General features: G+C 39.9%; 3 protein-coding genes across 8 annotated transcripts; 1 reads left to right on the top strand and 2 right to left on the bottom strand.

The window, feature by feature from the left end:
• Window positions 1-74,022: 74,022 nt before the first annotated feature.
• EPB42 (erythrocyte membrane protein band 4.2) lies at window positions 74,023-92,445 on the top strand. Of its 2 annotated transcripts, none has more exons than XM_055537527.1 (13): window positions 74,023-74,032; window positions 75,673-75,858; window positions 76,796-77,026; window positions 79,824-79,942; window positions 80,865-80,969; window positions 82,555-82,732; window positions 83,323-83,461; window positions 83,752-83,855; window positions 84,374-84,616; window positions 86,034-86,330; window positions 89,122-89,276; window positions 90,362-90,495; window positions 92,283-92,445. In XM_055537527.1, the coding sequence occupies exons 1-13, from the start codon at window positions 74,023-74,025 to the stop codon at window positions 92,443-92,445; spliced, it is 2,064 nt and encodes a 687-aa protein (XP_055393502.1). The 2 variants fall into 2 exon arrangements, with proteins under 2 accessions (XP_055393502.1, XP_055393501.1); XM_055537526.1 differs by having other exon boundaries at window positions 74,023-74,078; window positions 75,638-75,858.
• Window positions 92,446-94,829: 2,384 nt separating this feature from the next.
• Window positions 94,830-104,316, bottom strand: CCNDBP1 (cyclin D1 binding protein 1). 4 transcript variants are annotated; one of them, XM_055537531.1, is made up of 11 exons: window positions 104,077-104,315; window positions 103,844-103,903; window positions 103,483-103,562; window positions 101,668-101,749; window positions 100,596-100,692; window positions 100,349-100,416; window positions 99,697-99,773; window positions 99,061-99,338; window positions 97,712-97,772; window positions 95,514-95,560; window positions 94,830-95,256 (listed from the first exon to the last, which is right to left on the bottom strand). In XM_055537531.1, the coding sequence occupies exons 1-11, from the start codon at window positions 104,183-104,185 to the stop codon at window positions 95,142-95,144; spliced, it is 1,074 nt and encodes a 357-aa protein (XP_055393506.1). In that variant the 5' UTR covers window positions 104,186-104,315; the 3' UTR covers window positions 94,830-95,141. The 4 variants fall into 4 exon arrangements, with proteins under 4 accessions (XP_055393506.1, XP_055393505.1, XP_055393509.1 ...); XM_055537530.1 differs by having other exon boundaries at window positions 100,349-100,419; window positions 104,077-104,313; XM_055537534.1 differs by lacking the exon at window positions 95,514-95,560 and having other exon boundaries at window positions 100,349-100,419; window positions 104,077-104,316.
• Window positions 104,317-104,382: 66 nt separating this feature from the next.
• On the bottom strand, window positions 104,383-138,211 carry TMEM62 (transmembrane protein 62). Of its 2 annotated transcripts, none has more exons than XM_055537529.1 (14): window positions 137,686-138,211; window positions 137,278-137,389; window positions 135,866-136,003; window positions 133,477-133,522; window positions 129,631-129,772; window positions 126,907-127,031; window positions 126,642-126,764; window positions 123,139-123,294; window positions 115,291-115,404; window positions 113,549-113,588; window positions 113,020-113,104; window positions 108,717-108,821; window positions 107,125-107,243; window positions 104,383-105,229 (listed from the first exon to the last, which is right to left on the bottom strand). In XM_055537529.1, exons 1-14 carry the CDS (start codon window positions 137,863-137,865, stop codon window positions 104,903-104,905), a joined length of 1,812 nt encoding a protein of 603 aa, XP_055393504.1. In that variant the 5' UTR covers window positions 137,866-138,211; the 3' UTR covers window positions 104,383-104,902. The 2 variants fall into 2 exon arrangements, with proteins under 2 accessions (XP_055393504.1, XP_055393503.1); XM_055537528.1 differs by lacking the exon at window positions 113,549-113,588 and adding an exon at window positions 119,475-119,634 and having other exon boundaries at window positions 137,686-138,198.
• Window positions 138,212-144,179: the final 5,968 nt, after the last annotated feature.

Below are 144,179 nucleotides of genomic sequence, written 5' to 3'. Positions count from 1 at the left end.
AAAAAGCTTGATGGTAAACTCTTTCAATACCTAAAGCTATTTCTTTTTTTCTAGGCTTTTCAAAATTTTTTAATATTTATTTCTTTATTCTCTATTTTTCTCAATGCAAGTGAATTAAGACTATGAATGCTTGTCTTAATTTCCACACATGACTACAATGAAAACTGCAGAAAACAGCAAATTTTAATTCATGTAATTTAAGGTCTGATTTCTATTTGATGAAGAATCCTTCCCTGAAAACAGCATGGAATCCTAAGATAATGGTTTAAAATATTTATTTATAATTGAGAAGGCAGACAGACTCTTAATCATGGCATGGCTTAATTATAGCAGCATAAGTATAATTAGCACTGTTGTAATATATTACTAATTTGTAAGATGAATTACCTTCCTTCAGTTTTCAAAATAGAAGAAGTTATACATATTATCATATGAATACTTAGTTTAAATTATTTTTCTTCTATATCTTGTCTACTAAACATCAAAAACTTTACTTCTTTATATATTAATATCTCGAAGTTAAGAGTAGAAAAGCCAAAAATACCAACCTATTATCCATTTTAATTTGCACTATTCATTGGGCATCAACTTTCATTATCTATTCACTGATTTTTTTGTTTCAAATAGTTATTAATATTTGTTATCCTTGTCATTTATATATGAGCAGAAATCAGCATTATGGATTTATGCCTAAGGTAAGGTGAGATGTAATGGGAGGGGCAGAGAAATGCCTTGGAGATTATATTGGGTTCGCCAAAAAGTTAGTTCAAGTTTTTCCATAAGATGTTATGGAAAAACTCAATTGAACTTCTTGGCCATCCCAATATGAATTAATGACTGTAAAGGTACTTCAGAGTTACTAATTCTTCAGAAGAAAGTATCATTTGGTATTACTATAACAATGCCTTGCTTTTATTTTTAGGCTTAATGTTTAAAATTTATTTTCAGAGTGGCATAATTTTCTATGCTTTAGAAAAGAGACCATGAAAGCAAAACATCACTATTTTTAATGTCACTTACTGCCATAGTTTTTTCTCTTTATTACTTACTGCCATAGTTTTTCCTCTTTATTACTTTGCCTTCACTGTAGATTGCATTCCAGTAATAAGCTCTAGGTCTGATGTACATTATTGGAGAAAGAGAGCTATTTTAAATTCCTTTTTTAATATGATATTTAGCCACAAATCTTAAGCATTCTTTTCCTTTTAAAAAACAGAGCTTGGAGAAGATTTGCCAATGTTGTACCAGAGAATAGAAAGGCTTTACAGAATAAGGATTTATTTACAAATAAGGGATTAAAACAATTTTAGGATTATCTATATTCAAGTATATCCAAGCAAAGTGGATCTAAGGAGCTTGAATTTGCCTGAAAGTTAACTCAATCTTCCAACTTACTTTCAAACTGTAGGGATGAATCTATAATGGAAGAGTTTATACATTTAAACATTGAGAAATTAAGCATATAAGTATGGGGCTATGAGTTTATTTTCTGAAAACAGAAATGTGATCACCTCATTCTGATGGAGTCTTCATTGCCAGTCTGCCTCACTTCAGAGCTCTGCTCATCAGCTTCAGATCAGCTCTGCAGATAAATCTGATGTACAGGCTCATCACAGTTATCTCTCAGATCAGCATTAATGAGATATTTGCCTCTGCTAGGAATTCAAGTCTCCAATCTCCATGACTCAGTGCAGAAATAATTTACTACATGTAAGGCCCTGGAGAATCAAAGGTTAAAAAAATGATTAAGAATTACCATTTGAAATTAATTACAGAAATTTTAAAATTAATAGAGATGAACCCAATTAGTTTCTTTGATTTTTTCCTAGAGTAATATACCATGATCTAGCCTAATTCTTCTGCATATTCTCATGATACAGTAATACCCATTATTTATTGTAAAAAAAAAAGTCTGCATCTTGAGATACACATATCAATTAAATATTTTCATTTGAAAATGAAATGTATATTACTATTGGTCTTTTACTTATTCTCCTCCTAGACAATCTCAGGGCTTCTTGACAGTACCACTCTGAGCATCAGTTATAACAATGGAAGTTTAGCTTACAAGTGTAAGGGAGAACATCACTTAAAGCTGACATAGTCATATCACTGACCTTGAGCTGCTCCTAAAAAAAATGAATTGGCTTACTGAGGCAGTCAAGTAGAAAGCAAAAATCATCATTTTCTAAAGGTTTTCTAGGTAGAAATCTTTAGGGACAATCTTTTGTCAGTGTCTAAGTCTTGAATAAATGTCTTAATTCACTATGATTAATGATTTTTAAAACTCTGGGGCACCAAGTTTCTTACATATTGTATTATATGAACCTTGTAAGTGGGGATGTTCTTTGAATGAACACCTTAATCTACACACAAACCACATCAAAAACTGTAACAGATAATTATGCATTATGTCTCTCTGTTAGTATGAATGACATTTCCAGGTAAGGGCCCTCATTCATTTAAATAGAGATGTCAATTTCTCACCCAAAATATATACCACATTACAAAGAGAATTTTCTTTAACAACAAATGACACTCCATTCTTCCTGTTTCCACAACTGAAGTGACTATGTCCCTCAGAAAGCCTACTAATGATTCATTTTTGTCAAACTCAGATTCAAATCTTATCATTTAAAAACCTCTTTAATTCTTAACTGCTAGTGACTAGAAAATATGAGGTTGAAGAAATGAATATGAATGCTTATAGAATGTCAAATTCTGCATATTCTTAAAGGTAGTAAAGTTCAAGTTCCAACATCCAATGCAAATTATATACAATTTGATGGATTGCTATTATCCAAAGTGGATAGGACAAAGTCTTCTGTCTTTAATCAAAAGTAGGATTAATCACAAACTTTTGCCATGAAACTAGAAGAAAAGCTGTATTAAAATATCAGTCTTTCTCTGTGGGATGGAGAGAATGAGAACCTAAAATTTTCTTCAGACCCACAGTCTTCCAAGAGATGCCAACGGTGACCACACTATGGTGGACAATTTGGTCTGCGACTTTAGTGTCATTTACTCTCAAAGTCAACTTATTTTAGGTCCACAAGCACTGAGGAAAGCAGACACACCTCATGCTTCCAGGTTCTCCTTAACTATGTCAGCAATATACAACTCGAACTCTAGGACTGACTTACTGTCCTATGCTTTAAGATAAAGTCATATCAAGCAACCAAAACTAGTCAGGCACCAAAGCATTACCCCACTGACACTACTGCCTTAATAAAGGATTTGTGCCAAAAGCATACACTACCTTTATTTTTGTATTAAATTTTTTTGGAGTATAATTGCCTTACAATGTTATCTTAGTTTCTGCTGTACAGCAAAGTGAATCAATTATACATATACATACATTCATTCTTTTTCAGACTTCCTGCCCATTTAGGTCACCACAGAGCATTAAGTGGAGCTCCCTATGCTATACAGTAGATCCTCATTAGTTATCTACTTTCTATATAGTAAGGTGTATATGTCTAGAGAAGGCAATGGCAACCCACTCCAGTACTCTTACCTGTAAAATCCCATGGAACAGAGGAGCCTGGTAGGATGCAGTCCATGGGGTCGCTAACAGTCGGACACAACTGAGCGACTTCACTTTCACTTTTTACTCTCATGCACTGGAGAAGGAAATGGCAACCCACTCCAGTGTTCTTGCCTGGAGAATCCCAGGGAGAGGGAAGCCTGGTGGGCTGCTGTCTATGGGGTCGCACAGAGTCAGACACGACTGAAGTGACTTAGCAGCAGCAGCAGCAGCAGTGTGTATATGTCAGTCCCAATCTCCCAGTTCATCCCACTCTTCCCATCCCCCCTTGGTAACCATAAGTTGTTTTCTACATCTGCAACTCTATTTCTGCTTTGCAAATAAGTTCATCTGTACTATTTTTCTAGATTCCACATATAAGCAATATTATACAATATTTATCTTTTTCTTTGACTTACTTCACTCTGTATGACAATCTCTAGGTACATCCATGTCATTATAAATGGCATAATTTCATTCCTTTTTATGGCTGAGTAATAGTCCATTGTATATATGTACCACATCTTCTTTATCCATTCCTCTGTTGATGGACATTTAGGTTGCTTCCATGTCCTGGCTATTGTAAACAGTGCTGCAATGAAGATCAGGGTACATGCATCTTTTCAAGTTATGGTTTTCTCTGGATATATTCCCAGGAGTGAGATTGCTGTGTCATTTGGTAGCTCTACTTTTAGTTTTTTTAAGGAACCTCCATATTGTTCTCCATAGTGGCTGTACCAATTTATATTCCCACCAAGACTATAGGACAGTTTCCTTTTTTCTACATCCTGTCTAGCATTTATTGTTTATAGATTTTTTTGATAATGACCATTCTAACTGGTGTGAGGTGATACTTTATTGTAGTTTTGATTAGCATTTCTCTAATAATTAGTGATGTTGAGCATCTTTTCATATTTTTTTTTTGGTCAACTGTATGTCTCTTTGGATAAATGTTTATTTAGGTCCTCTGCCCAGTTTCTGATTTATTGTTGTTGTTGTTCAGCCGCTAATATGTGTCCAACTCTTCATGACCCCACAGACTGTATCTCCCAGAGTTTGCTCAAACTCATGTCTATTGTTTCAGTGATGCCATCCAACCATCTCATCTTCTATTGCACCCTTCTCCTCAATCTTTCCCAGCATCAAGGTCTTTTCCAGTGAGTCGGCTCTTCACACCAGGTGGACAAAGGACTGGAACTTCAGCTTCAGCACCAGTCCTTCCAATGAATATGCAGGGTTGATTTCTTTTAGGATTGACTGGTTTTATCTCCTTGCTATCCAAGGGACTCTCAAGAGTCTTCTTCAGGACCACAGTTCAAAAGCATCAATTCTTCAGTGCTCAGCCTTCTTTATGGTCCAACTCTCATATCCATACATGACTACTGGAAAAACCATAGCTTTGATTAGACAAACTTTTGTCAGCAAAGTGATATCTCTGCTTTTTAATACACTGTCTGAGTTTGCCATAGCTTTTCTTCCAAGGAGCAAGCATCTTATAATTTCATGGCTACAATCACTGTCCACAGTGATTTTGGAGCCCAAGAAAATAAAATCTGCCACTGTTTCCATTTTTTCCCCATATAGTCACCATGAAGTGATGGGATCAGATGCCATGATCTTAGTTTTATGAATGTTGAGTTTTAGGCCAGCTATTTCATAGTCAACAAAAGAGTTCAAAATGCAGTACTTGGGTTCAATCTCAAAAACAACAGAATGATGTCTATTTGTTTCCGAGGCAAATCATTCAACATCACAGTAACCCAAGTCTATGCCCCAACCACTAATGCCAAAGAAGCTGAAGTCAAATGGTTCTATGAAGACCTACAAGCCCTTCTAGAACTAACATGAAAAAAAGATGTCCTTTTCATCATAGGGCATTGGAATGGGAAAGTAGGAAGTCAAGAGATACCTGGAGTAACAGGCAAGTTTGGAGTACAAAATGAAGAAGGGCAGAGGCTAACAGAGTTTTTCCAAGGGAATGCACTGGTCATAGCAAACACCTTCTTCCAACGACACAAGTCATGACTCTACACATGGACATCACCAGGTGGTCAATACAAAATCAAATTGATTATATTCCTTGCAGCTGAACATGGAGAAGCTCTATACTGTCAGCAAAAACAAGATTGGGAGCTCACTGTGCCTCAGATCATGAGTTCCTTACTGCAAAATTCAGACTTAAATTGAAGAAAGTAAGGATAACCATTAGGCTATTCAGTTCAGTTCAGTTCAGTCACTCAGTCGTGTCCAACTCTTCGCGACCCCATGAATCGCAGCACGCCAGGCCTCCCTGTCCACCACCAACTCCCAGAGTTCACTCAAACTCTTGTCCATCGAGTCAGTGATGCCATCCAGCCATCTCATCCTCTGTTGTCCCCTTCTCCTCCTGCCCACAATCCCTCCCAGCATCAGAGTCTTTTCCAATGAGTCAACTCTTTGCATGAGGTGGCCAAAGTACTGGAGTTTCACCTTCAGCATCAGTCCTTCTAATGAACACCCAGGACTGGTCTCCTTCAGAATGGACTGGTTGGATCTCCTTGTAGTCCAAAGGACTCTCAAGAGTCTTCTCCAACACCACAGTTCAAAAGCATCAATTCTTCAGCGCTCAGCTTTCTTCACAGTCCAATTCTCACATCCATACATGACCACTGGAAAAACCATAGCCTTGACTAGATGGACCTTTGTTGGCAAAGTAATGTCTCTGCTTTCAGGTATGGCCTAAATCAAATCCCTATAATTATACAGTAGAAGTTGAGAATAGATTCAAGGGATTAGATCTGATAAGAGTGCCAGGAGAACTATGGATTGAGGTTTGAAACACTGTACAGGAGAGAGTGACCAAAACCATCCCAAAGAAAAAGAAATGCAAAAAAGGCAAAATGGTTGCCTGAAGAGGCTTTACAAATAGTTTTTGATTAGGTTGTTTTTTTTAATATATTGAGCTGCATGAGCTATTTGTGTATTTTGGAGATTAATTCTTTGGCTGTTGCTTCATATGCAAATACTTTCTCCCATGCTGAGGGCTGTCTTTTCATTTTGTTTATGGTTTCCTTTGCTTGCAAAAGCTTTTAAGTTTAATTAGGTCTGGTTTATTTATTTTTGTTTTTATTTTCATTATTCTCAGTGGAGGAATGAAAAATATCTTGCAGTGGTTTATGTCAGAGTGTTCTGCCTATGTTTTCCTCTTAGAGCTTAGTTGTATCTGGTCTTACATTTAGGCCTCTAATCTATCTTAAATTTATTTTTGTGTATGGTGTTAGAGAGTGTTCTAATTTCATTCTTTCACATGTAGCTGTTCAGTTTTCCCACCACCACTTGGTTGAAGAAACTGTCTCTTCTTCATTGCATATTCTTCCCTCTTTTGTCATAGTTTATGTGATCATGGGTGTGTGGGGTTTTTTCTGAGCTTTCTATCCTGTTCCATTGATCTATATTTCTCTTTTTGTGCCAGTACCATACTCTTTTGATGATTGTAGCCTTGTAGTATAGCTTGAAGTCAGGGAGCCTGATTCCTCCAGCTCCATTTTTCTTTCTCAAGATTGTTTGGGCTATTTGGGGCCTTTTATGTTTTCATACAAATTTTGAAACTTTTTGTTTTAGCTCTGTGAAAAATGCCATTGGTAATTTGATAGGGATTGTACTGAATCTGTAGATTGCTTTGGATAGTGTAGTCATTTTGACAACTCTGATTCTTCCTATCCAGGAACATGGTACATCTCTCCATCTGTTTGTTTCATCTTTGATTTCTTTCATCAATATCATATAGTTTTCTGAGTACAGGCAGGTCTTTTGCTTCCTTAGGTAGATTTATTCCCAGGTATTTTTTTCTTTTTGATGTGATGGTTAAATGGGATGCTTTTCTAATCTCTCTTTCTGATCTTTTGTTGTTAGCAAAAGCATACACTAACTTTATTTTTTTAATATAAATTTATTTATTTTAATTAGAGGCTAATTACTTTACAATATTGTACTGGTTTTGCCATACATCAACATGAATCTGCCACGGGTGTACATGTGTTCCCCATCCTGAACCCCCCTCCCAACTCCCTCCCCGTACACTAACTTTAGAGAGAAAGGGTTGTGTCCCACTTAGGTCAAAATTGGTATGATGTGTATATCAGATGATCATGAAGCCTTCAGAAGTTACCAAAATTGAAAATAGAAACAGGGGATGTTTTAAAGGGAATAAAACCCTCATTCCACCAATCTCCTTCCCTTCACAAACCTAAATAACTCTAGCTAGTAAAACAATTATAATAATAACACAATTTTGATGAGTCAAGTAATTTATATAGAAATTACCTCTTCCCTGAAGTTTGTGTATTTCATTCTAGATACAGAATGCATCATTTCGATTATTTTTCTTCTTCCAGAGTGAAATAATGAATGTAATTTTATGTGTTTACATGTTTAAGATAGCTTTTAAAATGCCACAAGAGGACTTTATTCATGGAAAATGAAATTGTTTCACAGAATACATTGAATGGTCAATAGTTTCTTTTTCCTATTTTTTTTTCCATGTCAAGCTTACTTGATAATGTAGTTCAGCTCTTGGTAATGCAAAATTTCTTTGATGTCAATATAAAAAAAGACAGAAATTAATTCACTGGGAAAAGAAATGAATACGTAGACATGATCTTTAGGGTGTTGATAGGTGGTCATAAATCATTCTAGAAGATTAAAACAGTACAACTCCTAGTAAAAAATCTGCAACATTTCCTTCAGCACAAGGTCTGCGACAGATGAAAAATCCATCCTATTTCTGCTGTTGTTAATGAAAGGAATGAACTATACCTTTGAAATCTTTATAGCTAAACTTCTAATTACTGATTTTCTGTACTATACATAAAGAGAAAATGTATAGAAATGGAGCCTTGGGAATAGACAACCTTGAGAAGTTTATTCATTGGATTATCTCACTCTTTAAGAATATCATTTTGAAGAAAGTAAAGGTCCATGCTAAATAAATGTCTCTCCTTTTGTGTAAAAACCTGTATAGCAAAAATGCTCATGTTAATAAAATAATATAATCCACATACAATACAGAGGTAAAGGACAGTTACTTTATATATTTTTCTAGCTGGTAAAAGATACAAATGGAGGATTATCATTCTTGAATTTGTTAGCTATTTATGGGTAAAAAAAAAAAATCTCAATGACTTATAACAGTAGTCATTTATTATTATAGTTCACATGTCTGTGAGTCTCCTAGAAGTCAGCTCAATTCAGCTGGGCTCACCTACACATCTACTGTGCAACTGGAGGTTGTCTATGGATTCTGCTCTAGGTTGACATTGTTTGAGGCAAATTAATTAGGGCAACTCTGTTCCAATTGTCTCTCCTCCTCCAAGAACCAGTAAGTGAGTCTGGGCGTGTTCTTCTCATGGTGGTGGCAAAATTACTAGAGAACAACTGAAATTCTCAAGCACTTTTCCAATCCCTTGCTTATATCATGATTTCTAGTGTCTCACTGACCAAAGCAAGTAATATGACCAAACACAGATTCAATGGAAAGGGAAATATATTGATATCTGTTGCTTGATGGAAGAAGTGATAAACTCAGGTGGCAAAAGGTATGGCTAAAAAGGAAAGCTAAAGCATGAGAGTCATTAAAGCAACCTACCACATAATTGATAAAAGCCATGAACAATAAATAGGATTAATATGAAATATACAAAGCAGACTAAGAAACATTTAGAAAATTGGGAAATAACACAAATTTCTTTTTTGCCTGATTATAAAAGCTACACCAAGACTTACAACCTCCAGAGTATATACTCCTCATTACACTACTTCAGAGAGTAACCAACAACCCCTGGAATGTAAATTCTGATTAGGGCACCTTTGATGTTAACTAACAGCCCCTTAGCTATAAAATAAAATTAACTTAAACACACCATGTACCTCCTACTGTTCGTACAGAAATATTTTAAGGTCAATTACAGGCAACACAAGACATAAGGAACAATCTTTAAAATACAGTCTGGTAGAATAATTATATAATATTCAATAAATCCCTCCTAACACTGCTTTTTTCATCTTTCAACACTCATATTCTTGGTTCTTAAGACTAGCTCTTATGCTCTTTCTATGATTATTATTTTGTTCATTTCACAACCCCTTCAAACTGCTGATTATAAGTGCCATTTTCATTTCTTCACCCCCTCAGTTTCCTAAAATCTTGCTTCTACAGTTTGAAACTGATACCTAAGATCCCTTTTTAATTCTCAAACAGAAATCTCTCTGCAGCAATTGATATTGCTGATTGCCATTTCTTTTCCATCACTATTTCCTAACCTACTCTAATGGTTCTTAAACTAGCTCCTCTATTTTTACTTTCCATTCACCTGTTTGCCTATACATTGATACAGACCTTGGCATCTTGGCATCTCTTTGAGTGAGATGCAATTTTTCTCCAAATTCACTTCCATGGAGAGTTCCTCTTTCTCCTCAAGGCTTCAACTGTCACCACAATATTGACACCACTAAATTTGTCTTTCCCACACTGACTGCAATTAAACTTCAATGCCAGGTCTCCAAAACATCTTCTTTTCTCTTAAATTCTTACCACCAAATTGCCTACCATCCAATGCTTTGTTGTCCTTTCCAACTGTACCAATTCCCATTGCTCTTTACTGTTTTAAGAGTTTTTCTCCTTCTCTGTCAATGCAGCCATTTGACAAATACTCACTGCATGTCAAGTACTGCTCAAGAAGCTGGAGATACAGCAGTCACAATTAATAAGATCAATTAAATAGACAACTAACTTCTCAGGTTTGAGACTGTCCTGTCTCTACATTTGTTTCAAAGTGCCTTCTCATATGCAGAAAGCTATACTATTCTAATTCCACACCCCCGTGGCCTTTTAAACTCATTCCCATTTTTCTTTGTATATAATCTGTGTCTTTCATCTGGTCCTTGAGTTGCATGATTTTTATAGCTGATACACACATATATAGTCCATTTGTATATGTATACATATTTAATATATATATTATATAACATAAAATGTATAAAGGCATATGGAAAATTTCCCAACTATTTGGTAAGCTCCTTTTTTTTTTTTAATTTTATTTTATTTTTAAACTTTACATAACTGTATTAGTTTTGCCAAATATCAAAATGAATCCGCCACAGGTATACATATGTTCCCCATCCTGAACCCTCCTCCCTCCTCCCTCCCCATACCCTCCCTCTGGGTCGTCCCAGTGCACCAGCCCCAAGCATCCAGTATCGTGCATCGAACCTGGACTGGAAACTCATTTCATACATGATATTTTACATGTTTCAATGCCATTCTCCCAAATCTTCCCACCCTCTCCCTCTCCCACAGAGTCCATAAGACTGTTCTATACATCAGTGTCTCTTTTGCTGTCTCGTACACAGGGTTATTGTTACCATCTTTCTAAATTCCATATATATGCATTAGTATACTGTATTGGTGTTTTTCTTTCTGGCTTACTTCACTCTGTATAATAGGCTCCAGTTTCATCCACCTCATTAGAACTGATTCAAATGTATTCTTTTTAATGGCTGAGTAATACTCCATTGTGTATATGTACCACCACTTTCTTATCCATTCATCTGCTGATGGACATCTAGGTTGCTTCCATGTCCTGGCTATTATAAACAGTGCTGCGATGAACATTGGGGTACTTGTGTCTCTTTCCCTTCTGGTTTCCTCAGTGTGTATGCCCAGCAGTGGGATTGCTGGATCATAAGGCAGGTCTATTTTCAGTTTTTTAAGGAATCTCCACACTGTTCTCCATAGTGGCTGTACTAGTTTGCATTCCCACCAACAGTGTAAGAGGGTTCCCTTTTCTCCACACCCTCTCCAGCATTTATTACTTGTAGACTTTAGGATCGCAGCCATTCTGACTGGTGTGAAATGGTACCTCATAGTGGTTTTGATTTGCATTTCTCTGATAATGAGTGATGTTGAGCATTTTTTCATGTGTTTGTTAGCCATCTGTATCTTCTTTGGAGAAATGTCTATTTAGTTCTTTGGCCCATTTTTTGATTGGGTCATTTATTTTTCTGGAGTTGAGCTGTAGGAGTTGCTTGTATATTCTCGAGATTAGCTGTTTGTCAGTTGCTTCATTTGCTATTATCTTCTCCCATTCTGAAGGCTGTCTTTTCACCTTGCTAATAGTTTCCTTTGATGTGCAGAAGCTTTTAAGGTTAATTAGGTCCCATTTGTTTATTTTTGCTTTTATTTCCAATATTCTGGGAGGTGGGTCATAGAGGATCCTGCTGTGATGTATGTCAGAGAGTGTTTTGCCTATGTTCTCCTCTAGGAGTTTTAGTTTCTGGTCTTACGTTGAGATCTTTAATCCATTTTGAGTTTATTTTTGTGTATGGTGTTAGAAAGTGTTCTAGTTTCATTCTTTTACAAGTGGTTGACCAGAGTTCCCAGCACCACTTGTTAAAGAGATTGTCTTTAATCCATTGTATATTCTTGCCTCCTTTGTCAAAGATAAGGTGTCCATATGTGCGTGGATTTATCTCTGGGCTTTCTATTTTGTTCCATTGATCTATATTTCTGTCTTTGTGCCAGTACCATACTGTCTTGATAACTGTGGCTTTGTAGTAGAGCCTGAAGTCAGGTAGGTTGATTCCTCCAGTTCCATTCTTCTTTCTCAAGATCGCTTTGGCTATTCGAGGTTTTTTGTTTTTCCATACAAATTGCGAAATTATTGGTTCTAGCTCTGTGAAGAATGCTGTTGGTAGCTTGATAGGGATTGCATTGAATCTATAGATTGCTTTGGGTAGTATACTCATTTTCACTATATTGATTCTTCCAATCCATGAACATGGTATATTTCTCCATCTGTTAGTGTCCTCTTTGATTTCTTTCACCAGTGTTTTATAGTTTTCTATATATAGGTCTTTAGATTCTTTAGGTAGATATATTCCTAAGTATTTTATTCTTTCCGTTGCAATGGTGAATGGAATTGTTTCCTTAATTTCTCTTTCTGTTTTCTCATTATTAGTGTATAGGAATGCAAGGGATTTCTGTGTGTTGATTTTATATCCTGCAACTTTACTATAGTCATTGATTAGTTCTAGTAATTTTCTGGTGGAGTCTTTAGGGTTTTCTATGTAGAGGATCATGTCATCTGCAAACAGTGAGAGCTTTACTTCTTCTTTTCCAATTTGGATTCCTTTTATTTCTTTTTCTGTTCTGATTGCTGTGGCCAAAACTTCCAAAACTATGTTGAATAGTAATGGTGAAAGTGGGCACCCTTGTCTTGTTCCTGACTTTAGAGGAAATGCTTTCAATTTTTCACCATTGAGGATAATGTTTGCTGTGGGTTTGTCATATATAGCTTTGATTATGTTGAGGTATGTTCCTTCTATTCCTGCTTTCTGGAGAGTTTTGATCATAAATGGATGTTGAATTTTGTCAAAGGCTTTCTCTGCATCTATTGAGATAATCATATGGTTTTTATTTTTCAATTTGTTAATGTGGTGTATTACATTGATTGATTTGCGGATATTGAAGAATCCTTGCATCCCTGGGATAAAGCCCACTTGGTCATGGTGTATGATCTTTTTAATGTGTTGTTGGATTCTGATTGCTAGAATTTTGTTAAGGATTTTTGCATCTATGTTCATCAGTGATATTGGCCTGTAGTTTTCTTTTTTTGTGGGATCTTTGTCAGGTTTTGGTATTAGGGTGATGGTGGCCTCATAGAATGAGTTTGGAAGTTTACCATCCTCTGCAATTTTCTGGAAGAGTTTGAGCAGGATAGGTGTTAGCTCTTCTCTAAATTTTTGGTAGAATTCAGCTGTGAAGCCATCTGGACCTGGGCTTTTGTTTGCTGGAAGATTTTTGATTACAGTTTCAATTTCCGTGCTTGTGATGGGTCTGTTAAGATTTTCTATTTCTTCCTGGTCGAGTTTTGTAAAGTTGTACTTTTCTAAGAATTTGTCCATTTCTTCCTCGTTGTCCATTTTATTGGCATATAATTGTTGATAGTAGTCTCTTATGATCCTTTGTATTTCTGTGTTGTCTGTTGTGATCTCTCCATTTTCATTTCTAACTTTATTGATTTGATTTTTCTCCCTTTGTTTCTTGATGAGTCTGGCTAATGGTTTGTCAATTTTATTTATCCTTTCAAAGAACCAGCTTTTGGTCTTGTTGATTTTTGCTATGGTCTCTTTTGTTTCTTTTGCATTTATTTCTGCTCTAATTTTTAAGATTTCTTTCCTTCTACTAACCCTGGGGTTCTTCATTTCTTCCTTTTCTAGTTGCTTTAGGTGTAGAGTTAGGTTATTTATTTGACTTTTTTCTTGTTTCTTGAGGTGTGCCTGTATTGCTATGAACTTTCCCCTTAGGACTGCTTTTACCGTGTCCCACAGGTTTTGGGTTGTTGTGTTTTCATTTTCATTCGTTTCTATGCAAATTTTGATTTCTTTTTTGATTTCTTCTGTGATTTGTTGGTTATTTAGCAGCGTGTTGTTCAGCCTCCATATGTTGGATTTTTTTATAGTTTTTCTCCTGTAATTGAGATCTAATCTTACTGCATTGTGGTCAGAAAAGATGCTTGGAATGATTTCTATTTTTTTGAATTTACCAAGGCTAGCTTTATGGCCCAGGATGTGATCTATCCTGGAGAAGGTTCCATGTGCGCTTGAGAAGAAGGTGAAATTCATTGTTTTGGGATGAAATGTCCTATAGATATCAATTAGGTCTAACTGGTCTATTGTATCATCTAAAGTTTGTGTTTCCTTGTTAATTTTCTGTTTAGTTGATCTATCCATAGGTGTGAGTGGGGTATTAAAGCCTCCCACTATTATTGTGTTATTGTTAATTTCTTCTTTCATACTTGTTAGCATTTGTCTTACATACTGTGGTGCTCCCGTGTTGGGTGCATATATATTTATAATTGTTATATCTTCTTCTTGGATTGATCCTTTGATCATTATGTAGTGACCTTCTTTGTCTCTTTTCACAGTCTTTGTTTTAAAGTCTATTTTATCTGATATGAGTATTGCTACTCCTGCTTTCTTTTGGTCCCTATTTGCATGGAAAATCTTTTTCCAGCCCTTCACTTTCAGTCTGTATGTGTCCCCTGTTTTGAGGTGGGTCTCTTGTAGACAACATATGTAGGGGTCTTGTTTTTGTATCCATTCAGCCAGTCTTTGTCTTTTGGTTGGGGCATTCAACCCATTTACATTTAAGGTAATTACTGATAAGTATGACCCCGTTGCCATTTACTTTATTGTTTTGGGTTCGAATTTATACCCAATTTTTGTGTTTCCTGTCTAGAGAATATCCTTTAGTATTTGTTGGAGAGCTGGTTTGGTGGTGCAGAATTCTCTCAGCTTTTGCTTGTCTGAAAACCTTTTGATTTCTCCTTCATACTTGAATGAGATCCTTGCTGGGTACAATAATCTGGGCTGTAGGTTATTTTCTTTCATCATTTTAAGTATGTCTTGCCATTCCCTCCTGGCTTGAAGAGTTTCTATTGAAAGATCAGCTGTTATCCTTATGGGAATTCCCTTGTGTGTTATTTGTTGTTTTTCCCTTGCTGCTTTTAATATTTGTTCTTTGTGTTTGATCTTTGTTAATTTGATTAATATGTGTCTTGGGGTGTTTCGCCTTGGGTTTATCCTGTTTGGGACTCTCTGGGTTTCTTGGACTTGGGTGATTATTTCCTTCCCCATTTTAGGGAAGTTTTCAACTATTATCTCCTCAAGTATTTTCTCATGGTCTTTCTTTTTGTCTTCTTCTTCTGGGACCCCTATGATTCGAATGTTGTAGCGTTTAATATTGTCCTGGAGGTCTCTGAGATTGTCCTCATTTCTTTTAATTCGTTTTTCTTTTATCCTCTCTGATTCATTTATTTCTACCATTCTATCTTCTAATTCACTAATCCTATCTTCTGCCTCCGTTATTCTACTATTTGTTGCCTCCAGAGTGTTTTTAATTTCACTTATTGCATTATTCATTATATATTGACTCTTTTTTATTTCTTCTAAGTCCTTGTTAAACCTTTCTTGCATCTTCTCAATCCTTGCCTCCAGGCTATTTATCTGTGATTCCATTTTAATTTCAAGATTTTGGATCAATTTCACTATCATTATTCGGAATTCTTTATCAGGTAGATTCCCTATCTCTTCCTCTTTTGTTTGGTTTGGTGGGCATTTATCCTGTTCCTTTATCTGCTGGGTATTCCTCTGTCTCTTCATCTTGTTTAAATTGCTGAGTTTGGGGTGTCCTTTCTGTATTCTGGCAGTTTGTGGAGTTCTCTTTATTGTGGCGTTTCCTCGCTGTGTGTGGGTTTGTACAGGTGGCTTGTCAAGGTTTCCTGGTTAGGGAAGCTTGTGTCGATGTTCTGGTGGATGGAGCTGTATTTCTTCTCTCTGGAGTGTAATGAAATGTCCAGTAATGAGTTATGAGATGTCTATGGTTTTGGGGTGACTTTGGGCAGCCTGTATCTTGAAGCTCAGGGCTGTGTTCCTTTGTTGCTGGAGAATTTGCTTGGTATGTCTTTCCCTGGAACTTGTTGGCCCTTGTGTGGTGCTTGGTTTCAGTGTCGGTATGGAGGCGTTTGATGAGCTCCTGTCATTTAATGTTCCTTGGAGTCAGGAGTTCCCTGGAGTCAGGGTTTGGACTTAAGCCTCCTACTTCCAGTTATCGGTCTTAATTTTACAGTAGTTTCAAAATTTCTCCTTCTATACAGCACCACTGATAAAACATCTACGTTAAAGATGAAAAGTTTCTCTACTGTGAGGGTCACTCAGAGATGTTCACAGCGTTACATGGAGAAGAGAAGAGGAGGGAGTTAGAGGGGACCCAAATGAGATGAGGTGGAATCAATAGTGGAGAGAGTGGGCTAGCCAGTAGTCACTTCCTTATGTGCACTCCACAACTGGACTGCTCAGAGATGTTCACGGAGTTATACAGGGAAGAGAAGAAGGAGGCAGGAGATAGAGGTGGCCAGAAGGATAAAAGGGGGAAATGAAAAGGAGGGAGACAGATCCAGCCAGTAATCAGTTCCTTAAGTGTTCTCCACCGTCTGGAACACACAGAAATTCACAGAGTTGGGTAGAGTAGAGAGGGGTTAGGGAGGAGATACAGGTGACCTGGTGGAGAAAATGGAGAGTCCAAAGGGAGAGAGAGCAGTCAAGCCAGTAATCTCGTATACTAGTGAAAAATGGGTCCTGAAGATTGGGTTCTTAAGGGTACAAAATTGGTAACAAATACATAAAAGCAAAAATTAGAAATCTAGAGTAGAGTTTGGAATTTCAAAAATGCGATGTTAATGAAAAGAAGAAGGAAAAGAGAGAAAAAACGAACAAAGAAAAACAAACAAGGTCGTGAAAATTATAAAGAAACTACAGGTACAAAATTGATAACTAATACCAAAAAGCAAAAATTAAAAATCTAGAGTAGAGTTTGGAATTTCAAAAATACAACGTTAAAAAAAAAAAAAAGAAGAAGAAAAATAGAGAAAACAAACAAACCAACAAAAACAATGTCGCAAAAATTATAAAGAAAATACAGGTACAAAATTGATATCAAATACCAAAAAGCATAAATTAAAAATCTTGAGTAGAGTTTGGAATTGCAGATATACGATGTTATATAAAAGAAGAAGAGAAAGAAACAGAGGGGAAAAAAAGTCACAGAAATTATGAAAAAAACTATAGGTACAAAATTGATAACATATATCAAAAGGCTAAAATTAAAAATCTAGAGTAGAGTTTGGAATTTCAAAAATACAATGTTAAAGAATAGAAGAAAAAGAAAAAAGAAAAAAAAAAATTATAAAATATATATTTGAAGTTTGCTGAAGAAGAAAAAAAAAATAGGGTTTTTTTTTTTTTTGCAAAGTAATAGTTATAAAAGTGAAAATTAAAGGACAATAGAGGACTTAAAAAAAATTTTTTTTTAATTAAAAAAAAAGAAAGAAAGATTGATCGTAAAAATAGTAAAAATATATCTAGGTCTTTCTCTGGTTTTGTTGTGAGTATTGTGGGTTCAGTTCATTTTTGGCAGTTCCTTAGTCCGACTTATATTTCTCAAGATCTATAGGCCCCTTCCTATGTAATCCGTAGTAACCACAGGGTTTTAATCTATGGCCTGTAGCTTCCAAGGCGTTTCCCTCTGTTATAGCTTCTTCTGTTTGCTGGTCTCTTCAGTGTCTGGTTCCCGCCCTGACACAAAGGGGATGGTTGAGGACACTATTTTTTTTTTTTTTTTTTTAAATTTAGGCTCACTTGTTCAGCCGCACTGTGGGGAGGGAGGGAGGGATGCTGCAAACAGATAACACTGGCGTGCGCTCGCAGTGCCTCAGCCACACTGGGTCTGCCCCCGCTCACGGCGCGTGTAGCCTCCCTGCCCACACTGCTCGGGCTCTAGGTTGTTCCGCCGGGAACAATCAGAGGCCGGCCCTGGGCTGAGCTCCCAGGTCCAAGCCGCTCAGGTTCAGGCACTCGGGTAGTCCTCAGAGGCGCAGACTCGGTTGGGCCTGCGTTTTATGTTCTTCCCAGATCCGAGCAGCTCAGGTGTTGAGGTGTTTGGCGGGCGCCAATGCTGCGACTTATCGCCTCCCCGCCACTCGGTTTTCTGGGTGTAAAACCGGCGCACCTTCTCAGGCAGCTGTTGACCGTCCAGACCCCCAAGAAGTTTTAGTTAGCAAAGAAGCCTGCTTACAGTTTTGTAGATAATGTCTCTCTGGGGCTGCGATTGCCCCCTTCCGGCTCTGGCTGCCTGTCACCGGAGGGGGAAGGTCTGCAGCCGGCTATCTCTGTTCAGTCCTTTGTTCTGTGCGCGGGCCTGGCGGTGTCTTAGGTTAGGGCTGGCTTTTCGCGTGGTAGATATCCCACAGTCTGGTTTGCTAGCCCAAATTATTTCGCTCAGATAGCGCTCAGGACATTCGGCCGGATTCTTACTCTAAGGGACACAGCCCGCGCCGCTCTTCCCTGCCCAGCCCCCGCTTGCTAATGCCGTGTGCAGGCGTCTGCGCTGCTTCTCCGCTGGGGGAGTTCCCGTAGGGCTCACAATCCGCGATTTTTAATTGTTTATTTTTTTTCCCCTCCCTTTTATGTTGCCCTCTGTGCTTCCAAAGCTCGGCACAGATTCGGCAGTGAGAGGGTTTCCTGGTGTTTGGAAACTTCTCTCTTTTTAAGACTCCCTTCCCGGGATGGAACTCCGTCCCTCCCTCTTTTGTCTCTTTTTTTGTCTTTTATATTTTTTCCTACCTCCTTTCGAAGAGTTGGGCTGCTTTTCTGGGTGCCTGATGTCCTCTGCCGGCATTCAGAAGTTGTTTTGTGGAATTTACTCGACGTTTAAATGCTCTTTTGATGAATTTGTGGGGGAGAAAGTGTTCTCCCCGTCCTACTCCTCCGCCATCTTGGCCTGGTAAGCTCCTTAAGAGGTGATATATTTCTAGCTGATGTTCCTAGCACACAATAAGAACATTAAAATATTTAAGGAATGATTATTGAGAGTACTATAAGAAAGGAAATATCCATTTGTGTATAAATGTAACAGAGGAAAAATGTCACTTAATTCTCTATGAAAATAATAATAATAGGCAATCCTTATTAAATACTTATATGTGCCAAGCATCACTGTAAGTGCTTTACAGACACTTAATCCTCAAAAAAATAATCCTATGAGAGAGATACTATTATCATCCCCATGCTTAATATGATAAAACTGAGAAAGAGAAAAGTTAAACAACTCTTCAAGACCAGTAAATGGTAAGGTCAGATTCAAATCCAAACCAATTTAATTCTGAATTCAGTACTTTCATCTACTCTGTTATACTGTCTTTCAAGATTTCTACCAAGAAGTCTAAGATTTCTTGGTACCAAGAAGTACCAAGATTTCAAGAAGTCTACCAATTTAGATTTTTGGCATTATCAAATGCTTCTGTCCTGATAACCTTTGTGTGTGTGTGTGTGTGTGTGTGTGTGTGTGTTCAGTTGCTTCAGTCATGTCTGACTTTTTGCAACCCTATGGACTGTAGCCTGCCAGGCTCCTCTGTCCACAGGGATTCTCCAGGCAAGAATACTGAGGTGGGTTGCCTTGCCCTCCTCCAGGGGAGCTTCCCAATCCAGGGATTGAACCTAAGTCTCTTATGTCTCCTGCACTGGCAGGCAGGTTCCTCACCACTAGCGCCACCTGGGATAACCTTTGTAAGTGTCTGCATACTAATGTCAGGGTGTAAGCTCTGTCAACAGAAGAGAAAATCCCTAATAAGTTCATATATTTGATGTCTGTTCACGTATCAGATTTATATAAGGTGACTTTACAATTTTTCATCCAAACCAACTTTTGAGAGTAGAGGAGTGTTATATTTATTATATACTGATACATAACAAGTAATCTACAAATTTAGCAGCTTAAAACAACAAATACTAGTTATCTTGCATACTTTCTCATGGTCATAAATCCAGGAGAGGCTTAGTTGGGTATTTGTGTCTCAGGATCTCTCAAGCAATTGCAGTCAAGATATAGACCCAGAATATAGTCACCTACAGGCTTGTCTTTACCAACAACGATCCATCTAGTCAAAGCTATGGTTTTTCCAGTAGTCATGTATGGATGTGAGAGTTGGACTATAAAGAAAGCTGAGCGCCGAAGAATTGATGCTTTTGAAGTGTGGTGTTGGAGAAAACTCTTGAGAGTCTCTTGGACTGCAAGGAGATCCAACCAGTTCATCCTAAAGGAAATCGGTCTTGAATATTCATTGGAAGGACTGATGCTGAAGCTGAAACTCCAATACTTTGGCACCTCATGTGAAGAACTGACTCATTGGAAAAGACCCTGATGCTGGGAAAGACTGAAGGCAGGAGGAGAAGGGGACGACACAGAATGAGATATTTGAATGGCATCACCAACTCAATGGACATGAGTTTGAGTAAACTCCAGGAGTTGGTGATGGACAGGGAGGCCTGGCATGCTGCAGTCCATAGGGTCGCAAAGAGTTGGACACAACTGAGTGACTGAACTGAGATGACTGACAGGCGTGTCTTGGGGGGAGGACAGGCTTCCAAAGCTCTAAAAGGTTGTTGGCAGGAACCTTCAGCTCCTCACATGAGCCTTTCCCTGAAGACTGTTCCTGAGAAGGCATCAGGCTCCCCCAGGGATGAATGATTAGAGAGACAGAGAAGGGAAGCGAGAGAGAGAATCTAACCTCAGAAGTAACATACAATCACTTTTGTCTCAATTCTACTGGTCAGACAGACCAGCTCTGGTGCAATGTAATAGGAGATTACTGAAAGTGTGAATACTTGGAGACAGGGATCATTGGGTACCATCTTAGAGGATGCTTACTACAGGTGTTATTAGTAATTAAGCCAGGCCAACAGACATAAATGAGGATGTGCGTGCGTGCTCAGTGGTGTCATACTCCTTGCAACCCTGTGGACTGTGGCCCACCAGGCTCCTCTGTCCATGGGATTCACCAGGCAAGGATACTGGAGTGGGTTGCAGGGCCCTCCTCCAGGGGATCTCTCCCACCCAGGGAACAAATCCGGGTCTCCTGTGTCTTCTGCATCGCAGACGGACTCTTTACTGCTGAGCCACTGAGGAAGCCCATAAATGAAAACAGTCCTTGACAAATCAAAGTTTATACTCACCTGAACTTTATGTCTTGATTTACATTAATCATATGAGGAAGCAATTTTCTATCTATAAAATTATTTAGTCATATTATTAAGTCCCTAAAAACCCATGATATAATAACTACCACAACACTGTTCTCACTCCCATTAGATCTCTCTAATGATATTGCTGGAAGCCATCAGCAGTCAACAACCAATAGCTTCTCAACCAGCTCTCTTTTCTACTGAAATCTGGATTGTTGCTCCTCTGGGTCCCTCACAATTTCCTCAGGCCCTTAAAGATCCATATATGTTCCTTCAACAATCTTATTGATTCATAAATAGTAAAACATTAATAATAATGACTCCCCTCCAGAGGCCTTGCAAAACATTAATAATATTGAAAATATTTAGTTAATTAATTAATAAGAATGTATTAATTTAAATAGGTCTCAGTAAGACTAATCCTGAAATCATAACCATGATATTTTCTATGACAGATCAATCTACTGGGAGAGGAAAGCACTAAAATCAAAACAGAATTTGCTAATAATTATTGGTAATGCCTACCCTGAGCATTTTCCTTCAACAGTTATGTTGGTCATTGTGCTATCTTAATAACTTTCAGTGAACTTGGCCCTGGTGCTTAAGTCAATTCTAAGTCACCTTCTGAGTTTTTAAAACAAGAACTAAAGCAAAGGGAACATAAATATAATGTAAGTGGCATTGTACTCTTATTCATTAGAACTAAGTTAAGTAAACCAATTTGATCAGAAAAACAATCTTTTCCTTCCAATAACCATTAGAATAAAGGCAACAAAAAATTAAATTTGTGTACCTTAGGATTATTGGGAGAAGCCCAAATTATTCTTTTTTACCCTGTGCATATTACCTAAGACTATCTGTTCAGAAGTGAGCTCATTAAAGCTGGAGAATGTGGTGGCTATCTCAAATATAGCAATAAATATCATACCAGAGTCACAGCAATAATCTGGGAGTCAAGCTTAAAACCAGAAATTTCCATTCATGATTCAGTGCTGCTGATACACTGAAAAGATTGAAAGAGAGAACAAGCAGAGGATGTATCTCCTTCCTCCTAACTGTTTGTTCAACCTCATGACCAGGCAAGTCAGGAAATAACTAGGTGAAGAATGAAAACGACTATAAACTTCCCATGAAAGTCAAGCAAGAAACAATGAGCCAGGGGGAATGGAAATAAAGCATTTCAGGAATGTCTATCATGATTCATTACTTACTTTCAACCAATTTCCAGACCATCTTGACAAGCCCTGTTAGTAAGGATAAAGGAAAGTAACTGCTTGACCAGGGTACATTAAATTGCTCTCCTTCTTCCTCCTCAGATGTGTTGGGGAAACAAGTGAGTTGCTATTTTCTGACTTTTTTCCCCTGTTGATAATACATCCTCCCATCATTTATAAGCTTAGGTCCTTTTTCTCATTTCAGTTTTAAAACAAACCTCCTGCCAGCTAAAGCTGACTTCGCCTTGCTAGAGGCTGGGTAATTCCTTAGGCAGTAGAGTATCTCATTAGTTACTTGAATGCTGTTTTCCTTAGTGGAGTCCTGTCAACAAACTTTTTTCTTGCTCATCTATTCCCCTCCAGTTCAGGGACCACTATTGATTTACCCTAAGTTAAGTCAATTTACTCTGAAAGTTTTCTAGCTGTGATTTGGGCATATTCATTCAGGTGCACAGAACACTCATCATGAATCACATCTACATGTCTTTAATCTTAAACCTTTAAGCATCTGCTAAGATTATTTCTTTTTCTCTTGTTTGCAACGCACACACATTATTTAATACAAAAATAAATTGCAAACCTTCTCTTTGTCTAGAAGTAGTCATAAATGAGACATTCCCATGCCAAGAAAATGTTTTGTTTATAAACTGCATAAAGGAAAAGAGTATTCAATCCTATTTGAAAGAAACTGGAAACTAACCTTATTCCTTGGACTGTGTTTTCTAATTAAACTAAAAGTGTTACTTTTCTAGACTGTTCTAAATTGCCTAGTTTTTCTGTCAGATTTCCTGGACTTTATAATAATACAGCTTGTTCCTAGACTGAATTTCTGATTATAGGCACAAGTCTGATAAAATTAGCTGCTGCCCATCAAACATAGTCCACATTGGTCCTCACTCCTGGCTATCACCAGCTATATAGAGAAACCTGGGCATATAACACAGAAAGGGTAACTTGTGCTTTTGCATTTCCTTCCCACTTGCACATTACAACTATTAGATTCATATAATGAATACATAAGGAGTACCTGAAATGTGCTATACAATTAAAAAAGAGAGAGAGTCCTTTCTCACCAGGCAAATAAAATTTCAGGAATTTTCAGTTTATTTTCTTTTCAATCTTTGTCCAGTGGTTTTCAAACATTTTTAGTTTGATTACCATTTTTTCATAACTAACATTACTTAATATATGTTGGTGCTTAGTTGCTAAGTCATGTCTGACTCTTTTGTAACCTTATGGTCTATAACCTGCCAGGCTCCTCTGTCCATGAGATTTTCCAGGCAATAATACTGGAGTGGATTGTCATTTCTTATCCAGAGGATCTTCCCGACCTAGGAATTGAGCCACCAGCTCCTGCATTGGCAGATAGATCCTTTACCACTAAGCCACCAGGGACGCCTACTTAATATATAACACAGATAAAAACTGAAAAGCCGGTTTAGCAGCAGGCTTAGTGGAGGGCAGCCACCCAAAACCCTAACACTCAGCCTCCAAAGCAGACACTGAAGCACCTTTGAGAATCCTGGAGCCTCATAGAGCACCTTTAAATCCAGGGACATAGCCAATCAATATTTTGGGGGTTATAAAACGTGATTCAAAGGCACTGTATGACTTGCCCATCATCTGCCAACCAGAGGCACACCCAAAACTATCCATGTCTCCTGATATGCAGGTTCCAGGTTCTTTCCAGGGAACCATAACCACTTCTTGCTTTTAGTAATATAGACAATTTGTCAGAAATATTTCTTCTAAGGCTTGATGAATTCTTATGATAGGTTTGATTACATTCTAGAAGCAAAAAAGATAAAGCCTCCAGAATTGCTCATCTCTGATATTAGACCTTAAAAGTTGATTTTTTAAAGTCTTATCTCTTCCATAAAGCAGATGGATGAGAAGATATTTCAACAGCCTCTCACAAAGTCAGAGCACTAACTATAGCTCAGAGGAAAGAAAAGATTTATTCACCTTTGAATCACTGCAAGAAATTCCTGCTCCTAATACCTCTCCTAGCAAGTAGCAATCCTGTATATCTCCAGGAAAAACATGAAATGGTAAACACTGTTGCAAGCCCAAGGCTGCCAGCCATCTCAGCTTATTTCTCTTCCATTGTTTTGCCCTTTTGTACCATTGCCCCAGATGCTTCCTCACATCTTCTTTCGATATTTAGAGTGAAGTTATGATGTCACAACCTTTGCCTCCATTTTCCCATGTCATGTGTCCCACTGCCAATAATACATACTCATTATTAAGAATAGAGTGGCAGCTACAGCACAGTGGTCAGAACAGGAAAAATGCCTCCTCCTACATCACTGCTCATTATTGCTCACTGCTCTGCATGTATCTAAACTACTCTTAAAAACTAATTTGGGCTGGCTTCATCTCTAGCTCTTAATCACAATAAAACATTTTTTCTCACTTCATCAATTAGTATATATTCATAGCCAGGAGTCTAACGCTTTAAAAAAAAACCAGTTAATTTCAATCCTTTATTTAAAATAAAAACATTAACTGTTCCCATGCTATGCTGGTAAAACATTAAACCCAAGCTCCCAAGGTACATTGCTTTTATATTACAGGTATTGATATGTGACCCTTACCATTATAGACCAATTAAAAGTGAAATTTTATGGTATCCCAGCATGCAGTCTGCTTTTAAAGATTAAAAAAAAAAAAATGAAGAGTGAAGAATAATGAATTACAAAGGTAGCTGAAACTATCAAAAAGTGCTTAATTTAAAAAGGTACTTCCCATAGTTGTGGTTCAAATGTTGATGCTCATAGCTAAATTAGTTTACAACTCAACTGCATTAAATCCCCTAATTATTCATTTATTACTATGTATACTGTTTAAAGAGGCCAAGTGCCCTAAGGACAATTGCTTTATTTTTGTTTTTAATATACACTAATTCCTTGAAACTGATGATCAAGTATATCGATAGATTTCTTCAGTAAAGAGCTTAGTTTTATGTTAGATAGCCAATATATTTTGGAAATTTTTCCAATATTCAGAAGTCATGTACCTGTAACACCCTATGATTTATTATCCTCATTGCACAATTATCTGATGTAAGGAATAGCGTGTTAGTTTATCATATTTGTATAAAATAAGTAAAAACATCATTTTATCACAAAAGTGTCTGCTATATTAATGACTTTGCTTTTTAACCGCATATTTAATTTTTCATGATTTTGCTTCTCCAACTGGTTTAACCTCATATATGTACAAATTAGGTCTCCGTAAATGTTTTTGATATAGAAAAAGAAGATATGCAATGTCTCACATGAACAATATTAAAATAGACCCAACCTGTGTTAATATGCAAAGTAGCCTAACAATAAAATAAAAAGAACACAGAGTCATCCAAATTCTTTGAAAATACTGCAAGCCTTTTTCTCACAAGGATATGTCCTGAGACCTTCATGAATCCCAAATTTGTGAATATACTAAAGCATATTATTCCCTTCATAAAATTCAATGAGGTACAACTGAAAAATTTAGGTGATTACTTCAGACTCTTAATGATTCCATAAATAAAAGGCTGGACTAATTTGTAAAACTATTAAAATGAGTTCTGCCTCTAAAATAAACTTACCATTACATTACATCATGTCATTACTGTAATAATGTGATACAAAATTAACTGAGTCTCTATAGTCTTATAGCTTAAATTGGGCTTTGCCCAGGCATGCATAGCCAAGTGCTTGTGTGGAAGCTGAAATCCACCTGCCAGGCTGAGAATCAGAGATACAGCTGCATCAGGCCTGCATCAGCTTAGTGGAAAGGGTTACTTTTTCAAGTTCTTGCAAAGGCTCTATAAATTTCATTGATGATTCTTCTTCTCCTAACTTTGGACAAGCCAAAGGTGAGTGATAAATCACAAAGTTAGAGACTAGAGTGTTTTTTCTACTCTACCTGTTAGCACTACTGCTTAAAAGGAAACACCAAGTATCTGAGATCCTAGCCTGAGGAGTAATCCTGTACAAGGATTCAGAACACCTGAGGCAGAGAGATGCATGGATTGTTCATCCTTCATGCCCCAAGCAAGGATGGGTAAATGAGTCACTCTATATGGTAGCAGGTAACACAACTCACTGCCCTGAGCTGAAGAAGATGGCAGAACTAGAACAGTGCCTGGTATATTCTCAGACATGGAATTTCCCAAAAAGATAATGCTCAATATAGGCCATTTTATATTTGATCTATTTGAGAAATCACCAGGAGGGAAGCAGTGGGGAGATAGGAGGTCTCAGGTCCCCGAAGGAACTTTGGGGGAGGCATTCAAATAATGAAACTAAAAGAGTGTTCCCCAGGATAGGAAAAGAAGAAAGACTCAGCATTCACGTGCCCAAAACACAAGGTTCTTCTGCAAGCTTTGCCCATGGTACTAGAAAAAAGATAAAGACTTGGAAGGCAGAGAACCAGGAGTCCTTTGTCAAGGTTTGGTCATGGAAAGAGCCAGAAGAGCTAGAGAATAACAAGTGTAGAAAACCTGAAATGTAACAAAGCTAGGGACAGACAAACCCTGTGCACTCCTGGCCCAAACCATTTTGACAGGAGGAATGAAAAAGCAACTGCTAACCCCACCGAAGGCAGAACTGTGCCAAATCTCAAGGAGATCAGGGAGGACAAAACGAGGAGCTTCCTGCTTCCCCTCCTATTTCTGCTTGTGGGAGAGGGTGACTGTTATCACTTTGGTTGTTAAATCACTATTCCAGGAAAAATGATGTCACTCATATCAGAAGGCTAGAGAGAAACTTGAGGCAGATTATTTGAGGACTGATTCCTAGGTTCTGGGTCCAGTCCTTGATGAAGGAGGAATGGAAGAAGAGGGAGGCCAAGGAGGGAAAGGAAACTTTTCTCATTTTTTTCAAGTAATTGTGCCCTCATACAAATAGGAGAAATGTCTGTAAGCTGTCAGAGATGCAGAGGCCCAAAGAAGCACTGAATAAATGCCAAAAGTTTCAAATGAAAGGAATATAATTAAAGCTAAGAAAAGCTCTATTTTACTGATGCTTTCTTTCTAAGCATAAATGAAGTTTCTAGGTAAATGTTTTTGCATTAAAATGCAGGCACCAAATCTTTTTTCCTGAGTCTCTGAGATTGCAATGAAAACCAATTGGTTTACATGTGTCTACAGGTTCTAAAACTTGCTTCAATAGGAATATATCTTTCCCTTGCCGAAATCAAAAACAAGTTCTTTGAAATTTCTGCTTGGAATAGAGATATGTGGTATATATGGGGCTTGACCAGATGGACTGATTAGGTATTTGATCTAGGTATATGGCACAGTGAGGATTTCTATATTCAATTATTTCTAGGATGGTTCACTTTCCCATATATACTGAACTACAACAGTCTTGAGCAAATTAAACTAAATTATTGATAAAAATATGATTGTTTAAATTACTAACATTTGTATTTAAGGGATAGAGTGTTTTGACTTAGGCCTGAATTACGCACAAGAGAAAGAGATAAGAAAGGGTTTGACAGTAGTCTGCCCAGAACTAGGATTAGCAAAATGTTCTTCCGTAAACTAAGACACCTCCACAATCCTTCTTAAATAAAGAATGATTTGTTAATCCCTCAGTATCGACTGTGACAAAGCCTTTGACTGTGTGGATCACAAGAAACTGTGGAAAATTCTGAAAGAGATGGGAATACCAGACCACCTGATCTGCCTCTTGAAAAATTTGTATGCAGGTCAGGAAGCAACAGTTAGAACTGGACATGGAACAACAGATTGGTTCCAAATAGGAAAAGGAGTTCGTCAAGGCTGTATATTGTCACCCTGTTTATTTAACTTATATGCAGAGTACATCATGAGAAATGCTGGACTGGAAGAAACACAAGCTGGAATCAAGATTGCAGAGAGAAATATCAATAACCTCAGATATGCAGATGACACCACCCTTATGGCAGAAAGTGAAGAGGAACTCAAAAGCCTCTTGATGAAAGTGAAAGTGGAGAGTGAAAAAGTTGGCTTAAAGCTCAACATTCAGAAAATGAAGATCATGGCATCTGGACCCATTACTTCATGGGAAATAGATGGGGAAACAGTGGAAACAGTGTCAGACTATTTTTCTGGGCTCCAAAATCACTGCAGATGGTGATTGCAGCCATGAAATTAAAAGATGCTTACTCCTTGGAAGGAAAGTTATCACCAACATAGATAGCATATTCAAAAGCAGAGACATTACTTTGCCAGCAAAGGTCCATCTAGTCAAGGCCATGGTTTTTCCAGTGGTCATGTATGGATGTGAGAGTTGGACTGTGAAGAAGGCTGAGCGCCAAAGAATTGATGCTTTTGAACTGTGGTGTTGGAGAAGACTCTTGAGAGTCCCTTGGACTGCAAGGAGATCCAACCAGTCCATTCTGAAGGAGAGCAGCCCTGGGATTTCTTTGGAAGGAATGATGCTAAAGCTGAAACTCCAGGACTTTGGCCACCTCATGCGAAGAGTTAACTCATTGGAAAAGACTCTGATGCTGGGAGGGATTGGGGGCAGGAGGAGAAGGGGACGACAGAGGATGAGATGGCTGGATGGCATCACTGACTCGATGGACGTGAGTCTGAGTGAACTCCGGGAGTCAGTGATGGACAAGGAGGCCTGGCGTGCTGCAATTCATGGGGTCGCAAAGAGTCGGACACAACTGAGTGACTGAGCTGTTCTGATCTGATTCCTCAGTATCAGTGAGGGATTTGTTTACAGGTCCCCCTTGTGGACACCAAAATCTCTGGACCCTCGAGTTTCTTATATAAAATGATGTAGTACTTGCATATAACCTTCCTACAACCTCCTGTACACTTTATATCATTTCTAGATTACTTATAATACCTAATACAATGTAAATGCTATGTAAATAGTTGTAAATGTAATGTAAATGCTATATAAATAGTTGCCTGCAAGCTGGGAGGGGGATTGCAAATTCAAGTTTGGCTTTTTGAAACTTTCTGAAATTCTTTTTCTTTCCTGAATGTTTTTGATCTGTGGTTGACTCAATCAAAGAGTCAACCAGGTTGGCAGAACTCAGAGATATAGAGAACCAACTGTACAACTGCATACAAAAAATGTTTTCTACTTGGAACTCTTTAGTATGAAAAAGTTTTAATATAAATTAAGGGTAAAATATGTAATAAAAGTAAAAAAGCAAAACTTTCTACTGCTGAGACTTTTTTACCCTATGCTCCAAACTTAAAATGGAATAAAACAATAAACACTATAAATACTGTTTGCTTGACTCTTTCATCCTCTAAATATTATTTTCTTTTTTTCACTGAGTCACTATGCAATTATCACAGAATATAATGATGAAGATATGACAGTTTTAGTTAAAATTACAGGCATATATGTATACTTTATATTCTGTACCATATGTTTTATAAAGAAAATAAAATAAGTAATGGAGTACAAACAGAAAAAAAGCTGGAAAAGATATTAAAGCAAAACTTGAAGGCCAGTGTTTATCTTATTTTATCTCGTTATTATCTTTTATTCAGTGTTCAGGGACTCTGTGAAACTAGGTGGTGAAAGACAATTCTCCACGGTCTCCTGCTTCTCTTGGGAGCAGTGATGCTGACAGCTTTTGCTCTGGACTACCTTTTCAAGGATGCTTATATAGCAAACATGCTGCCCAATAAAATAGAGGTCTCCGTCTAGGACCAAGTCTGGGCATGTTTGCTTATAGCTCCTTACAAAAGATTGGGGTTTCTAAACTCACACTCCTCAGCTCTGATACAAACCGCTGTCTGTGCAGCATCCATCTACACCCATCCCCATGTGACGCCTGTGCGATCTGGGAGGTAAGGGGCACTGAGGCAAACATGAGGTTCACGATGACAGCTGTGCTGCGACAGTGCCCTTTGTATCTGACTCAGGAAACCTGTGCCTTTTGCTAGCTTTGCTAAAACTGCGCAGGCTAACCTGTGAGTTTGCAAACAAGGTAAAACCTTAAAGCCTTCACAGTTCTTGGACACCCTGTACTATGGAGGTTCTCTTGTGCTCTCGTCTGGAAAGAAGTTGGCATTTTTTTTTTATTATCATTATTTCAGAAAGCTTAGATTTAAATGATGATGACAAAATGCCCTTGGAACCATTTCCAGGATGCCGGAGCCAAAAGCGAAAAAACGAAAAGGAAATGGAGATTTCAGACCTTAAAGAGCAATACAGTAATTTAAACTTATGAGTTGAAGGCCCAAGTAGTAAAATACTATATATTAAAATTAGCTGACAGAGGAAAAGGCAGTAGTTCATAAGAGGAAAGAAAGAAATAATAAGCTCTTAAACTTAGTAAGAGCTGAGATAAATCGGACTCATTTATCTTCAGTTATATATGTGATCTTCTCTTTGAACCTCACCCTTTGTCTCACTGGGCACTAGTTTCTCTCTTTGTGATCTGACATTCTTTCTAAGCTCACAGCCTCACCTCATCTCAGGACTTGGATTGTCAGCAAGAGATTTTAAGATGCCACAGGGTCAACAGACTTTCTTTGCCTCTTCAGTTTATATGTATTTCATTTGTTTTGATATGACCTTGATTTCTGAACTACCAAAGAAAACAACAGGATGTGATGGCTAAAACAAGAGATACACAGAGAGAGACAGAGAAAGACAGAATTCATCAAGTCTACAACTCTCATTGTAAAGATAAGGAAAGCAAGAGCTAGAGAAATTGTATTATCCAAGCTTATGTTGCTGTATTTGAAACTCATTATGACAATCCAGGAATTTATATCATAGGGCTCCCTGAAATCGGGGAAAGAAAGACATCACTTTGATGTCTTCATTTAACAATATCACTGAAATATTTTTGCAAATTTTTTTTCTTCTAATATAGTCTTTGGAGTGAAATTGCTTACATTTGAGCTATGAAAACTCTATTTAAGATCTTTGAGATTTCCAATGTTTTTGAAAGAATTTTTCTTTATGAAATTATTTCTTTTAATGATGAACACTGCAAAATGGTAAATTTCAGATATCAATAGTTCTTAAACTGTGCTAATTTTTAAAGGTTGAGAAAATTGAGAAACTGTAAGGAATTTTTAAAGATTACCACTGAGTTAAGAAGGGACAATCCTATAAAACAATGCTAGATTATTGTTTGAATCAGCCCCACAATTACTCTCATATCCCAATTTCACTGAACCTTGACAATTTTAGGTGTTTTCTAATTCTCTTCTGGTCTATAATTTTCAGTACATCGCAGCATCTCCTAATGATCTTCAAGGTCAGTTTATTATCCCACTCACCATCCTACTTCCAAGATCACAAAATAAACCTATCACACATGCAGTAGTTTGCAGGACCGATACCTTGCACCAATGGCCATTAACACTACCCATCAAATGTCTTCCCTAGCCTCTCTTCCTTCCTTTCTTTTCCTGTCAGTCTTTTGTTTGATGCTTCTGACTACATCTACTAACCATCCAACCTTAGCTCAAAATAAAACCTATTCTACTTTTATTCTGCAGTAATACCTCCACTTTAACTTGTCCAATCAGTCCTCCTGGCTCAAGAACTATTGCTAGTGAACTAAGACATCCAGACACCAACAGTAATTTAGTTCTTAGTCCTCTTAAGGTCATTTCGGAGACTTGACTCACTTGAAAACAAGTAGGCATCCTCTTACAATATCTTAAATTTCTTAGGCCTTTAGATTCCTCCTTCAAATATTTGTTCTATCCTTACCAGTTATAACATTATTTTCCTCACAGAGAAGATAGAAGCAAAATTAGATTTGTTAATTCTTTCTCTTTTTCATCCATTGGCTTTTCAATCAATCCTTAGGAAAGACATGTCATTTCTTTGTCTTTCTTATACCTTAAGTTTTTAAAAAGCTTTTTTAGCTTCACAAATGTTTTTACAAGATTCAACTTAGTTGAAAATACAGTCCTTCAAATTCTATTCTTGAAGGTCTGAGACAGTTTCACATTTATCCTCAGTCATCTGATCTTCTATCTTTTGTTCATGGCTTTTAAAATCTGAACTCATTATAGAATCCTCAGTGTATCAATTCTGTTGATCTCTTTGGGTCCTTCTTCCTCATTTGTAATCATGTGGTAAAAATTGCCTTCTTGATAATATTCTAAACCTTTATTTCATTTATTTTTCAGGGACTCATGCCATGAAATTTGCCAACTTTTTTCCTGTCAACTTTATAAAGCCTGACTTACTAAAATCTAGGCTGTTTATCATGCCCCAATCTTCCTCTCACTGGTTATCATTAACTCTGCAGTCATGTAGTCACAGACAATTGGCTTAGAGAGAGAAAGATCTAGATTATAATCTCATGTTTTATTCATATCATAACTTGACCATGGAGATTGGTTCTGTAACTTCTCTGAGCCACAATTTTGTCATCTGTAAAGTAGTCAAATATCTACCTCATAAAATTATGGGAAAACTTAGCAAAAAAAAAAATATATATATATATATATAGTGCATATGAAGTGACTACACTGTTGTTTGTTAAATATCCTCCCTTACTCATCACCAGAAATTTTCTGTTGTTGATCAGAATTAAGTTCTCATTAGTAGATCAATTAATTAGCTAGGAAAGTTATCAGTAAAGGCAGTTTATGTCAGATATTCTTGGCTTATAAGAGGTTCAGAATATTTTTAAGAGCTGAGGATGCCCATCACTTCCATAGGTTGCCTTTATGGATGTTTTTTGTGATTTAATCATAGACACCATCTATCTGGCAATGTGATAGATCAATAGTAAAATTCTACTACAATACTATTTCTCTTCTCTTTTTTCCATGGATTTTGTCATGGGTGTATTTGTAATTGCTTGCGGTAATACTCTTCCCCATCTTCCTAATATGCTTGTTATTTTAACTACATATCCTGTTACCTGACCAAATATAAGTCCTGAGCTTCAAATCACCAGTGTTTATAATTTATAGCAGGCCCTCCGTATACATTACTCTTCTGTATCCCCAGTTCTCTGTGGATTCAATCAACCACAGATTGTATAGTACTGCAGTATTTATTATTGAAAAAAATCACCTTATAAATGCACACACATAGTTCAAACCCATGTTTTTCAAGAGTCAACTATACTTTAATCCATAGGGCATATATACAATTCCTAGTCATAATATGCATATGCAGCTCTTTACCTCCTTGGTCATCTTTTCTCTTCCTATATATTAAGAATAAATATATAAATTAACAGCTAAACTCCTAATTCCTTCTGCTTCTATATGGTTATATATTTTACAATGGCCATATGTTACTTTCATGATCAGGAAAATCTACAAATGTATTTAAATTTTAACTCTAAGAACTTTAGAGAAGTAACACCCTTAGAAAAGCAAAAAAGCTTTGCTAGAAATCAAAAACAAAACCCTGTCCAGTTGAAAGTTCATGATTTATCTCTGTGCAACTACTCAAAATTCAGTAAAATATCAATGCTGGCAGAAACAGTTGCTGATTCTCTTTTTACATTAATAGACAAAAGAATAAGAATGATCAGTGGTAATATATCTACTATGGATCTCATTATCTCCAATACTCTCTCAACCCCACACAGTCGACACCATTCCTCTCATTTTCAACTGAGGAAACTGAGACTGGGAGACATATAGTGTCTTATGTACTGTTGCTCAACTAGTTCTAGGCAGAGGCTGGATTTGAACCGTTTGTCTAATTTATACTCTCTCCAGAATCTCACCATGCCTCTCTGTATTTTGAAATGGAATATAAGATCCTCTCTGACTACTGTATATCCATCTTTTATGAGGCTTCCAAGAGAAGAAGTTTCATATTAAAAAAAAAAAATCAAACATCAGAATAGTCAAGCGTCTCAAATGCCATACTAGAAGATAAAGATCAATGGCACAATGCCAAAAATTATTTCCAACAATACATTTATTACCTCCTAAAATCATTTGATAGAATTACACAGTAGCCAAGCTTTCCCAAAAAAGTGATCTTCCAAGATGGTGGAGTAGAAGGATATGTGCTCATCTTCTCCTAAAAGAACTCCAAAATTACAACTCGCTGCTGAACAACTGTCAACAGGAGAATGTTGGATCCCACCAGAAGAAGATACCCACATTGAAGGGCAAAGGAGAAACCCCAGCAAGATGGTAGGAGGGGCAAAATCACGTTTAGAATCAAACCCCATACGCACCAGAGACACTCAGAGGGCTCAAACAAACCTTGTGCACACCAGGACCCAGGGATCCCACAGAGACTGAGCCAGAACTGTGTTTGAGTGTCTCCTATGGAGGCAGGGGCAGGGGCTCTGGGTGCAATAGACCTGGGTATGGCATAAGCCCTCTTGGAGGAGGTCACCATTAACCCCACCATAGAGCCACCAGAACTTACACAGGACTGGGAAATCAGACTCTTGGAGGACACAAACAAAACCTTGTGTCACCAGGATGCCAGAGAAAGGAGCAGTGACCCCACAAGAGACTGACCCAGACTTGCCCATGAGTGTCCAGGAGTCTCTGGCGGAGCCATGAGTCGGCAGTGGCCTGCTGCAGGGTTGGGAGCTCTGAGTGCAGCAGTACAAGCAAGGGACATTTTGAAGGAGGTCACCATTATCCTCATTGCCTGGATGATAGTTTGGCCTCAGGTCAAACAACAGGAAGGGAACACAGACCCGCCCATAAACCGAAAATTGGATTAAAGATTTACTGAGCATGGCCCCACCCATCAGAATAAGACCTAGTTGCCCCCTCATTCAGTCTCAGTTTCCATAAGCCTCTCATCCTTCTCCATCACAGGACAGACAGAATGAAAACCACAATCACAGAAAACTAACCAATCTGATCACATTGACCACAGCCTTGTCTAACTCAATGAAACTACAAGCCATGCCATGTAGGGCCACCCAAGACCGACAGGTCATGGTGGAGAGTTCTGACAAAACATGGTCCACTGGAGACGCGAATGGAAAACCACTTCAGTATTCTTGCCTTGAAAACCCCATGAACAGTATGAAAAGGCAAAAAAATAGGGCACTGAAAGATGAATTATCAGGTTGGTAGGTGCCCAATATGCTACTGGAGATCAGTGGAGAAATAACTTTAGAAAGAATGAAGTGACAGAGCCAAAGCAAAACAACACCCGGTTGTGGATGTGACTGGTGATGGAAGGAAAATCCAATGCTATAGAGAAAAATATTGCATAGGAACCTGGAATGTTAGGCCCATCAATCTAGGCAAATTGGAAGTGGTCAAACACGAGATGGCAGGAGTGTACATCGACATTTTAGGAGTCAGTGAACTAAAATGTACTGGAATGGGCGAATTTAACTCAGATGACCGTTATATCTGCTACTGTGGGCAAGAATCCCTTAGAAGAAATGGAGTAGCCATCTTAGTCAACAAAAGAGTCCAAAATACAGTACTTGGATGCATCTCAAAAACGACAGAATGATCTCTGTTCATTATCATTCAATATCACAGTAATCCAAGGTTATGCCCCGACCAGTAATGCTGAAGAAGCTGAAGTTGAATGATTCTATGAAGACCTACAAGACCTTCTAGAACTAACACCAAAAAAAAAAAAAAAATGTTCTTTTCATTATAAGGGACGGGAACGCATAAGTAGGAAGTCAAGAGATACCTGGAGTAACAGGCAAATTTGGCCTTGGAGTACAAAACAAAGCAAGTCAGAAGCTAACAGATTTTTGCCAAGAGAACACACTGGTCATAGCAAAAACCCTCTTCCAACAACACAAGAGAAGACTCTACACATGGACATCACCAGATGGTCAATACCAAAATCAGATTGATTATATTCTTTGCAGCCAAAGATGGAGAAGCTATATACAGTCAGCAAAAACAAGACTGGGAGCTGACTGTGGCTCAGATCATGAACTCCTTATTGCCAAATTCAGACTTAAATTGAAGAAAGTAGGGAAAACCACTAGACCATTCAGGTATGACCTAAATCAAATCCCTTATAGAGTCGAAGTGACAAATAGATTCAAGGGATTAGATCCGATAGATAGAGTGCCTGAAGAACTATGGATGGAAGTTTATGACACTGTACAGGAGCCAAGTGATTAAGACATCCCCAAGGGGAAAAAAATGCAAAAAGCAAAATGGTTGTCCGAGGAGGCCTTACAAATAGCTGAGAAAAGAAAAGACACAAAAGGCAAAGAAGAAAAGGAAAGATATACCCATTTGAATGCAGAATTCCAAAGAATAGCAGGAAGAGATAAGAAAGCCTTCCTCAGTGATCAATGCAAAGAAATAGAGGAAAACAATAGAAGGGGAAAGACTAGAGCTCTCTTCAAGAAAATTAGAGATACCAAGGGAACATTTCATGCAAAGATGGGCACATAAAAGGACAGAAATGGTATGGACCTAACAGAAGCAGAAGATATTAAGAAGAGGTGGCAAGAATACAAAGAAGAACTATACAAAAAAGATCTTCATGACCCAGATAACCACGGTGGTGTGATCACTCACCTAGAGCCAGACATCCTGGAATAGGAAGTCAAGTGGGCCTTAGGAAGCATCACTATGAACAAAGCTAGTGGAGGTGATGGAATTCCAGTTGAGCTATTTCAAATCCTAAAAGATGATGCTGTGAAAGTGCTGTACTCAATACGCCAGCAAATTTGGAAAACTCAGCAGTGGCCACAGGACTGAAAAACGTCAGTTTTAATTCCAATCCCAAAGAAAGGCAATGCGAAAGAATGCTCAAACTACCATAAAATTGCACTCATCTCACACTCTAGCAAAGTAATGCTCAAAATTCTCCAAGCCAGGTTTCAACAGTATATGAACTGTGAACTTCCAGATGCTCAAGCTGGATTTAAAAAAGAGGAATCAGAGATCAAATTGCCAACATCTGTTGAATCATCAAAAAAGCAAGAGAGTTCCAGGAAAACATCTACTACTGCTTTATTGACTACACCAAAGCCTTTGATTATGTGGATCCCAACAAACTGTGGAAAATTCTTAAAGAGATGGGAGTACCAGACCACCTGACCTGCCTCTTGAGAAATCTGCATGCAGGTCAGGAAGCAACAGTTAGAACAGGACATGGAACAACAGACTGGTTCCAAGTAGGAAAAAGAGTACATCAAGGCTGTATTCTGTCACCCTGCTTATTTATTTAACTTATATGCAGGGTACATCATGAGAAATGCTAGACTGGATGAAGCACAAGCTGGAATCAAGATTGCTGGGAGAAATATCAATAACCTCAGATATGCAGATGAAAACACCCTTATGGCAGAAAGCGAAGAAGAACTAAAGAGCCTCTTGATGAAAGTGAAAGAGGAGAGTGAAAAAGTTGCCTTAAAACTCAACAGTCAGAAAATTAAGATCATGGCATCCAGTCCCATCACTTCATGGCAAATAGATGGGGAAACAGTGGAAACAGTGACAGACTTTATTTTTTGGAGCTCCAAAATCACTGCAGATGGTGATTGCAGCCATGAAATTAAAAGACGCTTGCTCCTTGGAAGAAAAGTTATGACCAACCTAGACAGTATATTAAAAAACAGAGACATTACTTTGCCAACAAAGGTCCATTTAGTCAAAGATAATGATTTTTCCAGTAGTCGTGTATGGATGTGAGAGTTGGACTATAAAGAAACCTGAGCGCCAAAGAATTGATGCTTTTGAACTGTGGTGTTTGGAGAAGGCAATGGCACCCCACTCCAGTACTCTTGCCTGAAAAATCCCATGGGTGGAGGAGCCTGGTGGGCTGCAGTCCATGGGGTCGCGAAGAGTCAGACTCGACTGAGCGACTTCACTTTCACTTTTCACTTTCCTGCATTGGAGAAAGAAATGGCAACCCACTCCAGTGTTCTTGCCTGGAGAATCCCAAGGACAGGGAAGCCTGGTGGGCTGCCGTCTATGGGGTCACATAGAGTTGGACACGACTGAAGTGACGTAGCAGCAGTTGCAGTTGGAGAAGACTCTTGAGAGTCCCTTGAACTGCAAGGAGATCCAGCCAGTCCATCCTAAAGGAAATCAGTCCTGAACATTCACTGGAAGGACTGATACTGAAGCTGAAACTCCAATACTTTGGCCACCTGATGCAAAGAACTGACTTATTTGAAAAGACCTTGATACTGGGAAAGAGTGAAGGCAGGAGGAGAAGGGGACAACAGAGGATGTGATGGTTGAATGTCATCACTGGCTCCATGGACATGAGTTTGAGTAAGCTCTGGGAGTTGGTGGTGGACAGGGAACCCTGGTGTGCTACAGTCCATGGGGTCGTAGTGAGTCAGATACAACAGAGCAACTGAACTGAATGGAACTGAAACTTTCAGATGTGAAGATGGGGTACATTTTTATCCCTTTGTGTGCATCTTCTTAAGAAGATGAAATAGCAGTGTGCTGGTTGGTCTTGTGGATCTCTCTCTCTTGCTTCAACAGTGTTTGGACAGAATAGACCCAAGGACAGCCCTTTGCTACAGCCTTGGACCACACTCCAACATTTTTTCCAGTTGCAACCTTCAGAATCAGCCACATACATATCCTGGGCCAGGGGGACCAGCCAACACCATTTTTTGAATTTAATTCCTTATAACCAATCGACCATGAGCTCCCAGATTAATCAGAACTATTCCACCAAGATGGAGGCTGCTGTCAACATACATCTGCAGGCTTCCTACACCTACCTCTCTCCAGGCTTCTATTTCCACCTTGACGATGGGGTTCTGAAGTGAAGTGAAGTGAAAGTCACTCAGTTGTGTCCAACTCCTTGTGACCCCCATGGACTCCTCTGTCCATGGAATTCTCCAGGGCAGAATACTGGAATAGGTAGCTGTTCTCTTCTCCAGGGGATCTTCCCAACCCAGGGCATGGGTCATTTTTCCAGCAAACTGGCCAAGGAGAGGCCCCAAAGCAAGGAGTGTCTCTTAAAATGCAAAACCAGTGTGGAGGCCACACCCTGTTCTAGGATTTGCAGAAGCTGTTTCAAGATGAGTGGATTAAAACTCATGTGCGAAAGCCACCCATCTCATGGAGAAGAACCTGCCCCAGGCCCTTTTGGATCTGGTGCCCTAGGTGCACAGACTCCCAGCTCTGACCTCCTGAAGAGTGGCTTCCTAGAGCAGCAGGTAAAATTCATCAGGAAGCTACGTGACCACCTGACCAACCTCTGCAGGCTAAGCTGGGTGAATATCTTCTCAAAAGACTCACCCTCAAGCACAACTAGGAGCCTCTGAAGCCCAGTGGCCTTTGAGGAGCCCCTCTGGTTGTTAAGGCTTCTGCCTGGGGCCTCTCTTTGCAGGGACTAGGGGGCTTCTCTTAAACCACCCTGGAGCCCTCTCCCAAGCCTTGGACCAAATGGAATCAATAAAGCTTTCTGCCAGAAAAAAAAAAAAAGAAGAAGAAATAGATGGAATACCTGATATGTTTGAACATATTTAGAGGGAATAAATTTATAAGCACAAAGAAAACAAAACAAAAAAAGACAGTTATTAACCTCAAGGAAAACAAAAGTTTGTGAAATTATGTCTACTGCATGGCTCATCTTTCAATAGCATGTACAAAGTCATAACAATACTAAATTTTGAACTAATCATAATTACTATGAGCTCTATGGAGATGATGAGGGGCAAAAGTGCATGAAAGTATACGTACACACTAGTGAATGTGTGTGATAAGGGTAGGGTTTTTTTTTTGTTTTTTTTTTTGCTGTATGATCATTTTATATTTTTTTAACCATTTATCATTTATTTATTTATTTTTACTTCACAATATTGTATTGGTTTTGCCATACATCAACATGACCAGTGTACACATGTTCCCCATCCTGAACCCCCCTCCCACCTCCCTCCCCATACCATCCCTCTGGGTCATCCCAGTGCACCAGCCCCAAGCATCCTGTATCCTGCACCAAACCTGGACTGGCAATTCGTTTCTTATATGATATTATATATGTTTCAATGCCATTCTCCCAAATCATCCCACCCTCTCCCTCTCCCACAGACTTCAAAAGACTGTTCTATACATCTGTGTCTCTTTTGCTCTCTCACATACAGGGTTATCGTTACCATCTTTCTAAATTCCAAATATATACGTTAGTATACTGTATTGGTGTTTTTCTTTCTGACTTACTTCACTCTGTATAATAGGCTCCAGTTTCATCCAACTCATTAGAACTGATTCAAATGTATTCTTTTTAATGGCTGAGTAATACTCCATTGTGTATGTACCACAGCTTTCCTATCCATTCGTCTGCTGATGGACATCTAGGTTGCTTCCATGTCCTGGCTATTATAAACAGTGCTGCGATGAACATTGGGGTACATATGTCTCTTTCAATTCTGGTTTCCTCAGTGTGTATGCCCAGCAGTGGGATTGCTGGGTCATAAGGCAGTTCTATTTCTATTTCTAGTTTTTTAAGGAATCTGCACACTGTTCTCCATAGTGGCTGTACTAGTTTGCATTCCCACCAACAGTGTAAGAGGGTTCCCTTTTCTCCACACCCTCTCCAGCATTTATTGCTTGTAGACTTTTGGATCGCAGCCATTCTGACTGGTGTGAAATGGTACCTCATTGTGGTTTTGATTTGCATTTCTCTGATAATGAGTGATGTTGAGCATCTTTTCATGTGTTTGTTAGCCATCTGTATGTCTTCTTTGGAGAAATGTCTATTTAGTTCTTTGGCCCATTTTTTGATTGGGTCATTTATTTTTCTGGAATTGAGCTGGAGGAGTTGCTTGTATATTTTTTATATTTGTTGTTTGTCATTTGCTTCATTTGCTATTATTTTCTCCCATTCTGAAGGCTGTCAACTCTCCAGAAAGCAGGAATAGAAGGATCATACCTCAACATAATAAAAGCTATATTGACAAACCCACAGCAAACATTATCCTGAATGGTGAAAAATTGAAAGCATTTCCCCTAAAATCAGGAACAAGACAAGGGTGCCCACTCTCACCACTACTATTCAACATAGTTTTGGAAGTTTTGGCCACAGCAATCAGAGAAGAAAAAGAAATTAAGGAATCCAGATTGGAAAAGAAGAAGTAAAACTCTCACTGTTTGCAGATGACATGATCCTCTACATAGAAAACCCTAAAGACTCCACCAGAAAATTACTAGAACTAATCAATGAATATAGTAAAGTTGCAGGATATAAAATCAACACACAGAAATCCCTTGCATTCCTATACACTAATAATGAGAAAATAGAAAGAGAAATTAAGGAAACAATTCCATTCACCATTACAACGAAAAGAATAAAATACTTAGGAATATATCTACCTAAAGAAACTAAAGACCTATATATAGAAAATTATAAAACACTGGTGAAAGAAATCAAAGAGGACACTAATAGATGGAGAAATATACCATGTTCATGGATCGGAAGAATCAATATAGTGAAAATGAGTATACTACCCAAAGCAATCTATAGATTCAATGCAATCCCTATCAAGCTACCAACGGTATTTTTCACAGAGCTGGTACAAATAATTTCACAATCTGTACGGAGAAGGCAATGGCACCCCACTCCAGTACTCTTGCCTGGAAAATCCCATGGATGGAGGAGCCTGGAAGGCTGCAGTCCATGGGGTCGCTGAGGGTCGGACATGACTGAGTGACTTCAGTTTCACTTTTCACTTTCATGCATTGGAGAAGGAAATGGCAACCCACTCCAGTGTTCTTGCCTGGAGAATCCCAGGGATGGGGGAGCCTGGTGGGCTGCCATCTATGGGGTCGCACAGAGTCGGACACTACTGAAGTGACTTAGCATAGCATTAGCATGGAAATACAAAAAACCTCGCATAGCCAAAGTAATCTTGAGAAAGAAGAATGGAACTGGAAGAATCAACCTGCCTGAGTTCAGGCTCTACTACAAAGCCACAGTTATCAAGACAGGATGGTACTGGCACAAAGACAGAAATATAGATCAATGGAACAAAATAGAAAGCCCAGAGATAAATCCATGCACCTATGGACACCTTGTCTTTGACAAAGGAGGCAAGAATATACAATGGAGAAAAGACAATCTCTTTAACAAGTGGTTCTGGGAAAACTGGTCAACCACTTGTAAAAGAATGAAACTAGAAAACTTTATAACACCATACACAAAAATAAACTCAAAATGGATTAAAGATCTAAACGTAAGACCAGAAGCTATAAAACTCCTAGAGGAGAACATAGGCAAAACACTCTCTGACATAAATCACAGCAGGATCCTATATGACCCATCTCCCAGAATACTGGAAATAAAAGCAAAAATAAACAAATGGGACCTAATTAAAATTAAAAGCTTCTGCACAACAAAGGAAACTATAAGGATAGGGTATATTTTAAAAGGCTAAATTCTTCATTTAAATAGCTATCATCTTTCACAAGAGGGTGTAAATAGATGATGCCTAAAACTGAAAAATGAAGTAATAATATAAGCTTATTCAGATAAAATTATCAAAATAAAATGGTTAAATTATTTTTTGCCTATGAAAGCAATTGGGAAATAAGAAGATAGGGGAGTGTGCTCTTTTTTGATGCAAACCTTGATTTACTATTTGACTTTTTTTTAATACTAGAGGGCTTTTCTTCAATTAATTTACTTATTTTAATTGGAGAATAATTACTTTACAATATTGTGACGGTTTTTACCATACAACAACATGAATCGGCCATAGGTATACATGTGTCCCCTCATCCTGAACCCACCTCCCTCCCCACTCTATGCCTCTGGGTTGTCCTAGAGCACTTTGGGTTCCCTGCTTCATGCATTGAACTTGCCCTGGTCATCTATGGCCATATGGTAATACACATATTTCAATGCTATGTCTGACTTTTAAACCGTGTGATTAAAGACAAAAAAGAAACTAATAGAAAGGGGAAAGGAAGAAGGAATAGAGGAAAAGGGAGAAAGAAAGAAAGAGGCAGTTGCTCTCAAGGTGTCCATGATTTAATGGAAGACATGAAATAGCTCTTGATGAAAGTGAAAGAGGAGAGTAAAAAAGTTGGCTTAAAGCTCAACATTCAGAAAACGAAGATCATGGCATCTGGTCCCATCACTTCATGGCAAATAGATGGGGAAACAGTGGAAACAGTGTCAGACTTTATTTTTCTGGGCTCCAAAATCACTGCAGATGGTGAATGCAGCCATGAAATTAAAAGACGCTCCTTGGAAGGAAAGTTATGACCAACATAGACAGCATATTCAAAAGCAGAGACATTACTTTGCCAACAAAAGTCCGTCTAGTCAAGGCTATGGTTTTTCCAGTGGTCATGTATGGATGTGAGAGTTGGACTGTGAAGAAAGCTGAGTGCCGAAGAATTGATGCTTTTGAACTGTGGTGTTGGAGAAGACTCTTGAGAGTCCCTTGGACTGCAAGGAGATCCAACCAGTCCATTCTAAAGGAGATCAGTCCTGGGTGTTCTTTGGAAGGAATGATGCTAAAGCTGAAACTCCAGTACTTTGGTCACCTCATGCAAAGAGTTGACTCATTGGAAAAGACTCTGATGCTGGGAGGGATTGGGGGCAGGAGGAGAAGGGGATGACAGAGGATGAGATGGCTGGATGGCATCACCGACTCAATGGATGTAAGTTTGAGTGAACTCAGGGAGTTGGTGATGGACAGGGAGGCCTGGCGTGCTGCGATTCATGGTGTCACAAAGAGTCGGACACAACTGAGCAAATGAACTGAACTGAACTGAGAGATTTGTACAAGATGTTTGGAGAGAAAGTAAGAAGAGCTAATCATTCTTCTTGTGCAGAAAGAGGTGGTGAGAAACTGCACATTTTAGATCTGCTTTGGTTAGAACTTAAATGTTTTAATTAGTCAGAGTAGGAGGGGAAAAGATATTCTAAACTAGCCAGGGAAAAAATAGCATTAGCAAAGGCATTGAAACATGAAAGTATTTTCAATTCTCAGAAACTCCGTGTCATTACTATGACTAGGCTGTGCTGTAAACCAAACTAAAGTCTGTTTCTCTTCTTGACTATAAGTTCAAAGTGCACAAGAATTATATCTACAAAAAAATATTTATTTCATAAATTAATAAATAGTAGGCTTACTTAAATCTACCAGAATTTTGTAAAGGCTTTAGAGAACAAAAGATAAACTTTTCCTACACAGCAACAATTTCAGGGGAACAAAAATAGCTTTCCAATGCCATGAATGCAAATTAAATGGACAAGTCGTTCTGAAATAATGTCAATATAAGAACACAAGAAACTACACAAATAAACATAAGATATAATTGGAAGTGAGTTCTGAAATGGTACACTAAAGGTTTTATGCCATCTAAGAAATGCAGCAGAGTTTTACCACACTTTAGGCGACCTACCCTTAATGTTCTCTGATTCTTGTTTTTGTTTTTTAAATATCAGCACCATGCTGAGAACAGACGCTGAGGAGGTTGATAAAAATACAAAATTTATTCAATAAGTAATTTCCTCTTCTATTTTCTTCTGAGTAAAAAGAAGTGTCATCAACACAAAGCTGTCAGCAGGCCAGATAATCCATCTGTTTTTTTGTTTTTTGTTTTTTTTTTAATTAAACAGACTGCACATTACTTCATTTGAATTGGACACTCTCTAATCTTTCTGAAGTTTTTCTATCCACAGAATAGCTTATCTATTAAAAGAAATTCATGAATGATAAATACCTCATTTTTCACTTTTTTACCGAAATTAGACATACTGACTTGCCAATATATTTACTTTCTTAACCCATATTCAATCAAGAAAACCAATGAATAATGTTTTAATTTAACTAACTATGGGTATTTAAGTGCTTTTTTTATTTGAGCAGCAAAAACAAAGTTATAAAGTTATCGGTAAATAGCAAATTATTCCTTTATTTTATTAACAATAAATCAGTCCCATAACAGCTGCCATGCTCATAGAGGAATTAATTATCCTTGTTCATTCATTTGTTTGTTCAACAAAGGTATATATTAATGTCAGGCACTCTACTTAACAACTGAAAAAAGATGAAATAACTTCCCTGCCTTCAAGGAGCTCAAAGTCCAAGGAGAAAGAAAATTAACACAGCTTGATAGGTGCCAGGGCAGATTTCAGTCATGTCAGGTGGAAAAAAAGAAAGAGCTGTCTTAACAAAGGAGGAGATGGGGGCAATTTAAACTGAGGAAGATGCATGAATCTTTGAAAACTAAAAGGCAATATAAACCAAAAGATGAAAGAAAAGGCTGGAAAACTAGATAAGATTTATGTAAAAAACAAAAACCTTGTATGTCATGATGGAATTTGGATTTTACCCTAAACTTGAAGGATCATAAGAAAACCTGTGACATCAAATTTCTCATTTAGAAAAAAAATACCTTTGCAGTGATATGGAAGATAAAATTGAAGGGAGAAGAACTTTCCATACAGTCTAAAAACAGTAGCTCCTAATACAGTAGAGTTTAATATTATCATTAAATACAAAAAGGGGACTATTCCACATAAGCTCACTATCTACAGAGGTTCAAAATAATCTTCCTTGAAATACAAATAATTTGCCATATAAACTTAATAACCCCAGCTCTCTAAAGATTGAAAACTTGGCCTGAAAATTATCAACAATTAAAATCTAACAAATTTTAATGTGACCAAGAAAACCCTAAAGTTCCCTTTAGCTTGACCCAAAACTTAGATTCCTTCCTGAACTTAGGCCCCTGGCCAAGTTAAATACTCTTAAGAGTACTGTAAGATACTTGAATTTTTTTTTTTTCTCTGCCCCTTTGAACTGTCTTCTCCCAGCCTCTTGCCAGTTTTATAACCAGGAATGTCTTTCTCAATGATCTGAGAACCACTTGAAATACAATCATTGAGAAAGATAGTACATCTAGTATTAAAAAAAAAAAAAAAAAAAAGAAAGATAGTACATCTATATCCTAGACTCTAAGAGAGGGTAGCCTAATTTGAAAAAGTGCCAATTAGTAAACAAAAATGGCCTAATCATAGTGATCAGCTTCTACTCAATTGTCCCCCAGGACTTTTCCACTAGTTCACCTTCAAAGCATAAAAAACTCTCCTGTTTTTTCTTTTACTGAAAATGACTCAGTATCTCTCCCAGATTGTTCTGCTGAGAACATTATTCATTTCTTTGTTTTGTTGTTCAGTCACTAAGTCATGTTTAACTCTGCAATCCCATGGACTATAGCAGGCCAGTCTCCTCCGTCCTCCACTATCTCCTGTGCATACATGCTTTGCATGTTAAGTCTCTTTCGTCATGTCTGACCCTTTGCAACCCCACGGACTATAACCCTCCAGGCTCCTCTGTCCATGGAATTTACTGGGCAACAATATTCGAGTGGGTTGCCATTTCCTTCTCCAGGGGATCTTCCTGACCCAGGGATTGAACCCGCATCTCCTACATTGGCAGGCAGGTTCTTTACCACTAGTGCCGCCTGAGAAGCCCACTATCTCCCGGAGTTTGCTCAAATTCATGTCCATTGAGTCAGTGATGCTATATAGCCATCTCATCCTCTGTCACCCCCTTCTCCTTTTGACTTTGATCTTTAGTAGCATCAGGGTTTTTTCCAATAAGTCAGCTTTTCACATGAGATAGCCAAAGTATTGGAGCTTCAGCATCAGTCCTTCCAATGAATTATTCAGGGTTGATTTCCTTTAGGATTGGCTGGTTTTATTTCCTTGCAGTCCAAAGGACTCTCAAAAGCCTTCTTCAGCACTACAATTCAAAAGCATCAACTCTTCAGTACTCATCCTTCTTTAGGGCCCAACTTTCACATCTGTACATGACTACTGGAAAAACCATAGCTTTGACTATATGGACCTTGGTTGGCAAAGTGATGTTTCTGCTTTTTAATATACTGTCTATGTTTGTCATAGTTTTTCTTTCAAGGAAAAAGTGTCTTTTAATCTCATGGCTGCAGTCACCATCCCCAGTAATTGTGGAGCCCCCCAAAATAAAATCTGTCACTGCTTCTACTTTTTCCCCTTCTATTTGCCATGAAGTGATGAGACTGGATGCCATGATCTTAGTTTTTTGAATATTGAGTTTTAAGCCAACTTTTTCACTTGTTTACCCTCTCTAAGAACCATGTAAGGTATCTGTCCTGAAACCTGCTAATTTATGGTCTATCCGCCTTACATTACATGCAGATAGTAATTAACTGGGAATAAAAGAATGAGAAGTGTGACACAAAGTAGCAAAATGAATGCTTCACTAATGGTAACCCAGAACCGTCCCCTTGACCTGCATCTTGTAGGGAGGCAGAGAGTTTTTTGCTGTTGTATTTTAAAAGCTGGAACTGAATCATGCCATATTTCCCATTGCTGCTGAAACCACCCATAGAAGACCTGCTGGCTATATGCATTGTCACATATCTTAATGTCAGTCCTTTGCTTTACATGACATAAAATAAGTTGGTGGTTTTGTTTTAGTGTGATAGAGATTTGGGGTTTTTTTAATTTATTTTTTTATTGAAGGATAATTGCTTTACAAAATTTTGCTGTTTTCTGTCCAGCCTCAACATGAACCAGCCATAGGTATACATATATCCCCACCTAATGGCAGAAAGTGAAAGGAAACTAAAGAGCCTCTTGATGAAGGTGAAAGATGAGAGTGAAAAAGCTGGCTTAAAACTCAATATTCAAAAAACTAAGATCATGGCATCCAGTCCTAACACTTAATGGCAAATACAAGGGGGGAAAGTGGAAGCAGTGACAGATTTTATTTTCTTGGGCTCCAAAATCACTGTGGATGGTGACCGCAATCATGAAATTAACAGATGCTTGCTCCTTGGAAGGAAAACTATGACAAACCTAGACAGTATATTAAAAAGCAGAAACATCACTTTGCCAACCAAGGTCCATATAGTCAAAGCTATGGTTTTTTCAGTAGTCATGTATGAATGTGAGAGCTGGACCCTAAAGAAGGCTGAGTACCAAAGAATTGATGCTTTTGAACTGTGGTGCTGGAGAAGACTCGAGAGAGACCCCTGGACTGCAAGGACATCAAACCAGTCAATTCTAAAGGAAATCAACCCTGAATATTCTTTGGAAGGACTGATGCTGAAGCTGAAGCTCCAATCCTTTGGCCACCTGATTAGAAGAGCTGATTCATGGAAAAGACTCTGATTCTGGGGAAAATTGAAGGCAAAAGTAGAAGGGGGCAACAATGAGATGGTTAGCATCACCGACTCAATGGACATGAATTTGAGCAAACTCAGGGAGATAGTAAAGGTCAGGGTATCCTGACTTGCTGCAGTTCATGGGGTCACAAAGAATTGGACACAACTTAGTAACTGAACCGGAGACGGCGATGGCAACCCATTCCAGTACTCTTGCCTGGAAAATCCCATGGATGGAGGAGCCTGGGTAGGCTGCATTCCATGGGGTTGCTAAGAGTCGGACATGACTGAGCAACTTCACTTTCACATTTCACTTTTATGCATTGGAGAAGGAAATGGCAACCCATTCCAGTGTTCTTGCCTAGAGAATCCCAGGAATGGGGGAGCCTGGTGGGCTGCCGCCTATGGGGTCACACAGAGTTGGACACAACTGAAGTGACTTAGCAGCAACAGTAGCAACTAAACAACAAGCCCCTACTAAATTAACAACTCCTTGAGGATAAGGAGCATATACGTTGCACTCTTTATACCATATGTAATGTTAATGAGTAAAATATGTGTTGAATGAAATAATGAATAATTTTGAAAACAGTCCAGCCTTCCTTTCAACCCAGGGCACTGATGAGACTCCTGAACTTCCAAAACAGAATGTTAACTATGTCTGTCACCTTCTTATCTGTTTTCATGCTATGTGGTCCTGCCTTCAATCTTTAATAGAAAGCAAATTTAAGACAAAGAGCCCTAGGAGCAAGCAATCTACCTTTTCCTTTACATGTCCTAAACTATAAAAAAGAAAAAAAAATCTAAGAGGAAAACAGTTTCATATTACTATAAAACTGAAAAGAGGACTCAAGTTAAACCTCCAAAAATCTACATATGTGGACCATACTGCTTTAGTCCTTCAAGGATTTGCATGAGGCCACTCATATCTGAAAACTCCAGGAGCACTAGGCACTTAGAATTCCACCATGTGAAAGGCACACTCCCTCTCTGCACTCTCCTCCCACACACTTTATAGTTTATTTGAATAGCAACCTGTGGAGTTATATAAAGTGGTGTCCTAGAATCACTCCTATTGAGTTACTCTTTGTGTTAACCCTCTGGCTTTTATGAAAAAGCAGGAAACAAACACAAGAAATTCACTCCTGCATTTTCAGTAAACATATTGTTAAGACTATTGTCCTCTGCAATAAGCAGCATCATCTACATGAAGTCCCGCAAAGAAGCATGTTTAATTTGGTGTATGCACAAATCCAAAGCTATCAATAATTCATTCAAAGAAAAGCAGTAAACAGAAAACTGTAAATTCTAAAGTACTAATGTGTGCCCACTCACTATGTACCAAAGGAGGAAGAATCTTGCTCTGAATTGAATTTATATCAATAAAACAAAGTAATCTTTGGGTTATAGTAAGTACAGGTGTCTTTGAGGAGTGTCTAACTTCCTTGATGCCAGGGACATGAAATAGAGCCCAAATATTTAACTTACTTAGGAAGAAGTACTCTCCCCACCTATACCTCATTGCCTTCTTTCCACTTAGAAATCCAAGTTGAAACTGCAGTAAGCCTGAGGGAAAAAGAGCATACTCTGATCTGCATATTAGAGGAAAAAGAAGTCCTCCAGAACTAAACTAATTCATCAGCACTAGGGACACCATTAGATTTTTTTTTTTTAAGTTTTTATCTTCCTCCTTTTGTAATTTATTTATTTTTATTTTTGACTATGCTGAGTCCTCATTGCTGTGAGGGCTTTCTCTACTTGTGGCAAGTGGGGGATACTCTTCGTTGCAGTGTACAGGCTTCTCATTGCAGTGGCTTCTCATTGTGGAGCACAGGCTCTAGGGCACTGGGGCTTCAGCAGTTGTGGTACATAGGCTCAGTAGTTGCAGCTCAAGGGCTCTGTAGTGTGGGCTCAGTAGTTTTGGTGCACAGGCTTAGTTGCATGGCACAGCAAAAAAAATTAGAATCATCATAATTTGCTAGTTGTAGAGATGATGGAGGTAAGAGAGAAAGGGAAAGGGGTGATAATGGTGCTGACCTTTCTAAATTCACCAACTGGTGGATAATGGTGCCATGCACAGAGATTAGAAAAATAATGGGCTGGAAAGTTGGAAGGAAGATCTTGAACTGTATAGTGGGACATCCCTGGTGACTCAGTGGTAAAAAACCTGCCTGCCAATGCAGGAGATGTGAGTTTTATCCCTCTGTCAGGAAGCTCCCCTGGAGAAGGAAATGGTAACCCACTCCAACATTCTTGCCTGGAGAATCCCATGGACAGAGGAGCACGGCAGGCTAGAGTTCATAGGGTCACAGAAGAATGGGACACAACTTAGCGAGTAAACAACAACTATAGAATAAACAAATAGAGATAATGTTGTTGTTGGGTTTGAGTTAAAAGAGCACTGTAGCCTGGAAATAAAGGTTTGAGAGTCAGCAACGTATAGGTAATTCTTAAAGTTATGACAGTGCTGAATAGCAACCCAGAGAATGTGTAGAATGAGAAAAGATGTATCACAAAACTTTGAGGATTATCTAAAAAAAATGATAACAATTGGTTAAAGGAGACAGAGAAGGAGCAAGACAGAGAAAATGGATAAAAAATGAGAGAGTGATGTATCAGAGCAATGGGGAAGAGAGATTTTTCAGAAAGCAGTGAGTGTGATAATGGGTCAACAGTGTCAAATATTACTGATAGGTCAAGTAAAAATAAAAAGAACTGAAAAGTGTCCATTGGATTCAGCAACAAGGAAGTCAGGACCTTGACAAGAGTAGTTTTATGAAATGAAAGTATGCTCTCTGGCAAGAGACTGAGAAGTGAATGGAAGTATGAGAAGTGAATTCAAGTGAAGGAACAGCAGCAGGATATGTAGACAAGAGTTTTTCAAGAGTTTCCAATATAAAGAGGAAAAACAGGAGAAAAAAAGGCAAGATCAGAAGAAGTTGTACATTACAGAGAGATTTTATTGGATATGATTGTTTGGTTAGTTTTTTGTTGTTTGTTTAAATTGGGAGAACATTGAATGTGTTTGAATGCTTATGGAAAGGTATCGTGGCCAACCACCAAGATGATCCAAATAATCCCTGCCTCCTGATATTCATGTAATGTCTTACACATACACACTGAATAGTACACACCTGTGCAAGTAATGGCTTCCTGAAGAGTGTGGAAATAATGGTGTGCAACTCCTGTAACTAAATGAGAAAAAACATGGTGACTTTGCCTTGCTCTCTTGAATCTCTAGCTCTGGAGTAAGCCATATATCATGTTTTGAGGACTCTCAAGCAGCCCTATGCAGAGGTCCATGTGGCAAGGAACACTCATCCTTCTTACAACTAGCAAGGAACTGACACCTCCAGCCAATAGTCATGTATATAAGCCATCTTAGAATAGATTTTCCAGTCCACTAAACTTTCAGACGAGGCCAACTGAGGCCAACATCTTGATTGCAATCACATGAGAGATTCTGAACCAAAAGTCATAAAGTTTAGCCACTCCCAGATTCCTGACCCACAATAGCGATGTGATAATAACTGTACGTTGTGGGATTTCCCTGGTAGTTCAGTGACTAAGACTCCACACTCCCAATGCAGGGGACCTGATTCCACAACTAAGGGACCTGATCCTGCAACTTAGAGTTCACAAGCTGCAACTAAAAAGATCCTGCATGCTGCAGTGAAGACCAGGTACAACCAAATAAATAAATAAAAATAAATATTTTTTAAAAAGAAGCCATGTCCTTCTGTGTCTGCTGCACATGGTAATGAGTTGCTCTAGGACCTTGCTTCAGACATAGATCAAGCCCTGAGCCTTTGGAGTGCAAGCAACTGACTCCAAGACCCTGGACTACCAGAGAACTAACTCTCGGTTCAGTTTAGTCACTCAGTCGTGTCCGACTCTTTGAGACCCCATGAATCACAGCACGCCAGGCCTCCCTGTTCATCACCAACTCCCAGAGTTCACCCAGACTCACGTCCATCAAGTCAGTGATGCCATCCAGCCATCTCATCCTCTGCTGTCCCCTTCTCCTCCTGCCCCCAATCCCTCCCAGCATCAGAGTCTTTTCCAATGAGTCAACTCTTTGCATGAGGTGACCAAAGTACTGGAGTTTCAGCTTTAGCATCATTCCTTACAAAGAAATCCCAGGGCTGATCTCCTTCAGAATGGACTGGTTGGATCTCCTTGCAGTCCAAGGGACTCTCAAGAGTCTTCTCCAGCACCACAGTTCAAAAGCATCAATTCTTCAGCACTCAGCCTTCTTCACAGTCCAACTCTCACATCCATACATGACCACTGGAAAAACCATAGCCTTAACTAGACGAACCTTTGTTGGCAAAGTAATGTCTCTGCTTTTTAATATGCTATCTAGGTTGGTCATAACTTTCCTTCCAAGGAGTAAGCCTCCTTTAATTTCATGGCTGCAGTTACCATCTGCAGTGATTTTGGAGCCCCCAAAAATAAAGTCTGACACTGTTTCCACTGTTTCCCCATCTATTTCCCATGAAGTGATGGGACCGGATGCCATGATCTTCGTTTTCTGAATGTTGAGCTTTAAGCCAACTTTTTCATTCTCCTCTTTCACTTTCATCAAGAGGCTTTCTAGTTCCTCTTCACTTTCTGCCATAAGGGTGGTGTCATCTGCATATCTGAGGTTATTGATATTTCTCCCATCAATCCTGATTCCAGCTTGTGCTTCTTCCAGTCCAGTGTTTCTCATGATGTACTATGCATATAAGTTAAATAAGCAGGGTGACAATATACAGCCTTGACGAACTCCCTTTCCTATTTGGAACCAGTCTGTTGTTCCATGTCCAGTTCTAACTGTTGCTTCCTGACCTGCATACAAATTTCTCAAGAGGCAGATCAGGTGATCTGGTATTCCCATCTCTTTCAGAATTTTCCAGTTTATTATAATTTGTCAAAGGCTTTGGCATAGTCAATAAAGCAGAAATAGATGTTTTTCTGGAACTCTTGCTTTTTCGATGATCCAGCGGATGTTGGCAATTGGATCTCTGGTTCCTCTGCCTTTTCTAAAACCAGTTTGAACATCAGGAAGTTCACAGTTCACGTACACCCTCTTCCAACAACACAAGAGAAGACTCTACACATGGACATCACCAGATGGTCAACACCGAAATCAGATTGATTATATTCTTTGCAGTCAAAGATGGAGAAGCTCTATACATCCAGCAAAAACAAGACCAGGAGCTGACTGTGGCTCAGACCATGAACTCCTTATTGCCAAATTCAGACTTAAACTGAAGAAAGTAGGGAAAACCACTAGACCATTCAGGTATGACCTAAATCAAATCCCTTATGATTATAGAGTGGAAGTGAGGAATAGATTTAAGGGCCTAGATCTGATAGATCGAGTGTCTGATGAACTATGGAATGAGGTTCATGACATTGTACAGGAGACAGGGATCAAGACCATCCCCATGGAAAAGAAATGCAAAAAAGCAAAATGGCTGTCTGCAGAGGCCTTACAAATAGCTGTGAAAAGAAGAGAAGTGAAAAGCAAAGGAGAAAAGGAAAGATATAAGCATCTGAATGCAGAGTTCCAAAGAATAGCAAGAATAGATAAGAAAGCCTTCTTCAGTGATCAATGCAAAGAAATAGAGGAAAACAACAGAATGGGAAAGACTAGAGATCTCTTCAAGAAAATTAGAGATACCAAGGGAACATTTCATGCAAAGATGGGCTCGATAAAGGACAGAAATGGTATGGGCCTAACAGAAGGAGAAGATATTAAGAAGAGGTGGCAAGAATACACAGAAGAAGTGTACAAAAAAGATCTTCACAACCCAGATAATCACGATGGTGTGATCACTCATCTAGAGCCAGACATCCTGGAATGGGAAGTCAAGTGGGCCTTAGAAAGCATCACTACAACAAAGCTTATGGAGGTGATGGAATTCCAGTTGAGCTATTTCAAATCCTAAAAGATGATGCTGTGAAAGTGCTGCACTCAATATGCCAGGAAATTTGGAAAACTCAGCAGTGGTCACAGGACTGGAAAAGGTCAGTTTTCATTCCAATCCCAAAGAACTAACCCTAGGGAGTATCAAATAGTGAGAAACTCACACAAAGGAAACCACTTGAATACAAGACCCGGCATCACCCAAACACTAGTAGCACCCTGTGCAAGATGCCTCATCTAAACAACAAACAAAACAAAAATACAAACCAAATCATCAGCAGACAGGATTACCACCTCACTCAGCCTTGACCATGAGAGGAAAAACAAACAAACAAAAACTCAGCACAAATCTCACTCTATAGGAAGCTTACACAAACCACTGGACCAACCTTAGGAAGGCAGAAACGATAAGGAAGAAATAATTCAACCTTCTTCAAGGAAAGAATTCAACCTTTTTCAAGGAAAGAATTCAACTTTCCTTGAAGGCTGAGAAAAGGAGACATGAAACACAATAAATTAAAAAAAAAAAGTAATGAAAAGGCAGAGAAATACTGCACAAATGAAGAAACAAACTAGAAACACAAAAGTCAAAACAAATGAAGAGGAAATAGGCAAACTACCTGAAAAAGAATTCAGGATAATGATAGTAAAGATGATCAAAAACCTTGAAAACAAAATGGAGAAAATGCAAGAATCAATTAACAAAGACCTGGCTACGATTCATGGGGTCGCAAAGAGTCAGACACGACTAAGCAACTGAACTGAACTGAGAAGAATTAAAGAATAAATGTACATTACCAAAATTAAAAATACTCTAGAAGGAATCAATAGCAGAATATCCAAAGCAGGACGAGTCAGTGAGCTGGAAGATAAAATGGTGGAAATAACTTCTGAAGAGCAGAATAAAGTAAAAAGAATGAAAAGAACTGAGGATAGTTTCAGAGACCTCTGGAACAATATCAAATGCACCAACATTCGAATTATAGCAGTCCCAGAAGAAGAAGAGAAAAAGAAAGGGAATGAGAAAATTTGTGAAGAGATTATAGTTGAAAGTTTCCCCAACATGGAAAGGAAATAGTCAATCAAGTCCAAGAGCCACACAGAGTCCCATACAGGGTAAATCCAAGGAGAAACATGCCAAGACACATACTAATGAAACTAACAAAGACTAAATACAAAGAAAGAATATTAAAAGCAGCAAGGGAGAAGCAACAAGTAACATACAAGGGAAACCCCATATACTTAAAAGCTGATCTTTCAGCAGAAACTCTGCAGGCCAGAAGGGAATGGCAGGATATATTTAAAGTACTGAAAGGGAAAAATCTACAACCAAGATTACTCTACCCAGCAAGGATCTCATTCAAAACTGATGGAGAAATAAAAAGCTTTTCAGACAAGCAAAAGTTAAGAGAATTCAGTACGACCAAACCAGCTTTACAACAAATGTTAAAGGGACTTATATAGTCAAGAAATACTAGAGAAGAAAAAAGATCTACAAAATCAACCCCAAACAATTAAGAAAATGGCAATAGGAACATATATATCAATAATTACTTTAAATGTAAATGGATTAAATGCTCCAACCAAAAGACACAGACTGGCTGAATGGATACAAAAAATAAATATTAAAAAAAAAAGAAAGTTCTAAAAAAATGTATGTTGTTTTAAGCTGGTAAACTGTTACAACAATAGAAAACTAATACAGAACTAATACAGAAGGTTATAGTATTAAACAGGAGCGGCTTAAAATATAAAAGAGGAGAGCATTGATATGCAAGATGTCTGAAGAGGCAGAAGTGTTTCCTAAGGAAATGATCAGCTTCGTATAGGAGAAAGGATGCCTCTTTCATGTCACAGGAAGGAAATAAAAGGATGGCTATATAAGATCAAGCTGTTGGTCAGTGACAGGAAATGAGAAAGCATGCCTCTGGTGTTCTCAGTTTTCTCTGATAAGAAAATGAGGTTATCAGTTAAGAGTGATGAAGGAGGTAGAGAAGTTTAAAGTTTGAAAAGGATAAGGAAATTTTATGTAGCTTCTGTGGAGAATAGGAAAGAGGTGACTAGGGAAATATAGAAGGATTTCTCAATAGTACTGAGAGCCCAGTTGATGTCAAAGATCACAAATTATTTCATGTAACCAACCTGTGAATTTTCTCCAAAATAAGGTGAGCTACAGAAGTACCTGTTGGCAAAGTCTCACAAAGCAACTTTGGATCACACTTCAGATTAAGATAAAGTTGCCTGTACTATGGTCTAATCACAGCTTGATGATTAAAAATGGCAGGTGTGATTACAGAGAAGCATGGTGCTTTACATCTGAAAGAGATGGGAAAACTGTGTGGCTAAGGAAATTCAGGTGAATCCTCCAACCATTACTGTACAGAGATATGGATATTTAAGTTGCTTTTTTAAAAGGCCAATCAATCTGATAGTAGAGAAATTATTAGAAATATCTTCTGAGCATTATTAATGATTTATTATTTCTCACTTTTCCATATAAATACCTTTTCCTTCTCTCCCAGTGTTCTCTATTCCTTTAATATGCAATTATTAATAGAGTCTAAGGGATCTATCTAAAATATAAGCCAAAATTGCCTCTCTTCAAGCCTATATGTAATAAACTGTATTCTTCAGAATTGGCCCATCAGATACATTTTACTCCTTGAACACAATATATATATATATGTATGTATGTATATATAAACTTTATGTAACAAATAATTTGAGAAGTAATAGCTATGTAAATATTTGCTAAATAATTGCTATAATTACAAAGTAAACTTTTTTCCCTAAAATAAATACCCATCATTGGAATTCAAATAGCAGAGTTGTGGTACACAAACCAACTACAATCTAACTAGTTTAGTTTGCCTCTTTATATACATTTTTAAATTCCAAGATAAACTAGGCTTAGAAAGATTTCTACAATCCCACCATGCATTAGCCAAACAATAAACAATGATACCCTAAATATGAATACAGCTCTGTATTAATCATATTCATTAAAGGGTAAAATATTTCATACAATAAAAGTTTTTAGGCCCCAAAGTATGAAATGCAATATTTTTCAGCAAAGACTATTTTTAAAGAGGCATATTTCTGAAAATCCCTTGGGCTTTATTTCAATAAACAATAACACACACTAATGCAAACAGATACACTGCCAAGTCATTATTCCCATACTTATTAAGGCAAATAGGCAGCACCACAGACTAACCTTAAGCACTATAAATAATGAGACTGTTAAACTGAATCTAATGAATGATTCATGAAACCTAATTCTTCCAGTTTCTTTGGCAGTTCTCTCACAGCCAGCTGAAACAATGCAGAATGATTACAAAGATGTATCATCTGTACTGTTGGAGTATATGCCTTATCTATTAAGCCAGCTCATTTATTTAAAAAACCATCATCATCTCATGGCTATTTTTCATTCTAAGTGCTTGTTTTTGTAGGATAATGTGATGCAAATGCAACTTCTGGAGTATAAAAAAAGATTATGTCCAGAGGATGTCTGCTTCACATTTGAGACCTGATTTAGGGCTGAAGTGGAGCACCCAGAGTAAAAATGGCACAGACTATGACTCTCTGAGGCATCATATTACACTCCTGGTCCAGCATTTTACCAACATGAAGGAATATAGTATCATCAAAGGGATCCTGGAGTTAAGTGAGCTGAAACACTGGTTCTGTATCTGAATTTGCCATGACCTGACTTGACTTTAGTCATGTAACAAAACTTCAGATGTCTAGAGAGAGTTGGACTATAAGGAAAGCTAAGCCCAGAAGAATTGATGCTTTTGAACTGTGGTGTTGGAGAAGCCTCTTGAGAGTCTCTTAGACTGCAAGGAGATCCAACCAGTCAATCCTAAAGGAAATTAGTCCTGAATATTCATTGGAAGGACTGATGCTGAAGCTGAACTCCAATACTTTGGCCACCTGGTTCAAAGAGCTGACTCATTTGAAAAGACCCTGATGCTGGGAAAGATTGAAGGCAGGATGAGGAGAAGGGGACGATATAGTTGGATGGCATCACCAATTCAACGGACATGAGTTTGAGTAAGTTCTGGGACTTGGTGATGGACAGGGAAGTCTGGCGTGCTGCAGTCCATGGGGTCGCAAAGAGTCAGACATGACTGAGCGACTGAACTGAATGGAATCTGGCAAAATCTGAGATTTTATTGGCAACATAGCACACTTCATAACATGGAGATCAAATAGAGTCTAACACAGACACAGAGAGAAGCTTTCATGAAGATCTTCTAACTCCCTACATTAGAATAACTTTATAAAGTTTTTCCCTTATAAAGAGAAAATGACCCCTTCTTTCAATATAACACCAACATCCATGAAACAGCGAGAGGGGAGGAGGAGGAGAAGAGGGAGTTCTGTCAGGAAAGAAAGCTTACTGCCTTTTCTCCAAGAGGTTTATAAATCTATCTGGCTCAATTGCTTTATCTTTTTCTTTTATCTTCAAATGGGCTACGATGAGACCAATGAGACTCCTTGATCCCACAAGAAGTCTCAGAAATCTTAAATGTATAGATAAAGAAGGAAATCAGTCTTTGCCATTCTGACCTTTGCCTTGTTTTCAGAGGAAAACATAACTGATGATAAGAAAATGAGCCCCAAAATCTCAGCTCACCAGTTGTCAATTAATAAAGGTTTTTAAAACTGCTTTGCAACTATTGAGTGGATCATGAAAATCATTTTTAAAATTATGTTATAGAACTTCCCCAGGGGTCCAGTGATTTAGAGTTTGCCTGCCAATGCAGGCTGGTTCCCTCCATTTCCTGATTTGGGGATGATTCCACATGCCATGGGAGAAGACAATGGCAACCCACGCCAGTACTCTTGTCTGGAAAATCCCATGGATGGAGGAGCCCGGTAGGCTGCAGTCCATGGGGTTGCCAAGAGTCAGACACACTGAGTGACTTCACTTTCACTTTTCACTTTCATGCATTGGAGAAGGAAATGGCAACCCACTCCAGTGTTCTTGCGTGGAGAATCCCAGGGACAGGGGAGCCTGGTGGGCTGCCGTCTATGGGGTCGCACAGAGTCGGACACGACTGAAGTGACTTAGCAGCAGCAGTAGCAGCCACATGCCATGGGGCAACTAAGTCCATGTGCCAACTAATCTGGTGCGCCAGCTAAGCCTGTGTGCCTCAACTATGGAACCCCACACACCCTAAAGCCCATGCTCTGCAACAAGAGAAGCCACCACAAATGAGAAGCCTGCACACTATGACTAGAAAGTAGTCCTTGCTCAATGCAACTAGGGAAAACTCACGTGCAGCAAGGAAAACTCAGTGCAGCCAAAAATAAATAAATAAATAAATTTTTAAATAAATAAAATTACATTATGTATTTGTATTTAGGCTTACATGTATTGGGTCATGATACAAAATTCTTTCTGTGAATCACAAGTCAAAATATTTGAAAAATACTCTCAGTTAGTAAAGAATACACCTGCAATGCAGGAGACCCTGGTTCGATTCCTGGGTCGGGAAGATCCACTGGAGAAGGGATAGGATACCCACCCCAGTATTCTTGGGCTTCCCTTGTGACTCAGCTGGTAAAGAGTCTGCCTACAATGCAGGAGACCTGGGTTTGATTCCTGGGTTGGGAAGATCCCCGGAGAAGGGAAAGGCTACCCACTCCAGTATTCTGGCCTAGAAAATTCCATGGACTTTATAGTCCATGGGGTCGCAAAGAGTCAGACACAACTGAGCGATTTTCACTTTCATTATCTGATCTGCAACAGGGAATGGGATGAGCAAAGAAAATCCACCATTTGACACCTAGCCATAGTGATAAAAATTTCAGCAAACAAGTAGAGGAGATCATCTGATCTTCCACACCTCTTTATAATATCAGAACACTGTCAATTATTAATATGACAGTTCAAATTGCCTTGTCTCATAGAAGGGTCTGGAGAGAACTCCAGAATTATATGTTGGGTTCACTCTCCCTCACCATTTCCTAATGTAATGGTTGTCATTCTCCCAGGTCTGTAAATAAAGGTATGTGTCTCTGAGTGTTGAAGACTTTATGTGTGTCTATGTACAAAATATGTAAACTTAGAAGTTATATATTTATGTACAGAACTTGTTGTTATTTAGTCACTAGCTCCTGTCTGACTCTTTGCAACCCCATGAACTGTAGCCCACCAGGCTCCTCTGTCTATGGGATTTCCCAGGTAAGAATACTGGAGTGGGTTGCCATTTCCTTCTCCACGGGCTTTTTCCGACACAGGGATCAAACCCATGTCTCCTACATTGGCAGGTGGATTGTTTACCACTGAACCACCAGGGAAGCCCCTGTGTACAGAATATGTAAGTATAAAATGGTATTTCTTGTTAATATGGGCAATACTGGATCTGTCCATCATAAAGTATGTTAAGGAGGTTTTATCTGGTGGAACACATGCAGCTTAGGGATGTGGGGGAAGATACCTTAAAGCAAAAAGCTGCAAATTATGATAAGCTGTCTGCAAGCACTAGATAAAAGGCTGGCAGTCACGTGCCCAATAGGATAGCTGACAAGGAACACTGACCAATCAATGTATATGTGAAACGGCTTCTTCATTCATTCCTGTTCTGCTGTTTCTTGCTCACACACCCTAAAAAGGCCAACCCCACTGGTGCCAAACTGCCCTGAATATTAATCCAGGAACAGGTAGAGCAGTGGCCTTCACTGACATTTCTGCTCATTACTTTACCTTTTGTCTTTCGCTCCTTTTTTAGATGATGTATATTATATACGTTATATGCATATTTGCTTAAATGACAAAGTCATAAAATTGATCATTTGCTACATTTTCAGTCTGTATGTATAAAGTTATTCAAACAGCATCTTCATGAAAAAATTCATTTTCTCATCCACACATTTTTAATCTACACAAACTCTAAATCTGAAGGAAATGGAAACACTAGGGGAAGCATACAGAACTTCCCACAGAGAAGAATAAATCAATTTCATTTTAGTCTCACCTTTTTATCCCCAAATACAGTCATTACACTATCCAGAACTGACATAAATAGAAGAAAGAAATGCATGAGAGAGGAGAGGCTGGGTGGAAATACTATTAAATGTCATTTGCATAGCTCTTAGCAATTTTGCAAAAGCACCCACATATACATCATAACATTTAATTTAGACTACATTTTGGTACTATAGACAATATTATTCATCTTTATTTTTCAAATAAGAAATGGAGTCTCAGAAATGTAAAAACAAAGCCAAGACTCAATCACAGTCCATCTGATCTTTCCATCTACATCACTGCTTCTCTACTGCCTCAAGATATTTAGAGCTTGTTCAAAACAGATGAAGTCCTTAAAAAATTAAAATTAAAAAATATACATCCTCCCGATCCCTTTTGACCTCACCTATAATTCTACATAATATTACAAAGGCCTCATTAATAGGTCACAGGTCTCTGCTAACCACTAGTTATCATCTTCCATAACCATCCAAATCAGTGGTAATAACTGTCCAGAACAGGGCCGATACTCTACTTTCGCCTGTTCTCCCATTGCAAATCTGATTTCCATATCTGAACCTAACAATTAACTAGATATAATACTCAAAATTCAGGATCAAAATCAGGAGACCTTTTCATGTTTACTCTATCTGTAAAATATAAATACAAGGTAACTAAAGAAACCAAATTAGGGTTGTGTTAAGACAATTCTCCTAGTTACATGAGTTTAGTTACTGGGAAAATCACTGTAGATGTGAAAAGAAACAGCTTCCCCAGCAACTCAATTTTGCCCAAACTCCTACACCCAAGAATGTGATGGAAAGACATTAAGTTATTGAAAGATCACTTTGATGGATATTACATTTTACTTAAAAAGTTGTTGAACATCTCTAATGTGTGTGCAATCTGTGCCTGTCATACCACCACAAAAATACTGATAGTGGTAGAGCATCAGAGATTCTGTTATCTCGGCTCCTGGCAAATGGACAATAACTGTTCTTTGATATCTTGTCCTGATGCTCCCTTTTTTTTTTTTCTCACTCTCTTGCTTTCTTCCCCATAATAACAGACTGCATATCTGAAACAAAATAAAAGTTCCTATTTAGGACCACTCAGATCCACACAGTGTCACAAAAAAGAACAACTCTGAATCATCCCTTACCCTGATTTAATAGGTAACATCTCCAAAGGGTTTTTAAATTATGCTCAGTTATCCCACTTGAGATGCATGGGAGGTTTGTTTGTGTCTTTGTTGTTGCTGTTACTGTTAGTATTATTTGATTTGATTTTGTTTGATTGGTTTTGTTATATTTATTTTATAATTAGAATTCTATACAATAGAGTTTAGTAATAGAAACAAACTCCCAAGAATGATTTATGAGATTACTTATACACACACAAATATTGCAAATTCATATTCAAAATAGTCAAGATCCAAAAGCAAAAAATATAAAAGCAACATCATGGAGTAAAATGTATTTGTCATTACAGTTAACAAAGTCTTTATTTTTTCTTTCTTACTGTATTGATATTTTTTGCCATATAAGGGATTATTTATCCTGCAATGCTGTGTAGTCTTTAACAAACATAAATACTACTGTTTGAAAACAGTTTTTATTGTGTATTCCAAAAATATCTTCTATTTTAATCATTTTAAATGAATTAGGAACACAATACTTAACATACCTTGTGGTAAATATTTTTGTCAAGTTAATATTTGAAGCAATATGTAAAGTTGAAATTTTATATATTGGATTTCATGTTGATTGTGTTCATAACTGACCGGGGTCATTTTGAAGCTCCATATTCATAACCAATTGCTACACTACATATAGGGTTGACTGTGTGTCCACAGACATTTCATGGTAAAATGGTTGAAAATACCACATAACTGTCTTGATCTATCTCATTATTGTTCATTCAAAATAGCCCAGTAATATGAAGTAGCCCAGTAATGCATTACAGAAGCAACAAGGACTTCAACAACTAAGTATCTGCTTCTTACCAATAGTATTCCTCACAAGAAAAACATACATAATTGAGCCACTTTGCTATACACCAGAAACTAACATGACATTGTAAATTAACTATACTTCAATTTAAAAACAGGATAAAAAAATAAAATTCTACAAACAATGTAAAAAAAAAAAACCAACCACACTTAAACATTACCTCACTGGGCAGAGTCCCCACACCCTCATGCCCAGGTTGGGGAAACCAGCTTCAGTAGAATGAATGTGGGCCTGGTTTCACCATGGATTATTCTGGAATTATTTCTGGAAGCCAGTGCTGAAGCTTGGGCTGAATCATGCTTCAGCTGCAGTTAATGCTTGGGGATCCAATCCTCCAGTCTCAAATCCAGGGCTTGAGGCTTAGAGGGCGGCATCCCAGCGTGGGCCGCGCAAGTCACACCTGGTCCCCTGTGCCCTTGATGCTTCTGGAAGGGCCACTCAGTTTTGGGAGCTGGGGTCCTCACCGGGGAGACTCACACATACTCTCGTTCGTAGCCCTTTGACGGGGGCCCATCCTCTCAGTTAGGATTCCAGTTCTGGGCACAGTCAGGGTGGGTGGGGGACACTGACTTGCCATGTCCAGTGCCTGAAGCAGACTGGGCGGCCTTGAGATGCTGAGACAAGATGGCATTGAGACTGAGGTCTGGGTTCTGTAGAGTTGAAATGTTCACAGGAGGACAGACAGATATAGACTGAGGTCTGAGGCCAGGCCAGCTGATGCCAGAGACCTTTGGTGGCAGGCCTGAGCACCACCGCACCCCCTCCCGGTTCCACCTCAGATTTTAGAAGTTCAGCTGCCTCAAAGAACATGTTCTTTTTTCTGCATTAAAGTGCCTGCTGGGTTCCAGGCCTTCCCTGGGAGGGCTTTCAGTGACACTAGGAGGTCTGCTGGAAACCCTGCCAGAATGCAAGGCCCGCGTCAGCCACGTGCTGGCCTGCTGGCTGGACTCCTGCAGCGTTGCTAGGACCCGGGTGTGGGACCATAGGAAATGACTTGTGGGGAAGCTGAGGGGAACAGGCCGGCTCAATTCCAGCCCTCAACCTTCTGCATCTGGATGCCCCCACAGGTGCATCTAGGGATCGACCTGGAGAGTCCCCACCATTTTCTAGCTGAAACTCCCTAGGCCTCAGGATCCTCTTCTGCAAAATGATGACATCACAGCACCCGCCTCCAGGACTGCTGACCATGCCCGACAGCACCCCCTCTGTCCGTCTCACAGGGTCTGGCCCCAGAAACTGCCTCTGAGAAAAGAGAAGGCCCACCACCTGGAAATCAGGGAAGTGGGCTCCCTTCCACTCTTGCTTCTGTTAAAATGGATTCTTCCCTTCCTTCTGGTGAAAGTCTTCCCACCCCGACCCCTACCAACATGGCTGCCTTCAGACTGTCACCCCCACACGAAAACCCACCAGCCCCTATTACTCCTCTGTCCCCATACCCAAGGCCCTCAGACCTAGGGTCAATTCAGGGTTGCAAACACGCTATATCTGTCTGTCCTCCTGTGAACATTTCAACTCTACGATGAGAAATTGACCAGTCAGCCACATGTGAAAGAAACCCTATGACAATAATGGCTTAAACTCAGGGCGGTGGCGGGGTAGGGGCAGGGGGCCTGGAGGTGTCCACCTCGGCTCACCACCTGGTCAGCAAGAAGGAGGGTCTTGGGCCTCAGGGTCCCTGAGAGGCACCCAGCCATACCTGGGACCCTGATGCAGAGGAAAGCCCTGAAACAGCCAGAGGGGAACATGGGGCTGCCAGGATGGGGAGGGAATAAGCCTTTCTAGTTTTAATAAAATGGCTTATCCATGACTATCTGGGGATAGATATCTTTAACTTAGACGTTTTCTTTATCCCTCATCCTAAAAGAAAGCAGGGTGCAGTGTTCTGAGGCAACCCTACACATACAGGGATCACAAACCAGGAATCCTTTCCTGACAAGAGAACGGTCAGAACCAGAAAAATAACAGTCCCATGGTTAAGACTCCAAGCTTCCACTGCAAGGGGCAAGGTTGGATCCCTGGTTAGGGAACTAAGATCCCACATGACCCCTGGCTCAGCAAAAAAAAAAAAAAAAAAAAGGCAGAAGAAGAAAGAAAAGAGAAACTACTACCTCACACCTATTAGGATGGCTAATCTGAAAAACAGAAAATAGTATTGATGAGAATGTGGAGAAGTTAGAACACATGCATTGTTGGAGGGATTGTAAAATGCAATCATTTCAGAAAACAGTCTGGTAGTCCACTAAAAAATTAAAATAGAACTACCATATGATCCAGCAATCCCACCTCTGGGTATATATCCAAAAGAATTAAAAGCAAGGTTTTGAAGGGATTTTTGCACACTTATATTCATAGCACTATTTACAATAGCCAAGAGGTGGAGTGGACCTAAGTGTCTATACAGATGAATGAATAATCAGAATGTGGTACATACATACAATGGAATGCTATGCAGCCTTTAGAAAGGAAAGATTCTCTCACATACTGTAACATGGATGAAACTTGAGGCCATTATGCTATGTGAAATAAGCCAGTCATAAAAGGATGGATATAACATAACTTCCCTTATGTGAAGATAAAATGTCTAAATTAGGCAAATTAATGATACAGAAAGTAGAATGATTGTCACCAGAGGCTGAGGGAAGGGAGCAAAGAGGAGTTGTGCTTAATGGGTGTAGAGTTTCAGTTTTGCAAGATGGAAATGTTCTGGGGAACTCTTTCACAACAATGAAAATATACTAAATACTACTGAACTGTACATTTAAAAATAGTTAAGATGATAAATTTTATGATACATGTTTTCTATCACAATAAAAATTCTTTAAACCAATCTATGCTGTTCCATCACTTAAAACTTTATTAAATAAATAATGATAATAACAGCACCTATTACAATGTCAGCAGAAATAAAAATTTTCTTTGAATGAGAGCCTAAAAACAATCAAAATCAGGCTTCAGTCTTTGTAAAGTCGTTACCTTTACTCCTGGGGTACAGCTACTCAGGGTTCCCTACTGAAAACCTAGAGTTCATTGGGGTCCTTCATCCTTGATGGCCCTGGAACTCTAGTTTTTAATCCTTCAGTCCTGTAAGACTGCCAGAGAGCTTAACAGATCCTCAGGCCAATTGTGCATCAGCAAATGTCCCAGAAGGAAAAGTGGTATTCTGTCAGGCTTGCCTCTCTGTGCTTCTCTTCTCCCCAAGGTCCCTCAAATCTTTGCTGCCTTTAATACCTCACACATAAATTTGAGATATTTTATTCAGATTTCTAGTTATTTTCAACAAGGACAATGGTATCAAGCTATTCTGCTATATTTAGAAGTTGAAATTCTCAAGAGTTTTTTTTTTAAGATTGAATACACGGACCCTCCTTCTCAGTGGTGGTTTGGATTGTAGACTAATATGAACTCAAATGTATAGGATCTGAGCTGGAAAACCCTAGTGAAATTCAATCTTTATCATAAACTGTGAGACCTTGGGAAAGCCTCAGATCCTGGGAGGCTTAGAGATGAAGTTCTAGTGTGTGGACAGCATGTATGCAGGTAGGTTTGATGTGCATTTTTAGCCTCATCTTTGTTTTGTCTCCATCTCTAACCATCTTTCATCTTTTGCACTGTTTTAATATGCTCTTCTGAAACATGATGTTAGCCATCAAATTCTTTCCCAAAAAGGCAAATGGTAATCTATTTACCCATTAATTCATTCATAAAAATAAACATGTTTACTCCCTGAACCTGTTTTCTCACCAATAAAATTGGAATAATGATCCCCCCTACTGAGTTTACAAGATTGAGGTTCAGATCATGAGATGATATGTATGAAAGTGCTTTGTAAAGCAATGGACCAGCATAATTTATTTGAACCTGGTTCGTGTTGAATATCTTTTCTTCTTTGCCCTCCATATCCTGCACATTAGCATATCTTTCCAATTTAACCTCCTACATTTCTGTCAAATCTGTCCACCTCTATCCTCACCAACACTCCCCTGATGAGGCCACCATCACCTCTCCCTTGAATCATCACAGTTGTTCCTTATTGGTCCTCTCTCTTCCACTTTTGACCCCTCCCTCTAAATAATTTATTCTCTCTATTGAGCCAATGTGGAATTTTTAAAATGCAAATCTGTTTGTTATGGCATTCAGTAGTTTTCCAGTGATCTGAGGATAAAATTAAAAATCCTTAACTCAATTCTGCAAGAGGAGCCCTTCCCTTACTTTTTCCCATTATAATCTGTGCTCCAGTTTCATGGCATTCCTTTAATTGCTCTCTGCTTTAGGGCCTTTGCACATGCTGTTCTCCCTCCTCCCACTCCTCCCCTTGTTCCATTGCCTAGCTCATTCCTATTTATCCTTCCAGTTTCTGAACTTAAGTATCACTTTTTCAGGAAGCTTTCCCTGACCTCCATATCCAAGTCCTAGAACTCAAAACTTCTTTATAGCACTTGTCACAACAGCAAATAAATAAATAATCAGTGGTGTATGCACTTAATACTGTCTGTCTGCCCCTGCTGGAATATAAGCTCCCTGGTGGCAAGAACCTGCCCAGCTAATTTATTACTGTATTACCAGTGCCTAAGACAGTTCTGGAATCACAATAGTGCTCAATAAATAAATGTGTCACACATGAATTAGTGAATCCTTCTTGGGTACACACCAGTTGAAAGTTTGTTTTTCTGCCAGAGGATGGAGCGTTGAAAGGTGTGGGTGCAGGAGAAAGCAGGATGGACCTTTATGATCCCTCCTCCCTCCCTCCATCCTCACATTTCCCACTCTCCTTTTCCCAGCTGCATCAAAATACAACAGTATCTGTCTCACCACAAGCTCCTCCCAAAGTGGCCCACCTCCACATGGTGGTCCAGTGGCTAAAACTCTGAGTTCCTAATGCCGGAGGCCTGGGTTTGATCCCTGGCCCGGGAACTAGATCCCACATATCACAACTTTAAGAAAAAAAAAAAAATCCCGCATGCTGCAAGGAAGATCAAAAATCCCACATGCCATGACTAAGACCCAGTGCAAATAAATTTTAAAAATATTTTTTAAGTGGCCCAACTGAAATACTGCCAGAGAGTGGTATTTGTGAAACTCCATGGGAATTGTATGATGAAAGAGAAGATTCTTTTTGCTAGTGCCAGAAGTGGAATCCCTAAAATGGAGCCAGCCCATGACTCGACTGTTGCCCTCCCAGGTAGTGGGCTCACAGTGGTGAAAGGTCTTCCCATGTGCTTTTCTTACTGTTGTAAGTTTTTGTTATTTTTTTGAAATATTAACATATAATGTATTTCTGTAGTACAAAGATACTAAAGAGTATAAAGAAAAAAGCCTTCCTTACTCCCAGGCATTGAATTTTCCTATAAAATGAATAACTTTATAGTTATTAGAAGCAATAACTTTTCAGAAATATTCTATGTAAAGACAAGCAAAGTCATACCTATTTGCCACACACACACACACACACACACACCCCTTTCTACGAAGGTAGCCTACTGTTCACACTGTTCTATACCTTGCTAATTTCATTTAACAGTGTAGCTTGGAGATTGTTTCATATCACTTTATACAGAGCTGCTCCATTCTTTTGCATGCTTGTATAGTATTCTATTAAATTCGTGTCCCATAATCTATCTATCCAGTGCCTTATCTGTGGACATTTAGGTAGTTTCCAAAATTTTGCTATTGTAACTTCCAATGCAATGGATACTTCTCTAAATTTCATTTTATACATTTGGTTATTTGCATGATAAAATATCTAGAAGTGGAATGGCTAATTCAAAAGTATAAACATGTAAAGTTTTGGTAGATACTACTTAATTGCCCTCTATAAAGATGCACCAATTTACACTCCTACCAGCATACTGAGAGAGCAACTGTTTTCCCCAAACTGTCACTAACTCAGAGAGTTGTGAAACTATTTTATCTTTGCCAATTTGATAGGTGAAAAAAAATATATCCCAGGGCAGTTTTATTTTGTATTTATATATTTTTTTATTTTATTTTATTTTTTAACTTTACAATATTGTATTGGTTTTGCCATATATCAACATGAATCTGCCACAGGTATACACATGTTCGCCATCCTGAACCCTCCTCCTTCCTCCCTCCCCGTACCATCCCTCTGGGTACCCCATTGTTCATCGCAGCACTGTTTATAATAGCCAGGACATGGAAGCAACCTAGATGTCCATCAGCAGATGAATGGATAAGAAAGCTGTGGTACATATACACAATGGAGTATTACTCAGCCATTAAAAAGAATACATTTGAAGCAGTTCTAATGAGGTGGATGAAACTGGAGCCTATTATACAGAGTGAAGTAAGCCAGAAAGAAAAACACCAATACTGTATTTATATTAAATGAGGCTGGGCATCTTTTCACGTACTTAAGAGACATTTGAACTTCCTTTTCTGTGAATTACCCATTATACCCTACATCTATTTTTCTATTGATTTGTTTTCCTTTTATTGTTTAATTTGCGAGAACCTTTTACATTAAGGAAAGTAACCCTTTGTGATGAGTTTCAAAGATTTTCCCCAACTTGTTGTATATCTTTTAACTTTGTTTATAAGTTTTCCCATGTAAAAATTGTTATGGAATCAAATTTTTTTTTAATAAATATTTTTTATTTTATTTTATTTTTAAACCTGAAACACCATTAGTTTTGCCAATTTATCAATCTTTTCTTTTTGGTTTCTGGAGTTTGTGTAATATCTTTAAAGGCCTTCTCCATGCTGACTCAAAAATAAGTTTCTTGTCTTCTAGTACTTTTAAACCCACTCCAGTGTTCTTGCCTGGAGAATCCCAGGGACGGCGGAGCCTGGTGGGCTGCCGTCTACAGGGTCACACAGAGTCAGACACGACTGAAGCAACTTAGCAGCAGCAGTACTTTTAGGATTTAATTTTTTACATTTAGACTTTTGATCCATCTGGAATTTTTTTTTCACATGTTACACATGCTTCTTTATTTGTGAGCTCTGCCAGAATGGGATAGTTTGAGCTATTATGAGATAGTTTCTTTAAACTTTTGTGTATAGCTAAGGTTCTCAAGTTCTGCAGAATTGTGTGTGAATAGGAATCCGCTGCTGGCTCTATTGGTTCTCAAAACACACTTAAGAGATGCCAGACTCACTGAGCATTGCCCCTAAGTTCAGTCACTTTTCCTAATGATTTCTGCCATGAGGACTGAAAGGCAGATAGAAGGTAGTTTTTGTTTATTTTTTTAATGAATGGAGGAGAGGTTTGAAAAAAATATCTTTACTTGTCCTCAATTTTCATTTATCATCAAGTTCTAGCTTTCCAAAAAGTTACTGGACCTTGCTGGTTTCATCACCTTGGGAACAACAAAAAGCTGCCCCCCACTTTTCTTTTGGTTCAGAGTGAGCTGCTGGTAGCTGGAGTTGAGGCCACCAGCACCGTGGCTTTCAAAGACTAACCAGATGGCTTCGTAAACAGATTCCCTGGGTGACGGGGGCAGAAGTGAGAGCAGACAATGAAGATGGGGTGTTAGAGCAAAGCTGGAGCATTTCTTGACGACAGAAACGGGAAACAGGAAAGCAAAACATCTGACCTGGTGTTTAAGGAAGGCTAAAAAATGGGACTACTGGTATCAGACTGTTTGTCTCTCCAGAGGGCCTCAAGAGACACATGTCTAAAGTTCCCATAAGCTCAGATAGATACATCTTCTTGTCTTTCTTCTCCCAACTTTCAAAAATGACCTGTATTACTCAAGAAAAACCACAAACCTTTGAGCTGGTACTGGGCAGCCCAATTTAAGGTCAGATTTTGCATACAAGATTCAGACACAGGAAATACACTGGTGTAAAATCCATCAAGAGGGCACTGAAATAATACCATCATTTCCACAGTCTTCACCCTGAGTAAGTAATTAGCCTCCAATTAAAATAAATAAATTTATTTAAAAAAAAGGATTATGAAAATTCAATAGTTTAAAATTTAACAGGCCAACCTGGCAGAACTGTCAGAGATGAATGATGCTTTAAAAGATACACAGTGAAGATGCTGCTCCAAAGATCTGTTAACTAAAGTGCATGGTAAGTGCACTTTATCTTCTTGCAAACCAACCATCGGAAGAAGAATGCCCGTCATCTGCAGGCATTCTTCTTCCAATGGTTGGTTTGCAAAACGACTACAGTGAGCCTCTGTCATGAAATCCCACAGGATGAAAGAGAAGGGAATCTTGCTGTAAACCTGGAGTCTGTTCCCAGGAGGGAGGAGGAAGAAGTTTCTGGTCCCACTTGTTTTCACGGTTAAACAAAACAGAATATTGGTCTCTTCTCTCATTAGAAGTGGTGTCAAAATTGTCCAAAAGAAACCACCACTGTCTTACCATGCACTTTAGTTAACAGATCTTTGGAGCAGCATCTTCACTGTGTATCTTTTAAAGCATCATTCATCCCTGACAGTTCTGCCAGGTTGGCCTGTTAAATTTTAAACTATTGAATTTTCATAATCCTTTTTTTTAAATAAATTTATTTATTTTAATTGGAGGCTAATTACTTTACAATATTGTATTGATTTTTGCCATACATCAACATGAATCCGCCACGGGTATACACGTGTTCCCCATCCTAAACCCCTCTCCCACCTCCCTCCCCATCCCATCCCTCTGGGTCATCCCAGTGCACCAGCCCCAAGCATCCTGTATCATGCATTGAATCTGGACTGGCAATTCGTTTCATATATGATATTATACATGTTTCAATGCCATACTCCCAAATCATCTCACCCTCGCCCTCTCCCACAGAGTCCAAAAGACTGTTCTACACATGTGTGTCTCTTTTGCTGTCTCGCATACAGGGTTATCGTTACCATTTTTCTAAATTCCATATATATGTGTTAGTATACTGTATTGGTGTTTTTCTTTCTGGCTTACTTCACTCTGTATAATAGGCTCCAGTTTCATCCACCTCATTAGAACTGATTCAAATGTATTCTTTTTAATGGCTGAGTAATAACTCCGTTGTGTATATGTACCACAGCTTTCTTATCCATTCTTCTGCTGATGGAATTGAAGTGTATTGTGCAAAGTCCCAAACAAACTTTATTTTGGGAAGCTAATTACCCCCAAACCATTTACTAATGAATTCTTATCTTTCCTACTTAATTGCCACATTTAGTACATGTTTAATACATACATTTTGGTCTACCTACTTTTTTAATTACAGTACTGTCATAATATATTTTAGTATCTAGGAAGCCTGGCCATACTACATTTCTAATGAGAGATTTTTTTTTAGATCATTAAACTTTAGATCTTTTCAGATCATATTTTAGATCTTTTAGAAATTTACTTTTGAACATTAGAATCAGCTTTTTCAGTTTCAGGGGGAAAACTTGCTGGTATTTTTACTGGGAATGCATTAAACTTAAGATAATCTCACTAAATCATCTTGTCTCCTATTACCATTTTTCAGTAGATTCACATTTTCCAGGTAAAAATTATATCATCTTCAGTTTCATCCACCTCATTAGAACTGATTCAAATGTATTCTTTTTAATGGCTGAGTAATACTCCATTGTGTATATGTACCATAGCTTGCTTATCCATTCATCTGCTGATGGACATCTAGGTTGCTTCCATGTCCTGGCTATTATAAACAGTGCTGCGATGAACATTGGGGTACACGTGTCTCTTTCCCTTCTGGTTTCCTCAGTGTGTATGCCCAGCAGTGGGATTGCTGGATCATAAGGCAGGTCTTCAAATAATAAGAAAAATTCCCTTTTCATTTCTCATGAAGAATCTTTCTTGGTAAGAGTGAGAAGCAATAGCTTCCTTTTTTGCATAACAAGATTTTTCATGGGTAATGGTTCAAAATTTGAAAAGTATAAACCAGTAAACAGCAGAAAAATCACATTCCTATATCCATTTCGAAGCTCCCCTCTCAATAGGCAAACAACGGTCCTTGTAGTTTCTTCTATATCCTTCTATAGACATGCCATACATGTGCAGGCCAGTCCAGCTGTGTCTGAGAGAGCTTCTAGTGACGACACAGTCTCAGAAGCCCAGATAAAACCTGGGAGGCCAAAGAGAACCAAGTAGGAGATCCTCCCCTGTGTCGACAAAACAAGTGGTAATAGGAAAAACAACAGAGTGCCCAACCTTCTCTGATCGAGTGGGCCAGACCCAGCACGCTTGGAAGAGCCACAGTTCTTGCTTCCGCTCTTTGGACATTTATTTTTCACCAACAAATTCTACCCCCTAATTTCTTTCACACAGATGAATCCCAGACACACATGCTCTCTCTCTTTCTATTATCAGAAAGGTCCGTGAACATCTAACAACTTAAAGCCCAAGACATGTTTAGGGCCTGAATCTGAAGTTGGATATGGACCTCCTTCCAGAGTCTTCCAGTGTCATCCAGGTAATAACTCTGAGGGTCTCTTGAGGCCCCAGAAGCTAGAGGCTTTTACATTTATCTGGGCTTCTCCAACTGGCAGATTCCCCCTGCAATTCACTTCCCATTCGAGCCTGCCAGATATAACCCTGTCTGGGCCTCCTGGTACAAGAGATAAACGAGAACGGGGAACTCCAGCAGCTGGTCCAGGAGATACCAGAGGGGAGGGAGCAGGAAAGACAAACATGTGGGGAACACAAGGTGGAGTAGAAGGAAATGCCACTCTTTACAGATTCTTAAGCCAACAAAAGCGCCCATCATCATTTCCTGTCTGGAAGACAGATTCAGAGAGGGAGCTCAGAGCAACAGTTCAAGACAGCATTTCCAGTAGCCAAGTGGATAAGAGCGGTCTGTAGCCATGGGACAAGGTGAGCCAAGCCAGCTCTCCACAGGGCTTACTGGGCTCTCAGTAGCTTCTCTATCATTATGCTTTCATTAAAATAAGCGGGATGGTAGTTGGAGGTGATGATGAGCAATGATCGTTGCAGGTGTTAGGGATGCTAATAGTGGTGGAGGTGGTGGTTGTAGGGCTATGTTGGGAGAATAGTAAACAGATAGTGCTGATGATGGAGGAGCTAAAGTGTGCGAGCTGGTCGCTGGTGCTGGTGGTAGGGGAGGTAGTGTTTGTGTGACTCTGGTGGGGAAGGTAGTAGTTGGTGCTGGCAGCAGAGGAGATGATAGAGGTGGGTTATGGTGGGAAGTGGTGATGGGTGCAATGGTGGTGTGGTGCTGGGGGTGTGGCTATGGAGTGACAATTGACTGGGTTGGTGGTGGTAAATTGGTCATAGTTGTGATGACGGTGGTAAGGTGGTGATGGTGGTTAAACAGATTTATACTCTTATCCCAGCATCATCCTAACATGACTATTTTCACTGGGTTGTGGTCCATCTGGTAGACAACCTGGGAAAGCATGAGGGTGTCATAGCTTCAAAGCTAAGTGGGAGAGAAGGGAGGCAGGAGTCAGGGAAACCAGGGTTTCCCTGGTAGCTCAGCTGAAAAAGAATCCAACTGCAATGCAGGAGACCCGGGTTCAATTCCTGGGTCAGGAAGTTCCCCTGGAGAAGGGATAGGCTACCCACTCCAGTATTCAAGGGCTTCCCTGGTGACTCAGATGGTAAAATAATCCACCTAAATGCCAGAGACCTGGGTTCAATCCCTGGGTTGGGAAGATCCCCTGGAGGAGAGCATACCAACCCACTATTTTATTCTTGCCTAGAGAATCCCCATGGACCCCAGCCCACAGGGTCACAAAGAGTCAGACATGACTGAGCGACTTGGTACAGCAGAGCACAGCACAGTCAGGGAATCCAACCAAAAGGGACAGAGGCAGACACCAAGCAGAGAAACAGGCAGAAGCAGAGCATGCAAAAAGCTTAGCCTTTGTTAGCATATTTACAAATTCTTGTTATAAAGTGAGAATTGCCTGGGAGAATGTCTTAATACTCACAGGCCCCCTCCTTGTAGGGTTTTTCTGGGCTGCATGGTACTGTGGGTTTTATGAGCCTTTAGATGAAAGCCACACACAATCTCGAGTGAGCTGGTCTCTGCACCTCACTCTTCTCACTTGTAAAACAAAAGAATTGGATTCAATTAGTGACTTCAAAATTAGCTCTAAAAGTGATCGTTGTGTTCTTAGACAAAAATGAGTAGGGGTGAGCAAAATTCTGGATTTTATTCATTGCTTTTGAATTGGGACCAGAAAAGGAGATCAACAATGAGAACAAGCATCGTTCTTATTAATAGAAGTAACAGGGACTTACTATGTGTCTGACACGGGGCTAGGAATATTATGTACATTACCTCATTTGCTTTTCCCAACCCTGTAAGGAGGATGGTTATTCTGAGGAAGAGGAGACTGAGGATGAGTGGTTAAGCTACTCGCTTGAGACAGCACAGCTAGTAAGTTGAGCCAAGGATTTGAACCCTGCATCTCTGACTTCAGGGCCTCTACTTTTACTGACATTGTCACATTTACCTAGTCTCCAGGATTTCTTTCTTTCCACAACAGGCCTGGGGATCAAGAGCTGTGACTTCCAGGCAGCGAGAAACAACGCAGAGCACCACACCAATGACATCAGCTCCCAGCGGCTCATCGTGAGGCGGGGGCAGCCCTTCACCATCAGCTTGCACTTTCAGGCTCCAGTGCACACATTTCTGCGTGCCCTGAAGAAGGTAGCCCTCATTGCACAAACTGGTGAGTGGGACTGACTTCAACTCCATTGGCAGTAGGACTAGGGGGTTCTTTCTCCAGCCCCACCTCAGGGAACCAAGGGGCAACTGGCTCGCACTGCACCTGGGCCTCAAGAAATTCTGTGAGGATGAGACAATATGCAAGCAAGTGAAAGTGAAAGTCGCTCATTCGTGTCTAACTCTTTGTGACCCTATGGACTGTAGCCCGCCAGGCTCCTCTGTCCATGGAATTCTCCAGGCCAGAATACTGGAGTGGGTAGCCATTCCCTTCTCCAGGGTATCTTCCCAACCCAGGGATCGAAACCAGGTCTCCCATATTGCAAGTAGATTCTTTACCATCTGAGCCACCCAAGAATACTGGAGTGGCTAGCCTATCCCTTCTCCAGTGGATCTTCCTGACCCAGGAATCAAATCAGGGTATCCTGCATTGCAGGCAGATTCTTCACCAGCTGAGCTACCAGGGAAGCCCGATAATATGCATAATAAGTAGCATTTATCATGATTCAGAATTTGCTTGGCTGCATTAACACTAAGGAATTTTTCTGTTGCATATATAATATCAGTTTTGTAGAAAAGCCTGAATGGGATTTAATCTAGGCTAAATATAACATTTAATTTCTACTACTTGCTGAATCTGTACTACATGTCAGATTTTGAGCCAAGGGCTTTACTTGCAATATCTCATTAAGACCTCACATTAGTCCAGTGAAGGAGATAAGACAACACCCATGTTATACATTATGAGCCTTTTCTAGGTGTCCATGAGCACTAAGGACCTGTGCTCTCCCCTCACCCTTTTCTGACCCCCACTCCTTGATGGATGGCTTTCATTCTCCTCCAAATCTAATTTTCACTTACTTCAGTTTTGTGATACTTCCTTTTGTTACTCTGAGTGCTGGCCAAGGGGTCCAAATGACCAACTCATCTCTGTGTGACTGCAGGAAAGCAGCCTTCCAAGGCCAATGGGACCCAAGCCACGTTCTCAGTTTCCAGTCTGGGGGACCGGAAGTGGTGGAGTGCAATGGTGGAGGAGAGAGATGACCAGTCCTGGACTATCTCTGTGACCACACCTGCAGATGCTATCATTGGCCACTACTCACTCCTGCTGCAGGTCTCGGACAGGAAACAATGCCTGGGCCAGTTCACACTGCTCTTTAACCCCTGGAATCGAGGTGAGTTGGACCTGGGTCAGCCTGGGCTGCACAAGACTCAAGGCCCTGGAGCTGGGGCCCTGGGGGACAGCTCCCTCTAGAGCAGCACAGGTACTTAGCCACTGTGGAAACTGCTCCCTGGTTGAACGGCCTCTCAGACCCTGGGTCCTGACTTGGTGTCACCTGATGGAAGAAGCCCAGAGCTTCCCACTGAGAGCAGAGGCTAGTCTAGTCCTGGTTCAGGCTACTTAGTCACAGGAGCTGAGACTCACTGAGGTGACCCTAGAAGAACTCCCCTCTGTGATAGCAGGATAGAGGCCAAGAGCTGGAAAGGACTTCAGGATAAGAGGGGGCCTGCCGGACAGGTTTCTCTGATCCCTCCCTTGGCTTCCATAGTCTGTCTCCATGGTGAATCCAGGTTTTGCGGGACCTGAGTTTTTAATTAATTTGGAGGATCCTCTTTAAGAAAAAGAATATAGAATTTTGAATTGCTTAGGCCCCCCCCTGACTTGAAGTGGGGTTCTGTGCTGGTGAGGGACCCAAAGCTTCAGTTTTAGCTTCACTGTAAATCTTCCTTCTTGCTTCTTTCTATTTGTTAGTTCTGTCCTTACTATAGACTCTCTCTCTCCACCATGACCCATCCAAATACCTGCCTAGAGCAGCAAATTAGCAACCAGTCTCCCTAGCTCAGCAGCCTCTGGATGGACTTTCCTGGGGTCAGGCAGCTTCCTGAGGCCCAGCCGGTGGCCACCTCTGGCAAAGCTCAGCCCTAGCTGTCAGGACTATTTAATCTAGAAAAGTCGTCAGACGTGGTTCACGTGCCCCAAACGAAAACCAAGAGAACATCTCCTCTTTCCCATTCTGAAGACTGAGTCTTCCTTTTTGAATCCGCCACACCCCACCTTAATCCTTTGGGCTACCTGAACAGTTATTGAGAGGAAAACAGTTTCTTCCTGTTGCCCATCCTTGCTACCCCCAGACAAGATTTTTCTTTTCACGAGTTCACTGCCAGCCCAAAGGGGGCCTCCTTATGAGGCAGGGCTGAGAACAAGGGGAAGTAGAAGAAATCTCCCCTGAAGCCCCTGAAGCCCAGGGCTTGATAGCCTTCCTATACAGCACCTGAGTCCCAGTAACTCCCTGTCTCCACTTCACGTGCCCAGCCTGGAGTCCTCAGGTGGCCCCCTCCTTCAGATAGCCCTGTCTGTCCTCAGTCCAGACCCTTCATTCCTGCTCCAAGGGGGTTGGCAGGTGGAACAATGGAGGAGAACTAGTGTCCACTGAGGTGCCCTTGCCCCATGTGGGTGAGTATGGATTCAAAGCCCCTTCAGCTGAGCGAGGGCCCATGGCTCTCCACATACTGCCAGAAAGACCCTCAAGCCATTTCCCTCCAAAACTGAGGTTTTACTGTACCTGCCTCATTGACTGAGCGCACACCCAGAGCTAGGCCCTGACAACCTGAGCATAGATGCAGAAATACAGTTCCAGAACAGGCCTTAGTTCAGAGGGAGCTCACAGTCTTGACTCTATGCCAGGATGCCTGCCTCCACACCTGGCTTGTTGGGACCGGTGAGGGAAGGCCTCTCTATAGGGGTGAGGTGTCTGTCTGGCCAGGGGTGAAGTATTGGCACTGCCCATCTGGGAGTTAGAGATTTTCAGAGATTATCTGGGGCTCAGTCTCATCTTACCATACTTGAAGATGGGGCCCTTCTGGATTCAAAAGGAAATTTTACACCCTATAGTGAAAGTCAAAGTCCTATTCATAAGCAGGGAGCTTTATAAAGAGGGAAGGGGATGCACCCAAGCTGAGAAGAAGGGTGATACCTATGCTCTGATAATGTACTTCCCAAAGCCTGCAGAGCCTGGGGCCAAACTCCTCGCTTTGAAGCAATTTCCAAAGAGATGATGTCCAGCTGACTTCACAGATAGTACTCAGGATGAAGGGGCAGGGGCCCAGGCTCCTTGGGCACATGATTCTGTGATTTTCTGTCCAAGGTTTTTCAGGGCTTCCTGATATCTAATATCCCAGCATTCTGTTACCTTGAGTACCCTCATCCTAGTTGGATGCCTGGGAGGATGGTTTGGAAATCCTCTTCTCATTCTAGGCTCCAGGAACCAGTCCAACCAGCCCCTACTTCACCCCTGGCAACAGGCAGAGACACTTGACAAGCAGAGTAGGTCCGCCAGATGCTCCCAGCTTCCTAGAGTAGGCGATGGCCTCCTTAAAACCCCCACCCCCTTCATGACCCCCAGGCGACCCTTCAATGAAGATAGTAGGAGAGGCAGCAGGAAGAGCCCATAGGAGTCCTAGACCCCTTTGAACATGCTGGGTGGCTCCCACTGTTCCCTCACACACACAGCCCCATTCTCCCTCTGACCCTACTTGTCTTCCCTTCTGCTCACATCTGTCAACCTGTTTGCTTTTTCTGAAACACCTATTTTTCTGGTTGAACTTGTGGGAGAGACATAGCAGGCCCCCTGGGAAGCCCCCTGGCATGTTGCAAAATGGTCTTGGTTCAGGAGCAGGTTTCTTTGGGAACCAGTAGGCCTTTTAAGGTTGACTTATTCCTGTCTGCTAGTTGGCCATGAAAGCCACTGTGGCTGACCCAGGGACTCTCATCCCCTTCCCGACTCTCACCAGAGAGGAGGCCTGGTCCCAGTATGGGATGAAAAGAGGGGTTTCCTTCACAGTCTCTACCAGGCCTGGAGCTGAAGGGAGGGCCTGCAGCAGAATCTCCACTAATCAGGGAGGGCAAAGGCCTGGAGATGGACAGCATGCCTAGCATCCCACAGTCCCTCATCCCTGCCTGCTTCTCTCCAGAGGATGCTGTGTTCCTGGGGAATGAAGCTCAGCGCAGGGAGTACTTGCTGAACCAGAATGGCCTCATCTTCCTGGGCACGGCTGACTGCATCCAGGCCGAGCCCTGGGACTTTGGCCAGGTACGGGGCCCTCCAGGGAAGGTGGGGAGACAGTGATCACCCCATAATTTTCAGTGCTCAAGTCAAACAGATTGGGCCAATCCAAAGCCTCTGGTCATGAGGCCATTTCTTCATGCAAGTTCAGCCACGTGGTACCTCGGTCCCCTCAGGGCCACACTAGATCATCCTCCTCAACCACCAGAGTTATCTTCCTAAAGACCATGCAGATGAAGCCTCTGTTAAATCCTCACCATCTACAGGATAGAAACCAAATCCCCTGGCTTGACACATAAGACTCTTTACAGCCAGGCCACTGCTTCCCTTTCCCCAAGAGCACCCCCGCCCCTCCAACTCCATGCTTCAGCTCCTGGTCATCCCTCGATTGTGCAGGCTGAATGTTCCCTCTGCCAGAAATATCTTCCCTCACTTACCACCTGGAAAATGCCTGCCCATCTTTTAAGGCCCTCTTAAAGTTTTCCCAGCCCCCAGGGGCAGAATGACTCTCCACTGTGCTCCCTGGGTTGGCATCTCTCCTAGAGCCCCAGCCACATTGCTGAGATCTGTAGCCTAAGTGGCCGCATGTCTCCCTCACTCCTCACTTCTGCTCCTCCAGAGCAGAAGCTGCCATTTTATCCACCCCCACATAGGGACAGCCCTGTTAGGAGCTGTGGGAGCAAATTACGTGAAAAACCATAGAAATGAAAGGACTCAACAGAGCCCTGGTGCTCAAAAGCCCACACTATTAGCAGTCAGACAACAGAAGAGACAAAAGGCTGAGGTGCCGGGCCCTGGGGCAGAGGGAAAAGCAAGAACTTCTTCAGGAACACGGCAGGAAGGAGTGGAGCCTGAGTCAAGGAGAAGGACAAGGGGACGGGGTTGACTTGTGGGAGGAGTGGCTGACTGTACACCCTCCATCATGCGTGGCCCTGTGTGGTCCTTACAGCTCGAGGAGGATGTCATCGACCTTGGCTTGAGTTTACTGACCGTGGACAATCGGGTGGAGAAGTGGGGCAACCCCGTGCATGTGGCCCGAGTCTTGGGCGCCTTGGTGAGTGAGGACGGGGTGGGGAGGGAGAGGAGATGAGACAGCAGTCCTCTGCCAGAGCTGCCCCCGTCTAGGGCCCCAGAAGTTTTTTACTCACGAATGGTTCCCTCTTTCCAGAGTGCAGGGGACAGTCCCTGGAGAAGGATCTGAGTAAGGAGGGGCAGACAGTAGCATCCAGCGGGGAGAGAAATGACAGGAAGTTGTCCTCCTTCAGGTCATAAGCCAGCAAGGACTAAAATGGACCTGGATTTCCTTGAGACCTCCCTCTCCCTGCCTCCTCACCCCCAGCCCTGACAGGGAGCTTAGGTCCCTGGGAAGAAGGGGGTCAGTTCCATCTTACCCATGAGTTGGTGATAAGACAGTCAAAGGAACTTGTTTTCATTTCTAAATTATTCCCATGAAGGCGGCTTGGTCCTTTCCTGCTACTGCTACTGCTAAGTCGCTTCAGTTGTGTCTGACTCTGTGCGACCCCATGACGGCAGCCCATCAGGCTCCCCCATCGCTGGGATTCTCCAGGCAAGAACACTGGAGTAGGTTGCCATTTCCTTCTCCAATGCATGAAAGTGAAAAGTGAAAGTGAAGTCGTTCAGTCGTGTCCGACTCTTAGCAACCCCATGGACTGCAGCCTACCATGCTCCTCCATCCATGGGATTTTCCAGGCAAGAGTACTGGAGTGGGGTGCCATTCCTTAAAAAGTTCTCTCAGAGGAGTAATGTGCTCTCTATTTCCTCATGTGGCTCAGTCCTTTCCTCTGAGGAGGTGGTGAGGGACAGGGCTAGCCTGCGAGGAGGAGGAAATGTGGGCCTCAAGGTCCCAGGTGCAAACACTCGAAGAATCAGGGCCAGGCAGACCAAGGAACAGTGAAAGCCTCCGGCGAGGGGGAGCCCTCCTGCTGCTCTCGTGTCCTGAGTTTCATTTGCCACTATGGGCTTCCCTGGTGGCTCACACGGTACAGAATCCACCTGCAATGCGGGAGACCTGGGCTTGATCTAGGTTTCAACCCCTAGGTCAGGAAGATCCCCTGGAGAAGGGAATGACAACCCACTCCAGTATTCTTGCCTGGAGAATCCCATGGACAAAGGAGCCTGGTGGGCTATAGTCCATGGAGTCACAAGAATCGGATACGACGGAGCAACTAACACTTTCATGGCTCATGAACCCCCGCTTCTGAAGGACTTATTAAAAAGGAGGGTTCCCAGACACGATCCCAGTGGGTGAGGGTGGGGCCCAGGAACATGCAGGTTTAACAAGTTCCAGGTGATTTCCATACAGGTGATCTGTTCACCATGCCTGGAGAGCTGTAATGAGCCCTCGCTACAGGTATGCTAAGTCACTTCAGTTGTGTCCGGCTCTTTGTGACCCTATGGACTGTAGCCCACCAAGCTCCTCTGTCCGTGGGATTCTCCAGGCAAGAATACTGGAGTGGGTTTCCACGCCTTCCTCCAGGGGATCTTCCCCACCCAGGGATTGAACACATGTCTCTTTCATCTCCTGCATTGGCAGGTGGGATCTTTACCACTAGTGCCACCTGAGAAACCCGAGCCCTCCCTACCCACCCCCATAAACATCCACACGTTTCCCCAAACAGCTGCACATTCTTAAGGAGAAGTTTGTCCTGCCCACTGCGAAGATCCAAACTACGGAGGAAAGGGCCTTGCTGAACAAGCGCCGGGGCAGTGCGCCCATCCTGCGACAGTGGGTCACTGGTCATGGGAGGCCCGTGTACGAGGGTCAGGCCTGGGTGTTGGCAGCTGTTGCTTGCACAGGTACAGAGCAGACTTGCCTGCCACACCCAGGCAAGTCACCTTGGCTACCGCACAGAGTGTCTGCCTTGCTTCTTGGGTTGCCCAGTACCCCCTGCCCCATGACATCTCCAAAAGCAGCCGCTGCCTCCAACTCCGCAGCATTCCCCCACCTCCACCACACCTGTGATTGCTTCCCATGCACCATCTGGCTAAGATGGCTTTTCCCCAGCCACTCCTCCCAACCAGCTTCTGCTCCTTTTCCCAGATTCAGCAAAGTTGGGCCCATCTGGTGAGCTCTGCTCCCAAACGCCCCAAAGCTCCTCCCTGCCTCTGCCCCAGAAAAGCCAGTCCCAAAGCTCTGTTGAAGCCTCCCGCTGCTGTGTACTCCACCTGCTGTGTAACTTGTCTGCTTCTCATTACTTGGCCTTCATATAGCGTAGGTCGGGCAGGTGTCAATTCCTGTGCCCCTTCTCTTTCCACAATGTCACCTGGCATTTAAGACCATGAACGTGCCTAGTGTCCAGAGGAGACATGGAGAATGCTAGCCATAGGCCCCATCCCTGCATCCCAGCCCTCTCTGGTGCCCTGACCCTCTGCCTACTTCCATGCAGTGCTGCGAGGCCTGGGAATCCCTGCCCGAGTTGTTACCACGTTCACCTCAGCCCAGGGCACCGGCGGGGACCTGCTGGTAAACGAGTACTACAACGAGGAGGGGCTTCAGAATGGAGAAGGCAACAGAGGCAGAGCCTGGTGAGAAGCCCAAAGGGGATGGATGAAGTCCAGACCTGACAGGGCTCCAAACCCACAGGCTGTGATCCATGGGAACCCCCCAGCCCAAGTAGCCCTGCTTTGAATAGGCCTTCAGAACTCCAAAAGGCAGGATTCTGAAGGTCAGGGTGAATGTGAGATGCACGCCCCTTCCTGGGAGTGTTGGAACCACTCTTACACAGCGTCCTCCCATCCACTTAGTCACAGCTCTGTCATCTCTAGGACTGCTTCAGGACTTTTGCCCCCCTCTTGTATTGTTCCCTTTGCTTCAGGATCTTCCAGACTTCCACGGAGTGCTGGATGGCCCGACCTGATCTGCTTGAGGTTTATGACGGATGGCAGATTCTATACCCAAGTGCTCTTAAAGGAGGTGAAGGTAAAGACTGGGGTGGGCCTAGGACCACCAGGTTACACAGAGCTGCAAGAGTACAAGGAGTCCCTTGGAGAGGAAACGGGCAGCAGGTGGTCCATAGCAGGTCTGCAGCCCCTAAAACAGAAGTGGTGGCAGGACTGATAGTGAGCAGTGGGATGCTGGCCCAAGGCCCCCCAGGAACAGAACAGTCACAGAGCTGGGCATGTAGGAAGTGCTCAACAAAGGCAACCTCCTCCTGTCATGTCTGTGGTCAAGCTGGCTTAGGAACTCCCATGTACTCTGTAACTCTGAGGTCTTGTCCAAAAGAGCACCTGCCATAGACCATGACCAAAAAGTTATGTCACTAAAAGTGAGCTTCCCCTCAGCTGTGCCCTCTCAGAAACCCTGCCTAGTGCCCACCTCTGACCTTGATTCCAGTGGAGGGGCAAGGGCATTAGGATGGGAACAGAGGTTTTGCTGCTCTGACCAAAGCCAAGGTCTGGGTATGATTCGTCTCACTCACTGACATTTCTCTCCCTCAGTCCTGGAGGCCTGTGATCTGGTCCCAGTCAGAGCCATCAAGGAGGGGATAGTGTGGCTGACCCCTGCAGCATCAGACATTTTTGCCTCAATAAATGCCTCATGTGTGGTCTGGAAGTGCCGTGAGGATGGGACACTGGAGTTGTCTGACTGCAACACTAAGTATTTTGGCAATAATATCAGCACCAAGAATGTGGACTGTGACCGCCATGAGGACATCACACAGAACTACAAGTATCCTGAAGGTATCAAGCAGTGGGGGGCCTCCCGGGTGGCTCAGAGGTAAAGAATTTGCCCACCAATGCAGGAGATGCCAGTTTGATCCCTGGGTCAGGAAGATCCCCTGGAGTAGGAAATGGCAACACACTCATTTTCTTGCCCAGAAAAATCCCATGGACAGACTGAGTGGCTACAGTCTGTAGGGTTGCAAAGAATTGGATGCGACTGAAGCAATTTAGCATGCACGCACCAGGCAGAGGAGGGCCCCAAACAGCAACAGAGAGAAAGGAATGGGCCAGACACATGCAGGCCAGGGAGACGTGCAGTCCATTCCCCATCACATAAAACAGGACTTCTCAACCCTGTTTGACTTTATTCACATTTTGGACCAGATATCTTTGCTATCTGGGAGGCTGTGCAACCTGGGACATTCAGAAGCCTTCCTGGTCTCTGTCCTCTAGATGCCAGCCCCTCCTCAACCACCACCTCCAGTTGTGACAACCAGAAATATCTCCTCACATGTCCAGATGTCCCCTGGGGGCAAAACTGTCCCCAGCTGAGAACCACTGCTATAGAACAGAATACTTAACACCAAGCCCAGGTGATTTCCCTGGTGGTCCAGTGGTTAAGACTCTGCACTTCTACTGCAGGGGGTTAATCCCTGGTTGGGAAGCTAAGATCCCACATGTCACATGTGGCATGGCCAAAGACAAAACAAAAAACAAGCCCAGCTGCCAGGAAATACTCTCTCTCTCCTGCTGTCCTCCAACACTCCCCAACCTCCCTGTGTATTCCCCTCCATATTAGTTATTAGAGCGCACTGCTGTGCTGTCCACCATTTGTCCAAACAAGAAAGCCTGCACTGTTCTTGAGCCTCCCAGTGGTACCCTCACACCCATCTCCTCATCTCCTTCCTCATTGCCTGCAGGTCACCCAGGGCCTCATCATCTCTTTTCTACAGTATTATAGTAGCCTCCTAATTGGACCCCTGCCTCCAGTCTCCCCATCATTATTCCATCTCTAACTTACAGTTTCCAGAATGAGCTTCCCAGGACACAAATATATTTATGTTACAGAATACTCCTGCTCCAGAATATTCCCTGGCCTCCATTTCCCTTGGAATAAGTCCAAACTCCTTCACTTAGGAAAATACAAGTTCCTGCAACTTGTACAAAAACTAGCTCTCCCACCATTCAAGGGGCAAATTCATAGTACTTGAAGAACTTGACCCCTGAGTGACTTGGAAGAGACACACTGTATCTGTGGTGAGTTTGTCTAACACAAACCTTTTTTTTTTAGCTACATGTGGCGCAAGAGGTTTGCAAGGCTCTTGTTGGCCTTGGCAAATTTGAGCAGTAGTGGGTCAATGAACCTTAATCCTGAGCTCTTGTTAGAAGGGTCTATACCTGCTGGGTAAGAGGTCTGCTTTATTTCATTCTTCAGGATCTTCTCAAGAAAAAATGGTGCTGGAGAAAGTCCAGAAATACAGAATGAAACACAAGAATGATGGCATCTATCCTCCTCGTTGTGAGACTGATGATCCTCTACATCTCTTTTTGGAAGCACCGAGTTCCCTAGCCCTGGGAAAGAATGTAGAGTTCTCTGTGAACTTGTTAAACCCCACTGACCAGGAGAAGGAAGTACAGCTGGCAATTGGGCTGCAGGCAGTGTACTACAACGGCGTCCTTGCTGCCAAGCTCTGGAGGAAGAATTTTGTCCTTATACTCAGTGCCAACTCAGGTAACTATCTGTGATCCCTTCCCAACAATCTACACCCCCAGCTCCCACTCTGAGCAGGCAGCAGCCATACAGCAACCCCTGCAGATTCGATGACATGGTTTCTAGTTCCTGATGTGCCTGCTCGCTCTCTCTCTCTCTCATTCAATACATATTTACTGAGCTTCACACAGGAAAAACAAAACCCACAATTCTGATTGTAGTCATTTGAGTTAACAGACTATGGAGCAGTGTAAGAAGTGTTTGACGAGGTAAACGCAGTACAATGGTGGATTAGCATCTCTCCCAGGCAGGAGCAGGCTGCCCCCAGGTAAATCAGGCTGCCCTGGGTCTCGAAGGATGAGTAAGGCAGTGTCAGACAGAGAAGTGAGTCATGGGCTTTCCAGGCAGAAGGGACATAGGCCCAGGTTCTTCCTCCTCCTTGAGATTCTTAAGTAATTGAACTGGAGCCAGATCCAAGCACTGGAATTTTTTCAGAGCTCCCTGTGTCATTCTAGGGTTGAAATTCCCTGGACTAGAGCAGCTGTTCTCCAACTATGCTGCACGTAAGAACCACCTGGGGGAAGTTTGATGATCAGCCTGCACCCCAGACCAATTAATTCAGAAACTCTACAGTTTGACCCAAACATCAAAAATATTGTTAAGTCCTTGGGTGACTCCAATGTGCAGGCAAGAGAATCAGTGGAATAGAGCTTGTTTACATGATTGCAGCAACCTCCTGACTGGTCCCCCTGCCTCCAGTCTTTCCACTCTGTTCCCTTTCCAAGAGTGGGAGGAGTGGAGTGGGGGAGTTGCGTGAGAGCCAGACTGGGCCAGATCTTGAAGTGGCTTGTAGATGCTGCTCAAGAGTTTGGGTTTTATTCTCTGGGCAATGGGGAGCTGGTAAAAGGTTTTAACCAGAGGAGTCAATGGGATTAGAAATTCATTTTTGAAAAAGAACTTTTGGTAGAATGGAATGGAAGGGGTCATATTAGAGTCATGTATCTCAACCTTGTCTGCATGTTGAATCACCTGGAGAACTTCAAATATACTGATTCCTAGGTCTCTCGGTCAGAGTCTGTTACAATTGACTTGGGGTGTGGCTTGGCATTGGGAATTTTTAAAGCTTCCCATATGATTCTAATGTGTATCTAATGTGTATCCAACAACCACAGATTAGAAGTTGGAAGGTTTTGAAAAAATTGAAGGACAAAGTAAATTAGCAGAACTTTTCAAATGAAGTCATATTATAGAAGTGGGCTAGATTGGACTTGTGTATGTGGCTAGACGGTGCTTCCAGTTTGGGTGAACCTCTAAAGTAGGGCCAATGGGAAAGAACAGGTTTGGGGAGAAAGATGATGCGTTCTGTTTGTTGCATGTTGGGTTTGAAATCCCAGAAGACATCTGAGCTGTGATGGGCAGTAGGCAACTGGAAACCTAAACCTGGTATTCCAGATAAGTCCTGGATGGGCACAGGGGAGAGTGGGGAAGGACTGAGAGAAAATGCGAGGGCGAGGAGGAAACCCAGGCAGCACCAGCGTGTAGACACCAGACAGGGAGACAGCAGAGTGAGAGACTAAGTCAAAGAGAAGAAGGGGGAGCCCAGCATGGCCAGCGGAGAGGCTGTGAGAGGTCAAGGCTGGAAAGCCTCTACTGACAGAGGTCTGATGGAGAAGCAATAGGTTCCTGGGGCTTAAACTGACTGAGAGCTGAGGAGGTGAGACAAGATACGCAGTCCTTCCTGGAAGAATGGATGGAAAAAGAAAAGAGGCTGAGTGGCAGACAGGGACATGCAGGAGAGGGAGGTTCTGCTCTCTCGGATAGAGCTCAGAACCTGCTTATATGCTGAAGAAGAATTCATAGGGAAAAAAAGACGAAGCCTCAGGAGAGATGGGTTATAACCAATGGTGAAACCTTTGAGGAAATGAGACACAACTAGAATAATTATAGCTCACATTTATTGAGCACTTATTTTTGGCAAACATGATGCTAAGTGTTCGGTATGCATTATCTCATTTATCCTCATAATGACCTTATGAAGCAGGAACCATTATCATCCCCGCAAAAGATGAGGAGACCAAGACACAGTTAAATAAATTGCCCACAGTTACACAGTGAAGCAGCGATGAGGTTGGGATGGAGCACTGATTTAAAAAGCAGAGGACAGGATCGGGGCACACAGGGGGCCTCACCCTGGAGGCAGTGGTGAGGAGGGAAGGGTGGCTTCATTTTTTCTGCAAAGGGGAAAGAACAGAAGCAGAGAAGGGGAGGGGACCAAGCAAGCATATATTCAGCCACGCCTGGGTGGCAGGTCTGAGGCCAGCACTTAACAACTGTCTCATGAACCAGGAGCCGTCCCACCTAGTTGTTATTACCAGACAAGGAGATTGAGGCTCCACTTGTAGTTCACAGGGCCCTTTCCAGAACCCTGTGGAGGTGGTCTACCAAGTGTTGTGCTCATGATGGTGATGTTGGTCTTGGGTGGGTTGTTTTTTGTTTTTTGTTTTTTTGCTGCCCCTGGTCTTAGTTGCAGCATTCGGGCTCTTGGTTGTGGAACGTGGGAACTGTTTTCCTGACTGGGGGATGAACCTGGACCCCTGCCTTGAGACCACGGACTCCTAACCACTGGACCACCAGGGAAGTCCTTTTGGGTGGGTTCTTGAGTGAGTTCATTCTGAAATTGCTCTGAGGAATGAGGCATGTTTCTGGCTTCAGTGAGGCCCTGACTCTTGGGAGTCATGTGTGAAACCACTGCTTGTCTCTGGGGCACGTGCACTCACTCCCGGGCACTGACTCCACCTGTTACGTGTTTCAGCTAAGGAAATCTCTACCTCCCTGTTCAACTCCAGTTTTGAACAAAGCCTGCCAGAGAATAGCTTCCTCAGACTCACTGCCATGGCAACGCATTCCAGCCTTCCCTGCTTCGCCCAGCAAGACATCGCCATTTGCAGACCACACCTTGCCATAGAGGTAGGCACTGGTCCTTCCCCAAATCGCTGTTTGCTGCTCTTCAGGTCACCGTTTCACAAAGAACAGAGCCCCTCAAGCTTCAGAGCAGGTAACCATGCTGAAGAAACTATCAGGAAATGCTGGGTTGAGAGCTCCTTCTCTTGAAAGAGATGATTTCTTATATACGATACTAAGATTTAAATCTTTCCACTTTAAGTAAAGGTTTCTAAAATTGGGAGTCTTCTCAGTGGCTGCCTCCAAACTCACAAAGATAAGCCTACGGTCATTTAGCACTTTATACAATACCAATGTATTTCCACATTTTACTTCTTTTAATAACAGCCCTGGGAGGTGAACTCTTCCCATTATTCAGATGAGGAAAGTATCCTGCCTACAAATCATAAAAATGGGCTGTCTTAGAGGCTTGGGGCTCTTAGTCCAGTCCTCTTTCCACATGTGGACCTGGACCAAAATGAATGTGACTTGGTCTCTGCCCTGGAGGGGGTTACAGTTAGGCAAGGGTGACACAAAGTGTGGTCTTCTATGTAAGAGCTTTTAGAGGAACAAAGTCACTCTGGCACAAGTGAAGTAAAGAGGCCTATTTCCGGCTGGGGGTTTGGGAAAGCTTCATGGAGGAGGTGGCATTTGTGTCAGGCTTTGAACAATAGGTAAGCTTTCAGTGCAGAGGAGGGAGAAGGCCATTGCAGATGGAAGACTGAGTAGAGAGGCCCAAAGGAAGGGAGCCTGAGGGCTGTGCTGGGGCTGGGAAATTGCCCGCAGAGGTTAGGGTGTAGTCAGGGGTAGAACAGATGAGCCTGGGATAGATTGGGGTTAGACTGTGAAGGGCTCTGAAGGCCAACCAAAGCTGAATTCTAAGACAATGGGAAACCTTCCAAGGTTTCCAAGTGAAGGAAAGGCAGCATCAGTGTCATCAGTGATGGATCAAGGGTGAGAGAAAATACAGAAGACCAAGTAGAGGGCTAGGGAAGTCAGCAGTTTAGTTTACGTGAGGATGGTAGAGATAGAATAACCAAGAAAGGGTTCAGGGAGAGTAGCCAGGAAGGGAAGGAGTGACTACAGCTCCATGCTCTTGGGATCCCCCACAGATGCCAGAGACGGCACAGCAACATCAGCCCCTGATGGCCTTGGTCAGCATCCATAACCCCCTCGATGTTCCCTTGGAAGACTGTGTGATCTCCATCTTCGGAAAGGGGCTCGTTCACCGAGAGAAGAGCTACAGGTAAGAGACCACAAGCTTCTTATCCCACAGAAGTATCTCAACCTGTCAGAAAGGCAGGAACCTGGCTCAAATGGTAAAGAATGGCAGGAACCCAAGATGACACTCTGTTTGCTATGTCCATGAAGACAGAGCAAACACCTGCCAGAGCTGAACTAAAAGATCAGGGCCTCTTTCTCCCTGGGGCCACCGTTTACAGGGGTACAGGACAGAGGGAGGCTCTGTGCCCTCACGCTGGTTGAGGTCCTGGTCATGCAGAGAGGGCCTGGGTATTACTGATGAACACAGGTGAGGGGGTTAGGGAACATCACAGGGAAGAGCTGCATTCTACCAGTGACAACACAATACAGAATTTTATTTACACATTCCCTTATACTCCTATCCCCACCACCACTCTTCATATCCTTGTCTTAGTATGTGTAAAATGTGTACTGTTGCTTCATGAGCCTGTATTTTTAAACTATATAAATGCTATGTCTAACTCATTTCACTCAGAACTGTTTTTCACTCATCCACATGTCAAGTCCATTGCTTCTGCTACAAATTACTCCATCATGTATGCCCCTGCTTCCTACCACACCACTCCACAGTGCCTCCAACTCTCAGACACCATAAATACACATATTCCCTTATATACCTGCTTGAAAATTCATGTGTGTGGGGTAAATGCACAGGAATGGAGTTGCTGAGACATAGGATAAGACCTGGTTTGACCACATGCTATCAGACTGGTTTGTAGAATGGCTGCAGTTCTGTCCAGCAGTACTTGACAGCTTCTATATTCCTACCATCCCTCCACTCTTGGCAATACTGTTTTCTCTTTTAATCCAGTCTAACAGGAATAAAATAATATCTCATCATTGTTTTAATTTGCAACTCTTCATGTTTATCAGCCTTTTCCATTTCCTCCTCTGTATAGTTCCTTAACTTTGCCCACTTTTTTTTTTGCTGTTCCTTTTTTCCTTGTTGACCTGTGGGTATATATACACACACATATATTCATATACACAAACCCTGTATAATGTAGGTTATTAGCACCTTGTTGGCTTTAGATTTTGCAAGTATCTTTGTTAGTCATTGCTCCTTCTCTCGTGAGGTCCACAGCATCCTCCACTAAACACACATACAGTTCACGATGCCTATTCCAACCCCGAGGTCCCTGACAGGTTGTGCGGTTGTTGAGCCACCACCTCAGCCTCAAGAAACTCAGTCAGTCACTCTTGGCCATAAGTTGAGAGAAGGACTGCCAGCATTTAACCAGACTTCTGTGGTCGCCCAGATAAATTGTAAGGCAAAGCTTCTTTTTTTTTTTTTTTTTTTTTTTTTTTAAGGCAAAGCTTCTTAAAAGAAATCTGCACCATTTGCTCAGTCACCATAAGGTCCACAGGTAGACAAGAAAGGTGCCGATAGGGCCCCAACCACCACCTGCTGGCATCCTGACATCTCAGTATGCCCACTACACCCACTGCAGTTAGCAATGAGGCTTCTAAAACCATAGTTTCACAAGCCTACTATTACCAAGAATGAGACCAGACTGAAGTCACAGGTGATGAAACGACAGATGCAACCTGGAAGCCCTTAGAATAGGATGTTTCTCAACTATACAGCTGCTCACCATGGAGGCTCCTGCCTTCCACCCCCTTCAAACCTCCTCTGTTTTAACAGCTGGGTACTTACATGTTTATTTCTTCAGGGTCCACCTCTGTAATCAGGTAAGGATCAGATTCACTGGGACCAGCAAAGGAATGGCCCTGAGACAGAACTAGGACTTTTCTTTTCTTCTATTTCAGAGTGAATTCGGTGCAGCCCAGAAACACTTTGCGCACCCAACTCGAGTTCGTGCCAATGAAGGTGGGGTGCCAGAGGCTCACTGTGGAAATGGACTGCAACATGTTCCAGAACCTAACCAACTTCAGAACTGTCAGGGTGGTAGCCCCTGAACCTCCAGCTTAAACTTCCAGCTCCAGCATCACTTTCCCCAACCACCTCCTGAATCTACAATCTAAAACCAAGCATGATGGGAAGAGAAACTTTGCTTATCAGGCAAATGATTCTCTGCTCAGGTTGAGCAGGAGAGGACCAAGAACAAAACTAGATTCCCCACCTCAAAAAAACTTATATTCTCAGAAATCAACAGAAAAAGCACTCATTTCTGTCACCCCAGCTCAAAGCATCTATGAAGACCAGTTGTCTTAAAATAGAAACTACTGGGCTCGAGGAATTTTTTTAAAAAGGCTTTATAAAGGTATTCAGATAAGTAAATTAAGTTTTTTTTTAGTTCAGGGATTTTCATAACCATTTACTATTCATTAATACATAATTAATTCATAGGTAAGGAAAATAACCTAATATTTAAAGCACTCTGTACTTCTGATGAAATGGGACAATATTAACTAAAAATATGATTTTTAGACAATCCTAAGATTATATTGATCAATGCCATCCCTGACCATAATCCTTAAAGATCCAAAGATGACTAAAGAAAGTTATAAAATACACAGCATAAGACCTGAGTGGAGAATGATCAATAATCAGCTATGGATAAATCCTTATTGGAGTTGAGTATTATGAAAGATTAAATATTAAACAAGTGTGATGTGTGATGTTAACAACATGAATTTGGTCCAGTAGAGAAATATACAATTATTAAGTATAAAGAAAATAGGACCTATAAAAAAAACTGGACTCCTTTTGTACAAAGTTAATTTTTTTTCATTGTTTCCATTTTGTTGCTTTGATACTCTCCGTTTTAGTTCCTTTTCTTTGTAATACTTGTTAACAAGTACAGAATGGCACTTTATGAAAGTAAATTAAAACTCCTGACTCAAAGAATTTCAGCCTCAAGTACACAGTTCTCTCAAAAGAATGGATGCTGGACTTGCAGGCTACTATGCTAAGTGAAATAAGTCAGACAGAAAGATAAACACTGTATGATATCACTTACATGTGGAATCTAAAAAATATAACAAATTAGTGAACATAAAAAAAGAAGTGGTGGTGGGAATAAAAAAAAGGACAGCTACTGTTGCTGATTGCACCTAAAGAGACCATGGGGATGTCAGATGGGCAGATGTGATGAAGTACATCTATACAAGACAAAGGATGCCCAGTAGAAGTGTGGAGACCTATAGAAAATGCATAAGGCCTAGTCAGGTATAGCACTGTATACCCTGCTTTCTAAGATGTTACTTTCCAGGTTTACCTTGATTTCCAATACGTGATCTTCCAGACTGATGTAAAAATATAATTAACTGGTGATGGTTTTGCAGGATTAACTGAAGAGGCCCTTAATATTATATAAACTCTATAATCTTATACATTCAAGTTTTTTTGATTTATAAAAATTTTGTACTTACATTTGGGGACAGGCAATACAAAACAGAAAACAATATAAATATGTATAAGGAAAATAAGTCTGTTCAATACGGTGAACAAACCTAACAACTGAGCTTGTTGACCTAAAAAATGAAACAGCCAGTTATTTTACCAGCAAAAGGGGTTTATTTGGGAACAACAAACAACTGCAATTAGTGTCAAGCCAGCTATAGTAAAAGCCACAGCCAAGTCCCACAAACAGAGGGAAAGGGAGGAAGTTGGGAGCAGTTGTTTTGAACAAAGTTTCATGGAGGAAAGCGAGAGTTCAGGGTGATGAGGGGTTCTTATTAGCTTAGTAGCTAGGGTCAATTTCCTGTAGGAGATAAATGTACACCATTCCTATCTCTAATTGACAATCCTTCCTGTTATTTACCTAGAGTAACACTGTGTGAGAGCTCCTCCTTCTGGCCTCTCGACTCCATTTTAAATAAGGTTTCACTTTATTAATTTTCCAGCTTCCCAGGTGGCACTAGCAGTAAAGAAACTGCCTGCCAATGCAGGAGATATAAGAGACTCAGGTTTGATCTCTGGGTTGGGAAGATCCCCTGGAAAAGGAAATGGCAAACCACTCTAGTACTCTTGCCTAGAAAACCGCTAAGACAGAGGAGCCTGGCAGACTACAGTCTATGGGGTCGCAGAGTCAGACGTGACTGAGCAACTAACACACTTAATAATTTTCACAAGCTCAGTACCAACAGAACTCTCTTTTGTGTGCTCAGTTGTGAGGCTCCTCTGTCCATGGAATTTTTCAGGCAAGAATACTGGAGTGGGTTGCCATTTCCTTCTCCAGTAGATCTTCCCAACCCAGGGGGTGAACCTCGTCTCCTGCATTGCAGGCAGATTCTTTACCACTGAGCCATTGGGGAAGCCCTTCAATACCAATACAGTAATGGAACAAACTGGAATAACATTCAAAAGAACTTGCTGGTAAGAATAATTATATTCAGTAACATGCTAAAATATATCTTTGACAATGACACATTTTATTGAATAGGGAATAAGGCAGCTTCCCCAGGGATCTCTGAGAGGCAACTCAATAACAAAAACTCATGTAATTGTCTTTTGTATCTAGCACAGAAAAATATATCATACTCATATGGTTTATAAATAATTGCCAGTTTGGCCTAATCACCAAACTTTGGTAATTGTGTCTCTTAGTAAGTATAGATAGGAACTCCCTTCCAATCCAGAAAGCATCCTAGCTCCATTCTAAAAGCAGACATCAGAGCTCGACTGTGACAGTAAGAGAAGACAGTTTAAATGAGCCTGAAAATTCATGATTCAACTTCATTCTGAGTGAGTTCTTTGATTCTGTTCATGCAATGATCAACAGCATTAATAAGTAAAGGAATCCAACTATCTTCTGGCTGTGGGGTCACATGACTTGCTCTGCAAATGCAATGGGAAAAAGAGAAGTTAAATTTATTATACTGTCAAGGAAAAGACCTATCCTCAAAAGGGAGCACAGGGAAAATTATAGTAAAAGATGGCAAGTTTCTCTGCAGAAACTCAGCTGCTCCATAAGCAAAGCTGAAAAAAAAACACTACAATCACTTTCTACTCTTTGAAATGGGGCTTTGGGAGTTGAGAATGGCTGTACAGGCTTATTCTCAAAAAGCTATTTGGGGATAAGTCTTCATACTCACTTTGTTATTTCAAGTGCCTTCTTTAAAACAGATGCAAGTTTTGCAGACTAGAAAAAAAAAAAAAAAAAAAACAAGAGAAGTTACTCACCCTGAGCCCTACCACAAAAAGGAAAGAAAAGGAGACTTCCCTGGAGGTCCAGCGGCTGGGACTCTGAGCTCCCAGTGCAGGGGGCCTGGGTTCAATCCCTGGTCAGGAAGTAGACCTCACAGGCCACAACTAAAAGATCCTTCATGCCACAACAAAGACGGAAGATACTTCGGGGTGCAGCTAAAACTCAGCACAGCCAAACAAATAAAACAAATATTTAGGGGGAAAAAAGGAAAGGAGGAAAAAAATGGAAAGAAGGAAAAAAGGGGAGTGGGGAGAACAGCTAAAATATTTTACTTGAATATTAAAATATTTAATACTTTAGCTCTCTTCCCCCACTTTTTTTTCACATTCACTTTTTAAAAACTGACTTAATAAACATCTTTAGCAATTCATCATGTCAGTTTACCCTAGAAACAATTTTAAGGAATGCACAGTACATTGGTTGCATTCATACATCCTCATGTTATTTTGTCACTGGTATTCTTAAAATTCGTAAGTTAAAAAAAAAAAAAAAACAGTTGTTTCTGCTATACATATCCTGAACTATCAGCAGAGCTGGGACAAGAAGTCATTTTTTAAAAAGTGAAAGAGACAAAAGGAAGGAGCAAAGTTAAAATATTACAGTATTTTAATACTCAAGTAATACGAAGTCATTAAAAAAAAAACCTTGGAGGAAACAATCAAAAACAAAAATGTTGATTAGGTGGCAGGATCATGGACTCTTTTCTATCTAGCAAAATCTTATTAATACTGCTGCCATAGCATCTTTATAAGCTTTTTTATATTTAAATTTTTTTTAAGAAAACAAAAAAAGGAAAAACATAACCTAAATTTGTCCTAACTGCTGATAGTTCAGGATATATACAGCACAAACAACTGGGTTTTTTTAAAAAACTTAAAATTTTAAGAATGCCAATAACAAGATAACATGAGGATGTATGTATCCTACCAATATACCATGCATTCCTTAAAACGCTTTTAGGTAACTGACATGGCGTATTACTAACGATGTCTATTTCTTCAGAAGTCAATTTTTTAAAAGTGAATGTGAAAAAAAAGTTAATGTCCAAAAATATCCTAATTCTACTCCAAGGTGTTTCCACATTGTGAAGATACATTTGATGACTCTATTAATAATTTCCACAATCTAATTTACCAAATATTATTAGGACTGATACATCTGATGGTAAAATATAAGCTATCTGCAATTTTCCTTCTCTTTCCAATAAAATGAGACATAATAACTTAAAGTTTATAAAAAATAAGAGAACAGAACTCTAGCACAGGACCTAGGACTTCAAAGAAAACAATAAAATCAGATTTTTATAAAGAGCTTAACCATTCATGACCACTCATGGTTAGATCACAAAATATGTCAATATTAGAACAGAGAATATAGAATTAGAATAGATATTAAATATATTCTAATATTTTGTATTATAGTATTCTCTATTCAGTTCAGTTCAGTTCAGTCACTCAGTCGTGTCCAACTCTTTGCTTAGAATACTCTAATAGAGTATTCACCTATTTTGGCCTATACTGGAAATTAGAAACTTGTAATTTCACGTTGAAAGAATCCCAAAGCACTGTACTAATTAAGACTTTCTCTCAAGGCATGGTTTTCTAAGGTCTTTGGGTGCGTGCATGCTAAGTCACTTCAGCTGTGTCTGACTCTTTGCGACCCAAGACTGTGGCCCACCAGGCTTCTCCATCCATGGGATTCTCCAAGCAACAATACTGGTGTGGGTTGCCATGCCCTCCTCCAAAGGATCTTCCTGACCCAGGGATCAGACCATGTCTCAAGTCTCCCACACAGGCAGGTGCATTCTTTACTGCTAGCACCACCAAGGAAGCCCCTCTAAGGTCTTTGGGTTTTTCTTAACAATTACCCAAGTGGTTATGGAAGAGACAGTACTGTCAGAGCTCACTGCTGTCAGAATTCAAATTCAATAAATATTTATCAAGCACAAACACATGGTGACATTACTACTGTACTTACATCCAAGTGTAACAGATAAACATATTCCCCACAGTTTAAGGAAATACCAGTGATTACTGAAATTCTACCAATTAGGTCTGCAGCTATTCCCTCAAAGCCAGTACTTACATTGATTCGCACAGTCAAAGGGCACACAGGTGGGTAAATGCTCAGAGCCAAATCATCCACACTAAAGGGAGAAAGAAAAAATAACCATTAACCAAGAAGGAACAAAGCTCAACTAGGTGGTCTCCAGGACACAACTAAGGATGCAACGAGTGAGGAAATAATTCCCAGAAATGCATCAGTTCCTTAAACTGGGCAACCAATAAATAACCAATTCAACTGGTATTTATGGAACACATACATACCCTGTTTTACTAAGAAGTTGAGGGTGGGGGGAACTCCCTTGGCCAGTAGGATGGGACATTATTAATTCATTTGAACATGTTTGGATCTGAAACCATAAGTTTAATAACAGATATTGCCAGGGTTCATCCCTGAATGCCATTAAAGTAGGTACCACTTTTAATCAAGCAATCAAGTTAGTGCTGTACCACCAAAAACAGGACAAACTAATACCATGTGCCTCTCCGGTATGATGCAATGAAAAGCATGAAACGCTCAACTAAGTGATATTCTTGCCAAAAACGTTTAACCTGAATATAATTATGAGAAAACAACCACATGAATCCAGATTGCTGGATATTTTACAATGCAACTGACTTGGATTCTTTAAAAATGTCAAGAAAATAAAAAAAAAATTTTAAATGTCAATGACAAAAAAAGCTAAAAAAGGACAGGGACTGTTTTAGTTACAAGATACCAAAGAGAAGACAACCAAATGCAGTATGACTCCTTGACAAAACCCTGAATTAAAAAAACAAACAAACAAGCTATAGAAGACGTTTTAGAGACAAATTTGGGAAATCTGAATATTAGATACCATTATTATATTCAGTATAATCTTTATCGTCAGGGAATGGCAAACCACTCCAGTATTCTTGCCTGGAGAATTCCATGGACAGAGGAACCTGGCAGGCTACAGTTCACGGGGTTGCAAAGAGTCGAACATGACTAAGCGACTATCACACACAAACACATATTCAATGGGAATTTCTTCAATGTAATACTAAGAGTAAAACTATTCTTAGGAAATACATGCTGAAATATTCAGAGAAAAACATCACTGATATCTGCAACTTACTCACCAATGGTTCAGAGATAAAAATAGCACATCTATTTCAGTTTTTAAAAAGGCACATGTAATTACAGAGAAATAAACCAATACAGAAAAAAAAAAGTGAACAACAGGTGAACCTAGATGGAAGTACAGGTACTCACTACAATACTTTTTAACCCTTCCTGCCGGTTTGAAAACTTTCAAAACAAAAAGATGGGGAAAAACCTTCAGGTGACGGCACAAGTTGAGATCAGAATGCTGCTGCTGGCATGTTTTGAGTACAGGTCACGCTTACCTAGGGCTGATCTCATCAGAAATGTCCACAATGTCATCCAGCTGGGCCACCTGATCCTTCTTCCCGTTCTCTGCCACTGAGAGCCGGATTTTCTTCAGGCAGGCTTTAGATGCTCTTGCCAGGGCAAGGCATGGGATTATGAGCTCCTGGTCTTCCTCTGACCAATATGAGTCCCGATTGTTTGGACATCCCAATATATCCTCATCAACATGGTTGTCAGAGCTGTCCTCCTCAACGTCATTCAAGAGGCCACAGTAAGGGTCACATTCTTCCACAGCCTAAGATACAACAGGATATATGTGAATGCCAGAAAAAAAAAACAAAACAAAAGTATTAATACTTTTAGCATCATGTCTGAGTTGTCCCCAAACTTCAGCCAGCTATTTCCCTAAATGGCTACAGAGCTGAATCACCTCACACATGCTGTTCTAACTCTCCTAGTGCAGCAATGGAACAGAGAGGAATGGTACAAATCAAACCCCCACATGGGGCAGGGGGAGATGGGAGATGGAGGATGGGAGTGAGGGGGGACCCACGTGGTCCACGCTTGACACATCTTCTCTCTTTATAACCAATCCTCATCTACTAGACACAGAGTGGCCTTCCAATGACCATCAAAGAAAGAGGTCCTCTCACCTGCTCCATCTCCTCATGTGCATCCTTCACAAGATCCACACTCTTTGTCAGCACTGAAAGGGCTGCAGCTTTGTTATCTATGAGTGAAGAATGAGAAGCACTGCAGTTAGTGGAGAATCCCAACAATTCTCGAGGCTGCAAAAAGCAACAGTGTTCTCATCTGAAGGGAGTGCCAAGAACAAGGGCAGCAGGTGAATGTAAAATTCTTCTCATATACATCCTCTGGGTGCCCAGACAGGGGGGCTAAAAAGCTTTCTGTCATTCACCATAGGAAGAAATATAATAGTTACATGATGTTTCTCAGCATGGTACCCTTAGATGACCACTGCTCTTGGCCTAGCAGGCTCTACCCCATAACTGCTTCAGTGTCCCCAGAATACTGCCCCTGGGGCAGGAACAAAAGAGAAAACCACATCTGTTCAACAAGAGACAGAGCCACAGCCAGAGAGTGTTTGAATTTAGAAGTTATGTGAACTAAGAAGACTGGCAAAAAGAATTAATACCTATCTTTTCATGTTGGTGATAAACTACACCTATTTCACTAAGTTCTTGAGGTAAGTAAAAATACACACTACTACAAAACTGGCAGCTAGATGTGAGGTCTGTCAGCTTTGGCCAGCAGAGTCAACGTCTACTCTCCACTCTCACCCACCTTTTGGGATCTGAGGTACATGTTGGCAAGCATCCCAGACACTGTTGTAGGAAATCAGGTTCTCAGGGCTGCTGAAAGGAATCAATAAGGATATATCAATAACCTGGGTTCCTGTTTCCTTCAAAGGTCCTTCCTGATGGGTCATTAATCTCAGTTATCAGTAACTTTGCTGTTAAAATGACTTTTTCCCCCCTCCCAGAAGCAAAGAACCCCATTACCCAATAACTCCAGCTTGTGGCATCACTACCTCTGAGCTGGATTGATGTAAAGTGCTTCCACAAGCTGAGCCATGTCATCCACGATGTCCAGAGTGGCGCTCCGCACCAGCTTCCGCAGGGTGATGCCTATAGCCAGACCCAAAGACTAAGCAGCCTGTTCGTCTTTCCAGAAGCCTGGAAAGTCTTCCCGAGAATCTAAGCCCTACAGAATTTGAGTTAATGTGCACCCACGTGCTTTAACCGGAGTGCCAACACAAAATGTGTTGTATCCCCATGTTATTTGCTTACTCCTCCCACCATTCCTTAGTGGTATTTTCCAAAAGAGATCTGGAACAAAATTGTTTCATGACAGCATGTATTCATTCATTAAAAAGTAGTTTCTTAGGACTTTCCTGGTGGTCCAGTGGCTAAGACTCTACGCTGCCAATGCAGGGGCCAGGGTTCAGTCTCTGGTAAGGTAACTAGATCCTACATGCCACGACTTAGAGTTCACGTGCTGCAACTAAAGACCCTGCACGCCATAACAAAGACTGAAGAGCACACCTGCCACAACTGAGACCTGGCACAGCCAAATAAATAAAATAATAAATATTTTTTAAAATAGTGATTTCTTGACATTTGTGGATAAAACACTTCAAGTTTAAACCACATGAGTAACCCTGAAGTTCCATGAAACAGGTATTCATTTATAATTGTAACCTGATAATAATCAAGACACGAAGATACAGGCAGAGCTGGAGGCCACTTAACCTATAAGGGAGCTCAGAAACAGCATGTGATGAGGAGGAGGAGCCTGGGGATGGCACTGATAACCAAGCAGTATCTGTGGTGATTATAATCCATAAGAGATGGAGAAGCCAGTGAGAATTAAAAATGTTAAGAGTCGGTAAGGCAGGGGACATGAGAACACAGTATCTGAACTTTAGCAGAAAGGCTTACTTATGGAGGTCACTTATATAACTACCTTTGCCTGCACTTAATGGGAGAAAGTTACATTACATGATCAAATCGAGGAAAAGGTAAAATTCTCAGGACATAAGCTGTCACATTAGCAAAGATCTACCCCATAAACTGAACACTTATGTGTATGGAGTGGCTTACCCTGATCCTTGGGAAACAAATAGTACACCGCAATAATTGCCTTGATGGCAGCATGCACTTGTTCACAGAACCTCTGGGTTTCCTATGAGATGACAAACCAATTTCAGAAAGAAAAAAAGAAATGGATTAGATCAATGTGGTCAAGCCATCTACAGGGGAAAAGAGCAGACATCTGTACAGCATCATCAAACATTTTCTGAAGTTCTGTTATGCATCAGGCCCTGTGCTGCTCTCATCACATACCAGGGAGGAGTTAGCTGGATACCAGATACTGAGCAGAAACTCAGTAAGACAAGAAGAAACTGTAGGAAAAACATCCCTGATACTCTATATCCCAAGATATCTGTGATCAGCTTTGAGATATTCACCATATCTTAGACCAGGAGTTGGCAAACTAGAGCTCAAGGGCGAAATCAGGCTCACTGCCACTTTTTGCAAATAAAATGTTTCTGGGACACAGCCACACTCATGCATTTACATATTGTCTATAATAGTATTCGCACTATAGAGGCAGAGTGGAGTAGCTGGGCTGCAAAGCCTAAAATGTTTACTATTTGTCCCTTTACAGAAAAGTTGTCAGCTCTATCTTAGACCATTAACCAGTTGTCTATCTCTCTGCCTCTGTCCATCTCTAACAGAATCTCAGTATACCTAAAGGAAATCAGCATGGACTCTACAATGCTCAATGTTGACTATTTTCCTTCTAGGTAGTCACTGGCTTTCCCTTATCTTCCTTGTCCTCACTGCTCTGCTAAATTTCAAACCAGTGCTATGCAAAATGTGATCTACAGATTGGTGCCAGTCCATAAATGATCTGTTACCAGTCTGAGACGGATAGGTACAAAGATTGAGAGTACTTAGAAACTTTTAGGCCAATTTGACATTGTTTCAACATCCAAACATATAATTTTGTAAAAATACCATGTTGTAAGGACTGGAATTAAAAAAAAAACAACAACAACAACCCATTCTTTGGCAGAATTAATGTGCTGAGATCCTAAGAAAGCAATTGTGATTCAAATATATATAATTCATATAAAGCCATATTCTAATTTTTCATCTATGAATGAAAAAACCACTGTCCTGAGCATGTACAGAGTAATCAAACTGACCAAAATTAAAGACAAAGATAAAATATTAAAAGCAACAAGGGAAAAAAAAATAAATAAAAGCAACAAGGGAAAAGTGACAAATAACATACAAGAGAACTCCCATAAGGTTACCAGCTGATTTCTCAACAGAAACACTTATTACTTGTGTAAAAAGAAGCCATATATATGGAATAATACAAAAGGAACCAGAGACAGGAGATATAAACTTTTTAGCACATTTAACTTTGATATCTTTTGAACCTTATACTGTCTACATTATTAAAATTAAGTATAAAAATAATTCAGTACAAAAGAGTATTATGTAGTATTATAGAAAAGGTATCAGATAGAACCTAATTTAAGTCCTAGCTCCACTACTTATCTACCTTAAACTGAGCCTCTGAGCCTGTCTGTTCATCTGTCAGAAAGGGATCATGTGTGTGAAAACACTTAGCAAATAGAAAGTACTTTTAAAAATGTCAGAAAGGAAGTAACCAGGATGAACCTCAGAATGAACCAATATTTAGAAGAGCCATCTACCCCATGACAACTACTGCATTTGACAATTTGATTTTCAGAACAATCCTGTGGTGCGAGAACCTTCATTTTACTCGACAGATGAGGAAATTAAATCCCCAGATTTGAGTGTAAAAGGTGGGAAGAAAATGAGAGGCTTCCTAAGGAATACTGAGCAGCACAAGAATTCTAGAAAAGTGAAGCCCACCTGTGGAGATGGCAGTGGAAGTCGAGAGAAGGCTACGGTCAGAGTCGTGGCTTCCCTTGACACCGTCCCAGCTGCCTCATCTGGGGGGGTGACAGAGCAGGTGGCAAGAGCCAACATGTTAGTGCCAAAAGGCCAAGGCTGCAACGGCTGCACGGACTTTGAAGATAATGCGTTCCCTCTCCACCCATGCCCGCTGAGACGTCTCAAAAACACCTCCAAAAACCAGTGTTTTATATTTCAACCTCGGAAGTACCAAGGATAGGTAAGTATCCCCGCAGAGAGGCTGGGGCGGGGGGAAGCAGGAAGGAAAGGAGTAGGGAAGAGATGAGAGACAGCAGTCACCAATAGGAGAAGCACTCACTGAATCTTCTCCAAAAGGCCTCCCGATCAAACTCCTTGGTGGTTTCCTGGGCTTCGCCGACTAGTGGGTGCGGGGTGTGGGCCGGGCGGCGACAAACGAAAGAGCACAGGTAAGCGGAACTACCTCCCGGCCCCACCTCCTCCGCCCGGACCCGGCGCCGCGGCCGCCAAGGCCTGGCCCCTTCCCACCCAAGCCCGCCCCTGCGGTCGCCCGTCCCCACTACGTCAGCTCACCCCGCACTCCAGGAAGCAGCTGCCGCAGCTCCCCGGCTAAGTGCCGAAGCTGTTCCAGAGGAGGATCCAGGGTGGGGTCTGGGGCTGCAGATACAGCTGCGCTCTCCATCCCAGTACCGCGTTAGGAGCCAGCGGACTAAGCCCCCACAACAGCTTCCGGAGCCGCACTGCTGTCAGCTCGTCTTCCAAGCCACGGTCTCGCTTCCGGCAACCTGTCCCGCCCCGGAAGCACAGCCACGCCCCTTCCGCTCTCAAAAGCTCCGCCTCACTCCCGCGCCTAGCGACACAGGCAAGACCCAGACGGGGTTGTTTCCTATTCATCATTCATTTATTGGTATTTGATTAGTTGAAAACACCCCCGACTGAGGAAGCAGAGAGCCCATAATCCTGTTGAAAACAGGAACTAATCAAGGGTAGTCAGGGTCAGATCCAAGATTGCACGTTCCCTGTCCCTAAAGTGGCCTCCTTACAGGCTGCCAAGTTCCAGACACTGTGCTAGGTACTTTACATGAGGTATCTAAAAAACACTGAGTGGGCCTCAGATACTCCCATAGCCACCAGCCCCTGCCCTGTGGATCTCCTAGATAAAAGCTTTCTCTTCACAAAAGTAAATCAACCCTTTACCTTCTTGGGGAAGGAGGGAATCATGGCATTATATAGAGAATTTTCTGCAGTCCATTCTGCAAGAATCAGTAGTAGGTAATCCCCCCAACTCCCAGGTGTCCAAAGAACAGCAGGTCCCTGAAGTTTGCCCATCAATACTGGCCTTTCGCCTGCTGCTGAGGCAGAGGCCTGGGCTACAGAGGTGGATGAGGAGATACAGACTTCAGGAGCTCAAGTGGCTTTTTAACTGCACTATGAAGGTTCCAAGCTCAGCAGAGTTCAGTGTCCAAACACAACGAATGAGAACAGGTGTCACCAGTGTCAACCAGGTCCGTAAAGGGGAGAATAATAAAGCTAGAGTGCCATATGTCACATGAAGAAAGTAGCAGGAATAAATATGCCAGATGTACAGCAGTAACATAAGTAGGTGAACAGGTATAATTTTCAAGTATTTTCCTTGACGGAGATGAGACCTGAAGCTGTGACCAAAGCACCGCTGCAGCAAAATCCAACACAGGTAAACCATCAAGGGGATGTTAAAAAACACCAGCTGGAAAGAACAGAATAGAACCATTAGCTTATTAAGCCCTGGTGGGGTCAGGTCTCACTAACACATTATTGGTGGCTACTAAAAATATGTTGCTTTCTCTCTTGTTAACTGATACTTTATGCTTTAATCACACTTGTGTGGTTAGTCGTTTATTTGCCTGCATCCTTTTGTTCATCTTAAAGGCAAGTGTCATTTCATTTCTGTTGAAGCTCTCAAATGTTTAAGTTTAGAAATGAATATATATGTTTATGTACAAACACACACACACATATACAGTACTTTTTTTTTTTTTTGGCAGAGTGAGGGGGGAACTTGGATATCAGTATTTTTTCTTTACTTTGCATTTGTAATTGAAGTAACATAATGAATACTAGAATACAAACTAGAAGATTTAAGATTTATAATCCAACCATAACTACAATATGAGTTTTCATTCACCAAATAATTATTGAGCACTCATTATGTGGCAGGCACTGTGCAAGGCTCTAGGCAAGGGACACGCTGATGAACAAGTCAGAAAAGATGATTCAGACAGCTTACATTCTAGTACAGAAAAGAGGAAACCCACCCCCCAAAAAAGAGGAGAGGGAAGATAATTACAGATGGTGATAAATTCAATGAAGTAAATAACTGGTTACAGGGCAATGGGAGGTGGGCTCTCTGAGGTCTGAAGGACAGAAATGAGTCAGTGGACTGCAAAGAGGTCAAACCAGTCAATCCTAAAAAAAATCAGTCCTGAATATTCATTGGAAGGACCGATGTGAAAGCTGAAGCTCCAACACTTTGGCCACCTAATGGCAAAGAACTGACTCACTGGAAAAGACCCTGATGCTAGGAAACATTGAAGGCAGGAGGAGAAAGGGATGATAGAGGATGAGGTGGTTGGATGGCATTACCGACTTGACGGACATGAGTTTGAGCAAGCTCCGGGGATTGGCGATGGACAGGGAAGCCTGGCATGCTGCAGTCCATGGGGTTGCAAAGAGTCAGACATGACTGAGGGACTGAACTGAACTGAAGGATGCTCCTGAAAGACAGCCTCCATCTATATAATAGAAAACTGAACTAGACCTGGATCTCATCCCATATGAAATGCTGCTAAACAGAATATTCTGGCTTGTGGTTAGTGTTCACTAGGCAGAGACCTTCCCTACTTGTCTGTTTCTAACCCTGCAGATCATGCTTTACTGCCCTCTTATGAGGCTGTGAACTCATTTTGAACAATGTTTTTGGATCTCTTATAAAACTTCAGATCATCACCTCAGATTTTGATCCATTAGCCCCATTAGGTAAGAACAATAAATAAATAAATTGTTAGGTAAACAGTTTTCAAACCTGTTTACAGAGATTTGCTACAGGTCTGGGTTTTTTATTTGTGTTTGTTCTAAAGAAACCTCAATCCAAATGTAATATATCAGTGTTTTCAGAAACAAATGAACTGCTAAGACAGCTAGAAAGCTTCCACTGGGTAACTGATCCACTTTTCTTGTGTGTCTATTTTTCCTTTCCTCCCTCTGAAATAGTTTCCTTCTTCATTATCATAACCAATTTTGGTTTACCCTGAAGTCTATCATTTATTCTACCATAAGTCTCTTCTTTCACTGTTTGTAGATGAAAAAGCACAGTGAAACAAACAAACAACCTAAACCTCTCTCACCTCTTATAAACCCTCCTGCCAAAAATTTATTTTAGATGCTTACAAGAGTGGTGGAAGAAAGAGCTTGGAAAGCACTATAAAAACAAATAAAACACCAAATACTAAAGACTGCCCTGCCGGTAGGTTAGGACACATGATCTGTGGTATTTAACTTTGGATTTTGGATATAATTTGTAATTGTTATCCAATTAGTCCAGCAAAACCAAGATGTTCTTAAATTGTATTTCTGAATTCTTACCTGGAGAATTCCAACTATAAACGTTACACTGCCTTGTAGGAAATGTCCATCAACAAAGATCCCAAAGGAAAAGCAGCAGCCCAATTTGCCTTTAGTGATTTCACCAACAAACCATGGGCCTGAAAGAGGCAATGGATAGGAAAGGAATTTATATAACTATGATTCTGATTACACACATTCACAAGATACATTCTAGGACTAATGAAGAAATATGAGACTAGTCATCTATAAGCATTTACTTGCAAAGCTTTTCTTCTCTGTTAATCTCTGTTGTACCCAATATCCCAGCTAACCAATTATTTGCTCTTTTGCTCCCTATTTCTCTAGATTATAAAATTGCCTAAGTGCTATATCTGGAATAGATTCCAGAAACAGACTGGAGTACATTCACAAATTTTAGAAGATTCTATTGCAGTAATGCATTAGCTTTCCTTTAAGAAGCAAAAAGATACTCCAAAGACACCATACTTAATTTTCCAGATAACTGAAATTTACTCCTTTAAGCAATAAGACTTCAACCACTTTAATCATTCTAAAATGTACTTCTTATCTCTCTTATTAATGAATGTATTTTATCCTTTTCTTGCTGACCCATAATCCTTACTTTGTACATCAACTACATACTCAGGGTTAACATGTTCATAGCTTAACTCACTTCTTTATTTTTTCATCTGCAATGCCAGAATGACTTTTCTCTACTCCCTGTTATTATTTACTGCTCCTTCTCAATGTGCAGGCTTCTGGAACTACTATATTGTCAAGAGTGATTAAGGGACAGTCGGATTTCCCTTCTCAAAATGCAATACTATCATTTGCTGGTAAGAGTAGAGTTCAACTTTAAAAAGTCACAGGTAATTTTCTCAGATATATATATATTATATACTCCATTAGATACATCTTAGTTTAAGTTTCAACCTTTAAAAATGGAACAACTTCTCCTCTTCTAATGTTTCCCTTTACAGTCAGGAAGCAAATCACTTGCTTTGGTCCTAGTGGAAAACAAGTGTCTGAAACAGCCTCAACCCATCTTCTAACAAGGAAACCAACCTCCAAAGGGGAGGAATTTCTATAACTTGTTTGTTATACAAAATTGTAAAGAGTCATATTTTTATTTAACTACTTTCTGTTCTCTGGTGGGAGTAACTAATAAGGAAATAAAAGTCCAAAGATGGACTGAAAGTATAAAATATAGACTAAGGATATATTAACTCCTAAATAACTCTTAGTAAGGAACATTCATAAATTCTGACAAAGTAATGAAAGAAATAAAGTGTGGTGAAACAGAGGACAAAGGTTTAACGTGATCAAAGGCTGCTCTGAGGAGATAACATTTAAGCTGAACTTCTATCTTCTATTAAGTTTCTACACAAATACTAATTGTCATGGTCCTCTCAGCACCCTTAAGTTAGCCTGCTGTTGATTAAATGTCCTTTAAGTTAGGAAAGGACTGTATTCCCCAAGATCATGCCCCAGGAAATGAAGAAGCCATGTGCCAGTCATTGTGCTCCCCAGAACCTAAATGGCTAAGGTTAAAATTCTCAATGCATTCTTTGGCAGAATTTTCCACAATGTCAGGTTTCCGAATGACTTACCCAGCACTGTATACAGGGTCAGCAGCAACACAGAATAGTAGGAGATATCTAGTTTGCTCAAGACATGAAGGGAAAATGACGTCAAATTTATAAATCCTGGTGGTCCTAAACAGAATAAATTTGAAAACTCCAGTAAACACATTCAAAGTTCAGGTTCTTTAAAATGTTTTCTAGAAGACTTCCAATGGCTATCTACTACATCTTCAGCAAATCATTTGTAATATGGATGACATTACTTTAAATCAGCAGTTGGCAGGAATTCTGGTAAGCCATTTCACTTAGAATTACAGAGGGTAGGAAGTTTAAAGCAATGGTGTAGTTGTAAGACACACACACACACACAAATATTCTATGCTCAAAAATGATCAAGTCTTTGTTTTCCATGAGACTTAGTATCCAAATGTACAAACGTCCAAAAGTTATATCAAAGTATGTCAAAGGTCACCCAGTGTTTGGGTGCACTGCAGCACTATTTACAGTAGCTAAGACATGGAAGCAACCTAAATGTGTGCATGCGTGCGTGCTCAGCCGTGTCTGACTCTTTGCGACCCCACAGACTAGCCCACCAGGCTCTTCCATCCATGGAATTTTCAACGCAAGAATACCAGACTGGGTTGCCATTTCCTATTCCAACACACTATGTATACGACAAATAATCGACAAGGATTTACTGTATAGCAGTTTTGGTTTCAAATTGGGAAAACAGTACTTCAAGGCTATCTACTGTCACCCTGCTTATCTAACTTCTGTGCAAAGTACATCATGCAAAATGCCGAGCTGGAAGAAGCACAAGTTAGAATCAAGATTGCAGGGAGAAATATCAATAATCTCAGATATGCAGATGACACCACACTTATGGCAGAAAGCAAAGAAGAACTAAAGAGCACTCTTAATGAAGGTTAAATAGGAGAGTGAAAAAGTTAGCTTAAAACAACTAAGATCATGGCCCCTGATCACATCACTTCATGGCAAATAGATGGGGAAACAATGGAAACAGTGACAAGACTTTATTTTCTTGGACTCCGAAATCACTGTGAATGGTGACCGCAGCCATGAAATTAAAAGACGCTTGCTCCTTGGAAGAAAAGCTATGACCAACCCAGACAGCATGTTAAAAAACAGAGACATTACTTTGCCAACCAACATCTGTAATCAAAGCTATAGTTTTTCCAGTAGTCATGTACGGATGTGAGAGCTGGACAATAAAAACACTGAGCCCCGAAGAACTGATGCCTTCAAACTGTGGTCCCGGAGAAGACTCTTGAGAGTCTCCTGGACAGCAAGCAGATCAAACTAGTCAATCCTGAAGAAAATCAGTCCTGAATATTCATCAGAAGGACTAATGCTGAAGATGAAGCCCCAGTACTGGCCACCTGATGTGAAGAGCCGACTCACTGGAAAAGACCCTGATACTGGGAAAGATTGAAGGTGGGAGGAGAAGGGGACGACAGAGGATGAGATGGTTGGATGGCCTCAGTGACTCAATGGACCTGAGTTTGAGCAAGCTCCAGGAGTTGGTGATGGAGAGGGAAGCCTGGCATGCTACAATCCATAGGGTCACAAAGAGTCGGACATGAGTGAGTGACTGAACAACAACAACTGTATAGCACAAGGAAATCTACTCAATCTTCTGTGATAACCTACATGAGGAAAGAATCTGAGAAAGAATGGACACATGCATATGTGTAACTGAATCACTTTGCTGTATACCTGAAATACAACATTATAAATCAAATAAATTTTTAAACTATATATATATATATATATATATATATATATATATATCTCAAAGGCAAATGTCAAAATTTAACCTTAAGTATAAATATCTAAAGTTAACATGAGTATCTGTCCAAATATTCTCTTCCCATATGTGACGCAGCTCTTAACTCAGTTATCCTCTTACTTCAACTGAAAGGGATCCCTAAAAGATCTCTAAATTAACACCTCTTAAAATACAGTGCCAGAAAGCCAAAGCACCAGGGCTTTATTCTGCAGCCACAGACTAGAGCATCACAGAACCTCAACCCCAGCCAGCCATTTCACTCGTCTGCGGCTGATCATATACCAGTTATCAGAAGACTATGATGGGAAGCTCAGTACATACTGAGCAACACCTGAGTGAAAGATGGCCTGATACAAGTAATGGCAGGTCTTCCCTAGTAGACCAGTGTGTTCATTTTATACTCATAACACTGTTCAACCAGACAGATAATTACAGACAAAGCCTGACAATGCGTGACCTTTTTCACTTTGTGTGTTGCATACTTATACTCATTCATCTCTCATTCTAGTCTGGTACTTCTCAAAGTATTGATCTACGTATCCATTCATTATCATTATTTATTTATTTAAAATATATCATTCTTTAGCTTAGAGGCAGCTATGTATAAATTTTAAGCAATGATTCTCTACTTTGGCTGTACATTAGAATAACCTGGGGGAACTTTTAGAAACTACTCATGCCCAAGTCTCACCCTCCAGAGATTCTGATTTAGTTGGCCTGGGAAAGAGGGGAGTTGAGGCAGCAACCCAGGGGATTCTAGGCAGCAGGACTGAGAAATACTGCTTTGGACAGAGCTGTGCTTCTCAGCCCTACCACACACTAGAATCATCTGAGGAGCTTTAAAAAATACTGATGCTTAGGTCCTACCCACAGACATTCTGTGTAAGCACTGAAAGTACTGTGTAGACACTGCGATTTTAAAAGTTCCCCAGGACATTCTAAGGTGTAGTCAGATTGAGAAGTGTTGTTTACAGAAAAGAACTGACCTGGAGTCAGACTCTTATTAGCTATAAGACACTAGATAACCTACATTAACTCTGCAGTCCTCAGTTTTCTAGTCTTTAAATGGGAAACAATAATACCTACCTCACAGGATTGTTGTAAGATTAAGATAATGTAAGTAAAAATACATTGTGAATTTTAAATAACTATACAAAAATACTGGTACTCCCACATGAGGCTGAGGCGTCCCTCAAATATTTATATATTTACACTTTGTGCAGTAATGCTTTTTGAACTTTTTCACAGAATTTTTAAAAATATATATAAGCAGGAAAACATTCAGTAGGATATGTATACTAGTGAAAGAGGAGAGTGAAAAAGTTGGCTTAAAGCTCAACATTCAGAAAACGAAGATCATGGCATCCAATCCCATCACTTCATGGGAAATAGATGGGGAAACAGTGGAAACAGTGTCAGACTATTTTTCTGGGCTCCAAAAATCACTGCAGATGGTGACTGCAGCCATGAAATTAAAAGACACTTACTCCTTGGAAGGAAAGTTATGACCAACCTAGATAGCATATTCAAAAGCAGAGACATTACTTTGCCAACAAAGGTCCGTCTAGTCAAGGCTATGGTTTTCCCTGTGGTCATGTATGGATGTGAGAGTTGGACTGTGAAGAAAGCTGAGCGCCGAAGAACAGATGCTTTTGAACTGTGGTGTTGGAGAAGACTCTTGAGAGTCCCTTGGACTGCAAGGAGATACAACCAGTCCATTCTGAAAGAGATCAGCCCTGGGATTTCTTTGGAAGGAATGATGCTAAAGCTGAAACTCCAATACTTTGGCCACCTCATGCGAAAAGTTGACTCATTGGAAAAGACTCTGATGCTGGGAGGGATTGGGGGCAAGAGGAGAAGGGGACAACAGAGGATGAGATGGCTGGATGGCATCACTGACTCAATGCACGTGAGTCTGAGTGAACTCCGGGAGTTGGTGATGGACAGGGAGGCCTGGCGTGCTGCGATTCATGGGGTCGCAAAGAGTCGGACACAACTGAGTGACTGATCTGATCTGATCTGATGGTTTAATCTTTACTACAGTCCTCCCCTTCCCCACAATCAGTTCCTGGGATTTCATCCAAGCCAGGAAGGAATAAGGAACACTTACTTCAACAAGTGTCAATATTTATGGTCTGAAATACACAAACTCAGTGCTGGGTGCTGTAGAAAACAGAAAAGAAGTACTGAACAAGAGCTCCTATATTGAGGAACTCGAGTCTGATTGAGGAGAAAATATATACGTTTGAAGTTGTGATGTAAACAAGGTGATTGGCTGGTTAAGTACAGAATTAATCCTTAGGAAGGACTCTTGGGATTCAGAGACACAAAAGTTCATTATGACCTGGAAAGGTTGGAGAAAATGGTACAGAAAAGGGGGTTTGAAGTGAGCACGATAGTTTGAAGGATGCACCTCACAGAGTTCAGGCAAAGACAGTCTGCACTGACATTTAGTCAGGAGATTAAGGGATGCATGAAAGTAAGGTCTTCTAAAAGTAAAAGGAATCCATGGTGACTAACCTTTATGCTCTGGATATGCTTGATACCGAAAAATAATGAGAATGATGAGCTGGATCAGCACAATCATCACAAATATGACCCGGGCCTGCAGACAAAGAGAAATTAACATGGAACAGACATATGGATACATCTTCAGTTTTTATAAACAGCTCCATTAACACAAATAGAAATGACATCATTAGGAGAAATGACTATATAAGAAAAATATACAGTCAAAGAGAATTGAAAATCTGATGCGGCAAAGAAGATAATTGTAAGTTGCCTCAGCATTTGTCTTTTAAGATTTGGATACCTGGACCAACATTGAAACTAAATAATTTCATACAGTTACATAAAATCAAATTAAAACAGTCCACTTTCAGTGTACTAGGTTAAGTATAATTTGTACTGTTTTATTTAAAGTCTTATAAGAGTGTTACAAACTTACGGTTACAGGGGGAAGGCAGAAGCGGGGAAGGGATAGTTAGGTAGTTTGGGATGGACATGTACATACTGCTATATTTAAAGTGGATAACCAACAAAGACCTACTGTATAGCACAGGGAACTCTGCTCAATATTATGTAACAACCTAAATGGGAAAAGAATTTGAAAAAGAATAGATACATGTAAATGTATAACTGAATCACTTTGCTGTACACCTGAAACTATCAAAACACTGTTAATCAACTATATTCCAATATAAAATAAAAAGTTTTTTTTAAAAGTATAAAAGTGAAAAAAACAAACAAACCCAGTATGCAATACACTACAAGCTGAATAAACAGAGACTGCATTTCTTTATGCTTTCTCCACCAGGAAATCACTCACTTGAAGATTAATTCACAGTAAAAAGACATGTAATCTAGGTTCTTGTTCTCCAAGTACGGGCCCCAGGTCATCTCTGGAATCACCTTGAGCCTCTTAGGAATACAGAATCTCAGGCCCCATTTCAGCTCTACTAATCAGAATCAGCCTCTTATTCACATTTCCAAGTGATTCATAAGTACACCAAAGTTTTCAAAGCCTGATCTAGGTGACTATTAAAAATCCCCAAAAGAAAAATAAATAATTTGTAAAAATGAGATGCAAATGCCCATTAGGCATATTTTTTTAACATTCAATCACACAAGTAATAAGCGTAAATTAAAATAATAAGGAATGCACATTAAGTCTGTGAGGATATAAGAGTAGATTAAGCTATCTTTGGGAGGTGAAATGAAGGGGGTTTAAATTTTCTTCTCAACATTGTAGTGCATTTTATGTTAATACCCAGGAGAGGGAGATCTGAGGAAACTAGACTGTAAATTGCCAAAGACTCTCTGAAAGACAGTTTGACAGTGTATATTAAAAACTAAAAAATAAAAATATTTATTCATTCAAGAAATACTTATTTGAAGGTCTACTTGTGTTAGGCATACCAAAAAGACATTCTTGCACTCATGGGACTTATCTTTTCATGAGGGAGAACAGACCAAAAACAATGAATATAATAAATAATTTTAAAATCTGTGTAATTATATAAATTATATAATAAATAAATGAAGCATGTAGAATAATGTGTCCATTCTTTGATCCAACAATTCATTTCCAGAAATTTCCAAAAAACTAATAAATGCAGAAACAAGCAATATTTTTGCAGTAGAGGGAAAAATTGGAAACAAATGCTCAACAATAGGGAAATGGTCAAATAAAGTAAGGTATGTCTATGACAATATAATGCAGCCAATAAGCATCATTTATAAAACAAATATGATGTAAGAAAACCATCAAAACAAATTCCTCAGTAGAAAAAATCAAATGGAAAGAGAATGAAAAGTATATTACCATTTTATAGTAAAAACTTATATCCAAATGTAAATAAGAGAAAAATAAACAAATAGTATTATAATGAGAAATACAATGGTTATAATGGTTAGTGTGATAAAGGAATGATGTGGGGTTCATTATACTTCATTTCTAAATTTTCCAATTTTTCTATATTAAGCATGTATTATTTATGTGGGAAGAAATATTATTTTTGAAATATCCTAATTTAGCACAGTTCCTATAATTCCCTTAGTAATCCTGTTTTATGTCATCACTTAGAACCAGGTTCAGAACAGATACTACATGTCTGTGTCTCCTCTTCTTTTAATTCAAATCAATTTAAAGTCATTGTATTCTTCTAGACAAACAACTAAACTTTTAATTTGATAAGGTTCTGCTTTCTCATCACATGAGTATATTATTTATGACATCAGACCTACCAAATCTAGTAAAAACATATATAATAGTAAGTTGAATTTACTCACCACAGTACAATGGTCAGTAAGGAGAATAAATGATGCCAGGGGATCAAATCTGAGCTGAATATCCTCTCGAGCTGAAAATATGTGTTGAGCACTCTTACTTCTTCCAGCAGAATCCTAGTAATAAGCACAATAGGGAAGCAACACTCATGTACAAATATGTACAATGTTCCAAGATTAAGTTTCCAATAATTTTCGTCAGTTATCTCAGAATAAGTGACACCTTTTTTCATTTATTTTTGAGTCTTCCTATGAAAACTTCATTTTTTTTTCAGAGTATCTTCGTACTTTATTTTTTTTTAACTTTAAACTTTTTCTTTTGTACTGGGGTATAGCTGATTAACAATGTTGTGGTAGTGTCAGGTGAACATATGAGCATTTTAAAACTTCTTTTAAACTTTGTAATTCTAGATTTGAATTGGAAATATCAGTGTGTATCACAAAGTACTCTTTAAAAAAAAAAATCTGTATTTCCCTTTGTTTATTGAAAAGACCTAAAAACAGTAATGAGCTAGCTGGGCTAGTGCCCAGATTTTGGTCTCAAAATAAAATTCCCCACTACAAGAAACCAATGCTCTGTAGAGAAATAGCTGATTCCAATTCTTGAGTAAGAAATGCACAAGGGCTCGGAACATCTTTGTACCAGAAAGAAAGAAAAGTTAACAAGGACTATTAGGATTGTATCAGAGGACTTAGTGGCCAACTTAGACTCAACTTAGGCCAACTAGCCAAAGATGGGACAATTGAGCATCAGAAAGAATAAATGCAATGGAGTGAAACATACCAACCACGTTTTTTTAAACTATGAATTCATAATGATACTGAAAGACTCATTTGGTTATGTTTGGTAGATGGTAGAGAACTCATTATTCTGAAAACGGATTTAGAAAAGGGAAGGTGGAGGATGAATGAAGACTTTATCCTGCCTTTCCTGTATGAACTCTGTATCTGGGTATCAAATAAGTGAGGCAAATTTCTTCTTTATGGGACTCTTCTAATTAATACTCATATAATTAAAAGTGGCAATTTGAATATCACCATTTTATAACTCCAATGAAATAATGTATCTAGTCTCAGACTATCAATAGGTACTAGAATTCCCACAGTGAATGGAGGATAAGCCAGCATTGTGCTGGCACTGGCTTGTCTTACAAGGGCCAATTGCTACATGTTCAGGAACTTTGCACTCCAGTGTTCCTGCCTGGAGAATCCCAGGGACAGGGGAGCCTGGTGGGCTGCCGTCTATGGGGTCGCACAGAGTTGGACACGACTGAAGCAACTTAGCAGCAGCAGCAGGAACTTTGCAGACCAGCTAATGTATCGGTAGCTTAAAACCAGCTACTGGAGGAATATTTATACTATGGAAATTGGTATATATCAACTTCTTCCCTTCAAACATGCCCCAAGTTAGTGGTTAAACATTTACCAGCACACAACTATGTAGGGTCAACAATATCTACATACAGTGATCAATTTTAATATTCTTAAAAGAGAGACAACCAGATATTATAGGCTTCTGATAAAAGCATAAACCACCAAAGGAAGTATTCCTGCCAAAAAACAGAGACTCAAATATGATCAAACCTTAAAATCTAACTACCAGTTATAGAAACTAGAGGGAGTGGAAAATCATACTACATGATACCACATGGATACAAACAGCAAAAATCCAGAATACAGAAACACTACAGGATAAAAGGCCCAGTTTCCAAAGCAAACAAATTGCAAGGGGGGAAAAACGGAGGATGGAAAGGGAACCTATAGATTAAGAAACTGAAAAGACAAATCAGCTAAATGCAATATTTGAGCCTTGTCTGAATTCTGATTTGAATGAACCAAATGCAATATAAATGACAAAATGGGAAAACTGGAACATTAGCTGAATAGTTTGAAATTAAGGTATAAGTGTTAATTTTTCAGGTGTGATATGGTATTATCATTACTTTTTTTAAATAGTTATCTTTTAGTGATACATACTGTCATATGAATATTTACACAGATGAAATAACATTGTGGTACAGGGAGAAGTGGATGGGGTATAGATGAAACAAGACTGTTCATGAGTTGATAATCTTTAAAGTTGGGTGATTCATTAAAGTTGGGAATTCATTATAGTATTATCTCTTTCATTTATTTTAAAAATTCCCTATCATGAAAAGCTTTAAAATAGCAAAAAGAACTTGCACTGGTGTTTATCAAACTTTTATTTCTCAAATGTTCTTACTCTGAATTACGTATTCTTGGGTTTTTTTTAAAGTTCTTATTTTAATGCAGAGATTCTCTTTGAGAGATAGAGATTTCTAGAGTTTACTCTTTAAATTGGCAAAGCAGGCACAATAATCTTACATTCTGGTTCTCAAACTTTAGTGCACATCAGAATCACCTGGAGGGATTGTCAAAGCATAGGGTTAGCTTTCATCTCCCGAGTTTCTGATTCATAGGTTTGGGATGGGACCTCTAATGAGTTTCCAGGTGATGTTGATGCTACTACTTCAGGAACCACACTGAGAACTGACTGAAAAGTCTAGTTGGTACTAGGTTGCCTGGAAATGTACAGATATTCAATAAATACATGCATAGATAAAATAAATCAGTGTCTTCTCCCATGAAGTTTTCTCTCAGACTCATCTATATGTAAACTGTATTTAAAAGGACAGAATTTTCTCATTAATGAATAAGGGGACTAGGTTCCCTATTTTAGTATTCAGTAGACTAATTTCTTAGAATTATATTCATATAGACAGAAAACAGATCAGTGGTTGCCTGAAATGGGGGTGGAAGGAAAGCAGTTGCAAAAGGGCATAAGAAGACTTTGGAGGGAGACAGATGGTATTGATTGTAGTAATGGTTTCAAGGATGTGTAAGAAAGTCAAAACTCACCAAACTGTACTCTTAAGTATATGGGGTTTTAAATATCAATTACATCTCAAAAATGTTAGAAATATGAAACATATAAAAATATATGTTATTTCACATTTTTACTAAGGATTCAACTAAGCAGGCAGAAATGTTTTGAGGAATGTGAACTATGGTTTCTTCCTTATAAAACAAGCAATCCAAAGATTTGGGAGTTCCACCTTCCTGCAAGGAGCAGGTCTATGGTTGCTCTCACTTCTTCCCCGTGACTGTAAAGATAGGGAACAATTTATTCCACGTGTACTTATATCTTCAAGTCATTTTAAAATAAGCCAACTTCTAATATGAAAGACATTAAGGAGAGCATCCCCTCCTTCCACATGCTATCTGTGAGTTTCTTCTTCCTTCTAAGCAGATGGGTGGCACTGCAGAGTGCCTTCTCCTGTTTCCTCATCTATGAACTGGAGATAAAACTTACATCATGGAAGATTGTTACATGATTTAGTAAAAAAAAAAAATTCTAAGTGTCTTAGAAGAAGCTCAGTAAATTGCTCCTTCCTGCTCAAAATCTCTCTCTGTGACACACATATAAAAAAGATGAGAATAATTACATGTGTTTTCTGAAGGATTACTTGGCAATCTTCAAACTAAGACTTAACATTAAAAGATTAGCTTAAAACTGTCATCAAACCATACTGTGGTAAAGATTGACGGGCTTTTTTTCCAGAAACTAATTTTTTAGCACAGTCTACCACCTAACATGTTTCAGTGTATTGATAAAACTGCTCTATTTTGGTAATGATGATCACTTTCTACTCTGGCAGGTCTGCTGAATTAAATGCCCCACAAGCTGAATCAGAAAAGGGATAGGCAGGCAGTTCACTGCATGCACTATCAATGCCCACTCCCCAAACAAAACATCTCTTTGATGCCTTGAAAATTCTCTTAGGCTTTCGAAATAGTAAACACAATTTTCCTATACTTGGAGACAGCAATCAAAGGTGTGGACACATAAATACATGTGACTTATTCTATTATCTTTAGGTATATTGGGGAAATTCTGGCCCAAGTTGGAAGAAAGCAAAAGAATGATTCCCTGGGATTAAAAAAGAGGGAACTGCAGTCGGTAGTCGCACACTCATGTTCTCTGCCCAGTTTTCAGTCTAACAGCAGAATTGCTCCTGAGTGTCTATGTTCAGAACATATTAAATCCAGTGTATTCAAAATTTTTTACTTAGTTTTATCTTAATCAACTGACTAAAAAAAAAAAAAATCAAAGTTCAATGTGGTTACTAATCATTTACATACCAAGTTGAAAATTACTAACTTACCTGAACGATTACTTCTATGTTATGTGTCTTATTACTGTAGTTTCTTGGGTTCCACTTTAGTATGAAAATAGGACCAGACAAATGACTAGCTTGCCCTAAAGGAACTCCATCAATCTTAACTGCAACTGAAGTAATGGAGGATAAGGAAAAGGCCAAGACTCTAAAATGAAAGCATAAATGCATGGTTTTAGGTATTTGCCATTGTTTCTATAAAGAAGAATAACCCTGTTATAACCTGAAAAGATGTAAGTACAGTAAAGCTTCCATCGGTTGATCTTCAGGTTCCTGAGATGTGGAACCTGTGGATTCAACCAACCATGGATTGAAAATATTCAAAAAAGAAAAATTTCACAAAACTTGCATTTGCCTTGCACCAGCAACTATTTACACAGAAGTTAAATTGTATTAGGTATTATTAAGTAATCTATTGTTGTTCAGTCACTAAGTTGAATCCAACTCTTTTGCAACCCCATGGAATATAGCCCGCCAGATCCTCTGTCCATGGGATTTCCCAGGCAAGAATACTAGAGTGGGTTGCAATTTCCTTCTCCAGGGGATCTTCCCGACCCAAAGATTGAACACGCATCTCCAGCATTGCATGCAGATTCTTTACCACTGAGCCATCAGAAAAGCCCATAGGTAATCTAAGTAAGATTTGAAGTATAGGTTATAGGCAAATACTACACCACATTACATAAGGGACTTGAGCATCTGTAGACTCTGGTATTCGCAGGGGGTTCTAGAACCAATCTCCCTCCCAGAGAAGGGCAACTGTAAAGTAGACCATTACACTCTGCAACTGTTCATACAACACTATTTATATGATCTGATTTCTTTGTAAACAGTGGCTTCTGGAGTTGTATAACTCAGCAAACCTGAAAAGGTGAGAAATTAGAAACTATTCTAAATATAAATCTGATATGCAGCTCCTATCAAGAAATGTAACCGAGAGATATATGTTCCACTTACCTAGTAATCAAAAGAAATAAAACAGCTTGGTACCCTTTTTTTTCCAGAATAATGAGTAAATATTTTTAAAAGTACAGTATCCAATAACGATAAGAGTTCTGTGAAATTTGCACTCCTATTTCTCGGTAACATTATAAATCAGTACCTGTTTTCAAAAATAATCAGGTTCCTTGTACACTGTTGGTGAGAATGTGAAACGACACAGCCAATATGGAAAACAGTATGGCAGTTTCTCAAAAAATTAAACAGAATTACCATATGGTCGTGTCCAACTCTTTTGCAACCCCATGGACTATAGCCCACCAGGCTCCTCTGTCCTTGGGACTCTCCAGGCAAGAATACAGAAGTGGGTTGCTATTTCCTTCTCCAGGGGATCTTCCCAATTCAGGGATCGAACCTGGGTCTCCTGCATTGCTGGCAGACTCTCTGCCAACTGAGCCACCTCAACAGATGAATGGATAAACAAAATATAGTATATACATGCAATGAAATAATATTCAGCCTTAAAAAGGAAGAAGATTCTGACACATGCTTCAAAACTGGTGAAGACAGAATTCCTTGGTGGCACAGTGGATAAGAATCTGCCTCCCAGTGCAGGGGACATGGGTTCGATCCCTGGTCTGGGAACATTCCTCATGCCTCAGAGCAACTAAGCCTGTACACAACTACTAAGCCTGTGCTCTAGACCTCGCAAGCCATAACTACTGAAGCCTGTGCACCTAGAGCCTGTGCTCCGCAACAAGAGAAGCCACTGTAATGAGAAACCTGCACATCACCAACTAGAGAGTAGCCCCAGCTCGCTGCAACTAGAGAAACCCCAGGAGCAAAAATACAACCAAAAATAAACAAATAAATCTTTTTTTAAAAATGGGTGAAGACATTACACTAAATGAAAGAAGCCAGTCACAAAGGACAGATATATGATTCTCCTACATGAGGTACCTAAAGTAGTCAAGTCCATAGAGACGAAAAGTAGAATAATGGTTGCTGGGGGCTGGGGGGAGGGATAATAGGGAGTTAATGTTGAATGGGTACAGAATTACAGTTTTGGAAGTTAAAACAAATGGTGGTGATGGTTGTAAAACAATATGAAAGTACTGTACACTAAAAATGGTTAACATGGTAAATTTTATGTATATTTTACCAAAAATTTGTTTAAAAGAGTAATGATTCTAGTTGCAAAAAAATAAAGTAGTTAGAAAACCTTTATCAACAGTCACAAAGGAATTCAAACTATTTCAGCTAGAATCCCATTTCTAGAACTCTATCTAAAGCAATTATTCAAATGAAGGAAGAATCTATATGCATCAGATGTTCATCCTCAAATTAGAAGAAAATCTAAAAGATCACCAAGAAGATAGGAAAATAGTTATATATACTATGATCCATTCTCTCTGTTGACAGAAAAAAGGTAGGAATTAGAATACACTGTACCCTATGATTATGACTATGTAAATACATGCCTGAAAAAGAATGCCTGAGAAAGAAAACTCATGTTAACAATAGTTCTATTAGGGGGTGGGGGATGGGACAGGAATACACATATAATCCCATTACCTTATTTTCCAAAAGTTATGTCGTGCTATTTTTCAAAATAAAATTTTAAGAAAGTATATTAAAACAAGTGTCCTTATGTTTGCAAAAGGTTATAAGTCTCTTCCAAAAGGAATGGTAATGTTTCATTAAGATTCTATTTAATACTACTCAGCCATAAAAAAGAACAAAATAATGCCATTTTCAGGAACATGGATGCAACTAGATATTATCATAGTAAGTAAAGCAGGTCAGAAAGAGAAAGACAAATACACTATGATATCACTTATATGTGGAATCTAAAACGTGACACAAATGAACCTACCTGTGAAATAGAAACAGAATCAGGGACGTAGGGATAGAATGCCAAGGGAGAGGGGAGTGGGAGAGGGGTGGACTGGTATATATAGAATAGAGAAACTACTGTAGAGCACAGGAAGCTATATTCAATATCTTGTGATAAACCATAATGGAATAGAAAATGAAAAAGAATGTATATAAATGTATAGCTGAATCACTTTGCTGTACAGGAGTAATTGACACAACATTGTAATTCAACTATACTTCAATAAAAAATAAGTTGGGATGTCCTTGGACGTCCAGTGGTTAAGACTCCATGCTTTCACTGCAAGGGACATAGGTTCAATCCCTGGTCGGGGAACCACGATCCCCCATGCTGCACAGCAGAGCCAGAAAAAATTAAAAAAGAAAAAAGATTCCATTGACATATACTGTCAAATTCATACACCAAATGAATTTTCAATTCCATAAGGTTTATATAGTTTTTGCTTTTTTGAAAGGCTATGTAGCAAAATTTTAAAAATATATATTTCTGATATATAACTTTGTTAAAGTAGGATACAAATGAATAGATACATCATGATTATGGCAATGTAAAAACATGCATGTACAGAAGCTGAAATAAAAGAAACAATAATGGTAGGATTGTGGGTTTCTAAACTTTTTTTCTAATTTCAGCAGCTTAAAAACTATGTATTTTTTAACTGAATGGGAATGAAATAGTAGGCAATGTATATAATGTTTAGATTGTTGATAAAACTAAAGTGGGGCATCTCATAGCTTTCACATGAGAATGCAATCACAATGACTTATTCTCTATCAATAACAAAATAAAAGTAAATTCTGAAAAATTGCTACATACCTGATGTGTGTTGAGTGAAGGAGTCTTTCTAGTGGTTCATGTTTAGCAGAACTATAGAGAAGTGACTTAGGATTAGTGATAAGAACCACAGGCCACTCGCCAAAGATCAAATCTGCAAAGCTAAAGAGGTCATGATCAAAAGCAAAAATCCGGTACCTAGAGACCAGAGAACAAGGAGGTAATTTAGTCATTTCATATTTTAAGAAGGACTGAAGGATAAAAAACAGAACAAAGTTAAAAATATAAAATTATACTTTCTGAGATTACTTATTGGAATGCAGAGTAAATAATATTGTTCCTCTTTCTTTCCTTGTGCCTTTCACTTTTACATTTTGTCATATGTGACATTTGTCACAATTGGAATCTGACTGAAACAATGAATTTTCACTGTGTCCTAAAATAATGCCTGGTATATAGCATGTATTCTTAATTTTTAAATAAATGTTTATTGAATTAAATCATTTGATTTCTATACTTTAAGGCTATTTTGAACCTAAAATATTCATCATAAGCCTAACATCTAACATTCATCCTATCAACAATGCTACATAAAATATTAAAATGAGCACAATTTGAAACCTTTAATTCTTCTTTAAAACATTTCTATAATTTCAAAGAAAATAGCAAAAGTTAAGTGGTTTTGATTTTCTAAATGCACATTGAAAGGTATAACTATTCATTAAAGAGTAAGCAAAGTTCTGTATTTTCTAACTTTTAAAACTGAGGAGAAAAATGATTAGCTATGGCAGAAACAATAGTGCTCACCAAATATTCCACGTGCTCCCCTGCATTTCCCAGTCTCCCTGGTATTAGGTTGGGACCTTGTGACTAGTTCTGGCCAATGGGCTGTGAACAGAAGTGACATGTATCACACTTCTGGTCCAAAGTACTTAAGAGTGGGTATGAGTTCTCCATGCTCTCTTCCCTGCCCTGGAATTGAGGTGTTGAAATAGTCATGTTATAAGATGGAGGAAGTCTGAATTCCAGAGTTACCCTGCGTGCAAATTTCCCTGACTCATACTATGAGTCATATTCCCAGTATGAGTTTACAAAAATGAAAAAAAAACTAAACATCTGTTGGGTTAAGCCACTGATATTTCTAGATTTATTTGCATACCCAACAAAGTCTAGTATAATATTACTAACATACTAACTGTTTTTAAAAACTCTTCTAGGGAATTTCCTAGCAGTCCAATGGCTAGGACTCTGTACTTTCTTTTGCTGAGGGCATAGGTTCAGTCCCTGGTTGGGAAACTAAGATCCCACAAGCAGCACAGTGAAGCTGGGGGAAAAAAAAACTCTTCTATTGTACTAAGACATAATATTAGGGCAAGACGGCTGGATGGCATCACTGACTCAATGGACATGAGTTTGAGCAAGTTCCAGGAGATGGTGAATGACAGGGAAGCCTGGCGTGCTGCAGTCTATGGGGTCACAAAGAGTCAGATACGACTGAGTGACTGAACAAAACATAATAAAATTTAAATATTTATAAGGGCAGATAAAGGTTAGTTTCTTTCCGTAACACAAACTCTAGATAAAACCCTAGGGTGGAACACAGGAGAGCAGGTGGGAAGAGAAAGAAAGGAAATGGTTTCATTAATTAACATGACTTAACTTGTAACTGTAGCATATATAAGAAATCAAAAAAAAAAAAATCAAGAAGTTGAATAAGGTTTAGGAAGGCTACCTGGTAAAAAGTAATTCTAGTCCAGCCCACAGCCTCACCATCATGAACAGGCAGGTCTTAGTTCAAAGTAATTACAGTTGCCAAATAATTAGAGGCTTCAAGCTTAGCTCTTACACAGTTTCTAGAAAAGCCAACTGAAATGAATAAGTACTTTCCAAGATATAAAACTTCTTTTTAATTAATGGAAGTATAGTTGACCCTTGAATAATGCAGGGGTTAGGGGCACCAACCCTCAAGCAGTCGAAAATCTGAGTATGACTTCCCAGTCAGACCTTCATAACCTCAGTTCTGCATCCATGGATTCAACTAACCACGGATTGTGAGGTACTGTAGTAAGTACTTTGTGAAAAAAATCTGAGTATACGTGGACCTGCACAGTTCAGACTGTGTTGTTCAAAGGTCAACTGTAGTTAAAAATAGCAAGATAACATTCAGCTTAACAAATACTTACTGAGTATCTAACATCTTCATAGCACTGGGTTTAACAAAGTTAAATAGCAATTGATATAAAACAATGAAATGGTAGTTATCTATACTTATACTTGCACTTAAATAGTTCTTCTCAAATATATACTGCATTCTTCTCAATAAATATATATTCAACTATACTGTATGCTTTTGATAAATAAGTTATGTTTTCTCTTCAAAACACTTTAACCCTAGAACTACCATATGATCCAGCACTTCCACTCCTGGGTATATATCCAATTTAAAAAGATACATGCACCCCAATGTTCACAGCAGAATTATTTACAACTGCCAAGATATGGAAGCAACCTAAGTGTCCATCAACATAAAAATGGATAAAGATATGGTATATATACAATGAAATAATACTCAGCCATAAAAAAGAATGGAATTTTGCCATTTGTAACAATGATGGACTTGGAGGGTAGTATGCTAAGTGAATAAATCAGACAGAGAAAGACAAATACTATACAAGATCACTTATATGTGTAATCTAAAAACTACAACAAACTAGGGAATATAATGAAAAAGAAAGAGACTTACAGATAAAGAGAATAAACTAGTGGTTACCATCGGGGAGAGGGAAGAAAGGAGGAGCAAGATAGAAGCAAGGGGTTAAGAGGTACAAACTATTACATATAAAGTAAGCTACTGGGATATCATGCAACACAAGGAATATGGCCAATATTTCATAATAATAATTGAGTATGACTTTTAAAAACTGTGAATCACTATATTGTATACCTGTAACTTATACAATATTGTACATCAACTATACTACAATTTAAAAAATGCTTAATAATAATAATTTTTAAAAGTTTAACCTTAATAAAAACCAACTATAATCTATTTGAAGAACTTAAATCACTAATATATTGCAGCAGTAACTAGAAAGGCAAATACAAAATTTAGGGAAAGATATGACATATTTCTAGCCCTAATGTTTCTCAAAGTATAGTCTCTTGAGCACCTGGTAGACTTTTTTAAAAATGTAGTTTCTTGTGTCCTAACCCAGACCAACACAACCAAAATCTCTAGAGTGAGGGCCTGGTAATCTTTATTTTTCATAAGCTCCTCTAAGAGCTTGTGTACACTGCAGTTTGAAAACTATTTCCTAGAGGATCCATTTGAAACTCCAATGTAACATAGCAATGGCAAACATAACTGCTGCAACAAGGTTTCTGCATAAGGATAAAGACTGCCAGATACACATTTCCCTTCAAAAACAGAGAGATATCACAAGTTTTTCCTTAACTGGGATCACTCATGGTAGTGATCAGAAAACTATTATTGCTTTAGAAAAACTTACACATATAAGTTGTATTTTGTGGGGTAGTTCCCTTACCTTCTGTTATCCTTCCAGTCCCCTAGCTCAAGTTCCAAAGGGCCCTGGAAGTGACGAGTGTGCAAAACAGGCATGAGTCCACCAAGGGTATGAAGATGCCCACACAAATAAGCTGTAGCCGAACTAACCAATAAAAAGCAAATGAAATAAATGAACAAAGATAGCTTGTGATGCCAAGTTAATAAAAATACCTCTTTAGAAAAGCAAAATAAGTAGAAAACAGAAAAGACCTAAAAACAATCTTGATTTTGGAAGCCTGTCTCACCTCATTATTGACCGAAGTCCTGGTGATGGAGAAAGGATAGTGGATGTTGTAAAGTGTCCAAACCAAATACTGTGGTTGCTCCAACTACTTTCCTTGGCCAGTAACAAAAGCTCCTCCATCTGTTTCTGAAATCGGAGAAAAATAGGAGGAGCTTTAATTAGGGCTCAGGCTGAAATCTAACGTCAATGGATTATATAACTCCCTTGAGGTTTTATAATAAGTATATTATGTCTAAGGCTTAAACTTTACTAAGTTTCTGTATGGGCCTCTCTAAGTTTCAACTGTTTAAACATACATTATAATTTATTTGATCCTAAAAATAAGTCTGCGCTAACTAGGACAGGGATTATTCCCACTTGACAAATAAGGAAACAGAAATAAAGAATAATCTTAAATTACATAAATTTCTTTCCTTACTTCTAAATTTAATCTTCTCAGCCCTGTATACCACAGTGTAATAAATAAAGAGGATATCAAAACTAAGCTTATAAAACAAGATGTACATATATCCAAAGGAAGCTTTGTACCAGAAGGTTCACAATATTCTACTTATAATAGACAAAAACTAGAAACCATCAAAAAAATTGCAGTATATCCATGTGTGTACAATGGAATACTACTCAGCAGTAAAAAAAGCACACATGCAGTAATACAGATGAATCTTAGAGATACATTAAGCAAAAGAAGCCAGACACAAGAGTTCATACTTTATGATTTCATTTACATAAAATTCTAAAACAAACAGCACTAATCTATACTGACAGAAAATCAATCAGTGGTTCCCCAGAACTGCAGGTGAAGATCAACAACACAATAGAATTTTCTATAGTAATGGAATGTTCTCTCTTGATTGTAATGAGTTACATCAGTACATACACTTGTCAAAATCCTTCAAATACTCAAAATGAGTGCATTTATTCTATGTAAATCATCACTCAGAAAGATAACTTCTGAAATAACTTGTACATATGTAAATATACATTAATATTACCTGTGAAGTGCTTATAGCAATGAATTCCTGGGTCTTAATTCCTGAATTAGAAATTCAGGCTTTCTAATTTGGTAAGTCTTGGACAAATATGAGAATCTGCATTTTACAAAATAGCTGTTTTTCAGGCAGATTATCAAATTAAACCTTAAAAAACACTATTCTACAGGGTAGCCTTTAAAATAACAAGCTAATCAACTCTAGACTGTCTAAAGACACTCAGTAGTCAACAAAATACACTTTCATTTAATAAAATGGCTAATAAACACAATGCATTTAACAATATTTTGTTCAAGTTCCTTTAAACCCTCATACCACTTTGAATCTTTCGGCATTTAACAATTCTGCTTTTCATTATAGTTAATTCTACACAGGTCTTAAGCCCCAACAGTAGATTAAATATTCTAAGAGGCCAAGGACTTGATCTTATCACCCTTGCATATGGACACATATGTCTTACATACGTGCACATAATCATTAATGAGTTGACATTTGCTGTACCAAGACATGGGCAACCATTGAAGAAAATATGTTTCTTTTAAAGTATCTTTTGTAAGAAAATATGTTTCTTTTAAAGTATCTTTTGTAAGCTTGGTAAAAATTGTTGCTGAAACTATACAGAAAGTCACATCTGAGAACCTCTAAAACATAATCTGAGAACCTCTAAAACATAATTAGAGGTTCTCAGATGTGACTTTCCATATAGTTTCAACCCAGCAACAATTTTCACCAAGCTTACAAAAGATACTTTAAAAGAAACATATTTACTTCAATGGTTGCCCTTCTCTTACCAAGAAAAAAAAAAAAAAACAAACACAGACCATTAGCTAGAAATGGCAACTGTGGGGATATAGGAATATGCCATATTGTAAACAAAGCTGTATGTCCTGCACCTTGCAAATTGCATGCTCCACTTAGTACCTATTCAATAAATGTTTACTTTTGTTGTTCAGTCATTAAGTCATGTCCAACTCTTTATGGACTGCAGCTTGCCAGGCTCCTCTATCATCCACTGTCTCCCAGAGTTTGCTCAAATTCATGTCCATAAAGACACTGATGCTATATAACCATCTTAACCTCTGCTGCCCCCTTCTCCTCTTGCCTTCAATCCTCTTGCCTTAAATCTTTCTCAGCATCAGCATCTTTTCCAATGAGTTGGCTGTTCATATCAGGTAACCAAAATACTCAAGTTTCGACTTCTGCATCAGTCCTTCCAATGAATATTCAGGGTTGATTTCCTTCAGGATTGACTGGTTTTATCTCCTTACAATCCAAAGGACTCTCAAGAGTCATCTCCAGCACCACAATTCAAAAGCATCAATTCTTCTGTGCTCAGCCTTCTTTATGATCCAACTCTTACATTTGTACATGACATGACTACTGGAAAAACCATAGCTTTGACTAGATGGACCTTTGTTGGCAAAGAGATGTCTTTGCTTTTTAGTATGCTGTCTAGGTTTGTCATAGTTTTCCTTCCAAGAAACAAGCGCCTTTTAATTTCATGATATAAAATGTGAGTTATTCCTTTCCCAGGTTTTGGGACAAGAATAGGAATAGCAATAATAGGGTTGAAGGAGTCAATAATTTCTTCTAGTCATACCCAAAACCACAGTAGAATTTTTCTCAAACATTTCTAGATAAGAATTTGTTTACCTAGGATAACTTTTAAGTGAGCCACGTGTATCTGAAAAAAATAAAATAGGTTAGTGCAAAGGGCAGTGGGATTTTTACTGTACCTGATTTAAAATTCCAAAGAAATTGAAAGGTCTCTTAGGCCCTGGATTAAGGCTGGCATCCAAAGAGATGAAAGAATAGTTGCCAAAGGGAGTACTGTGGACATAACGAAAAGAGCCATCCCTCCGTACGGCAGAATACTTCCTAAAAAATAACAAGACAAGAAAGCTTTAGTGCAATCATAGGAAGACAAAATGAGTTTAAATTCCTGCCCTACTATCACACTATATTTTGACTCCCTTTGTAAAGGAAATTTCCATGATCTGACAGAGAAATACACAAAACTAGATATCAGACCCACAATGGATAAATCAATTAAATTTTTTTTTCCTTTTGTCTCCAAAGATGCAAGCAAACATATTCATCAATAACCAAGCACAAGGTCACCAAGCAAAGCATAAAAGTAGGTGGCTAACTTAAGCAGTCCACTAAACATTTTAAAAGAGATAAATCAGAATCCAAGGAAATGGTACTTATCAGTCATTAAAAATTATAGTGCGTGTGTGCTAAGTGGCTTCAGTTGTTTCTAACTCTTTGAGACCCAATAGACTTGTAGCCTGCCAGGCTCCTCTCTCCATGGGATTCTCCAGGCAAAGATACTGGAGTGGGTTGCCATTCCCTTCTCCGGGGGATCTTCCCAACCCAGGGATCAAACCCTCATTTCTTACATCTCCTGCATTGGCAGGTGACCTCTTTACCACTAGCACTACCTGGTAAGCCAAAAAATATTGTAGAGAGGGCCTCCTAAGTACCTAGCAGAATTCTTGGTGTAGTGAGATACAAAAGTGTTGAGTTCTTAAAACAGGAGTGAAAAGGCTTAAGTCACAATAAAGCCTTGCAAAGAAGTTACTGAGCCAGGAGGAAAATGTTCAGTCAGAACCAGTAAATCTTTTTTTCAGTTTCTAAAAATATATTGAAAACATACACAGGGTCCACATCCAGTAATGAAAGTCCCCATCACCTTAAGTATCAACAGTATTCAGGTGTCCAGTAAGTTGGAGAGTGAAGAGCAAGGAGAAAGGATGGGTAACAGAGTGTACAGGCTTGGCACTCACTGAGTATTTGTTGAATAAATGTGAAAGAAAGTAGAGATTATATTTGGAGCTGCTGCTGCTGCTGCTAAGTTGCTTCAGTCGTGCCCGACTCTGTGCAACCCCATAGACAGCAGCCCACCAGGCTCTTCTGTCCCTGGGATTCTCCAGGCAAGAACACTGGAGTGGGTTGCCATTTCCTTCTCAAATGCATGCAGGCATGCTAAGTCGCTTCAGTCATGTCCGACTGTGTGTGACCCTGTGGACAGCAGCCCACCAGGTCCCACTGTCCACGGGATTCTCTAGGCAAGAATATTGGAGTGGGTTGCCATTTACTTCTCCAATATTTGCAGCATACCTTTATTATTCAAATGTCAGAACATTATAAGAAAATATCTGAGTGTCTTATATGATATTTTACCTAACAGTACATGTGAAAGAAATACAAATAAACTTCTGAAATTTAATGTGCCATGAGGGAGCTATTTTTAAGGAACAACAACTATCAAATACATCATAAATATACTGTCATAGATATTACAATTAATAGTCAATTGGTTCTATTACCTCTCTTCCTGATATTTTTAAAATTTCTAATTCAGGGTTTTTTCCTCATTAAAATTTGTATTGATATTTTTCCTGCTTTTTTTTTCACATTTATTCTTCAAGATCTTATAATCTCATATGTATTGTTTCCTTTCCTACATTTTTGACATATTAAAATCCAACTATCTAAAATAAAATTCAGGTATTTGAAAGCAGAGGTTAAAATATACAATAGTCTTTGAATTCTGGATTTTGGCATCTCTGAGGCATTCTAGAGATCACAATTTAACCTCAAGATTTTTTTCCTTCCTTTTTTCCCCTTCCTTTCATATGATACTTCCATAAGGCCTGTATCTCTAACTAAATGTCATTTATTAAATCCAGATAAAGTGTAATGGTTAGAAACAAAAATATAAAGATAAGAAACTTTAAAGTGATTAATAATTTGACTTTTCCCAATTACTAATCAGACCCTAAATCCTGTTAATTCTTCGAAAATGCCTCTTAAGCCCATTCCCATAATCACCATCAAAGATACAAACAGTTAATAAGAAGTGGGAGATTTTCATCTCTGTCCTTCTCTTTTCTCACTTTAACAAAAGAGGACAACCCCCTCTTCCATGTTATGGTGACTCTATCTGTTAACCAGTTATCATCCTCAAATTCATGTCACCATCCCCATATCCATGATCCTCGTTCAGACAGGTCCTCTACTCATTTCCAACCTTTTCCTTTTGATGGTTAGACTACTGTAGGATTTTTCTACTTAGTCTATACAACTCCAATCTCTTCCTTTTTATCCCTATCTCTATTTTGTTATGTATCTGCCCTTTATAAAATACTATTTTCCTATGTTGCTAATCTCCTTAGGAACCTATACTGGATTATAAACTATTATTACCTATCACATCTAAATTTCTATGCTTGTCACTTGACACCACCATGAACTGGCTCTACACTCTCTATCCAATGTTGTATCAATCCTCAAAATGAACCTTTATTCTAATGATAATTTCTTTACTGCACTCAAAACCTCACTCTAGTTTTTAAAGCTCTGTTTATACTCATCCTTTTGCCTAAAATATACCCCTCAGAATATCTTACTCCTCCAAAGGCTACCCATCTTTTAAGACTGGACACAATTTTCACTACTTTTACAAAGTCTTTTCTAACTTGCAACTAGTAGATAAATAGATCTAATGCACAGTATAGTAATAATAATTTTAAAATACTGTATTATAAACTTCAAAGTTGTTAACAGACCAGATCTTAATTGTTTACTCCACAAAAAAGAAACAATAACTATGTGAAGTGATAGAGATATTAGCTAATCTTATGTGATAATCATATTGCAATATATAAATGAATCACACTAACACACTGCACACCTTAAGCTTACATAATGTTATATATCAATTATATCTCAATGAAAAACAAAAATAAAAAATAAAGTCTACTATATGTCTACCCCATGCTAACGTCTGCCTTTTCTGATTTCTCATAGTGATAATTAAGTGTAACAAATAATCTAGCATTTCATCAGCCATTCCTTCATGTTCTTTTCTAACCATTTCCTAAACAATTTTCATCTACCTTAGCTAGACTCACTTGAAGATAGAGAGCATATTTGTTTCTCTCATACTATCCAACTAATGATAGACTCTTAATACTTGCTACTTGACTAATTGACAATGTAGAACAAAGCTACAGGAACAAAAAGTGAAATTACAGCCAAAAGAAGAATTCCAATACAACTGAAACTAGAAAATTGGTTTTCTGATTCAAAGATCCTTTCATATTCATTGCCTTTTTCATATTCATGCACATAAATTAAAAAAAATATTTGTATGACATATTAGACAAAGCACCCAGAAGTGACTGACTGGGCTCTTCAGCCACCCCAGAGGCTAAGAGAATCAGTAGCTTAGTATTCTTAAAGTCCACAGTACTCTGATTGACAAGCTCTGATCTAAATGACTTTTGCTGTATATCAACAGCAAAAAAAGAGTCTGTATAAAATATTAAAAGTACCATTAGCCAACAAAAAGCATTAAATTATACAAAATGAAAAGAATAAAGGGCTGTCTAAGCAAACAAACAAAAATGAATCACCAAAATAAATAATGATAAACAACTAAAAGGCTCCATTTTTTTAATTACCAGAGGTTCTTTTCTCTGTTAAAATATGTTATCACCCATTAAGTGAATTGACTGTACCCTCTTTGTAACACATACTCTACATTGTTGTCTATCTTCTGTTCATTACAGTACCTGTAATAATTCTCAACACTCTCCAGACTTGGAATGTTGAATGCATCTAATTAAAAAGAAAAGAGCAAACATCATCTATATTAAAAAGAAAAATGCAAACATGTTAATGACTGAAGAAAAATGACAATTCTTTCAATAATACTTTAGATGACAGATGCCAATTAATTAGACTGGCATTTAATTTTAATTTTTAAAACTTGATAACTTAATAGAATTCAGATTATCTGGAAACTTATTTAAGGCATCTAGTATATTGAAGAAGAATAAGTACTTTGAATTATGCATTACTCAGAATAAATAAATTTGATGTTGTAAGACTGGACCTCTGCTGCTACTATTTTAATCATGTGACTCTGGGAGTCAAGAAGGACTGGATTCATGGCTGATATATGGATCCATGTCAAGGACTTCTAAACAGTAGATGACTTTGATAATAGGGCCAAAGCCCCTATCTTCTTAAGTCTTAAAAAAGACTCAGTAATAAAGAAGTTATATAATGGTAAGCAAAAAGGTTAAGGACATCACAGAATACTTATCTGGAAATAGAATTTCATAGAGCTTGATTGCTTGATTGCAATAGCTAAAATTGTTTATCTGTTTTGACTTCCAAAAATCCACTACATTTCTAATAAACTTAAGAGAATAAGCTGTAAATTCAATTTAGGCCAAAAGAAACATTATCACGTATATAATCCTCTTGCTTAAGAGAACAACTCTGTTATAGTTAAATCTCTTTTTTTTGCCACATGGCATGGCCTACAGGATCTGTTTCCAGACCAGGGATTGAACTCAGTCCACAGAAGTGAAAGCACTGAGTCATAACCATTAGACCACCAAGGAACTCCCTGTTACAGTTAAATCTTAATAAAGATTCATGTATGTATATATACATATGTGTGTGTATACATGCATACACACACATATATATACCATTAGCATTTATGCCTATACAAGTCAAATTAAATGATTATGAACTCTGAAAGACTATCCAAATTATTTAATCACAAAACTCCATTTGATACCTGTTACTTAAAATACGTCAGTAGTTTGGCTTGGAAAACTTTAATATACACAGATTTGCTTTTTATTGCAAAAGAATTTGACCAGTACCCCTAATTAAGAGCAGGAAAATAAAGGGAATGTAAACACACCAGAGAAAGTTGTAAGCAAGAACCCTATCTTTAATTATAATTTCTAGCCGATTTGTAAGAACTATAGTTGACACTTGAACAACACAGATTTGAACTATGTAAATCCACTTACATGATAATTTTGTTCTATAAATACATATTACAGTACTACAGATCCTTAGTTGGTTGAATCTGCAGATGCAGAGGGCCAACTGCAAAATTATACCCAAATTTTCAACTGCCTGGTAGTTGGTCCCCCTAACTTCCACATTGTTCAAGGGTCAACTGTTTTTTTGGTTTTTTTTTTTTTTGGTAATATTTATTTGTTCATTATTTTTGGCTGTACTGGGTCTTCTTTGTTGTGCATATGGCCTTTCTCTAGTTGCAGTGAGCAAAGGATCAAATGTTTTTATAGAAAGCATTTTCTAATCTAACTAATAGCTGTGTATTTCACCAGATAGAATTTATAAATATACCTTTTGAAAAAATATATAAAGGTATTCATAAGCAATGAATAATAAAATGAAGCAGACAAATGAAATACTTAAATAACCCAAAAGGAAGTCAACCTTTATGAAATAAACAAATTTACCATCAGGACTCTCGGAAAATAGTTCATTTTCTTATTAACGTAAAAATCACAATCTAAAAAATTGGGAAGGGGTTATCCATTTCTTTCTACGCATATGTGGATATACTTGTCACTCAAATTTTTAAATATATATAGCAAAATTCAATCTTTGTGATGTACAGTTCTAAAGATATTGACAAGCACATAGTCATGTATCTACCAGCACACTCAAGACACAGAACAGTATCTTCACCCCCCAAAATTATCTCACGATGGCTCTTCATAGTCAGCCTCTTTATCGCCAACCCTTGGCAACCCCAATCTGTTCTCTGTCTATAGTTTTGCCTTTTCTTGAATGTCATATAAATAAAATTATATAGTATATAGACTTATGGATTTGGCTTCTTTCACTTAGCAAAATTATATCTTTTTAAGCATCCTCCTCCATAGATTTTGCTATATGCTTTTCTCCCATGAAAAGAAGAAAGAAATCATACCAACTTCCCCCTCAAGGCCTAATAGTGACATCTGAAGTTTTAATATCACATATTACAGTTGTATTTCTTAGTTGTGGTCTTCAGTGTATGTAAACTTATAATGTCCCATTTTATAATTTTACAATTTAAATTGGAGAATCTGGGCTCCTATAAAGATCTAGTCTTAATTATAAGTGGGACTTCACTCTTACCATGATTTCCTTTGATATCAAGCCACTTGGTTTTTTCCATGACTTTTGTCTTCTTTAGAATACTATGGTAAGTTTGCCATTCTACCTCTTGCTGCATGGATCCCAAATTTTCCTTTGTTTTGGCATCTGTCAGGTCTCCTGTAGGTGTACAAAAGAAGGTAATCACAATGCAAAGTAAAGCTGGACTGGGGTTCAACTTTTTTTTTAATGCACACTGAAGAACAAAGATATTCAAAGTACTCAACATGTTTAAGGATAACCACTATGAATCCACCTGCATCCAAAGCAAGTCATCTAAATTAAGATTCTCAGAAAAAATAATAATAAGATTCTTGGGACTTCCCTGGCAGTTCAGTGGTTAAGACTCCGCACTCCCAACGGAGGGGGCACAGGTTCCATCCCTGGTTGGAGACCTAAGATCTCATATGCCACAAAGTGCAGCCTAAAAAAAATAAAACAAGATTCTCAGCAAGGATTTTTTGTTTCTTATAGGTCAACAAGTGCCTATATAACCTCCTGTTACATTAGAAATGGGAAACTATACCTTTAAAGAGAGCTGTAAAAATGCATCTTGTAACTCTGATAAATTGAAAACTCTTTAATAATAAATTCCAGCACTTTGGGCAGTTGCCTAATATCTATGGCAACCTAATTTTCCAAACCCCAAATCAGGAAATGTGATCTAACAAAGTATTAATTTTACAGCAAGAAAATCTGGAAGGTGTAGTTTGGAAAATGAAATAGAAAATTTCTAGGAAATTAAGCAGTTGAAATTGAGTCATCCATAAAATGAGGACTTCATCATATCGGCAGAGATGTTTCTGTAAGGTGGGCAAAAGATGAATTTCCCAAGGGCCAGGATAGAAGCTCCTTTAGCTTCTTCTTCAACACAGTTGGGAGCAAAGGGTTTGGGGTTTGAACACTCCAGGGAACCAAGTCACAGAAGTAGGAAGGGGTGGAAAAAAAAGGGCCCGTCAAACAACTGACGGTATAAGAACGATTAATACTGCAAAGAAAATGGAAAAGTTTAATTTAAAAAAGAACAAGAATATAAAGAGAAGGATGAGAACTTTTCATTACTGGTTAAAGGCCTTTCCTTAATTCTCTCTCAAATCGAGAAGTACAACAAGACAGATACAGATACAGCAGACAGAACACTAACATGAGAATCACGTGCCTTGCTTCTACCGCCAGGACGAAACCTTGCTATGGCAAGTCATTTAGCCCGGATTTTGACTCGTTTATCCACAGGCAAAGGAAATTACAATATCCCATCTCCTCTGCAGGAGGAGGGCTCACCTGAGGCTGCAGCTAAAGTTTTCCTAACGTCCCTCAGTTAAAAGGTTGCAGCACTGGTTGCATTCTACCACTGGGACCACAGGACAACAGGACAGCACGGCAATCGTCCCTACCTGTTGCTAGGACGAGAGCTGGTTGAATGATGTCAACAGTTTCAGAACAGAACTTCTCTAAGTCTACAGCTCTGCCTGGATCGTGAAACCTGCTCAGGTGAATGTCGGATATCTGCCGAAAGCGGATATTGAACAGAGATCTGAGTCAGGAAGAGGCGGCACAGACCGAGATGACCCAGCGGCTGTCTCCGGCGGAAGAAAAGGCAAAGACTCATAACATTCACGATCCCCCAGAGGGGACCAAGCACCACCACCACCACCACCCCTCCCCCAGCGCAGAGATTGGGCCGGAACAGGGGCGGGTCGCGCCCCAGTGGAAACCGCTGGCGTCTCATACCGCTTGGTGCCCGCTCTGAAACCCCATGCGCCCCACCACCACCTCCCCAGCCTGGGCGCCCGCTGCGTCACCTGCAGACCCCAGAAGATGTTGCTGGCTCCGGGACCCGGCGCAGGGTGCGGGCTCCGGGGAGTGCGGGGCTGGGGCAGTGGTGAAGACCGGCCGGCCAGGCCGTAGTGTTCCAAGAACACTGCCGCCAAGGCCGCGGCCGCCAGTCCGGCGACCACCCTGAATGCCAGCCCTGAGGCCATTCAGCCCGCCGGAGCGCGGCCCTCGTGTGCGTGGCCGGGGCTGGGACCAAGCGGCGCCTGCAGGGAACTGCTGTGGCTGCACTTCCGGACTCTATGGTCGCGCGGCCTAGGGCGCCGGGCTGGTCGGCCGCCACCTGCACCTGCGCCTGGCCGTGCACCTGCCGGCGGGCCGCGCTTTTAGGGTCGGTTTGCAAATGTGATACTGGGGAAGAAAGGAATCCGAGTCCCCCAGCGCCACTCGCGGCTGCCTAGGCGCGGCAGGGAAGGATCCTAGGTCAGGGAGGCATCCTAGGTCAGGGAGGCGGAGGCAAGCGTCCCGGCTCCGCCTTAGTCAATCACGCTTGACCTAGGTGGTCGATTTCCTCGTAAACCGGAGTTAATAATACCTCCAGAGCGTACTTTGCAGGGTTGTTATGAAAATCAAAGCTTGTATGAGGACGCTTTTTAAATCGCTGTACAAATGTGGCAGGTGGCTTCCTCTGGTCCCTTCTGATTATCAACAACGTCGCTGTTAAGTTTTCTATAGATTTCATCCATATGCTTTGTGAGAAAATTTTTTTCTTAATCCTCATTTCATGGGCGCTTGGTTACATAATGCTCTAAAACAGTGGTGTGCCATTCGTTTAATACATTTAAAAATACTTCTTATGGGCTAGGTATTGTTGCTTAGGCGCCAAGTAGTGTCTTACTCTTTTACAACCCCATGGACTGTAGCCCACCAGGCTCCTCTGTCTGTGGGATTTCCTAGGCAGGAATACTGGAGTGGGTTGCCATTTCCTTCTCCAGGGGAACTTCCAAACCCTGGGACTGAACCATCTCCGACAGTGGAGGTGGATTCTTTACTACTGAACCACCAGGGAAATTCCACAGGTGGGAGGACCCTGAGGTAAACCAAATATGGACTCAAACCCAGATAAAGCAAGATGATTGGCCAGAGGAAACTGGGAAGAAATGCCCCATATAAGTGATTCAAACTACCAGGAGGGCATGACTCTCTCTTTGAGACCACTCTTGTGTGTCTATCCACATGTACTCTTTCCCCTCTAAACACGTTACTTGCTTCACAACTTTCCATCTCTTTGTGGAAATTCATTTCTACAAAGCCAACTGGCCAAGGCTTTGTTACTGTCCACTGGTTCTACTGGTCTAGTGGCGAAGATTCAGGGCTCTCACTGCCATACCCTGACTTCAATTCCTGGCTAAGAAACCAAAGTCCTGCTTCAAACCACTGTGGACTGTGGCCACCCAAGTTTAAGGACACAGCAACAAGTCAGCAGTCTGCAACCTGGAAGACTGTCTTCACCAGAACATGACCAAGCTGGCACCCTGATCTTAAATTTTCAGCCCACAGAACAGTGAGAAATAAATTTGTTAGTAAAAAATGACTCAGTCTGTGATACTGTTATAGCAGCCTGAATGGACAAAGACAATAGTGGTGTGTGTGTGTGTGTGTGCGTGCACAAAGTCATGTCCAGCTCTTTTTCAACTCCATGGACTGTAGATAGCCAGGCTCCTATGTCCATTGGATTTTCCAGGCAAGAATACTGGAATGAGTTGCCATTTCCTCCTCCCTAAGATCTTCCCAACCCAGAGATGGAACCTGTGTCTCCTGTGTCTCCTGCATTGCAGGCAAATCCTTTACTGCTGAGTCACTGGGGAAGAGACCAAGACATTGAGGTAGTACATAATTACAAAACCCTGACATAGAAAGAACACTGAGGGACACTGAGATTAGAAAAGAAGGATTGTAAAAATAGAAACTACAGAATCTGATTGTGAAACAAGAAGGAAGTGGGCAGGAATAACCTTTACAAGTACTGACATAGCCCCAAGACATGACATAAACTGATTAGAAACAACTAGGTCCAAGATCTTTTAGGAGATACTAAAAGATGCTGTTAAAATGCTGCACTCAATATGCCAGCAAATTTGGAAAACTCAGCAGTGGCCACAGGACTGGAAAAGTTCATTTTCATTCCAATCCCAAAGAAAGGCAATGCCAAAGAATGCTCAAACTACTGCACAATTGCACTCATCTCACATGTCAGCAAAGTAATGCTCAAAATTCTCCAAGCCAAGCTTCAATAGTACTTGAACCATGAACTTCCAAATGCTCAAACTGGATTTACAAAAGGCAGAGGAACCAGAGATAAAATTGCCAACATCTGTTGGATCATTGAAAAAGCAAGAGAGTTCCAGAAAAGCATCTATTTCTGCTTTATTGATTACGCCAAAGCCTTTGACTGTGTGGATCACAACAAACTGTGGGAAATTCTTAAAGAGATGGGAATACCAAACCACCTGACCTGCCTCCTGAGAAATCTGTATGCAGGACAAGAAGCAACTGTTACAACTGGACACGGAACAACAGGTTAGTTCCAAATTGGGAAAAGAGTACGTCAAAGCTGTATATTGTCACCCTGCTTATTTAATGCAGAGTACATCATGAGTAACGATGCAGAGTACATTATGAGAAATGCTGGACTGGTTGAAGCACAAGGTGGACTCAAGATTTCCGGGAGAAATAACAATAACTTCAGATATGCAGATGACACCACCTTTATGGCAGAAAGTAAAAAACTAAAGAGCCTCTTGATGAAAGTGAAAGAGGAGAGTAAAAAAGTTGGCTTAAAGCTCAACATTCAGAAAACTAAGATCATGGCATCTGGTCCCATCACTTCATGGCAAATAGATGGGGAAACAGTGGACACAGTGACAGACTTTATTTTGGGGGGCTCAAAAATCACTGCAGATGGTGACTGCAGCCATGAAATTAAAAGATGTTTGCTCCTTGGAAGAAAAGCTATGACCAACCTAGACAGCATATTAAAAAGCAGAGACATTACTTTGCCAACAAAGGTCCATCTAGTCAAAGCTATGGTTTTTCCAGTAGTCATGTATGCATGTGAGAGTTCAGTTCAGTTCAGTCCAGTTCAGTTGCTCAGTCGTGTCCAGCTCTTTGCAACCCCATGGACCACAGCATGCCAGGTCTCCCTGTCCATCACCAACTCCCAGAGTTTACTCAAACTCATGTCCAGTGAGTCGGTGATGCCATCCAACCATCTCTTCCCATCTTCAATCTTTCCCAGCATCAGGGTCTTTTCATGAGAATTGAGCTATAAATAAAGCTGAGCACTGAAGAATTGATGCTTTTGAACTTTGAACTGTGGTGTTGGAGAAGACTCTTGAGAATCCCCTGGACTGCAAGGAGATCCAACCAGTCTATCCTAAAGGAAATTAGTCCTGAATATTCATTGGAAGGACTGATGCTGAAGCTGAAACTCCAAAACTTTGGCCACCTGATGTGAAGAACTGACTCAAAGAAAAGACCCTAATGCTGGGAAAGATTGAAGACACGAGGAGAAGGGGACGATAGAGGATGAGATGATGGATGGCATCACCGACTCGACAGACATGAGTTTGAGTAAACTCTGGGAGTTGGTGATGGACAGGGAGGCCTGGCCTCCCAGATTAATATCCTTACCAGTATTAATCTGTACATTTTTGTTTGGCTCTTTTTTGTGCTTAAAATACATCATTTTTAACCAATCAGTTTAAAGGTCACAATGTTTAGCTTAACATCTTTATGGCTTCTCCTGATCCTCCTATTAAGTTGCCTCTCTTTTTCATGCCCCCTAGCCATTTTACGGGCTTCCCTGATAGCTCAGTTGGTAAAGAATCTGCCCGCAATGCAGGAGACCCAAGTTTGATTCCTGGGTCAGGAAGATCTGCTGGAGAAAGGATAGGCTGCCCACTCCAATATTTTTGGACTTCTCTTGTGACTCAGCTGGTAAAGAATCCACCTGCAATGCAGGAGACCTGGATTTGATCCCTGGGTTGGAAAGATCCCTTGGAGAAGGGAAAGACTACCCACTCCAGTATTCTGGCCTGGAGAATTCCATGAACTGCATACTCGGTGCGGTCGCAAAGAGTCAGACATGACTGAGTGATTTTCACTTTTAGCCATTTTACAATGGACCAGATGTATGGGCTAAAAATTCATGATCACTAGTTGTTTTTCCCTCAGGTATATGGGAAGTTAATTACTGAAGTTAATTACTGCCCTTCCCTGGATCTGAGTGCTGATAATTTATCAGACCAAGGACACATTCCAGGAATTCGGGACATAGGGTATAGCTTTAGGTTAATGGAGCAAGATGTTTATTGAAAACAAGAATGAGGTCTCAGAGTCCTACACTGACTGCCTAGCAATTTCTACCTATTACTTCATCTTTCACTAAATTATTTCTGCCATGAGCCATCAAGAAGCTGAGCATCATTAAGTCCCAAGACCAGTGTGTGATCTCAGTCATAAGAATGTGGGTTCAAGTCCCAATCTGAGTTGCACAGTTTCAGTTGGATATCTGAAGGAAGAACACAGTTAAAGAAGACAGTTAAAAGTTAGTGCTAAAATTTGGAACTTTAGTGATGAAAAAAAACTAGGGCTATACTGTATGTGTAGAGACATATATGAATAAAGTTTTTGTTTTGTCTAACACTGCACTCAGTGGTAAAGAATCAACCTGAAATGCAGGAGACAGAGGAGATGCAGGTTCAATCCCTGTGTCAGGAAGATCCCCTGGAGAAGGAAACAGTAATCCACTCCATTATTCTTGCCTGGAGAATCCCATGGACAAAGAAGCCTGGCAGGCTACAGTCCATGGGGTCTCAAAGAGTCGAACACAACTGAGCACAAACATACACAACATGGACATCTTAGTCCATTCAAGCGGCTATAACAGAATATCATAGACTGTGTGACTTTTAACTAACAGAATATAGGGGATTCCCAAGTGGCACAGTGGTGAAAATCTGCCTGCCAACGCAGGAGACAGGAGACATGGGTTTGATCCCTAGGTAGGGAAGATCTCCTGGAGTAGGAAATGGCAACCCACTCCAATATTCTTTGCCTGGAAAACCTCATGCACAGGGGAGCCTGGTGGGCTACAGTTCATGGGGTTGCAAAGAGTCAGACATGACTGAGCATCCACAAACTCAACACTGCTCTACTGAAAAACACCTAGATGGGCATCTTTAAAGCAAATTTGGAAGACATGATTCAGATAATCTGATTTAAAATACAGGTAATGTAGCATATAAAAAAAATGCATTTGGAGAGGTTTTACAGTCCATAGGGTTGCAAAGAGTCAGACACGACTGGTGATTGAACAACAACAACAAGACTTCAAGGATATGAAAATCATTTTCGAGAAATGGAATACAACAAGAAGTTATATGATGGATAGGAACAGACATTTTGGACAGAGAAACATGGTTTAAAGTTACAAAGGCCAGCAGTTTGAATTTCAGGTACTGAATTACACTGAGTGAAGCTGCTTCACTCAAGGTGTTTAAAGTGAAACAGAGCAGGACCTTATGGGGCTCTCTGGGGTACAAAAGTGTTCTGTGTCTGTTTCTTGTTTTAGGAAACAGACTCCATTCGGCCTCCTTGACTTCCCCTAAGTTCCAATGTCGTGGTTCCTCATGAAGAAATATATACATAACAATACCTTTGAGTTCCTCTGCAGGAACTAAGGCTCCCACCCAGGTGAAGGATGGTAAATTCAGATGGGAGCTCAAGATTCTTGGAATATTGCCCTAGTACTTCCTACAGCCCTCATCCCAAATTTTGCCTATAAGAACTCTTCCCCCCAAACCAACAAGGAGTTCAGGGGTTTTGAGCATGAGTCACCCATTCTCCTTGCTTGACCCTGCAATAATCCTTTCTCTGCTCCGAGTCCCAATATTTCGATTTACTTGGCCTCACTGTGCATCAGTGAATATGAAATTTGTTCAGTAACAAAAGTGAACAGAGTTAGGAGATGGTGGAGCAGAAGGATGTGCACTCATATCCTCCTGCAAGGGCATCAAAATCACAACTAACTGTTGAACTACCATCAACAGGAGGACACTGGAACCTACCCAAAAAAGCTACCCCATCTAGAAAGACAAAGAAGCTGCAACAAGATGTTAGGAGGGGCACAACAACAATAAAATCAAATCCCATACCCACCAAGTGGGTGACCTACAAACTGGATAACAATACCAGAGAAGTTCTCCCACAGTTATGAAGGTTCTGAAACGAATATCAGGCTTCCCAGCCTGGGGATCCAACAAAGGGACTAGGAATCCTCAGAGAATCTGACCTTGAAGGCCAGTGGGATTTGATTCCAAGACTTCCACAGGACTAGGGGAAAGAGAGAATCCAATCTTGGAAAGCACAAACAAAACCTTGCACCCACCAAAACTCAGGAAAGGAGCAGTGACTCCACAGGAGACTGAACCAAAACTACCTGCTAGTGTTGGAGGGTCTC

Source organism: Bubalus kerabau, chromosome 10, assembly GCF_029407905.1.
Source record: "Bubalus kerabau isolate K-KA32 ecotype Philippines breed swamp buffalo chromosome 10, PCC_UOA_SB_1v2, whole genome shotgun sequence".
NCBI lineage: Eukaryota > Metazoa > Chordata > Mammalia > Artiodactyla > Bovidae > Bubalus > Bubalus kerabau.
Note: the sequence above shows the minus strand (reverse complement) of the source record. Positions and strands in the feature narration are given on the sequence as shown.

Coding starts and splice junctions, on each gene's coding strand:
- EPB42 (XM_055537526.1), top strand. CDS start 74,023: ATGGGACAAGGTGAGCCAAGCCAGCTCTCCACAGGGCTTACTGGGCTC. Junction 82,733..83,322: donor GGCAGCTGTTGCTTGCACAG/GTACAGAGCAGA, acceptor ACTTCCATGCAG/TGCTGCGAGGCCTGGGAATC. Junction 84,617..86,033: donor GAACTACAAGTATCCTGAAG/GTATCAAGCAGT, acceptor TTCATTCTTCAG/GATCTTCTCAAGAAAAAATG.
- CCNDBP1 (XM_055537530.1), bottom strand. CDS start 104,185: ATGGAGAGCGCAGCTGTATCTGCAGCCCCAGACCCCACCCTGGATCCT. Junction 103,904..104,076: donor GCTGCTTCCTGGAGTGCGGG/GTGAGCTGACGT, acceptor CGCACCCACTAG/TCGGCGAAGCCCAGGAAACC. Junction 100,693..101,667: donor TTTGTTTCCCAAGGATCAGG/GTAAGCCACTCC, acceptor GTCTGGCTATAG/GCATCACCCTGCGGAAGCTG.
- TMEM62 (XM_055537528.1), bottom strand. CDS start 137,865: ATGGCCTCAGGGCTGGCATTCAGGGTGGTCGCCGGACTGGCGGCCGCG. Junction 119,635..123,138: donor CTTCACTCAACACACATCAG/GTATGTAGCAAT, acceptor CTTTCATTTTAG/AGTCTTGGCCTTTTCCTTAT. Junction 107,244..108,716: donor GACCCTGTATACAGTGCTGG/GTAAGTCATTCG, acceptor TGCCTCTTTCAG/GCCCATGGTTTGTTGGTGAA.